Genomic DNA, 111,477 nt, shown 5'->3' on the forward strand with positions numbered 1-111,477 from the left:
ATCCATGTGTAAGGTAGTTAAATAATTCTAATCATAGGTTATACCCACATGGCTTTTTATACACTAATGCAAATCGGGTTCAGCTAGACTGTTTCCACAGTGGCTGAAGAGTGGCTCAGATTATAGCACTAGGAAAGTTTAGTTTCACACTGTCTACATGGGTTCAGCCTCTTACGTGCTGTAATTTGATATCCAATTAAAAAAACAGCCTCCTTCAGCTGTCATTGAGAGAAACATAATGGTTGGCATTTCTGTTTATGGCCCTGCGTTTCAGCTGTGGCGAGTGGCAGTGAGGCCTACTTTATGGCTTCTCAGACTGAACTCAGGGAGATGACTAGTCTTGATTTTCTTTCTGAGAAAGAGTCATGCAGGGGAGAAAAATATTCTACAGTGGAACTCCCATGCTTTTTCAGCTCCTTTTCCAAACAATCATCGACAATGGGGTGGAGAGAGAGAGGGCAAGGGAAGGGGGGGGGGAATGGGAAAGATAGAGATACAGGGAAAGAGAAAGAGAGGAAATGAGAGAGAGAGAGAGAGAGAGAGAGAGAGAGAGAGAGAGAGAGAGAGAGAGAGAGAGACAGATGGACCGTTTCACATTCTGCTCACACCTATTCCGAGCGGCCCACTCCAAATCGGACCATCGTGCTCTGCCGTCCCTGGTGGTGGTCGTCAGCTCCAGCAGCAAAGCATGGCTAATTCAAAAAAGGAAGCGAGCAAAAGGCTTAAATGAGGCAGAAAATGCAATGCATCTGCCCTGGACTCTCCAAAAGAAGTCCATTGGCTTTGATATTAATGTGGGGATTTGTGTGGTCATTTATGTAGGCAGCGTTACAGCTGAGCAGCCATGTCTCTGTGATGCTACATGGGTTAACATTCCCGTAGAGACTCACCTGGGACCACAGTCTCATACCGCTTCCACATCCCCTTCTCCTGTTTCTGCTCTCTTACACTTGTGGAGTATTCCAAGTATTTGGCTCCACTTGAGACTTGGTATGAATTCATTCTGTGTCAGTAGTAGGTTATCAAATATATGGTCAGGTATATACTACAGCTGCATGATACATGACTACATGATACAAGACTACAGCTGCATGATCAAACAGAATTGTTCATATAATTCATACTTCATCTCAAAGCTCAAAATAGGATCTATTTGGGTTCATTTAGGTGTTTATGTTAATTATTGGGTTATACAAAGATAATGGACCAGATTCATAAAACACTGCCAGATTTAACATGACTTTAACAGCAAATAGTGCTGTGGTTTCCTCCTTCATAAATGTGGATTACCTGTGTATTTTAACATTTACGTGATATATAGTGCTACTGTATTTTGTTCTTATTTGCATATGATATTATTGATTCATAATAAGACACCACCCAAACCTATACTATGGTAAATCCCGGTAAGAAGCTAATTTTGGATTTAATTATCTTTTGTATAATAATGGTCAGACATGCACATCATCAACTCTACTTTTAGCTAATATCCAAATGTATTTAAAAGACACATTTTTTGACTGAGAATGATTGCAAAATTTACAACTGCAATAGTAGGAGAACACAAAGGGGAAGGTGCCTTGCTTGAGCAGGATCTCAGAATGCCATGAATTTTTCAATAAGAAATGGAAATTTAGGTGTTACAGAGGAAGAAACTATAAACAGATACAGACTGAGGAGAGATCCAGTTCTGCTACTCTTCATGATTTAGAAGAACTGAACTGCCACCAGTTCTGCCAGTACTGAACCGCCACCATGCAGTTCACATATTGCTGAAAGGTATAAATGTATTACATTTTTATGCAACTGACAGTTTTCACCATACCACTGATCTCACAACTGGAGTTAGTCAGTCACCTAGCTCTTGCTGTGGTTCTTTAATTTGTATTGCCTCATTAAAATGTCGATTTTGATTGGCTTTCACCTTGGGCACAGGTGAATTTACTGCAACAGTAAAGTTAACACCGGTGCACTAATTATTGCCACGGTGACTGTGAATAGGAATTAAATACTGTGTTGCACATTTTGCAAGGTGTAATGCATTTACCGTAAAGTTTTATGAATCTGGACGATACTGCCTAGGTCAACAGCCTTTCAGATGCTTAGTACATAAATGATTTATGTACATCTAAACAACGTCCTTAATGCTCTGCTGTATCAGTTGTTAACAAGTAATACTTGTAACACTGGTGTCAAGTTCGTTTTGGTTTTAATATTTGCACAAGGCTCTAAAAGCATGAATGAAGTAATGCAACCATCTGGTCAAGAGAAAACTTTGCCCAGAGCACATGGACCTTTTTCCAAGAGGGCTCTTATCGGTTCAGTGCGAAGCCATTCTGTTTATTACTCAACAGGGAAATTATTCAGTTAAAATGATGAAGAAAATGGGGGAGCAAAGAGATGCTATAGTTTAAGAAATGTCTACCCAGCAATAGCAGGTTGAAGAAGTGCAGTCAGTTTAAAAAAGCTTTTCTCATATCAGCGGTAAAGCATCCAAGGGACCCACCTAGGGCTAAAGATGCGCTCGTGTAGGATCGCTGAGCAGGGAGTGCAACTCCTGCTGGAGTGCAACTCCTCTGTCCTTCTACCACTAATGGGGCACCAGGAGACAGAGGACGTCCTGCCAGGGTTACAACTCCAAGCTCACAAACAGCCTGGCAAGCCCCTGCTTTCCCAGGCTGAGGGAACAGGCTGCTGCAGTTACAGCAAGCCTCACATCCTGGAGTCCCTCCGGATGCTCAGCGAATCAGGCACGCCCTGGAATCACTCAGGAAGTGAATCAGGCATGTTCTAGAATCACTCAGGAAGTGACACGGGTACCAACCCTTTCCCACATCAATCCACCTCCTGTCCTGACCCCCCAGATAACTCGTTGTTGAGCCTTGCAACATCTCGATCTTCACATTCCATTTGATGGTGAGCCTATGCTTATACACCAATTCAAGTGATTGGCACACCTCCTAAATTCACAACAAAAATCAATTTGGAGGCAGAGCACATGAATCTGGGGGTGTGTCAGTCTGCTGGTGATGTGTTTCCTCTCTCATTTGCAGTTTGGTGGGAGAGACAGGGTTCCCTCCTGACCCCCAGGCATACGTGTGCATTATTGGCTCCGAGAGGAGCCTCTCACTGTTAATTAGCAACACAAACGAACGCAGGATGCGTTAGTCGGCGCCGGCACAAGGAGCTCACTGCGTTAATTGCAGGCCGCAGCCGGATGATCAGCTAATTGATCGTGAACCTTACTGAGGGCAGATAACTCACTGTAGCAATGCTAAGGGGGGAGGCTCGTCATGCTTCTATAGGACATGTAGCTTGGTCTCAGCAGGTTTCTGCTGTACAGTAGGCCACAGAGTGGGTGGGATTGAATCTTCAACACCCCATCCCAAGTCCTCCATTCCCTCCCTAAATCAGCATTAAGAAAAAGGAGGCCAAAGCTGATGGGTTGTTGGGGATGATGCAGTGACCATCCTCCTCCATCCTCCATCCTCTGAGAGATCCTCCAGATGTGCACTAAGAGAAGGCGTGAACTGAAGGGCAGGGAAAAACAGTCATGCATTAATGATGGCAGATGGCAGATAGAGGGGCTGCTGTCTCAGATGATATGTGTCTTTTGAGGCATGTGGTTGCAGTTGTGATGACCCTGGTCTGCCTGCTGTGGTGGACCATAGGCAACCTGGAACAGAGCACGGTGCCTGGTGCAGTACACCAAACCAAAGAGACCCATGCTGCCATTAGCACTGTAGAACAGGGTGAGAGACAGGTACAGGAAGCTCTCTCGCTACAGGGCCATCTCTGGCATTTGACATGGCAAGCTGAATTTACCCTGTCATTTACGTGGGTGATTAATAATTCTCCTTACTTCAGATCACTGCCCCTTGCAGCAAACAGCGGTGCCTTTAAGAGTGCACAATACAGCTGAATGGATCCACTGCAAGTCAAGAACAATGTTATTGTTTCATTTTTCTCAAATATGACAGTGGCATTGTTTCATGTGCCATCTCCTAATTTTCCTTGGCTTGCAGAGTGTGTGAGTGAGAGCTCCTATGATAAGATTATTTGACATGTCTGAACAGACAGAATAGAGTCATGTTTCTCACCAAGACGTTTCTTTCACAGGGGCATTAGTGTTGCTACTCTCTGACATGTACCGCTATGTAAATTCAAGAGGGCAGGATGTGTCCAAGCTGGTCATTGTGAATCATCCTCCCTTCTAAGTTGTGCTTTGGCTAAAGCCAAAGACTGCCTGCATTCACAATGCTGTGCAGGATGTTATGATGACTACCTCAAACTTTTCCCTTGTTCCATGCTTCCTTCTTCCTATCATTGGCAAGGGGACAAAAAGTATGGAGAGCAGTGTTCTGTTCATGATCTTGAAGAAAGTTTTTAGATGGAGAGTTGAAGTTTGGTCCACTGGAAAAAAAAAAACCCAAAAAAAACCAAAAAAAAAAACCCTGCTTTCAAAGTTTTAGTGTAGTCAATGTATTTAAAAATGTACAGTGAAGAACTGGCTCTCTACCAATCATTAAAGAATTCATATGTCAAAGTCATGAGTGGGGAAATATTAAATATATAATAATAAAATCATGATGTATGAATAAAACAGGAACCAATATCCACAAGGCCAATTTTAGATCAGTGAGAATTATGCACAAATTCAGTTATCCAGTTGGAGACCCTGGATAAGTACCTACCCCAGCTGCTGGAATTCATTTTATTTCAGTCTTTTCTTTACTTCTCATGTTGAATATCCTAGTACTGTGGATTACATGCACATGCACAGATGGCTCCAAGACTGTGTTCACACTACAGGGTGGGAGTGGCCTGAATCCATTTTTTACTCCTTTTTCTGGCCTACATGTAATGTAGATATAATTTTTAAGCAGTGTGAACACTAAATTCTGAGAACTCAGTGAGAGCTGTCAGATCTGAATTCATGTTGGGTTTTTTTCCATCCCACTTAACTGCACAGGGGCAGAGCAGTGACCACATCCCATTCTCAGTATTTTTGCATTGTCTCCTACACCCACACATCTCTCTCCACAGATGAACCAACAACAGCCACTGAACACCTAAATATGTACTGTTTTCACCCTCTCATGATAAAGGACTATCACTTGATGCCCGCCTCAATGAACTGTTGAGATGACATTTTTTTTACTGCCTGAGGGTCCAAATATGGGTCAGTTTTGTCAACATAAAATGTGAACAATTGAGGCAAAAAGATCAGATCTGAGCCAACAGCCTGAACTGAGCACTAGAGGTTTTCTGTAGCTCAAAGTAAAGTTTTCCTGCAGCTCCAACAGAGTAGCAAAAAGTTCCCCAATGGTGGGGGTTTTTTTTTGGGGGGGGGGGGGGTTTACGGGGACAAGGAATGGGCTGGTGTGGAAGCAAATGAAAAGACTTACTGCAAGTTTACCAGCTGGATCTGTGTGGTCTGGGCTTCATTCAGCAGGACTGAGATGAACAATGCTTTTTATAATGACAGCCACATGCCTCAGAGGTATCAATGCGAAACAGGGTTTCTTGGTCTCGCCAGGTAAACCGGCTGCTCCACTAACGTCAACGAATCAATCAGTTAAACAATCCCACAGACAGATAGCCCAACACTGCACTCAAAGCAACTTTCAGCTACAGTAGAAAGTAGAAAATAATTAAATGCTGGAGCTTAGAGTTTAGAAGGAAGCATAAGAAGCTTATAGGTCAACGCGGTCCTTCAACCAGTTCCATTATGTTCCTTCACCTTCATTTAGGACTTTTCCTCATTCCCCATTGAGCATAAATCTCTTAGCACAGTGGAACTCATAAGCCTCCATGGAGAAATGCCTGCTTTTGTTCAGCCAGTCCGTGAGGAGAGAGACGCCTCTCTGGCTGGCCCACACATCAGACAATCCGTTCAGGTCCAGAAGGGTGGCGGGAAGCCATTGGATGGCTTGGTCTCATTAGAACAGGCAAGCCATCCCAGGCAGATCTGCTTGGGTTTTGTAAATTATGCCACTATGAATGATTTGGCCCAGCGGGTCTCAGTGCTATTTGTCTTTGGAGATTATACTAGACATAACATTTTGTAAAAACAAATTAAATAGTGTTCATATAGAGTATTTAACCTTTTTCAATTATGCATTATAGTTTACAGCAGACACAGATAGTGCAGCAGCACATTTGGGCCATTTATAAAAATTACTGCTAATTATAGGCTCTTTAATGATGTGGAGGATGTTTTGAAGCTCTTTGTTTGTAGTTAAGACAAGTTTACCTGGCAGGACCATAGTTCTGTCACCCTAAACATCAGTTTGTAAAGAAAGACCTTACCAAAGTCTATATTTAGCACATTACAGCCATGACACTACATTTGACCTTCAGGTAATGCTGAAATGGTTTGCCAAAATTAATTATGTCTTGGGGCCATTTCTCTAGTCCAGATTTTCTTTCCAAGATTTCAAAGGAAACACTCGTCAAGTTGGCATTTCAGTGTACACCAAACAGCCAATATCACAGGCATGTACATTGCCAAGGGGAGTTTGAAAGCAGCAATGGAGAGATGATTTTTAAGGGCTTTGAGAAACCTGCTCGCCCCTCCCCTTTATCCACTGCAGATCCTCGACCGCTATGGCACAGCACATCATGCTCACCTGTCCCTGACGCGCCTGGGTGCCCAGAGGAGGCGCAACTTGAGGTGGGTCACAGGCGCCAGAAGAGTTATCAATCTCTTAGCCCTGCCACAAATAAACACCCCCTCCCCACCTCCCTCCACTGCCCGCCCTCTTCCCACCTGAAGGCTGAGGCTATGTGCTCTCCAGGCATTAGTGTCTTTCTCTGGAGCAGAGGACAGTCGAGGTGACTGCTGACCCAGTTGGAAAGCAGGCTTGTGTCCCAAGGTCACACGCCCACACGCCCAAAAGGTTTTGTTTGTTCGCAAACTGCCACGAGCCTTCTTTTCACAGGCCGAGCGCCAGGTGTGAGCTCGAAGCGGAGTCATAAAGGACTCCGGGAGCGAAGGCAACTGCTTCCCCTGGTCATGTTATATAACGTAGCATTTTAAAATTGCCTGCAATATGAAATATATTCACTAATATCACTGATGATGGAGTGAATCAACTAATTACAGACAGCCTCAAATGACATGTTTTTCAAAAGATTATTCTGGGTTGCCTTCTGTGGAGTCAGAATTTGATTTACCTTTGTGTGATAGACAGGCTGTTACGGTAACAAAACCTTGAAAAATAAGATACATTTAAAAACATTTTCTTTCTCTCTTTTTTTTGGGTTCTGCCATTTTACTAGCTGTTGGATCACAGATTGTGTCTTAAAGAGAAATAGTGACACCTTTGGCAGAATATGTGGGCTTTCTGGAACAAAGCTGCCTCTGATATGAATTCCCTCACATTCTGTTCCTTTCATAAAGACTTGTTTAGCAAAAGTCTTATGCGTATCTAGGCGACACAGACTGTCCTTGAAATTCACACTTGCCACAGGTACAGTAAAAATTGTGGAGAATGGAATGTCATCTTGTATTTAAACGTGGCTGAAAGTCATTTGCTACTATAAGAGACGTGAGAGACGTTATTTTCCATTCTGCTTACATGTGCTGCTTCTCAGACTACAGGTTTATGGTGCTGCCACATCACTGCCCTCTGCTGGACACTGAAGGATCAGACACTGTCCAGTTAATAGACTAATCACTTTAATTCAATTTCTTTAGGGCATCTTTAGGTTATGTTTCTGTGTGTTCTCTGTGTCAATGTTACAAATACTATGATGGTTTTGATAAGAGCACTGATATAACTCTTCTTATATTATCATATATTCTGCATCAAGAGCAGCATAACCTAAACAATGAGAATAAATTATTGCATGCAATTACTGCATGTAATGTTTGGACTGCTGAAGTTTCTATGAGGTATTTGTGAAATAAAGTAATAATTCATATACTGCTTGATGCATGACCTCAGAGCAGCTCTCTAATCGGAGATGCATCGTCATAGCTAAAGTGATATAAATAAATTATTACATATTTAAGCACACTGCATCAAAAGATGGAAGTTTATTTCTTAAATAGTGTGAGAACTGATATGTTTGGACGACTTGGCTGACTTCTCCTTGATGAAAGTAGGTGTAACCAAACATTAGGCCTCAGGATCAAATTCCAGACCTGCTGTGACTTTCAAATAAGCACTGAACTGCCAGGAGCCTTCAAGGGGCAGACAAGGAGCTCTCCGCCACTCACCTAACATCAAAGCCTGTTTAAACTGTCCCTCCCCTTCCCTGTCCCAGGGGACAGCCCCTGCTGCTCCACCAGTCACTCACAGAGCCCTCCTGTTTCCTCTCTAATAGCCCTGGTTGGTCTGGTCAGTCTTAATCGTTCACCTCTCCATGCCCGTCTTCTCTCTCAGTCCCCAGCTCTTGGCTGCTGCAATGACCAGGAGCATGATCGCACCATCATTGTCATCCATGGCATTTCACCTGAACATACTGATTTCATGCCAGAGTGTGTGAACACACACAAGTACTCAAAGTGAAGATGGACTGTTTTTTGGCACACCTCTGCCACCACATCCCGTGTGCTCAGTCTCTGCACTCCGCCTGTCACATATGTACCGCTGACGGTGGAGGCGAGAGCAGAGCGTGACGAATTGAGGCATGAGATACTGCAGGAGAGGAGGAAGAGGAGGTTTCATCCCACATGTCTAACCCCAAACAACTGCTCTGCCTCTAATCAAAGGCTACAGGAAGTGTCACCTGGGCTGAGTGGCAAAGAGGCAACACCTGGCCTGTGCCCCTGGCACAGCGGCAAATGCATCTCTCAGACTGGTCCAGTGCAAGGGGCCAACTGCATGGGCTGAGTGGTGATGGAGCGACAGCACCATGGTGGAGGGGTGTTTCACTGCGACTGGGCCCATCATTCACTCCAACCCCGCAGGGGATTTGTCGCCGACTGCTCTGACAGCAAGGCGTCGTGACACCGTGGAGATGCACACGAGGCGGGTTCCCGGAAGCGCCTCTGGTTATGCGCCTATGGGCTGATGTGAAAGAAGAATAGTTGCCAGTGAAAAGCAAATCGCTATAATTTAACAGTTTGCTGTGCTTGCTTAAAACCCTTCCACTTCCGTGACTTCACACAGCAGTGAACTTTAAGATTCCCATTTGTTACATCCTCAAAGCACTGGCCCATGTCCATAAGGAAAACCACAGAACTTAGCAACCCTTAACCTTTAATGGTTTTTATGCATGCATAAATTGCCATGGGTATGCACGGGGACACTGCAGTGGTCATTATTTACCCTGACAGGATGCAGCTGGGGAGGAATGCAAGGCCATGGGTGTACAGGCTAGCAATGCCACTGGCTAGCTTACTTCAGTGTCTGCTCTATTAGCCACTATTAAAAGCCTATCAGCAGTCTATAGGTCTTGCACACTGACCCCCTTTAAAAGGAGCCTAAAGGATGTCAAAAAAGGGGTTGCTGAGGATTACTAATGCCCCGGCCTTGTGTTTCATCACTGACTGTGACTGTGCAAACTCCTAGCGTTGACATCTACCAGGCATGCAAGGTATGGCAATTTGCCTGAAATGGCACCCAAGAAAGTACAGTGCATTCTAGCACACTGACTTTCCTTTGTGCCACCACAATGCATTAATTTCATGAGTCAACAAGCTATGACTGGCAGCTTGTGTAGAACTAAACAGTGTTTAATTGGATTCTGATCCGTAGCTACACAACTGTAAAGGTTGTTTGCTGCACCTCCTTCCAGCCTCCCCTCCACCTCCAGTCCACCCCTGATCTTTTTTCAGAGTACGTACAGCACAATGGAGGTGTTTGGTCTGTCCCTCAGGCCAGTGGCCTAGTGCTCTGGACCCATGGGAGGGTGCCATTTACAGTCATGCTCCAGTGGTGCCCTGGTGCCCTGGCACCAAGCCTGGCAGTTAATGCCGCTAATACCCTACCCTGAGCAGGCCAAGCCGTTCCAGTCCAGGATTAACCTTAAGTGATTTCTGCCGCAAAGATCATCTCCTGCAGTGACAACAAGCCCAGGACACAGTTAATTTCACAGGCTGGGAATGAAACCTCTGGATTTCACCAGGAAACTGAGCAATGGTGCAGAGATTTATTGATGCAGCCCTCTTTAACAGGCCCTAGTTATTATCAGAGAGTCAAATGCGGGGAATTATGAGCTGCCCTGAAGTCTTAAGCCTTGCCAAATACCAAGTTACAAAACCCTGTACTGAGTATATTACAAACACTAACCTTGGACAGTACACCTCATACAGTATATCTTGAACAAAAAAAAAATTAACTGGAAAGTCCCAGTCAAAGACTCCTAAATAGCTTGCCACAGCAATTGGTCCAGAGATATTAAAATGATTGCAATTCACCATTTTGATTTGTCATGGAAAGGCAGTTTTCAGGCTTCAAAAAGCATCATCATGTTCAGCACGTGTTCATTGATTCAGCCAAGCTGTTGAAATAAAATTTAGACTAAATAAGTGTTTGCCTAACAAAGTTTTGTATTCTGTAAAAATGTTCATGGTATCCATCCATCATCATCATAATCATAATTTTAGGAGAACCAGTTAAAACAAACAGGTTTTTGGTAAATCACATGTGCTAACAAGGCCCTTAGCCTTTACCAGAGAAGCCCCTAAAAGGCTTGCTGTTTGGGCTCATGAGTGCCAATAGGTGAGGTCAGTGCTGACAGCCCAGGAAGAGATGGCATCTTTTGAGCTGCAACCTGCCACCTCAACACACACACACACACACACACACACACACACACACACGCATGCATACAGCCTGACCTCCAGAAAACCAAAACTAACTAAACAGGCACAGTGATAACATTGATGAGAGGCCATCAGCACTAAACATGGACATATCTTCTAAATACAGCTGAGAACAAGCATGGTAACCATAGTCCTTCATTCTGCTCTTACAGAACCTGTGACCACAATGATGCAATACACTGCTTAGTCTAGACCCATCCTGTTGTGAAACTTGAAAAAAAAAAGCTTCTATGCAATTCAAAGGATAACTTTTGCTGACAGAAATTTTGAAAGTGGTAGCTGGCCCATTTTCAAATATATACAGTAATTGTAGTAAATGTGTAAACTGTATAAAGTGGGAGAACTTGCAGAAAGGGACCTGAGAATTTCTCTAGAGTCTGTTCATGATCATCACTTCTGAACCCTCCTCATCAGCTCACTATGACTAGAATAGTCACTGCTAAGATTTTAGTCTGTGAATCATTTTTTATGAGAATTTGGAGGTTTTCTGTGGCAATTTGGATCTCTGCCTTGAAAGTCTAGTCGCCACCCAGTCTTGCAAAGGCAGTCAGGTTCCCAGAGCATATAGAAAAAAAACAGGCCCACACCATCACAAACCATAACCACACTGCACCAAACTGTGAGGATAATTTTCTTTTCTGCATGACTGTTTTGACACCAAATCCACATCTAGTGTTTCTTGCCAAACCATTTGCAATCTCTGGTTTTGTTAGCTAATCCCAGATGCAATGCACTTATACATTTTAAGACAGTTGAGGCTTTATACTGTCAAGCCTATCAAATACTTTGTTGGCATAGAGGTGGCATCTTAGTGTGATTCTGAAAACTTGGTAACTCCAGGATAGAACATACTCTTACAAATTTTCAACTGTAGTTCTTTAAGAAAGTTTTTCTTTCAAACAATCTCTGACAGTGTGCATGGAGAAAAAAATGCAAAATGAAAATCATCTCATCACAAGGTTGATCGCAGCCCCACTTGTTTGAAGCTTCTTAGTTGTTGGTCTAATAGTGAAGATTGGCATTTTCTGGTGTGAATCTTAAACCATTGTCACTATTTACATGGCTCAATTATGTTTTATCCAATTGAATTAGCATATTCTCTGATTTACCAAACAGTAGAGAAATCAAACACAAAAAAAACTTTAATTTCTCTTCAATCTATAATGTGTTTATGCTATCATTTCATAAGTGTTCTTATATTTTATTCTGTACAGGGTCACCCAGATTGGTTATGAAACCGTGCCTCTGAACTGTGTCTCTGATGTGGTTTCATAACCAGCCTGGGTGACCCCTGTGGAGTGGCTGCTATAAGACACTTAACTCAGCACCAGCTGTCTAATCAGAAAAGATTTGGTTCTAATAATTTTGTGGCTTGTGGTTATCATGCTTAACAAAGTTTGAATTCCAGAAATGAATACTTAAAATACATGATCTCTAAAAGCTGATTTACAAGTCATTCTTTGTTATATTGTAACTTTGATGAGTGAAATTTGTGAAATAAATTGTATTTCCAATTTCCAGTTAGACTAATGGTGGAGGAAAAGAACAGGAAGTGATGATAAAGTAGGGCTGGTAGTTGAAGAGACCTGAAGTAATGTAAACCACGTATCTGGAGTAGATCACAGATCTTGAGTAAAGTAGACCTGGTAGCTATTCCAGTGTGGAAAGTAGATGTAAATAAGCCATGTGCAGATTCATGTTTCTTAGATGCCTGTATCAGCACTGGAATGCCAAAGTTTTATTTCTTTACTGGGTTTAAAGCAAGACCTTACAAATGTAAAGGTCCTCTCTTTGTGTAGAGAACACCACAGACAGTGGTAACAAAAACTAGTCTGGGTGTAGTTTTTAATCCATGAGTTTAGCAGAGAGGGGTGGCCAGAGCCTGCTTCATTGCATTTACATTTACATTTACGGCATATAGCAGACGCTCTTATCGAAAGCGACTTACAAAAGTGCTTTGTCATTTCCTTATAGAATATATCCTAGTACAGTACAGTAGGTTAGAGTCCAACATACCAATGAACTAGAATACTGTAGAATACAAGGATGAATGCTGAGACCTAGCAGTACAAAATACAAAAGGTCTATCTTAAACAATGATAAGTGCAATAAACAATAAGTGCTAGAGTTTGTTAAACAACATAATAAACAATACCCTACAATAAGTACTAAATTAGCCAGTCAATATGGGAGCAGGGTTGGTTGTCCTTTAAATATTCTGCAAATAGATGGGTCTTCAGTCTGCATTTGAAGACTGCAAGGGACTCTGCTGTCTGGACTGCAAGTGGGAGTTCATTCCACCATCTTGGAGCCAGGACAGAAAATAGTCTTGATGCTTGTCACCCATGAGACCTGAAGCAAGGTATTTCAAGCTGAGCTGTACTTGAGGTTTGAAGTACTCGAGGTATGGATCGGGCTTTGACCTTTGACCTCATGTATGAAGGAGCTGGTCCATTTTTGGCTTTGTAGGCAAGCATTAAGGTTTTTAATCTGATGCATGCAGCTACTGGAAGCCAATGAAGGGAGCACAGCAGTGAAGTAATGTGTGAACTTCTGAAGATTGAAGACAAGTTGTGCTGCTGCATTCTGGACAAGTTGTAGAGGTTTGTTCAAGTTCAAGTTTGGTTTATTCGTCACATACATAGTCATACACAGTATAACTCGCAGTGAAATGGTGGTTTGATGGCTCTTAGAGGAAGACCAGCAAGTAGCGAGTTGCAGTAGTCTAGCTTTGAGATCACAAGAGACTGCACAAGCACCTGGGTAGCTTCCTGCAAGAGAAAGGGCTGAATTCTTCGTATGTTACAAAGGAGAAATCTGCAAGACTGTTAGATTAGAAACATGAGTTGAGAATGACAACTGGTTGTCCAAAGTAATGACGAGGCTACGGGCAGCTTTGGCTGGTGATACCAGTGAGTTCTCGAAGGAAACTGTGAGGTCATGGTAAGGTTTGGGAGTACTTGGGATGAACAAAAGCTCAGTTTTACTCAGCAGACACACAGACTGTCGCCTGCTATTTAATTAGTTTGTTTTTTTAAAAATAAATTTTCAGCCATAAAAGTATAGTTTTGCATTAGCAAAACAATAATTATTATGTCAGGGTTATCTGAACAAAAAGATATATTATTTTGATGTTATGTTCTTGGTTACTATATTGCTTCTGACAGCAAGCATTAAAAAAACATGCAAAACAAACAAAAAAAATCATCCCATGGAGCGCAAAGCATATTTTATGGGCAAAGGCGCGAGATCTACCTACGTAAACACATAATTTAGCCAGGAAAAACTAATACTTTAGATACCTCGAAATAAACAACGTTGTATTTTTCTTATACCCGCAAAAAAATATATAAGGAAGAGGAGCTACAGGACGGTAGTGGGAGAAAAAAAAGCTCAGCATTTCAAGCAGTGTCTCCGCCACGGTGTCCTACGAGCGAAGCTTTCATCCGTTATGTCAGACGTGAATATGCTGGAAGAGAAGTCGTGCCGCGCTACACTCGCCCTGGAGCGAAGGCTTTCTGTCTCACACCCAGGCAAAGTCAGTGGGAGCAGGGAAGTGCTTTAGAGTCGGAGATTTCAGCCTCGCTTCGTTGTTCCACTCGTTTGAGCTGCTTCATTTGTCAGAAATAGACATGGAGAGTTGAATTGTCTTTCTTGCTTGCCGAAGTGTGCTGAATGGATCGTAATATCTTGCCAGAATTTCCGCACCAGGTGAAATAGTATAACACTTTAACGTGGTGCCATTTGCTGTGACGTTCGTGTTTCTGGTGTTGCTGCCTTCCATTTCTAATGTGTGAAATCTAAGCACGAGACCTGTAGTTACTTGACACCAGATCTAGCAGTTTCGAGCGTAAATATCAAAGCAGCATGCAAAACAAACTTGGTGCTAAATCTCCGCCTTTACTGCGCCCTTAAAGCATACTCCTTCACGGGTCATCTCTCTGCTCTTACATTTCAGTCTTTAACAGTTGGCTTATTTTATTCCTCTCTTTACAAATAGCGAAGAGATGAATAAAATGAAAGACTAAACAAACCCTAACCCCCATCAAAACTAGAGGTGACCTTCACAGATCTGATTGTGTTTTTGAAATTAATTATTGCATGAAAGAAAAATATATAAAATACATATTAAAATATATAACCTTGCAACCATAAATAGGCTTTCTGCAGCAATTGTGATAATAAATGATAATATAGATATTATTCATTAGAACATATTGCTATGATTATACAATTTTACAATTTTATATGTAAAATATAAAATTAAAATCATTATAAATGCTGCTCTGACAGATGTCCAAAGTAATAGGCTAGACCTATTTGTGACATTCATCTGTTGAACTGGTGAGAGGAGTAGGCCTACTGAAATAATAATGGGGAAACAGAAAGGAATAGAATAGTCATTACATTATATGCTGTTATCACACTGTTCCACATAAATCCTTTGGGAATCTTGGTATAATTTTTGTATGTTTAGTAAAAAACAGGAATTTAATGACAATTACGTTATACAGCAATCAAGAAAAACATCATCTAAGATACCACATATCAAGGCTTAAATGAATGTTTAATGTTAAAAAAGATTCTTATATTTAAAAATGTTATTTGTGGTACACAAGGTTTCCAGACAAATAGGATGTTTTAGACAGAATTCCTCCATCAGCTTTATATATGAATGAATATTTATAGGGTGACCATGCATGTGACAAAATAATCTGATATAAATCAATCTCCTTACACTCACACCTACCCAACTACACTCCTATTAAATGTCTTTTTAGGCTTATAAGTATAATACAACAGAATTTAAACAGAAATATGACAGAAATATAGATGTGAAATGGCCAGAGTTTGTGTGGAAATCTAGCAACTAGAAAACTGTTCCTTTTTATAACTGTATATCCGTTTTCACTGACATATTTTCAGACCACTCGTTAAAAACATCAGTGTGATAATAGGAACGTAATCAGTACAGTTAGTGTTTCTACACGGACGTTACTTGATGTAGTGCAGTTCATCTATTCAGAAAGTTTTAGCTTAGCTAGCAAACTATAATATAATGTGGATCAATTATTTTATAAGATATGAAATATTTGCTGGATTCAGTTAATGTTTAAGTGACATGTAATGTTCATTTTCTTTTTTTTAAAAAAAAGATTTGTTTTAAAAATTGGTGAGGTTCTGGATAAAGCTCACATGGACTATATAACTACCTAGCTAGCGTTAGCTATCTCTGCTATCTAGATAGAATAAATAAATAACTAACCTTGCTAGCTAGCTATCTCAGCTGACCGGTGAAGGTTGAACCATGGCATAGAGATCATATTGGTGAGATCTTTATGCGATGGCCGGCTTTTGTTTTCAGATTGCGCGTGTAGTTTCAGTTGCATATTTTAAGCCTGGTTTGTCCTTGAGGTCTGACATTTTAGATCGATAACTTTGAAAACATGAACATGGATTATGTTTGGGGAGACGTGCGTGCATTGCTGCCTGTTACCGAGACAGAGTTTCCTCTTCTGTTCAGCGAGATGGTTGAGCCAAGCACGCTGACCATCTTAGAACTGGCCAGAAAGGAGCTGTACAGTGAGCTCGAGTCCTCCGCGTGTGCTGATAGCGCTCAGGTCATCATCGACTATTCCTGGGAGAAGATCAACACGGGCACGTGGCGCGATGTTGAAAAGGAGTGGAGGCGTGTTTACTCCTATGGCTGCTTGTTTAAAGTCGTAGGGATGTGTCATGGAGACCCATCTCAGGCCAAGATCCAGGAAGCCATAAGGACATGCGACATGGGGTTGCTAATGGGCGCCTCCATCTTGGATAATATTCTGCAAAGGCTCGTTGGTGTTTTGAAAAATAAAGTGAAGCAGGGGGTTCTCAGCAAAGTGGACAGTGATCAGCCCTATCCAAAAGTGAAGGTGTGCTTTGATCTATGGAACCCAGATCTTTGGGTGCTCTTGTGTTAATAATTTATTATATTTTGTTTATTTTTGCTGTCAACTTTACTGAAAATGAAGCTCACAAGATCTATAACATCACTTATGTTTTGTGTGTGAACAGAAACTAAAGAAGAACTGCTTGCCTGAACCGATAATCAACACCAAACTGTCTGTGCCAAGAGTTCACCGCCCAGCTTTGGAAAGCTTCCGATTAGGATTTCTGTTACCCGAGAAGCCTGTAATACTAGAAGGGGTCATTGACCACTGGCCTGCCTTAAGAGAGCACCATTGGAGGTACATACTTTTTATGTGGATTCAGATTGGCTTACTGTCTTTCACAGTGTATGTGCTGTCCCCTGAAATGGCCAATCTTCCTTCACCTGTACACCCTCTATAAGCATAGACTATCTCAGAGCAGTGGCAGGCTGCCGGACTGTTCCTGTTGAGCTGGGGTCCAGGTACACTGATGAAGACTGGTCACAGAAGCTGCTTACAGTGAATGAATTCATAGACCACTATATTATGGGCAAAGTAAGATTGTTTTATATATAATGTGTTGCTTATAATATCACCCATGTTATACTTATATAACATCACTCGTGCTGAGACTATAGATGCTTGTATAGTATCTCCCAGGCTCATACTCTTTCATTACCTGTGTCTGTTTGTTTTGTTTACAGGGAGTGGATGGTATGGGATACCTAGCTCAGCATCAACTGTTTGATCAGGTGACTTTTAGTTCTAATCTCATGGCTTGTAATGATCATGTAATTAACAGAACTGCCAAAAAGTTACATTTATAAAAATGAATACATGAACTGAAAAAAAAATAAGTTTTTTGTTTGTTATTCATTACACTGGTGTGTGCTGCTGCAGTAATCATGCCACCTTTGATGAAAATGTCAATTTTGAGGCCATAATGAACAGAAATCATTATGAAATTGTCTGTTCTAAAGAATCTTTGATAGAAGCATCTCAGAACATTCTATACCGTACATGGATTATTTAAAAAACGCTGTCCATTATTGTAGGTGCCAGAGCTAAAAGAAGACATTCGTATCCCTGACTACTGTTGTCTTGGAGAGGGAGATGACGATGATATCATGATTAATGCTTGGTTTGGGCCAGAACAGACTGTATCTCCCTTGCATCAGGATCCCCAGCAAAACTTTCTGGCTCAGGTAATAATTTGCGACAGCACATTTCCATAAGGCTTTGGCCATGTTTTGTTTCAGTGTTAGATCCAGTAGTGTCTTCCAGTCATTTCCCACACTGACTCGTAGGTGATTGGAAGAAAGTACATCCGTCTTTATAACCCTGAAGAAACTGAAAATCTGTATCCACACCAGTCTCATCTACTGAGCAACACCAGTCAGGTACACCAGCTTGTGTCTCCATGTCATCATCCATTCTCTCTGAAAGTTTTATAGAGAAATAGTGCCACGCTGGTGATAAACTGACTAGAATTCAGTAGTACTGAGGAGGAGGAGGAGGAAGAGTATGATTACTTATCTGCCTTGCCCAGGTTGATGTCGAGAATCCGGATGTGGTGCAGTTCCCAGACTTTCTGAAAGCCTCTTACCAGGAGTGTGTTCTGCAGCCTGGTGACATCCTCTTTATCCCCAAACAGCACTGGCATTACATACGCTCCTTAGAGCTCAGCTTTTCTGTTAGTTTCTGGTGGTCCTAGTGATACTCTTCTAGAGAATGTTTCAATAACATGTTCAACTTTATTAAATCTTGTAAATGTGTTTCTGCTGCACTGAATTCTTCTGATTTATTTTCAAGTTTTCCCTGATTTGGGGGGGTGGAGGCACACTCAGGGACACTATAGAATTGTTTTTCTCATCAAAATAATTGATCAAAACAGACTAAAAGCATGCATGCTCATACAAAAAATGAAGAGAAAAATCCCGCTTGGCAAAAAAAAAAAAAAAAATCCTTTAGAAATGCTTGCTCACAACTCAAATACTCTTAAGTGCTGTAATAATACCCTATGGGAAAAACAGATACCCCCCCCCCCCCATTTACCTTAGTCCAGACTGGTGATATATACTCCTTGTAGTGTGTATGTTGTAGTCTATATGTTGCAAGCATATCCAAGTAGTCCAGTTCCCTAATCTAATGTTACAAATTACAGATGACACTTTACAAACTTTCCTTTTACTTCAAAATGCTCTGAATCACAAATCTAAAAGTATAAATGCTAAGAACACAACATTAAAATATTACAATAGTCCATCAAATAAAATGTACAATCCAAATGTACAATATAGTTTAAAAAATTTTAAACCATCAGAACACAACTATAACAATAATGGTTTAGAACACACATCCTCATGCGCATTTGAATACGGCAACATTAGGACCTCCTGGAGCGGCGCGTAGCCAAAGTGGAGGATGTAGAAGGGCCTGCTGTATTTTCTTTTGCACATGAAGATTGGCTTTGCAAAGTCTGTGAACTGTACTGCTGGACTTCTGAGAAATCAAAGAGTGAGATATAGAATTACACAACAGCTCACTGGGTACAGCAAGGTGCTAGCAACATCTAAGTCATATTAATAAATGTATGTAAGTTGCTATGGATAAGTGTCTACCAAATACAAACTGTGAAAGTAACATTTCTAAATGTTTTAAGTTGTCCTTGCTCTAAAAGGTAACACCCTTAAGACACAAACATCACTGAATCTGTGTGAATAAGGTGTACATTTGTACAGAAGGCATGATGATGAACCTTACCAGGAATCTCATGAGTCCAGAAGTCATTGCACGAAGGGCAGTGCGGGTCAGTGCGTCCTTTAAAATATCTGGCAACACAAGGAAGGTGTATCTTGATGCCACACACAGCATTTTCACAGATTTGGCCCTGAAGATGTGAGGGACAAAGTTGTCATTCACACAGGCAAAGGAAAAAAATCAGTGCATCAATATATTTCAGATCAGTATATTTTAGAATTTTTTAAATTTTAGATTTACATATTCTGCATCTGCAGTAAAGGTAAGCATTCTGTTTTACTGGCACTGTGGACAAATAATAATTTGCTATCATTAAAACAATGTTTCATGGGCTGCTCTAACTTGTTATCATATTTCATTTTTCCTTAGAAAATAAGACATGAAATCTAATCATAATAAAATAAAAGTAATATTTATATTAATAAAAATGACCCAGTTTCATAGTGACCAACTAATATATGGAACAGAGGAAGAAGGTTAGTATGTTCATACATTAAGAAAAGCAATGTAAACTTCTAGTGTAGGCTTCCATGTATATGAATTGGAGAAAAAGTTTTCCAGTATCTGTTCACATTCTGTGATCATCACCTGGATTGCAATGTTGTGGCATACAAAGCACCGTTTGATGAGGTCTGGGTAAATCGTGCGCATGTGCTGTTCCATTTCAATGATGCATCGAGTGCTTAGAGTGTATTCACCTTCAATCTGGGAAGAACCACATTCATATCATGCAGCTTTGCTATTTCGGCACATTCAGTCAACTCTATGCCTGTATGTCCAGTTTGGAAGCACAAAGCACATGTAGGAGAACAACGCCCAGAATTACCATGCACAAAGCTAATTGGTGCTCTTAAAAAACATGTAGATGCCCTAGCTCTAACTCTTAAGCACTAACAACAGTTAAAGTGTAACCAGGATAGTAAAATGTTTCTTTACAAGAAAATCTACCTCATTTAACCATTTGTCCTGGACAAACTTATTCAGCACATGTTCAGTCTCCTTCTTCTTCAGTTTTTTCGTCTGGAGACTGTCAGCACAGTTCAGGATATCAGTGGAAGAGGCTGTACCATTCTCAGAATCTACAATCAGATCCATCTGGAGAAATGATCAAAAGATTGTCATTTAAAAACATTCTGCTTTTGTAGTGTTTTCTTGATGATTTGAGGGATGCATGCATAGGTTTTTAAGGAACACATTGCCATTCTAGCAACACATCAAAATCAGCAAATATCAGTAAGCAAATGCTACACAACAAATTACTTACTGTTTTCCTAAACAACTCCAACTCATTATCTGCATAATCAGAGGACATCTTTGTTATGTCTGTTTTAGCCATGTTTACCTAGATGAAAAACAAGGAGTCTGAGTGTCCTGTTTTAGGTGAGGTTGATTTCACTACACATGTTAATATACATGCATTACTGACCAAAGCAAAGTAGTCTAGTCCATCTTCTTCTGACATTCCTTTTCTGATGTGCATGAACAGTGGCTGAAGTTGAGCATTGATGACACTGATGAAGTCTTCCACTTTTTCTTGTGAATAATGTGCTGCAGAGGAACACCACACACACACAAAAAATGGTGCACAGACATAATAAACAAACTACTAAAATGCACTTTCCTTTGAACATTTTCTCACCAGTCACTTTATTAGAAACCTGTGTTTATTTGAAACACCATGCACATGTACAACCATGTGCTAACTACATCCTCTTCATCAGTTTCATTTCCATGCATTTGGAGCTGGATATTTTGGGATGGTAGTCCTCTCTCAGCCTAGCACTGACAGTGACATGCAACAAGTCCAGGCATTGCTGCTGTGCCTAATTCACTCACACCAGTCAAACATGTCAGTGTCACTACTACGATGAGAATGGTAGTATAATATATCCAGGACAGTACAACAATATCCAGCCAGAAGTGGACTTGTGGTCAAAAACTAACAAGTGATGAAAAGTGTGGAAGGCAGATGAAAATTTGTGCATGGGCTACATTCTGTAATTGTAGAGCTATATAATGCACCACCAAGATGTGTGTACCTAACAATGTATCCAGTAAGTGTACATACAAATTAAGCATGTCTGATAAAGTAGATGAATGTAATTAGCAACAGTCAAAAGATTACACACCTCCATGAGTTTCACAGCAGTGTCGATGAAGGGCACTGGCCTGGGAACTACTAATGACACCATTACTCATCATTGTCTGTAAGAAGCGTCTATGACTATCTCCCATTTGTCGGGACATCCCTGTGAATTTCCTCCTAAAGTGGAAATGAACAGTGCATTTTGGTTTATGGTTATAAATAAAGAGAGACAGACTGACATAATGGATAAACAGATGGTATTACATTCTCCCAGTTAATCAGGAATTTGTCAGGAATGTTATTCTTATTATAAGACATTAACCACAAATTTTGATGCAGGCATCCCAGTGAAATGTTTTTTTTATTATTATTAATACCCAGTCTTAATTAATACGACTGCACTCAAGCCAACTTTTGCATGAATACACCATACTTATTAAGTAATGCCACTACCCAAGCAGCTTAGGCTACTACAAAGTGCAGTTTAGTTGGATTGGCTCTTAAATATCCTGTGCATATCTTGTTGCAGTGACCAATGGATTTCCATGCATTTAGAAACTTAATTATGAAACCAAAATTGGAAAATCATTAATTGTTCAGTATAGCCGTTCATCATTTATTTCAGTATGCACCGATGTGTCAGTCAAAATAACCATGAACTCGTCCACACACAAAAACTTTCTGCTGTTGACTTGGATGCCTTTCGCTTTCAGTAAAACACATTACAGAGAACATTGTAGCTAGCCAACTAGCAAGCTAACTTATTCTAAGTAATGTGAGGTAAATACAAGATGGCTAGCGATAGTTAGCTTTTTGTGGCTACAGGTCATGAAATCTAAAAACAAAACAAAAAACATTGTCGGGTAGACAGGCTACATATTTATCTTCTTTTCTGTACACTCTGTAAGAGGAATACCAGGTAATTCAAACCAAAACAAAGAACTAGTCAGTTTTATGGGTACTTACAAAAATGTCTTCCGTTTTCAGAGAATAGTCTACTCACTTATGGTCAATTGTGCTGGGGGTGGGGGGATGGGGGGGAGAGGGTGCGAAAACACTCTCCTCCGGAAATAAACACTTCCGGTCGTAAACGTCTAGGGGTTTGAACAGTTCCGGGTGTGAACATTTTCGGGTGCTTTGTGTGTTACGTGCATAGCGTATTTTCATGTCAGTTTGTGATGACTATTTTTGATGTTTATCAGTGTTTTCCTGTGCTAATCCTATATAGCTGAACTGCATGTTTTAGTGTTTTACATGTTGCAATAGAGCGTTTGAATGAGTACGTGTTAATTAGCTGAGGAGTAAGATACTAGAAGTAGGGAAACCACAATTTGCAGTGCAGTGACTACGCTGCTGTGCGATCAGGATCCAGTCACAGTGCAGTATAATAAAGAGCAAAATCTGTAAATCTGAAGTTTTTCTCCACTAGGTGTCAGCAGTTGGAGCAGCAAAATTCAGGATTATTTTAAAGGAATACTACAGCATCTTCCAGCATCGGCGTTGTCAGTAGTTTATGATCTCCATGCACATAATTTCAAAGCAAACGCCCAATCCGATCAAAATGATTGTTTTTCAAATGCGGTGGGGATTAGATTAAAATGATAAAAAGTGTGTTTTCCTCTATCCTGCTTAAAATTTAAACAATGAAAAATAGCCATGTAAAAAAAGATCTGTGTGTGCGCCTCACTTAAGATTGTCTTCATTGCTAACGTTTTTGCAAAAACCTAATTTACTGGACAGGACTTATAGATCTAAAAATCACTTCTGGTGGAAACGCGAGACTTTTCCTTAAATTGTTTTTTTTTTTTTGTTTTTTTTTTCTGTACGAAACACTTCCTTATATAGGCTTGGAAATAAAATATTAAAATCCTGAAAACAGTGATGTCAGATACCAGAGAAAGGTCTTCTGTCTGGACCTAGTTGGTTTTGTTTTCTTCCACATACTTTGGTAGACCAGCGGTAAGCAGCGCAATACTGCATCTTTGAGTTCCACAGAACTACAGCGTCATCGTTCCAGTAAAACCAGAAGTCCGCCCACACTACCAAATCCATGTATTCGAACAGGGAAGTGAGATAAGACTACAATATTCCTTAAAGGTAAAACATGTAAATGCTTTTAAAACTGACTATTAAAAACTAATACAAAGGCAAAAATATCAACAAACCGAAATATTAATATTGGAACAATTTTGACATCCTTGGATCGACTTAATACTACATAGGTAAGTTTCAGAATGCATTTGTGGAAATATAGGCCTACTGTTACCCAAACAAATTTTTTTTATCTATGATCTATTAGTAGTCCAATAGCAGTAGATCGTATATATAAATTACACGTTAGACAAATCGCACACTTTAGCTTTATCTAAAATTAATTTGAATAATTTAATACTTTTACAAATTTAGTTTTATACACAATTGTTGCGCTTTCGTTTGTCCGCAGACTTTTTGACGACAATGCGCACTATTGTGATTTTGCTACTACTCTTTCCCCTCGTCAGTGGTATGTTTTCTACTATTATTCATCTCTATTGTACTATGATTAATTGACCAAATTAAAATAATACAACAAGGTATATTATGCTTAACCATCGGGCAAGGAAATCAACCAGTACATTGTACTATAGTCTATGTATCAGTGACTTAATTATGATGATATGCTGCCAATTTTAAAGCATTTTTAGAGACTTCACTGGATCTGAATTGTGTTAATGATTATGAAAAGGAAATGACATGCCATATGACTCCAGACAATACCAACGACTGCTCTGAATACAAACTCAATGTTTCTCTTGACGTTCAACCAACGAAGTGAGTTCCTCAATATAATATGTGTTCCTGGGTAGTTGGCTATTTAAAAAAAGTTAATGTTCAGGATTAATTTGTTGATTCTGAGTGCACACATTGTATATTTATGTTTTCCAGAACATTTATATGCAGGTTTGAGCACATCTATTCCAGTGCATGTGAATGCAAGTTCCAAGTTAACGGCTTTGTTGTTGGAGAGACCTTCAAGGCTAATCTGTTGAGAAAAGGAAATGTTTTGTTTACCAAATATATCAAAACTAGAGAAAGCAGTAAGTGATATGTGAATTTCATTTTAGTCATCTCACTTTTTTATTTCATACATTATTTACTTTTTACACAGTTAAATAATTTTATATTTTATGGCGTGTTTGTTTTTTCAGTGGTCATGTCTCTACTATGGTAATAATCATAGTAACTTTAACTATGGAAATAACATTAATTGGAATGCATTTTGGAACACTATAAAATTTGGGATTTTTTTCCTATTGAAATTCTTCAATTCTGTGATAATTTTTGAGGTGTTTAGCAAATAAAAGTGTCTGTTATGTGTTTTTGTGAACTATGCAGCTACAATTTGGATATCAGCTATTTGTCCTCTTTCTTTGTTGCCTTTTGATCCTTTTATTTAGTTATTATTATTTATTTTCTGCTTTTTGTGTATCTGCTGTGCATTTATATAAACAGTTGTTAACATTATGTCCTGGAGAAGTCAGAGGATTTTATATTTTACTAAGAGTCAGGAGAGTTTGTTAAGGAAGTGTATGACTGACTATAATTATTCTTCCATGTAGTCAAGCCTAAAAGACCAATCATCATATCAATCAGTCTGACAGAAAATGGCAACTTTCGTATTACTTGGGACACCAAATATACCCATGGTACGGTATTTTATGAAAGTCTGTCTGTAGAGCTCACCTACAGTGTTAAAGGAAGCACACACAATGTAAGTGAGCTGCATAAGATAAACAGTTAACTATCTGTTCACATACCTCGTGTCATAGTAGTACAGGAAAACCAGCACAAAAAAATGATTACTTGTACTTTTGCTCTACAGGTGTCCACAGACCCAATGAAAGTAGATCAAACTAACTATGAGTTTGTGGGTAGAAACCTTCAGCCTAATTCCAACTATATTGTTTGGGCAAGAGTGGTTACAAATTATAACGATATATACAGTGACTACAGTGAACCATATGAGTTCAGCACATGTAAGTTTTTAAACATATGAAATCTTTACATAAAAAACATTTTAACCCTTCCAATGGATTACATGTATCTGTGTCTCTAGCACTCTCTTTACAGAAAATTCTGAAGATAATAATTCCCATTTCATGTGTCATTCTGATCTTCTTTATACTCACCATCTACTACTGTTACATCAAGTAAGGTCTCTTTTATTAAATATATAGTCATAGTCATAGTCAGGTCTTAGTGTCTATAGTTTTCTGTACGGAAAGTTGCTGTATATGTCCAGTGAGGCTCATTCAGACCAACACATCACAAGAGAATAACTGTTCTTTTCACCTCTTTATTACAGAATCGTGAGGGAGTGGTGGGATAAGATTCCTGTCCCAACAATAACTCACAGTTTTGAAAAAAAGGCAGGCAATGTTCTGTTCCTGTGATTTACATTATTTTCCCCACTGCTGTTTTTAATGTGTGTATTTCTGAAATGATTCAGGATTAAGTACCCCAAAAGACTCTTCAGTAACTGATAACTAACTAATAGAAAACCTTTAGTCTTCAACATTTTTGTGTAAAAATGTTAAGAGGAAGTGGAAACATTTTTTTTTTTTAAAGTAACATGAAAGGGAAAATGTCAAAAATATTTGATAGTTTTGTGCCTGTAGCTTTAATGCTGCATGACGTGTGGAAATGGTTTGCAAAGATAATTTTTGCTAATAAGAAAGAACTACAATATAAAGATTGTGAACAAACTTTAGGATGGATTGCCTAAGCCCATTCCAATAACATGAAATAATAATATTGGAATTGTTTAGCAATTTGTACATTTGTAGGTTGTACATTGAAACATGAAATAGAAGCATGGTTAGATCGATGAGTAAAATCAAACTAAAAAGTAGCCATGCACCTTCAGACAACAGATAAACTTTAATAACCAGCCTGATGGCTCTAGCTTCTAGGAGTATCTAAACCCATGTATTTTTCTCAAAATATTTTTATTTTGGAGGATGGAGAGATGAAAATAGAAAGTATAAATAGGAATGTAAAAAAATGAATGTGTGCATTATTGAGACTCTTAGTATGTATGCCAGTTCTGGTGGTTGTAGTATATAAACTGTAGGATCAAGCATTAAAATATGTTTTTGCAGTATGTGCAACAGAAAGGCACAGAGTGGAATTTGACAAGACATTATATTCCGTAGGACTATTAGTATCTGTCAAAAGTTTAGATATGCACACCTTTCAGAAAAACATGAAATAACATGTGATTATGCTATGCTAAATTAATTATGTTATATAAGTAGTCATCTTTTACTTTGATGTCAACTTTACACACTACTATGTTTTCTTAACCAGCTTCTCGAGGCAGTCACCAAAATTCTTACATATGTAGAGCACATATAGGCTGAAGGCTGATTTGCTGAGGGGGGCCTAAATTTAATTTATTTCTTTTATTCTTTGATGTTTATCAGGTCCCACATTTCCCTTCATTTCAAAATGAGTTCAATGCTGTCCATCTTGAAACTTCAAAACTGGACAAAAATGGCGAGACAAGGTAGACTAAATTTTCATACACTTGAAATGTGTTAAAATAACACTTGTGCTATTAGATCAGCCTACAGTGTGTTTAGTTCTGTTCTAAAGTCATACCCTTCTTCTGTCAACAGGAAATCATATTCAAACGTAGACAACAGGAGTGAACCCCGTCAGCATAGTCTTGGCCATTATGGCGATTTATCTCACGTGATTTATGCCCAAACTGGCTATGAGAGTGTGGAAGAAACAGATGCTAAGTGTGATTTGCATAAGAAGGACCAAGCAGGTCCAAACCATCAAATGCCAGAATCTAATGCAATTCAAAAATATCTGCAACCAAACAATATGGATTCAGATTTGAGGGTGGAGTGTGGGAGTAGCTCTGGTTCATCCTTCAGCAATAGGTGCTATATGGGATCAGACTCCTCAGGCTCCTGTTTTCGAGACCAACCCATTAGACACTCAGCCCACTGCCAAAATGACAGAAAGGATTTATTTTCTTCTTTGCCTCAGAACCTGGAGCCACTGATACCAACAGACTTTGAGTACAGCCCATGTAATGGCTGTTCAGGGTCTGCTGACACCAGCATGACACATCTCCCTCCCTCCAGCAATGACTTTACTGTGATTCTTGGATATCAGAGCACCAGTGAGGTCCTGGATCATGGCAACAAGCCAGAGACAGATGCATCTCTGGACCAGGCATTTATTAGCTCTCACGATGATGTTAATCAGATGCTGGAAATGGCATTTTGCAGTACGAATGCACAGGATGTTTCACTGCCTGGCTGTGAAAGCACCATTATGCCAGTTGATAATGGATATCAGCCTTTCCAAAGCTTAGATCGAAACACAGGAGAACAGTGGAGTGCCGACTGCAGCACTGAACTACAACAGAGCATCCTTCAGACTGCAGCTGGGACAGCCTGTCATAGTGTGAGCTGTAGCACTCAGCAGGCACATGCACCATCATTAAAAGGTCTTTGTCATCCTCTTTTGCATATTTCTCTAGGCATTCAAATTGACTGTTCTTATCAGAAGGTTTGACATCACACCTCATAATAGAATTTCTTGAATTACATTATATAGTACAGTATATTGTACAGAAAAACAATTATACTTGTTCTGGGGAAATATTGTGTTATATGCCCTTTTCTCTATTTATGCTGCACTCTGTAATTGACCTACTCTCCACATCTGATTATTATGTTCAATTCCGTAGAATTTAGTTCTTAGAAATCTGTAAAACCTGGGTGTGATGCAAGATATTCTAGGTAGTGTATAAAACAAGATAGCAGGTCTGTGTACTTCATAGTGTACTTTTATTGCATATGTTGTGTATGATACCATGAGGAGGGTGAGCTTGTCACCTCATCATTGACTCATGAAAAAACATTTGAGACAAAATCCAATGCTTTCATAATACCCGTAAACCAATTCTTTGACACCAAAAGCCTGTATATACTTGGGAGTTTATGAACATTTTCATAAGTCATTTACCAACAGCTTGTTAAGACAGTGTTGCAAAATTACCTAATATTTGCTGTTTTAGATAAAGCAAGAAGCATGTTTTGAACAGTTTTGTTTCTGTTTATTTTATTATTCTTAAAAACATTTCTGGGGTTTCTAATTTTCCCAGCAAATATATAATCAAATAATGGCTGTTTATGGTTTTATAGTGGTATGTAACAAATAACAAACTGGTATGTAACAAATAACAAATAAAATAATGTTGAGGGAAGAATATTACAATGATACTTTAAAATGTAATGACACAGAAAAGGCAAACCAAACACCTATTTTAGCTTTTTTATGAAGTTGTCTGACAAATTGTGGTATGGAATTACAGAACATACAAGGCAACAACCTGTCTTAACAAATATTTAGTGTCTCACTTACACCTTTAGTAATCCTACACTACAATAACCTGCCTTAACACATCTGTAGTGTCTCACTTAGACATATAGTGATCCTAAACTACAACAACTTGATTTAACACATTTTTAGTGCCTCACTCTTGGTACACATATAGTGTGTAGGATACACTACTTATGGTATAGCAATTTAGTCAAACATTGACATGAAATAAGAGGTCAGACGGAGCTACCTGGAATTGTTCATAATTTATACTGGATAAATGAGATATGAAGTTAGTGTTTGCATGACACTCTCTGAGCCTAACCAAAGACCACAGATGCTTGATATCCACAGACTGTACAGCCAAATATAGTAAAGCACTGGTGCACAGAATACTATTGGATCATATACTTTAATATCCCTGTGCTTCCTTAAAATATAAAAATAGAAACATGATTTTCTTGGAACCGTGAGTGGAAGGCATTTCAAGATTACACATTATGGTGTGTTTTTCAAGCAAACTATCTCAGACAAGAACTAACCAAACTAGGTTTAGCTATTTATCCCTCTGAGGAAAAAGAACATGCACTGTATTTAGCCACCCTTAACCTATAACTGAGGAAAGCTCAGAAGAAACATTTATAGATGAAGATGAAGTGATACAATAGAAACTGTTTCATTTGATTTATTGTTTATTTATACACCTAAATATTTATGTCTTCAAATATTTATGTCTTCAATGAAAGGACTCATACTCAGTAAATGGAAAACAACATATATCTATGCTATAGTTGCTCTATGTCATCATCTGTACAGGTTTACAGCACTACATGTCTGTTTGTGAAAACATTATTTAAAACAAATTGATTTTCTTAATATTCATAATATAATTGTATGAAACTGTTTACTTTAAAAAAACCTTCAGGTTTTAGGTTTACATTCAGCCAAATGTGGTATAGTTTTAGGTCCTGATTACAGAAAAATCAATATTCTATTATACGCATGTAACTGTGGAACATTTATCTTGCAAGTAGAACAACAATATGTCCAGTTCTTTGGTCAGTTAAACCAAAATACTTTGAACATCATCCTGCCTCATATTAGATTTGTGTGTGTGTGTGTGTGTGTGTGTGTGTGTGTGTGTGTGTGTGTGTTTACATTTCGATATTTACCTCTCATTGTAAATACCAAATGCATATTATTTTAATCCACATCTGTATACAGTTTTAGAATACAAACCTCTAGGATGGCTCTGTATTTCATTTATATTTTAAAACTTCAATTCATAATGACTTAGCTAAGCAAAACTTTATGCTAAAACATAGCTGTTGGTGTAGTGACAAAATAAGTGTGTGTCACATAGGGTGGCCCAAAAGTTTGTTGGCCTGTGTGATGACGAGGCAGTTTACTTCCATGGAACTGCAGACTGAGCTAAACAGTCACACATTGCACAATCCATGTTTTTAAACCAAGATGTAAGATGTGCAATAGTGGGTGTTTATTTCTACTCTTCCTTCTACTTTTACAGTTCCTATCAAAAATGAAATCATATTAAACATTGGAGATAGTATGAAGTATTCTATATGTGTGCAGGCTTTAACAGTAAATTTGGCCTCCTTTGGTTTTAAAATTTTATATAATTAATAGCTGCTGTAGTAAGATTCAAATGTTTGAAAAGTCCTACTGTTAACAGGAACGTGATAAAAATAATAATCTCTTTGTAACGGTGAGCGGCAAAGATGCAGACATGTGCGGAGAAGAGCGAGATTTATTAGGGGCAAACCCAGAGTCATAGTCGTTGTAGCAGTCCAGGGTCATAGAGTCAATACGGAGATTACGGGGATACATTATAAACAAACAAACACTTGGAGGTAAACAAGGGAAGCAGGCTATAACAGGCTAACATAAACGAAGGCTTGGAAATACAGATGGGCTTTCATACATCCTCCAAACACAATGAACAGCAAAAACACAGGCACTCAGACAGGGTTTAAATACATGAACTTAACAAGGTAGAAACGAGGGACAGGCGTGAGCAATGAAATGAGGGGCGGAGAAAACAAAATTACGGCTTGGAACTAAAATAATACGCAAGACAGGGAGAACATGGAACATGGAAGCTAGGAGGGACTAACTGTGACACTCTTTAAATCTCTGAGTGATTTTTAAATAAGAGACCATTTCTTTTTTAATGTTCGTTTTTTTCTAGACCTCTCCTGTCAGATGTTAAATACCAACTGTAGTGGGTGCAGCAAGCACATGCTTTGCACTACTGTCCATTTTGTGACAAAGAGCCACCCAACACATTCAGAGGATAGCACTAACTGCCCTTTATCAGAAAGCACAAACACACAGATGTCCACGATTGGCTGGTCCTGCAGTGAATGACAGGGGTCAGAGCAAGGCCAATCATCCCACCAAGGGTGTCCGGGCTGGCCACTGATGGTTGTGGTATCATCGGAGTTAATATCAGTGAACTCCTGATGATAGGGCAAACAATTTTCTATTGCATACTGGGGAGCCAAGAGAGCTGGTCAGACTGTGAATCTAAGGGAAACCATGAAAATGAAGACCAGGTTCAATTCCTTTTATTGGCTTCTTCCATCCTATCCTCCCATGGCACAGTGAGCTTTGATGTTTCCAAAATCAGCACAGTGTCTGGTCTCACAGTGGTCTCTGTGATAGTCTCTAGAAATCTGAGGTGCTTTCCCAGATCAATGTTCATCTATCAGTCATGCTGTTTCAAAGAGGCTTTGGCAAGGGCTGAGGTTTCTCCCAAGCTCTGACAAATGCCACTGCCTGCCTTGAATATTAGAGGCACTTGACTCAGTCTGTTCCTCTGCAGATGGTGCCAGCAGCCACCATCAGCACCTGGTCATGCCGCCAGTGGTAGCAACCTTCACCTGGTGCCTTGGAGCAGCAGCTAAAGATGTGCTCCAGTGATCTGAAAGAAAAGTGATTCCTAAAACAAAAGTGACATGCCTGTGAGTCAACCTTCCCCCAGCTGAAGAGGTTGGATGGATTTGGAAGGATGTAATAGGCAGACTGTATTAGGGACTTTATGAAGAAACCTCAGCTTGCCACATCTCGACCAGGAGATCTTCATATCCAGTGCCTGTTCCCGGCTTGTCCATTCTTCCTGTTGACACATACTTACCATCTGGCATACACACAGCCCTACTATTCCCTTTGCTACTGTCCCTACCGAAGCTCTCTGCCAAGGCATGACTCCACCTGGTCCACTTCATCCTTTGCTTTCCATTTTCTCCAAGTTCTTACCTCAATGCGAGCCTGGGAGACCTTTGGGTCACATGATTCCCTCTAGTGCAGCACCTCTCTTGCATGGGCAACTATGAACTCCTCAATTAGGTTGTTCTTGGGGAGCCTCAGCTTGAGGCTTGTCCCATATAGAGCAATGCTGCTCAGGCTGTGTGGTAGGCCCAGTTACCTGTGCAGGTGTTGACTGATCCACCAGTCAAAAACTTTCGACACCGAGGGAATTCATAGATCAACAGTGTCCAAATAAATCCTGGGAAAGATGCTATGCAGATATCCAGGCCTTGAATTTTCTTGGTAGTTCTGACATATGAATCCAAGTCCTGGTTTATGGCCTTGATGGAGGCTACATCCTTCAGTGTGCTGTCAATGACCTTCCGAGGACCATTCCTTTTCCTTGACCGGCTTCTCCATGACTGATGGTATCTTAGTGTCTCTCAGAAAAAAACAGAAACTAATAGTTTCCTTCCCCTTCTTCAGCACCAAAGACCTGAATTGAAGCATTTTCTTGCTCATGTGATGAGCATCTCTTATCCCTGCAGAAACCACCTGCATCCTGGCAATAGGTTTGCTGTGACTGTCAGATCATCCATAAAGGCTCTAATGAGGGGCTGTCAGACTCCAGACTTTGTAAGAGGGCCTCTGTATTCCGGCTCAGCAGACTTAACCAGCATGTTCATGGCCAAGGCAAAGAGCATCACTGAAATAGTATATCCAGTGATGATCGCTTTTTTCAGCCAGTGCCATCCTGAAGTGACTGCCCCCTTCCCCCACCTCCAAACTGATAGAGGTGACTCTCGGATTGAAGTTATGATAATAATCCAAAAATGAGATCCCAGACCTTTCATGGGACATGGTGCCATTGCACAACTGCTGATTTCACCAGTTTGTGTGGTAGGGATCCATATGCTCTGGTAAGGTCCAACCACAGCACTGTTAATTCAAGAAATTAGTTTAAAAAAAACCTCATTAGACCAAACACCATGCTAGCAATGAAGTATGTGGGTGACATCATAATGTTGTGAGGATGCTTCATCTCAGTGCCACTAGGCACCTTATTAAAACTAAAGTAAATATGAATGGTGCAAAACACAATGAGATGCTGTCTGCCAAAATTCTCAAACTTAGAAGAGGCTCCTCCTTTCAGCAGGGCAATGGCTCCGATAATTGGTTTTTAAATATATGTTTAAAAATAATGAATTTTGACTTTGAACATTTCCTTTAAGAACATATTGGTTTGCAGTAGAAATACTGTCTGGAACATTCTGTTTATCATTTCCAATATAAATTAATCTGAGTACTTTTAATGGAGTTGAACACCACAAGTAATCATTTTAGTGAGGATTTGAAAAAAAAAATTATTTATTCTTGGGCTAATTCTTTGTCCTATGGCATTTGCACATATTAGTTATAGTCACTTTGATTGATCAGCAAAGTTTCAGTGATTACGACAGAGAAACAATAGCTTATCTCAGCATTTCAACTGAGTACAAAGGCAAAGAAGTGAGTTTCAGAAAGTTTACATGCAGGTTTGAACATGTACATTCCAAAACAAGTGCCAAGCATCGCTGGTAGAGAGCACTTCAATTACAGTTAGCTCATAAACCACTAAACTTTGCAGTACAGAACTTCAGGATCGTGCTGAATCACCCATACACTCCTGGTACACCACACCAGCTGAAAGTGAAAATAAAACATAGGCAGGCCATCCTAAGCCACAAATATTTACATTTTCTGATTCATTAACAACATACAGCCTTTGCACACGTTTCGTAAGCAAAACATTATTGGTTGATTTAAAAATGACAACACTGACGTTAGTTACTTATTTGCAGCTACATGTTCATTTGGTTTCTTATTCAAAGCTTCTTTTTTGGTGGCTGAAGATGATTATTCGATTGTTCATGTCTCATATTTGCTGCGCACTTTGTTTTCACAGATATAGATTAACTAAAATTGAAAATGTAATTATAAATGAGTTTATAATTAATTTTGTTCATCATTCTGATATTTTGCATATAAAAATGATATTAGAAATCTAATCAATTTTTTTGTAAAATATATATTATTTCAATTTTTAAGTGTATAATATCATTTTGATACTAATTATATCAAAAATAAATTTAATATAATTTCTAGGCTACATTACTACTTTTTGGAAAACCTATTATTGGTCTAGCTCTTAGTCTGATGATTTTATACCTCAAAATTAACTGAGAAAATGACACATTCAGTGATAGGACACAAATCAGAAGAAAAAATACCAGAGCAGGTTAAGAGTTTTAATAACCACTGGCCAAACAATTGATCATTTTTCATTAGGGAACAAGTCTCTTTGTGTGAGGTGAATTTCATTTTAGTTTGGCTGGGATGATATCATATCTCACAACTGGTGACATGGCACACTGAGCAAATGTGCACATGAGTAAAAAAAAATACAAAGGGTTATTTTGGCAGTATACTGAAGTCTATTTCATGTTTGGCCATACAAGTAAGAAATCAGATTCCAAAGAGGCATCTGAAATAATTTATTCTGAGATGAGATTTCCAATAAACCTTTTAGATTCAGATTCAAAACATTATTGTCTATTATTACATGACAGAAACTTTTCTTTAACCTGCTGCATCACACACAACATCTCACTTACATACACAACATTCATTCTCTTTAAATTGCTCCACTACTTACTAATTACTTATACTTACTAATCTTTGACAATTCGCCATTGGAATAAAAGACTTTCTAAAAACATTTGTTTTATAGCAGCAACCTGATGGCAACAACTGAAAAGAAAGAACTTGCCTTAGATTGAGGTTAATGAATGTGGAAATCTATAGCACTTTATACAACAGAAAAGTAGTGCCCAGCAGTTCCAGAGCCCCTCACAGAATGTTGATTTTCCTTCAACCTCTACATGCCAAACCTCAAAATTAACTGATGAGTTGAATCAGGTGTGTGTAAGCAGCCCTCCAGGTCCAAAGATTGGCAGTCCTGTAATAGATGAGGAATAAAGTAAGAATGACAGTGTAAGAATGTCAACATGCTATCAATAGGAAATGGAGGGTTGTGCATGTGTGTATAGATTGATATTTAAAGAGGTGTCTCAAAATCAATGGAATTTAAAGTGAGCATTGACAAAATGGATGCAAGCCAGTTTTCATTCCTTAAAGGAGGAAAAAAAGTAATTGAAATACAGTGTATGCAATAAAAACTGGAAGATAAAAAGGGATAAATAAAGCACAAAGCTATGTAAAACAGTATTTTCAGTGTTCAGTTTGCTCGAGTATGTCATAATAGTACATAATAGCAATAAAAAATGGCTGCTATAAATGAGAAAAAGAAAGTAGAGAGCATAAAACCAGCAACACATGTTTACTAAAGAACTAATATCTTTATCCTAGTGTGTTTCAGCACACTGGCTTCATTAGTGAGAAAAAAAATGGAAAGAGAGATGACTAGGGTGCAAGTGAGGAATCTTTATAATAAAAACAAACAAAGCATTTGGGACAAAGAACATTGGAAAGTTTGGAAACTTTAAAACCTTGCAAAAATTGGGAAGACAGTTTGTGAATATGAAGAAAAATAAAAAGAAGAAAGTAGAAGTTGACTTGTCAAAGCTCAATGGCAAAGCATGCAATCTAAAAATATGAGAATTTTCTAAATTTTGAAAATGTAGCATGTTTCTTTTTTATGCATCAACAGAGAGATGGGGGAAAGGCAGCAGTGTTAGACTATCACAATGTTAACAGAAGCATTACACATGCATTGGATCAAAAAGGAGATCCTGTGTACTGGGACTTTTGACTGTATCTTAAATTCTCAAGGAGTATTGAAATTAGTGGGTTTCCATGGTCAAGATATGAAAAAGAAAGGTTGGCCAGATAAGGTCTCTCATTATAACAGCCTTGTATATTCTGAGTCATCATCTGAATCTTTGGTGGTTTTGGTGGTTGTTCAGAGAGTAGCTAAATTACTGACTATAGAGGTTCAAAAAAATGGAATCAGGAAAAGATAGTTGAGATAAATGAATATAAAGTGCAAGTAGTGCTTTCAGTCAACAGTTTCACTTTTATATGCAATGTGATGGCTTATGTTTGTGTGGGCTCCTGGAGAGTCAATAGATGATACTCTGGCAGGATTAGATAAGATGTTCTCAAACTGTGCTTAGCTTTGTGCTAAGGAGGAAAGATATATTTTAAGACATCAATGTGTTAGTTTGAGACATCATATTATGTGTTCTTCTAGAACAAACGTTGCATTATCACAGGGAGTGTGTGCAGATTTTTAACACAACCATGGGTTCTAATTATGCTATCTATAATTAAAGTTTACACATGGTGAGGTCACAGAAGTGACACAAGCTGTCTTCAGACTCTCCCAGGACATTCTTTTCACTAAATAGCTTTAAATATATTGCTTTTGAAAACATGCAGGAATATTCTTCAGGTTATTGTCCATTTGTGGGAATTGCTTTAAATCTTATCTTAATTCCTTGCAAACACCTTTAATGTTGCTGTTTCATAAAAAAAAAACAAAAAACCCAGCAAATATAGACTACAAGGCACATTTACATTAGTGGCATGGCACCCATATAATCATGAATCAAAGAATCAGAAGACAGTAGTTTAGATATTTGGAAAGGTTAAGAGCTTGCCAGAGTTATAACCATAATGTGTCATAATGTGACTGTTTAATGATTTGATGCATTGTTTACAGGACATGTGTAGTAAGTTCTACCACACTTAATACATAATTAAACCAGCATGACACCAAATGTTAAATCAGAGATAACAAAAAAAAAAAGGTGTTGTTAATTAACAAATACTGAGTGCACATGCTTAGCACTGATTTGGCTTGCTAGACCTGCTCTAATGCCTATTCGTGGTTAACCCCTGAAAGTTATTAATAAATATCAAGTTTGAGCCTATGAACCAGCACTGACTAAGGACAGTTTGGCTCACTTATACCTGTATTTACCTGACAACATTAAAACATTCATTCATACAATGTGTCAAATCACAGTACACCATGAAAGTGTTAGTAACCTAAGTGACATGTAAACATGTGTGGCCTGTGATTGTTAGTACTAATGCTACATTCTAGCTATTGTGTAATCTATAGCAGTATGTAACATTATGGCAAATGGCAGCTTATTCATGACAGGAACATGCCATTTAAGCACTATGGGAAGGTGTGTGTAAATTAGGACTAAGCCTGCACTGAGCTATATTTAATGTGGGAATAAATCTAGCTCCTGGCTAAATTCTTAATTTTGAGAAAGCACATGCACTTTGAGCCAACAATTACACTGTATAGATAAAGCAAATGGCTACTGCTTGTAACTTCTATGACCATTAAAATGAGTTTGTATAGGATGATGAAAGATGAAAAAGAAAAGTTTAAAAGTAAATGCAGTGGAGAAAAAGTAAATTGATGTATACTTAAGCCAAGAGAGACCTAGCATGTACAGCAACTCTGATGGTACTACAGGAATAGGAATGCATTTCAATGGCTTTGTGGTCTTTGGGTTTGAAGGCAACAGGTGAAATTTAAAGAGTAAGAGAGATGAAGGTGTGAGGAACAATTGAACACTTTCCATCAGGACATAAAATATCTACAGCAACTTTAATGATCATAGCTTGAGAGATGTGAAATTGAAGTTGCCTTTAGAACTGCATGAAAATATATTTTAAAATGCAATAAAGAGAAGAAAACAATAGAGAAAATGTAAAAGGAATTTGGCTTTGGCAAGGTAAATTGCCATAATTATTTAAACAAGCATGAAAACAATATTAATGGCACTTACTTCCTGTCTGATTTTGCTAAAGCTCAATGTTTCCCAATTGATATTATAAAGCTTTGTAGAAATAATTGCCTGAGAACTAAATTGTTGTGACATTATTTGAATTTCCTATCTTATTAACTTACCAGGTCTTAAATATTTTAATCATAGTTTCTGTTATTAACAATATCAACTTTGTTGCTTTAGCCATTAATATATACTAAATGTAAATCTGTCCTGTTTTGAATATCCAACAGAAATGATTATTATAAACTGAAAATTCTCACTCTGATCATCTAAACTCTGACTGCCTAATTTTCCTTTGATGTTTAGCAGGTCCCAAACTTGCTGTCAGTTCAAAATAAGCTCTGCCCCATCTATCTTGAACCTGTAAAACTGGACCACACTGATGACAAGACACAATAAGACTTGTTTCACATTTTTTTTAAATATTACAAGAAAAAAAGATAGGCATATAAAGTTATGCTAATGCCCTATTATGTTAACAGTATGTCATCTACCTAGGTAAATGCCACTGTTGAAATGAGTCAACATTGTTGTGGTTAAACCAGTCTTGGCAAAGTTATACAAAGCTTGGCTTTCACAGTGTGGAAAATATGATGCTGAATATGAGCTGCACAAGGAACTGTCAACCAGCAAACCTTCAAATTCCAGTGTCTAACAAAGTTCATAAAGATAGTAATCAAATAGTGGAAATGGTCATATCCAAAAGGAGTGTGGGTAAGGCTCTGGAATGTCTTTGAAGAACAGGTGCTATTCTGGATCAACCTCCACAGGTGCCTGTTTTTGGGACCAACCCATTAGACACTCAACCCACTGCCAAAATTACAGAAAGGATTTATTTTCTTCTTTGCCTCAGAACCTGGAACCATTCATACAAACAGACTTTGAGTATAGCCCATGTAATGGCTGTTCAGGGCCTGCTGACACCAGCCTGACAAAGCTCCCTCCCTCCAGCAGTGACTTTACTGTGATTCTTGGATTTCAGAGCACCGCTTTGGTCCTGGATCATGGCAACAAACCAGAGATGTGCATCTCTAGACCAGGCATTCATTAGCTCTCACAATGACATTAATCAGATCCTGGAAATGGCACTTTGCAGTAGGAGTGCACAGGATGTTTCACTGCTTGCTTGTGAAAGCACCATTATGCCAATCGATAATGGATATCAGGCTTTTCAAAGCTTAAATCGAAATACAGAAGAACAGGGAAGCTGATGCAGCAGCACTGAACCAGAACACAACATCTTTCAGAGCGTAACTGAGCCTGCCTTAACATGCACTGTACCAGACAGCAAGCAAATGCACCATTATTATAAAAATCCTTTGTCGTACCCGTTTTGCATATTTCTCCAAACATTTAAATTAACTTCCATTGGGTTAACACAGAATAAGATATTCTGGCATATAATATAAATAATAATCACACTAGACAAGTCTATTTCTCAGACCATCATCAGACCAACTGCATTTAATTTTTTATTAAGGTCTCAATGATCTAGGATCTGAGATGCTCTTGAGCAAATTACATAGCAGAACATATTTTAGATAAATCAATTAAAAAATCAAATATGATTCAACATCACTATCAACATGATCATGACAGATATCCCCAAATATAGCCCATGGTTCAACAAAGTCCTGAATCACTGAAAGTTTGCATCTAAAAGTACAATGTTTTTAAAGTAGGAAAGTAATATGTGTAATCACTTGTTAAATAACAAGAAGGGAAGTTCTTTGTAATGTAGGCAAATTTGTCAGATACATTAAAACACCAGTTTTACAGGTAAAATCTATGTAGCCTGCAAATGTATCATCATTAAGAAGCACTTGCATAACTAAAAAATGTCCTTCATTCAACAGAGCATAAAAACAATTACTAGGCTTACTCAACTACAGGTTCAGTTATAGGTCACTACTATAACCTGTAAAGGTTGACTGCACTTAAAATAATTGTTCCTGAATCTGTAACCTTAGGACATAGATAGAATCGTACAAAACATTAAACAACAACAACAACAAAAAAACAGATATACCTTGGATGGATTAAGGTAACACAGCTTTTAGATGCTGATTATAGAGAAATCAATACTCTTATTATCTGTATGTAACTGTGGGACACCTATCTAGCAAACAACATAAACCTTTGCGGTTCTTTCTTCACTAAAAAGCTAAAAGCACATTGTTTAATTATGCTCAATTTCTGTATTTTTTGTCACGTTGTCTTATTGACCCTTAATAATTTCAACATGATTTTAACTCCATCTGCTGGACATAAGTGGTAGTGGAAATCACACAGAAATGTAGCCATCCAAAATGTACTATATGGAAATATTGATTTTTATAAAATAAGTTTGTATAACAGCGTGTATAATGGTTGTGATCTGTCTTTGTTTCCATGGACAGGATAGGACACAAGTTTCTTTTTCTGAGTTCTACTCATTCCTAGTAAAAAAAAATAACACATCTGCTTCATGACACATATTTATTGTATGTTTTACTGCACAAACCGAAAAGCAATACTTCATATAAATATAGCAAAACAAAGATACCCATCACAAATATATACCATATGCATTTTGTTTTGTTTTTTTGAAATAAGATAGTTGTACAAAATATTAATTTCAGCCTGAATGATTGTCAGTTAACAAGATCAAAAAGAAACATTGATAAACACACACACACACACACACACACACACACACACACACACACGTGTGCATGCGTGCGCACAACTGCGTGTGCGTGTATACATTAACATTACCATGGTAGATTACTAAACATAAACAGCTACATTTACAATATAGCGGTGCAAATGATTAATTATCATTTGCATAGACGTTGTGTACTTGATTTAGGCATTACAATATTATCAGTAATCGGTTTGCCACATTAACTAAATTATTAATGTGTTTCACAGTTTATGATGCTTATCTACTAATCAGAAATAATCTTGTTCTACTAAGCAGAAACAGTCCCCTAGACTGATCACTTGAACTGAGGCAAATATGTTGTGGAATTCTACACATCTTTTTAAACACAATTATGAATATCATTCATAAAGACTTTAACAGGCTCAAATACTGAATTATTTTGTTTGACACTATGCATTACACTGGGAAATGGTGAGGCACCCATTACGCCAGCCAACTGTTCACACCTGTGAAAAGGCATTCATATACATTTGTCTTTGGGAGCTGACTGTTCCATCTGATTAAAAATGTTATGTACATACATGCTGTTATCATTTTTAACAAACCAATAACTTGTATAAGACAAAGCATTGGCAAACTAAAACTATACAAATTAATATTTACTTATTAAAAAGTCATTATAAAAATTATTTAAAACTGCAACATCAGGTCACTGATTTCATATATATAAAATATTTCTCCAGGTGTAAATTTCATAAACTTTGCATTAATAACAATCATAACAAAATCTTCTAGTAATTACATTATAAACAACATGAACATAGGGGAACGAGGGACAGAGAAGAGCAACCGTCAGAAATGTCAAAGTCCAACTCCTCTCTGAGATTGTGCACCTAATTCCCAAAAGATCAACAGGTAAAAAGCAGAAGTACAATGCCTCAGAAAGATAGGATAAGTGTTTTATGATAGTAAATCCAGTGCAATTGTATGGAAGTGCTGTATAAATTACTCCACACACACACACACACACACACACACACACACACACACACACACACACACACACACACACACACAGAGACTACCACTGCTAATGGAGAAGTTATTGATTCTAAAATAAGAGGCATTAAGTTAATGCATCAAATGAAGTTAATGAAGTTAATGCATCAAAACATTCAAAAATCATGCATGCTAGCTCTGGCTAGCTGTGCTACTTTCAGAGCTGTTTCTGAAAGTAGCACAGCACAAACAGCATCACAGGATTACTCACAGGACCCGCTGTAGTGCTCGCTGTGACTTTCGGCTAAGGTGTTCTGTGCCTTCTCCACGACGAAGAAGCACAGGGTGCCTGTGAAGCCTAGGACAACCATGACCAGGAGCTGCCAACTGAGCAGGACGTAACCACTGTAGAAGAATGCCATTGCTGCAAAGATAGACTGGAAAGAGCCACATTTCACTGATTACATAATTCCCAAGTTATAATACAACTACATTTACATAAAATACTGTGTTTTCATTAATGATAGAGTATTATTGCAAAACTATTACATATGTCAGTAATGTGTGAAGTTACTGCAATATAGTGTATAAATAATAAGTGGTATCTGTTCATGTTTAGTGTGCTTTTCATATGGTTATATCCAAGATGTATGTTTGTGTGCTGATTAGCTTTTGTTTTTTGATTCTACTGTGTTCTCTCTGTAATTTTTCCTCAGTACATCACATTCACACCTCATTTGATTGTGTTGATTAGTCTTCCCTTATATTGCGGCTTAACCTTACATCCCTGGACTGGTGAAAGTAACAATATGCCCATGAATAGTTTAAAATGTACATCACAAATGTACAAATGCACGCTATTGTTTTCAGAGAATAAATTAGACCTCAGGCAAATATTCAAAAATCACCAGATTACTAATCATGAGCACCTGTGCCTTGTTTTGCTTTCTCCTTATTTAAAGCCCACAGGTACTCTGCTCCAGTTCTGCGCATTGCTTGCCTGTACAACGCCAACATGATGTCGCATGCCTGAGCCTGCTTCTACATTGGCACACTACGAGCCATTACTGCCAGCTATTAATTTCACTTTCTTTCTTTCTTGCTTGTCACTGGTGCTCATTATTATCATTATGGAGAGTAAAGACTCTCCACAGCTGCACTTGGGTCCTGCCACCTCCTGCTCCTGTCACACTCCCAGTAGTTTCCAAAATGCTTAGGTTCATGAAATGTTCATGAATGATATTTTACCTGAACACGAATGACATTTCACTTGATCTTATATGTGTAGGGCCCTATCTTGGATGTGGCCAGTTTTTAATTATTTTTATATTTGATTTAATTATCATTAGCTCCGAGTGGCTCAAACGCTTTCACAGCTGACTGAAATACTCATAAAACATCATGATCAAGTTTCCTTATTTTCATACTGGGCCATAAAAGAGCCAAAAACAGTGATATTGAGCTAGAGGTATGCTCAGTTGCACATTACTTATTTTGTTGTTTCTAATGATATTTTGATAGTTAATGTTACTTTTGTTATTGTTTTAGCTGTTTTCCTGAGGGTTGCAATATTAATTTTAATTGGATAGCTTGCTAGCTAGCTAAATATACAGTACAAATAGTCTTACTTATGACATATTTTAACTTAAATGTATTGTTTGTTGTGTGGGTTAACTCAATAAGTGATGTTACATTTTGTTTAATTTTTATTAATTTTGTTTATTTATTGTTTTTAACTTGATGATATAGTTTTTATTATGTGGACTAAATCAGTAAATGATGTTATATTTTTGTTGAATTAGTAAATAATACATTGATTACAATCGTTTATTTGTTTTGTTATGAAATAAAACAAAAGTATAAGCAACCAAAACCATATGCAGAATTTATATTTTACTATATTTTACGCACACACACACATACATACACACACACACAAAGTCTCCTAGGGTGCTGAAAGCCTCGCCTCCTGCCTGAACTGAGATATCCGCCCCACCTGGTTTATCATCACCTCCGGACTACAGCACGCACAGAAGCTCTGAGAAGGGGAAGGTCAGAGGAAGCACAAATTCTTCCACCTCTCTCTCACCCCGATTACACAGGCGAGAAGTAAAATGCTGCTTGCTGGCTATGATAAGCCCCTCACCACGTATTCAGCATAGAGTCACACTCAAGGACCAACCTTTTTTTATTTTATTTTTTATTTTCCCTTCACTTCCTATTACTCACCCTCATGAGTCTCTTAATAGATATATTATACACATGGAAACACAAGCAGCCTTATGTGCAGTATAAATGCAGTATGATTCATGTTTTACCTGAACAAACTTGAATATGGCAAAGGCTGGAGCACTTTGGTCCATGTAAATGCAGCCTAGAATACTGTAGAGCTGCGTGTTGAAGCAGCTGTCCCCAAGTCCAAGCAGGAAGCTACACAGCATGGCGATGAACACGCTGAAAAAAACAGGATGCTTAAAGCCACCTGGAAATAACCTATGACAGCACAACTCCAGCTGTGGGAGCTGCTTCTGTCCACACTTTACCTGGGAGACATATACGGTGTATGCAGTGGGCTGGTGTGGAAAACCACTGGGGCATCATCTGGGATGCTGAGGAAGATCAGGTAGAAGGCCACAAAATGCACCACCATTCCGAGGAAGACGACAGAAGTGCGTCTGAAACGGCTGTTCTTCAATACAAGGCCAAACAGTCCTCCACCTGAAAGAGTTGGAACCATAGTGAATCCTGAATCAAGCTATGACACAGCCATAATAAAGTAATAATGGTAGTGTATTGTAACAAAAACAAGAAGCTGCTACATTCACGTTCAAGCGATGAAATTGTGAAAGGATCAGAATTTTCTTTCCTTGATTAGGCTATTATTCCTTGTATTGTTTTTATTACTATTTTAAGAATTTATCATAATAAGGATGATGATGATGATTATTTTTGTTGTTTCTTGCTACAGCTGCACTAAAAAGTTTACATAACCCTAGTAGAATTTGAATAATACATCCGGCAGAAGTGATCCAGCAAAACGCCATTAATTAATTTAGGAATACTGATAAGGTAAAGGTATTTATCATCACAGAATTGTGTGTATCCTTAATACTCATAATAATAACTGAAAACATGCAGATTGCCTTGATGAAAAGTTTAAATATCCTTGAATGTTTAGGCTCATATGTTCAAGTGGAGACATACAGGATGAGATGGCAATGAAGGGGAACTGACCTCACCTAGGCAGATCTACAAGATGAGAAAATAAAGAGCTTCCTTCACAACTGTCATAAAGACTGTAAGCCGTCAGTGATTTTGCAAAAATCACTGCAAAAGGGGGACAATATACTGTATTAAGGACTAAGGGTGTGCAAACTTTTGAACAGGACCATTTTATTAGTTCCTTTATTGCTATGAATATCTTGCAAATTCTGCGAGAGGCATGTAAATCTATGAGCGCAACTGTATTTAAAATGTTTTAAGTCTAATTGCTACTTTGTACTTGTTTTGTTTATTAATCTGTGACTTACATTAAATGTATTTTGCTCATTTTGTGGTATAATTATTTGTTTATTTTAAAGCTCTTTATTCTGTTTTCCTTTTTTTACTTTCACACACGGTGATTTGAACTTAAGTACATTTTAAACAAATGTTATTGAGTGTTCTGCCTAATAAACATCAGCACATGCATCCTATCTCCTGTTTGTTACACACAAGTTTCTACATACATAAGATTATTTATTTTAGACCAAATATTTAAATGCATCCCCATATGAGTTAGGGCGGTCCCTCATTGGCTTGTAATGAATGAATATTTACTTACCAACAATCTCTCCAAATCCCACCACAATGCCTGAAATCCCAATCAAGGCCTTGGCTTCGTCTCCAAAATGTGTTGTAGCTCCAATGCAAGTTCCATACACACCACTGCAAAAAGAGAGCTCCAGACCTAAGAGAAAAGGACACTGGTATCAATAATTTCAGTTGTGCATTATTAGTGAAATAAACAACCATTTTCTTCAATGAGATAATTATTATCAAACTTACCAGTGTATGCCATGCAGATGCTTAAAAGTAATATAGTTTTTGTGCGAAAAAGGCACAAAATCGTCTCTTAAGAGAACAGCACAGAAATAAATTGATCAAAAAGGTGTAAAAACATAAAGCATCCCAAAATGGTCATAATACTTTCCATTGATAAAATTTTGGAGCTGCTTTGTAAACATCTTGGAGATTGAATGCTTTGAAAACTGAAATAAAAAACTTTAAAATTAATTTATCTTTTACAATAATTAGGCCAAATCAGTGTACAAAGGGCCTGCAAGAGCCAGCTTTCAAGATACAGAATAAACCTAGTCTGACTGTTAAAATGGATTTTCAGCAAATAATCCCAAAACACCATGCCCACAGTAAGTCCAGTCAGTATCCAAACATTTTAGTCCAAACATAGCAACAAATGCATTATGTGACAGCAATAATCTAAGCATGAATTATAACCAAAAATCATATAATAATGTGAAAAATGTTTGTATCATTGTGTAATTTATGTACTTACTGAAATCTTTTTTAGCCTCCATTATTGCAGAGGTGGCTCGCTGCTTATATCTGGGAATAGATCATCTTGAAGTTACTGACCAAATATTACTGAAATCACTGAGGATTATACTTTAATAATCTATGATTATTATGCAATGCCATTTTACAAATGGTACAGTGTAATCTTTAGACAGTGACCACATTGGAACTTATCATATCTATGAATGATCATCACAATCAAACAAGCGTGGGCTTTACATTAAATGAACTGACAGCAAGGGCCGTCCCTCCTCTTCAGGCAGAACTTCCTCCTCTAGCAGAGGCGATTTTCTCAGTATAAGGAAACTTAGTGTTCCAAGCACAGAGGTGACCAACAGAGCGATAAACATGACCTTCCTGTCTTGGTCTGTAAAGGAACAAAATGAAATCAAACAAAAACATAAAGGTCAGGGTGTCCATAGGAAATAAGAGTTTGATGACATCACATCCATAGTTGAATGTGCTCATTTTTAATTCTTTTCAAATTAGTCTGTTAAAACCTGTTAAATTAATATGTTAATTTGTTAATCTGTTTAAAGTGTGTTATTGATTCATTTTAGGCTCTTGAGGTTGTGTCTAATACCACAAAAAAAATCATGTTCAAAAGACTTTCACAAGGTAAGCCATTGATATCATAAACAAATATTTAAAAATAGAAATGACAAGTGCATATTTTGCAGAAAACTCGTGTGGTCATTTTCTGTCTACGATAAACATAAAATAAATCAGTGTATCTTTTCTATTTTAAAGAATATGTGGTTATCCATATCCAACACTATGAGAGTAGCTGAAAATATTATTATTTTGCCCTGGAGCTAAAGAATAAAACATCTGATGAACAGCCTTGGTAAGAGATTCTCTCACATTAACAAATTGTTTCAGCTGTTTAAATATCTTATTTATTCATCCATTCTTTCTTTCTTTCATTTTTATAATTACATGTTTTTACTCAAAATAAACATGGTTAGTCTTTAATATGTTACAACAAAGAAACATCAAAGGCTCATTTACTAAAAACATTTTGAAAAGCTAATTTTCCCCAAGCATCTAATAAGTAATGCAAGGTTGAAACATCAAGAACTATAAAAATATGGTTCCAGTCACAGTAGACACATTTACTGGCTATTGCTAATGCTGTGAGCAATGTTCCATTAATATTTTACCCTAACACTGCTAAAATACAGCTCCATATACTTCCTTTACCTATTAAAAAAAAAAAGTAAAAAAATAAAAGATGAACAAAAATTGCTTAAGAAAGCCATGATTATCAAACTGACTTACCTGAAATTTCAGTTTTTCCTTTCCAACCTAAATAGACATAAAGATTGCCAAACAACATACTGACAGAAAAAAGTAAAGATTGTTGTTAAAGAAAATCAGAAAAATTCACTGCAACAATCTTTTTAATCAAAGTTTTATCAAAAATATTAAGAATTCTGCAGAGTATAACAAGGTGACAGCAATATTTCAGGATTTGTTTGGAACAACTTAAGTTTAACAATACAAAAATATAATGCATAGCAGGAATTAATCCTGATGTGACTGATTACCAGGTGATGCTGTTGCACTAACTGTATGTTATTTGTATGAAAGACAGGGTTTATGGTTTACTAGCTTGGGTTTTTGTGTTTTCTTCTCTCTGCTGCAGGCCTACCTGCACTGCAACAAAGCCCAGAATATTCCAGTGTTCCTGTTAATGGTGGTGACATCAGAGTTCTCCAACAGAAAGTATCCTTGTGCGGTCCACAACACTGCAGGAGGAAATCCAAGGGCTTATATTGTCTGTATACATCAAGAATGCTGACTGAACATTAGTAATATCACTGCCTAAATATTATCAAAAGTAATGAAGATTATACTGGATTGAAAAACATTGGATGTGATTACTTTTTAATCTATGATCTATTATTATTAAATGCCAACAATTTCAGTCTGGCAGTGTGTGATCTGCAGTATTTATCCACAGAGGATCTATAACAGGAGACACATGCTATTTTTAGAAAAGGAACTGCAGCACTGTATGAACATTAGCTTCAAATAACTAAAAAAAAAAAAGTATACATACGGGCTGCTCCGATACCAATTAGCACCGAAGTGAAATAAAAGGACCAGGTGGATGGGGTAATGAATACAGCTATGTAACCACTAGAAGACATGGAACAGAGTTGGAGAAAAACTAGTGCAGTTGAATGTATGGAATGTCATTGTCAGTTAGATAGAAGTCATGTATTTTATGACACTTGCCTGTAAAGAATTCCACTGAAGAACATAGTGAATCGTGGACCCAATACTGGTACAACAGTGAGAGCTAATAAGTTAGCCAAAGAGAAAACTCCATATATTATGCCAAGGCTAAAAAATTAAATAAGTAAAGGGAAATTTTGTTAATGTTTACTTTTCAAACTAAAGAAATATTTTCCATATTGACCTTTCCTTGACTGTATGCACAACTTATGTACTTCAAGCTAAATCTTGTTTTTCATATTGTTCTGCTGCCTTTCCATATGGTCAATTGTTTCAAGGACTGTACTCAGGCCATTTAAGTTATGTGAATACTTCGGTCAAAGATGTTAACTTCATAACAATGAAACTAATGAAAGCTTCATGAATCACTTAACATCCAGTCAGCTGCATAACAATATTAACTCATTTCATTTGTTATACAGCAGCAGTAAAATGCTTAAGTAGAGTATTCTTAAATTCCAAGGAGGTTTATCAAAATTAACATTTTAGTGAACATTAACATTTTTAAGATTCTTCACATCATGTGCTTATAAAACTTGACTATTTTCATGCAGCCTAACAATACTTACCTGTGGTACCCACTTCCAGTGAAAGTAGCATTATCCAGACTTTTCACCACTGTTTGCTGAACAGAAATATGACAAATGAATTAAGCAGTACTAATTGGGGAGAATCCTACAATAGAGAATTAAGTTATTGACCTGATCTGATGTGAAACTCATTCCTTCCTAGACAGCATTAAAGAGAATGACTTCTGCTTACTCCTCCTATATAACCTGCACCCGATGAACTCAACATTAACCAGCAGACATGGAGAATCCTTCAGACTCCTGGGAGCCACAGTCTGTACCACTTTTAGCTGAGATTTAAATATCATTTGTGTTCAGAAAAGCACAGTATAAAATCTACTTCCAGGACTACCTAAAAAAAGGTTAACGATCCAAAAGCATGTCACAAAGTCCCCTGAGAAAGGAACTGGCTGAAATCCCCTGTAGCCTGAAAACCTTGTGCAAAGTATATGGTAAGATGTCACTTGTTTGGAATACTTGACTGAAGAAAACTAGAACCAGTTCACACCTTTACAACATCTTTCACATACCTGTGTTTCTGGCAAACAAATACCCACATCAACAATCTCCTTGTTGGTCACAACTAAGAATTCTGAATATACTGCACTACACTTTCTTATGAAAAGGAATGCACATTTATACATTGTATAAATAAGTATGTTGTGGGTTTTTGTTTGTTTATTTGTTTTATGATTTTATGATAAATAGTAACTATCACAATTACTATCTGTCATTTGTAATACAGTATCTTCAATAAATACAGTATCTTCAAAAGAAAGGTAGCAATATAATATCAAGGTAATTGCAGACACTGAGTGTCAGGAGACTCAATGATCACCAGTATATGATAGACGTACATTACATTTGAAAATTTTCCAAGCTGGCCTTCACGCATGATAATGTACTGACTGATGAAGCATATTGCAAAACGAGATGTGCCTGACCCGGATTTTCTAAACAATGGCGCTATACAGCCTCAAGAGGCATGGATGGACGCAGGCAAACAGTAACTGCTTTGCCCTGTTAGTTATGTAGATATCATATTCAGAGAAACTTTAATTATTTGCAATATAATTTTAGCAATATGAATAAATTTTGTTCATAACTGATTAAACCTCAAACAAACGCACATACTCAACATTACACATTATATTCATTTATTGTCATACCTCCTGTTTAAAATGACTTGGGATAGAATTTTAATTACATTGCTCACTATGAACGTAAAACGTAAGAAAATGCACTAGGTTACTTTAAAAAAAACAGTAATCTGACTCAGTTACTTACTTCTATATTGCCACAGGTTGTGAAAGCAGTGAAAATGAATAAAAATCCGATTCCCAGAATTACTACATTGTATGTCCTCATGTCAGCCATCTCTTGCGTACTTGCAGTCATCGAAAAGTATTCAATATCCAGTGTCAGCACATCCTTCAAGCAAACAACGGCATTCATTTCAGGACAAGAAGAAATGATGTGGATGATGCACGTAATTTTTTTTCCGCTCAACTTGATGCTACGGAGCGCCGTATTTGGTCAGACGTGAAAGTTAGTTAGCAGGCAAGCTAAACTATCTATCTTAAAAGTAAGTCAGAGATAGTACCTTCACATAAGTAGAAAATGCATTGCACGTGGAATATATTAGCATTATTATTATTCTGACACTTACCGTTTAGCTATTTATTTGTTAAATCTGTTAGCTAACGCAATGTATGGAATGCATCTTAGCTAACCTAGCGAGTTATCCTATCTCGCTAGCTAACTAGCTCCAATTTATAACTTCTGCTTACAACCTTTATCAACAACACACATAAACAATAGCTAGCTAGAACAGAATGTAACCTGTTTTAGTTTTTAAAGTAATTTATGAGTTCAGTAAGATGAATGAGACCATTTTGGGTTATTTACTGCGTTGCGACAGTATCGTACCTAGGTAGATGGTCAAACAACGAAAATTAACTTAACTTGCCAAAATACAGAATACAACATTGATTTTCCAGATTTTAAAACCGCCAGGTCACTACGGAAACAAGGTGGGTCCAACCACTGACAGCACGCTTTTTCCCAGAAGGCATTCTTCATATTGTACACAATCATCATGGCGGCGCAGGATGGTGGGTTTATGTAGAAAATCTATATAAATCTCTTTTCGGTTATGTTTGCAAAACGTTTTTGCACATTTCAAATACCTGTTTAAAAATGTATGCAGTGTAATGTAGCGTGGGTATTCATTGAACCTGTCAGTATTACTTTGGTAGATATTTTGTGTTTTGTTAACTAGCTTCATCGAAAACTTAACGTTAACCACCTAGCTAGCTAGCTAACTAGCTAACTAGCTTTTGGCAAACTTACAAGCTCCGTTCGTTAGCTGTCTGTTTGCTGCTTCGCCAACACAATCGGTCTTGTTGCTCGTGTTTCGATTAATCTCAAGGAATACTGTAGGTTACATAAAATGCTAAAACTGAATAAGTAACCACCGTAGTTGTGGACCATGTTAACAGCTCTTTAGCTGCACAGCTAGCTAGCTAGCTGAGTTACTAACCTATGTCTGGCGAGTTTACTAGCTGGTTCAGCGTTAGCTTGTGATTCCGCTAACGTCAGCTGGATAGCTTCCAAGCTAATATTTTAAAAATCTCAGATTTTGTCAAAATATAAATGTAAATCGCAGGAAAATTTAAATCTTTGATACGAATCTATATTTGCCTAACAATGTTGGGGCAGCACACAATAATCTTTACTATTTTAACTGCGACGTTAGTCAACAGTGTTTCGTTCCTGTAGAGAAAAGTGTTTAGGTTCACTAATCAGTCTAATGATAATTTAAGTCATTGTTAGTATATTCTACCCTAGGTAGCTATGATGTGCTCTCTGAGTGAAGAAAAGTTAGTAACCAGAGATAATTCCAGAATAAACGAAACATTATTCCCCCCATTTTTGTTTTCCAGTGTTTAATCCTTTCACAATTCAGGAAATGATAGTAATTCTAGTTTTTGTTACTTTCTGTTTCTATAGTCATTTAACATGTTTGATAAAATCAGATGACTATTGTTGTAAAGCACTGATGTTTCTGTTTACTCCCACAGGAAATGAAGTGGGAATGGAAACTGAAGTCAACCTAAAAGAATCAGACGCATTGTGTGATGATGCTAGTGCAGTAGATGCAGCAGAGATTGACCAAGCATCCGTCACTGATGGTGAAAACTCCTCACCTCAGGCCTCTGCTCTCAGCAATGGAGAAGATAGTGAAGAAGGGCAGGAGATGGTTGAACTGAAAATTATTTGGAACAAGAACAAATATGATCTTAAAATACCTTTAGATGGAACTGGAGCTAAACTGAAAGAGAAAATTCACACACTCACTGGTAAGGAAAGTATTCTGTCAAGTTACAAACTTTGAGAAACAAATAGAAAATTTCTCATTATGTTTTTCTGTGTGCATAGGTCTTCCACCTGCTATGCAGAAAGTGATGTACAAAGGACTGCTACCAGAGGACAAGACGCTTCGTGAAATTAAAGTTACAAATGGTGCAAAAATAATGGTGGTTGGATCTACAATAAATGATGTACTGGCTGTAAATACACCGAAAGAAGTTATTCAACAAGAAGTTAAAGCTGAGGAAAACAAAAAAGAGCCTTTGTGTAGACAAAAGGTAGAAATCCTTACCTACAAGATAGCAAATGTATTAGTTTAGTCCTTCTGTGTTAAACATTTATATGCCTTTGCTAAAACTGTGAACAATGTTTATTTGTTTTTGGTGTAATCACAGAATTGACATTTTATCTTATAAATAATTCCTGTTTTAGCAACACAGAAAAGTGTTAGACAAAGGCAAACCTGAAGACATAATGCCATCAATAAAAGGAGCAAAGGTAAACAATCCTAAAAAATGTTTACATCAGTTACAGAAATGTTTGCACATTATTTAAAACTTGAATAAGTACATTTAGAGCTTTTCTTCATGTACATGAAGTATATAATATATCTGTGGTGATCGTCAAGAACTGGAATTAGAAAGGATTTGAGTTGTGAGAACTAACAACCTGAACAAAAATGGAAGCATACCAGAAATGTTCTGATTGTAGCTTTGAAATGTAAGGATGAAGAGAACACAATACAAAATATTCTTTATTAATGTTGTAGTAAATTTTAAGGACAACTGTATAAAATATTATGCCTATTTGGAGTTTAGCACATCAACAGAGTGATTTTTGTTAAGTCTGTGTGGAGGACCAGTAAAAGGAATTCTTGGAAGTAGTAAATTGTTCACTCTAATGACATCCCAGTGATCTTGCTTTTTTTCTTTTTTTTTTTGATAGGAGCGCTTACCAACAGTGCCTTTATCAGGAATGTATAACAAATCTGGTGGAAAAGTGCGGCTCACTTTCAAACTGGAACAAGATCAACTATGGATTGGAACAAAGGGTGATGACTTCTACTTGTTTCTTCCACTCATTACTATTTAATATGATGCTTATCATTTTGATAATTTCATTGTTCTTTGACCTGCAGAAAGAACAGAAAAAATCCCAATGGGTTCCATCAAAAATGTTGTGACTGAGCCAATAGAAGGTCATGAGGACTACCACATGATGGTATATGTTTCATTATTCCCATTAACTAATTTTGGATGAAACCCTAATATTTGGATTTGAGTCCGCTTGCTATTTCTGTTTGCGCAAAAAAACCATTGATATTATAATTGATTTTTCTATGGGCTGCAAGAGCACTACCAATGCAGATACCAGGTTTCTCTCTTCCAGGTACTGGCCAGTAATGAAGTGCATATGCCTGTTAGACTTTATGCTGTTGATGTCTGTCTATAATAAATGTACTCAGGATGAACAAGGCTACCAGCTGAACCCTGTCATAAGTGGCCTATCACTAATTTAAGATATTAGTGGTAGTTGGCTAATTTGTCTGATATTATTTTTTAACCAACAGTCCTTTAGTGGTATTAGTGATGTCAGTGCCAAAGTGGTGTAACTGTCTGGCAGTTATCATTACATGGGAGTTGTGCTTTCTTGTCAGCAGCAGATAGTAGGATCTGCAGTGCATTCAGTGCTGAGAAAGAATTGTAATGGCATGTTATGACATATGGTATGTGGTACCTTAGAAGTCTGTATAAGATTAATCCACAGCTTCTCAATATTGCTGCTTTTAATACAACTAATGTTTGTTTTTGGTGGTGTTTTGGGTTTGTCTTTACTAGGCATTTCAACTGGGTCCAACAGAAGCCTCTCAATATTGGGTTTACTGGGTGCCTGCACAGTATGTTGATGCAATCAAAGACACAGTCCTAGGAAAGTGGCAGTATTTTTAATGTGCCTCCCCTATTGACACTGAAGAACTGGGATTCTGAGCAAAACAACAAAACCATTAACTGGAGCCTGCATAATGACCTGAAGAACTTTTTAAGCATAAGAAAAACCAACTGAAGGAATTCTGGTGGACAACATTTTTTCTTTCTTTTTGTTTCTTTTGGATTTAAATGCACTAAATTGCAGAATCCCATTTTTTCAACCTGTTTCACCTCTCATTTTTTAGCAACCCCAAGGATAAACAAAGAATTGTACAGAACTTGCAAAAACATGTCTCCTAGATATTCTGAAAGAAATAAAAAAATTATTTAAGGAAAGCAGTTGATGCACCAGGGAGATTTTATTTGGTGTACTATAATATTGAATCAACCCAAAGTCCAGCTGAAACAGCTCATCATATCAGGGGTAATTTTACATTTTTTACTTTCATTGTTTACCGATAGGAAAAGTTTTCCTTTGTGAACAGTAAATGTTAAATACAGGTTAAGGGTCATTTCAGTCCAGTACTATAAAATAGCTTGATATAAGCCGTTTTAAATGCAATAGATATTCTAAGACCACTGCTCAAGTGCTTATTTCAGTAGTGAAGTGAAGGGCTTGTTAATGATTGGTGTACTTGTACAGGAGGCAAATAAAAAATGGCAAAAACATACCTTTTACAAGTAATTCAGAATTGTAATTTCAATCTTCTAAAGTGATACCTGCATGTATTAGTGATAAAGAATAAACAGCATCCAGAAGAGAGCCATACAGTGCATCTGGGGCAGTGAGCAAGAAGCAATTGGGTTGTCTGGGTTCACAGACACCTGAGAGAAATAAGAATATTGAAAGGGGGGTGGGGTGAAATGACCACAGAGCTCTGTTGAAACTCGCTTAATCCGTCCAGAAAGCTGATGATTCAATATGTTTTTTGTTTTGCGTAGTTTTAAATGAAGCTTTTCTGAAAGCAGCTCCATATCTATGTGTTTGAAATATGTCTGGCCCTTCCATTATTTTGCTTACCCTCTGTGCAAAAATGGATGCTGTTATGCATCACTCAAAGACTTTGTTGCCAATAGTACCTTTTCTGTCCCTCTGCACTTTTAAAAGCAACCTGTAACATTAAGATGTGTCGCTCTGACATTATGATGTAAAGAGCAAAGACCTCCCCTTGGCTAACAACCTCCTGAAATTGAGTCTTAAAGGAATGGTTGTTAATCTATTTCAGGACTACATCCACTTCCACAGTGGATTGTCTTGGAACACTGACACTGTTCTCATTCTCTGATTGTGTTATACAGCCAGGTCACCGGCATGCATGTTATGTTTATTATGTCAATCATGGTGCTAACTAGTAATAATGAATTTATTTCAAGGACATTTAAGTGTGTGCAAATCAGCAAAGAACTCCTGTTGGATTGTAGTTAAACTGGTAATATGGGAGAGATGATTAATGTTAATCACTTCGGAAACTTCATTATTCTGTTTTGACACCAAGATGTGCTACTGTATTTGACAGATTAGATAAATAAATGCTGTCTGACTGGTAATTGATTATATTATGTAAATAAAAGAAATAAGCTAAACTTGATATCTGCCATCCAAAAGGTCTGCACTCTTTTGAAATTATAGGCTACAACCCTTCTCTTTATGCATTATAATAATCATTATATTGTGTACCAGAGATCCATTGGCTGAAGCAGATTCTCTTTTTTTTTTTTTTTTTTTTATTAATTCATAGTAGAGTGACTGAATGTTTGCTGAATATGGGCTGGCTGTACATCACAAATCAGTAAAAGGACAGCGTAAGTCAATTAGGTAGCCTATTGCCAACTGCAGAGTTCACCAATGTTACAAGGAAAAGTACATTTTTTTACAGTGGTCATTTACCGTAAATATTAAGGTACTTTTTTTAAAAGGTCATTTTTACTGTTACTGAGAGACGTGTAGGAAAGGTGGCTTTGCATATTATATCTCTTGTTAATTATTATTGTAGTATTGGCTTTTGCAGTATTCAAAAGGGTTGCTATATGCAAACGCCCTATTTTTAAACCCTTAAAAAAAAGGTCAGAATCTTGTTTTTTTATTGTTCTAGATATACGATATATACAAATGAGCTTCATTTTGGTAGGTTTTAGGTTTTTGTGGGTTGTTTTTTAATCATGGCGCATCAAAGATTTAATATATTGTAATTTAAGCCTATGTTACTTTAAGTGAAATTTACGCTATATGAAGTTAATCTCATTCTTTTATTTTGAAAGGAAAACAAGCGTCATCATATTAGGAATCATTATATCGGAAGTAAAGCACTTGAAATATTTCCCGCGATTTTTGTGCACCATTATTGGAAATAGCTAGCTAGTTAGTAGTAGAATGAGCAGCACAAAGGAATATGGTAACTGTTTGGAAAAAACAAGAAAGCCTCCTGTGAAAGTACTGTCCAGCCAGCTGCGAGAGGCTGCACTGAGCGCTAAAATGGAATACTGCATAAAGAGACTGGGCCGTGGCAAATCGACCCCACTAGTAGTTTCGATTGTTTGGATGCAAGGGACGGTGGTGGAGGTACAATTTGATCAGAACACTGTATTGCTATTGGATGAGACCGGGAATTTTCTTGTTAGCGGTATTAACAACATCCCAAAAGGAAAACCCTGCTTAAGCCTTGGTTAGTAGACCTACGGAATATTACCTCGTATTTCAGTTTGGCTTTACAATTACAATAGGCTCTGGATAGCTCCCTCTTGGCACTTCGGTTATTTGTTAAAAATTGTTTTTTGTGAAACCTGGTAAAATTCCATTTGAATTTAGGAAACCCTGAGATCACCCTATATATATTAAAGGTGCTAATTGGGGAGAACCTTAGCAGCTTTAAAGTCTTAAGACTTAAAGTGGCAGATCAGGGTAGAAAGAAGTCATGACGGCTGTTCTTGCTCATTGCTCACACTAGTTAAGGCCGTGCCGATTTAAATAGCTGTTGTCAAATTCCCTTCTGTCACAATTTTATAAGCATTAAGACTGTTCCTGTAATTGTAGCATCTTCTTTGGGTGAAGTGTGGTTATCTGGGAAAATTGGCATGGCATCAAATTACTGGTGTGTGGGCTTGATCTGTGACTGTGGATTACATGCATTTGTGAACAGATGAGAGTATAAATATACCTATGTCTACGAAAGGTATTTCCCAAGGGATTCTCAACCTTAAATGATTAGTGTATCTATATAACCACCTTTGGTGCTCTTGCACAGTTGTACAAAATAAACTGCATGGCATAATCCTGAGATAGCTATGTAATATCCCATGTCCCTTCATGGTCACTGAAATTGCCTTGATTCATGTTGACACATTCATTATCAATGATAAGGGTGACTGTCCAATTGCAGCATCTGGGAATGTGCTGTCATCCTGTAGTATTCTTTAACAATGTACTTTAATTCTTTTCTTATTCTATTGTCATTCCTCTTTTGTATTGCACCCCACATCTAGCAGATGGTAAAGTATCTTCAGTAACGGCTACTATCTTGCTGCATTTCTGTCCTTCACTAGAGGTGTCTGAGGTTATTAAGTTTCACCTGCAGGTAAATACGTGATGGTAATGGGGGTGATCCAGTCACACAGTCCAGAGCCAGTGCTCCGTGCCGTGAAGATAGCAGACCTTTCAGACAACGCAGTGATTCACAGGCGAATGTGGAAATACGAGGTGGAAGACCTCCAACAAACTTTACCATAATAAAACTAATATTTGACAGAATTGGACACAACTTATGTATTTGCACTACAATTACCTGTTTCGTTTTCTGTGTTTAGAAAGCAGGAACAGCAGTACTACACAAATTGATTTGTAATACTTTATTAATCTTGCATCGTTTGGTTGAAAAAGATTTTAGAGATTTAAACTACAAAAATTGTGAACATAGTTTTGTTATTGAGTAAACATACATGACTAAACAAACATACTTCTAATAGATACATATGAGACAAAAAAAAAAGTTTTTACAAAATGCTGCAAGACTAATAATTAGTCACTTTTACAGTGGAAGAGAAACTGAAGGTGATAAGGCACTTTAAAGGTTTGATGGCATGCATCCCTCAAAGGTGTTGGTGTCTAGATGTTGCACAAGCACACTGTATTGCTGTCTCTACTCAGAGAAGCTCAGAAAAGATTTGGTTTAGGATTAGGCTTGACACAAGTTTCAGACAATTTTCAGTTTAATTGTGGGGTTTGCTATTAACAGAATCTAGATGGGTGCTAAGGTACTGCGATAGGGAAACCTGCTGAGAAGCCCTTAGGTCTATGAAAGTCAGCTTTTATTTTATTGTTTGAAACTAGTTTTGTCATTTGGTCTCATGACAAAAGAAAGCAGAAAATATACAAATATGGTGCATCTAATAAATATGTTTTCTGACTTGTTTTTATATTTTGTTTGGCATAATACAAGGAATGTTGAGAATACAGTGGCTTTTTGCTTCTGTTGTGACCCACATGGCAACATCACAGTCGCTTGTAGACTCCAATAAGGCTGCTGCAATTGGGACAGTGGTGTCTCACGTCCTTCAGGCTGTCAACACAGAAGGGTATCAGGCAACACCCATAGATACAGCTGTCAGGAAAGACACAAAAGACCACAAAAGGTGTTACCTCCATGATTAGTTTTCTAACAACAGTGAGCAACAGCCTTTATTAGCTTGTTTTTTAATCAATCAGTTATATACAAATGCATCTTACCCAAAAATGCACAGTCCTGCACATATAAGCCAGGCCATTGTGCCTGAACTGTAATCCAAGCGAGTTAGCACAGACTGCACACAAATGGGGCAAAATGCCTGCACTGGAACATCCCCAAACACCACGCCAGGCTGCACGTATACAGTCTGCACTGATACTAAAAGATATAGAATTTTAAATGGTGCAGTCATAAGTTATAGGTTAATCAGAAACATAATTATGACACTAGTATTACTACTACAAATTATTATTGTTGACATTATGTATATATCACATGCTGTACTTTAGTGTAACTTGTGAGAAACATACTATACAATAGTAGTTTTTAAATATGGCAGTGCTAGTAGTTTCATTAAAACAGATTTCATGAACATCTGTTCTACACGCCGAAAATCGGGCTTCTCCTTACCCACTGGGTTGGTCACGGGTGTACACGACGCCGGGGCTGGATACATCTGCGTGTAATCTTGAGTTAGATATGGAGCCTGTGGTGCTTTAGTATAGACAGGAGGCGGCGGCACAGGACCACACTGTGGGTATTGAGGTCCTGTCATTGATTCTTCATATGAAGGTGGTGCAGCGTATCCCGCCGCACCTGATATCTCCAGTGGAGGTGCGCTTGCCATTGGTGAAACTCTGAAACTACATCGTTACGGACTGTGAATTACAACGCTGTTCAGATACGCTTATTAAATGCTGACCATGTGCGAACATAAATGGAGGTCTAATTTAAGTATATTCGTCCAAATCTCATTACTTTTTTGTAGCATATCAGCTAATACCTCGCACATCACGTCGCCATATTTTCACTCTCGATAAAACTAAAACCAAAACAACGCAATTCGATAAACCCGCTGATTTAAAAACATTTTACTAGTAAACTTAAAGATCACATTTATGTATACTTACAGTTTTTGCAGTCGCCTTGTTGAAACGCTGTAAGTACTAAAACAATTGGTTAAATAAACATTTCGTGCGTCTTTTTACAGCATTTACTCAAGTTCCGCGTTCAGTCACATGATTTACCACAAGTAGTCCTGTAGTGTTCCGTCCTACTGCATAGATTACTGCAAGCAGATTAGAGCATGTCAGATGTTGGAAGAATGTCAAGAAGTTCCCGTATGTTTTATAAGCCTGATCGTGTGTGTGTGTGTGTGTACACACACACCCATAGATAGATAGATAGATAGATAGATAGATAGATAGACATATTACAGGTGCTCACACCTGGAATCTATAACGATATACATATCGTTAAGAATTAATTTAAAATGAGAAATATTGTTGCAATTGTTAATTTTATGCAACTATATATATATATATAGAGAGAGAGAGAGAGAGAGAGAGAGAGAGAGAGAGAGAGACGCACGCACGCATACTGCCCGTTTCTATGCGACCAACGTTCTTTTGTATTTGATTGGCTAGGCTTATTTTTGCAGTCGTGATCTCATTTCCTTTTGGGTAAAATAAGGCTCAGTTTTCCCTTTACATTACATTGGAAAATGCATTTGTTGTTGACGTTTTCAATATTGTTATTTAGTTTACACTGCAATTTGTTACACTGCAAAAGTAAATAAAGCGTTACGAGTTAAAATTGCGAGTTGCTTGTGAGTTCAGGAACATGATTCGCCACAGAACGTCAACGAAATGCCTCAGAACAAGAACGCCCATTACCCGTTTTTTTAATGAAATGGTAAGTATCCGTTTCTTTTAGTTGGTATACCTAGCTCGCTAGCTAATCATTAAGTGACACATTTCCTCCGCTTTGAAAGTCATAATGTGACCAACATTTTATGTTGGTAACCAGTCTTTTTCAGGTGTGCCTGTTTCCTGACAGCATGGTATAGCTACTTACGATTTTGCAGCTTCAATGGCTTAAAAGATAGTTAACCTAGCTATGTAGCCTACGTTAGACTGCATTTTCTCAAAATGGTCGCCTTTTCATGGGTTTTGCATTTGCAGAGCCAGTAAGCTATCGCTAGCCAGCTAGGTGACGAAGATGCTGCAGCTGTGAATGCTATTTGAAATAAAAACTTCCCTGAGAATAACTGCACCATTCACTGATTTAGTGGGGCCATAGCAGTGATTTTGTAGTCAAGTGACTTTTCATTATTTTAAATTAATTAAAGTTAATAAATAAATTAATATTTAATAAATGAGTTGGTGTTGCGAAATTACATAACAAGCCGCATTTTTATTTTTCGATTAATTTGGGTAGGTGCAAAGATATTGCCTTTGTCATGCTTTCTTGTGTCCCTTTAAACTTACACTTATGCACGACACGTCTTGCTTTTGCTTTCCAGGAGTGCTCGAAGGTGCATTCATTTCAGTGACGTTTTCTTCTTCTTCTTTTTTTTTTTTTTTTTTTTTTTTTACAAATTGGATCTCAGAAGACTAGGTTTGACCAAAAAGACCAAGCCGGCCAAAATCTCTCACTGTGTTTTTATTAATACTAAACTTTGCTTTACAAAAAGCATGTCAATAATGGACCACAGTCCCACCACTGGGGTGGTGACTATCATCGTGATTCTTATTGCCATTGCTGCCCTGGGGGCTTTGATTTTCGGATGCTGGTGCTACCTACGCCTGCAGCGCATCGGCCAATCAGAGGATGAGGAGAGCATCGTTGGTGAGGGGGAAACTAAAGAGCCCTTTCTGCTGGTCCAGTACTCTGCACGAGGGCCTCATGTTGAGCACAAGACCAAGCTCACCCCTAATGGTACTGAAAGCCACAGCTAAAGGCTCTCTCTAGAGGCCCGCACTGTGTTAAGATCCACAATGATCTGGCTTGTAGGCTTCTGTTGTACACCAGGCATTATGGAACATTCCGCCTTAAGCTAATGTTCCTTTGAGAAGATGAGTTCTACTGGAGAACAAAATGTATGCATGAATTTATCTAGCTGCTCTGTTGTTTGATATTTTTTTTTTCTTTGTGGTCTAGTGGAAGCCTATTATAATGTGAAAGTAATTAATTTCTGCATTTTCACAGTAGTTGGTTTTATTTATATGCTAAATTATGCCCTCAGTCTTTAGAGGACAGGGGTTGGCCAAAATTGTTTTTCATGATATGGTATTTTAGGAGCACATTGGTTTAAATCAGAGCTGGCTCTGGTATAAATACCTGTCACAAGTCCCTATGAAATGTTTTTCTTTGATGAGAACTGATTATGGTGCATTTGTGTAGTTTACTTTAATTTGACTCACTTCAGTTTTTCATTGAAAAAAAAAAAACAGTTGGTGCACACTGGAAGTGCTTTTTGACCTAGGAACCACCTCCTCCAGAACCACTCGTTATAGTTCATACATTTCATTTACTGTTCATTTACTGCTTTCTTTCATGCACTTTATTTCTAGCACAGAGGTGAGTTTTGTGGTGGTAGTGGTGGTTTAAAAAAATAGAATCTCATAAAATTTCACATACAGCCTTAGTTGCTGTTCTGTCCTGCTAAGAAGCCATTGTAGTAGAGCTAATGACTGGGCATCAGTGTATAGGATTATGCTGGTGACATCCCAGAGGTATCTGTTATTGTGGCTGAGCACATATCTATATAGAAGCAGAGGAGGTAATTAGAACAATATAAATTTTATTTTTATAGACCTTTTACATTTGTCATGGTGAAAAAGCTGTAAGATATCTTGTAGCCTATATGTTTTTCTTTTTATGAGTGTGTCTTTTGGTCATCTGTACATGTGAGAAATGATGTTAAAGAAAGTGATTTATTTTTATAAAACATTCAGGTAGACTATGTTCATAGAATTCATTGATCAGATTTTTGCATTTCGAGATTTGGGTTTTTTGGCCTGCTGAGGGAGCAAGCAGAACGTTTGAAAATGGCAAAACAATCATATTTTCTGACATTGTTGTAATGGAGAATTATTGTGTCCTTTAATACCATCAGACCTAGCATACCTTCTATGTATGCCTTTCTAAAAATGTGATTGTATTTCTGTGAATTGGGGATTTGTGCAGTTAAATTTCCATGACTATACCAGTCCATGAGAGTACATCATGTTCATTCTACCTGTCTTTGGGGCAGTCTGTGCCATTTCAGTCATGCTGTCAATGTTGCTTTATGTCACTAACAGAATTCCCGGTGATCTCCTACACTGAAGAATAAACATTTTCACCATTACAGTTGCTGCTTATTCTGCTTCAGTGCAAGAGAAAGACACACAGGGTGTGTCTCAATTAAAGACAGGTTAAATTAAATCCCTAGCAGCAGCGATATGCGGAGGAGCGTTACTCTCTAGGTCAAACCTACTGTGACGTACGTAATTCCCGCGTCTGATAGGCTGAGGGCTGAAGTTTGTAGCGTGAAGAGAACAAGCGACAGTTTGGGCAGTTGCCCAAGAGCTGGCCAGTTTAACCTTTATGTGGTCCTACAAAATAACAAAACGGATCTGTCGCCGCTGTGTAACAAGTTAAATCTAATTATTAACAAGCAAAACATTACACAGTTAGCTATCTAATGAAATGTACAGCTAGTAGTAGCTTGCGACTAAAGTGATGTGCTTGCCTAACGCTATAGCTGTGCTATACCAACAACACAGCTAGGCAGGTATTCATGAGCTTACATTTAATAACAGTTCATTTGTTCATAATATGCCGTTAAAACAAACGCTGGAAACACATTTAAAAACGAGCTCTACTCCATTGTTGCGGAAACGGGGGTGGGATCGGAGGTGGGTCTGTTACTTACACTTCAAATTCTGATCTTGGTTATACTTGGAATTTGGTTAGAGTTTTCTTGAAAGACAGTTGTTTTGACACATCAAGTTACTACAGCAGTAGTAGATCCATGGAGTCCATGGATTTTTTTTTTTTATATATATATACACGCAATTAAGTTTTGATAAGGTAAATCACAACCCAAAATCTTTCTGGAGACTGACTTTTATTTTATTAGTCACCATATCTCGAAATGTCAGGCAAAAAAGGTGAAAGAAATGCCCACACGAAGGCCAAAACGAGCAGAAAGAGGCAGCATGTGAAGGTTTTGTAGTGTCAAGAACTGGCAATACCAGAAGTATTTCTGAAAACTACTGCAGGAGACCTTTACACCTCCATGTTCATGTTATGTAGTCTCCAGTAAAGCAAAATGCTATTCTAGTATTTTAAATGTCAATTTCAGCTCAGTTTGCTATACATTTAATGGAAAGAACAATAAATGCATAATTACTATAACTTCTATTCTAAAAGTGGGTATTTTAGTTTGATAAATGTATCCCTACAAATTCTATATAGTATATATGTACTAGTTATTACAATAATTACCTACAGACTATAATTATTTAATATTAATTTTTTTATGTAATCCTACAGAATGAAATGTTTTGGGGGGGGGGTTTCTGTATAGCAACTGTTACATGATTACCAACTTTCTACAAAATAGTTTAGATTAATATTAGGTTAGCAATACGTTAGGTCCAGGGCACAAATGAAGGTTTCCAGATCAGTTGTTGGTTTAGTTATTTAACTGATTAACAATTTAACTTCATAGGGTAAAAAAACAAACAAACAAATAAATAAATAAAAAAGTTGGTATTTTATTTGTCATTCAATTTTTAAGTAAGTACTAGGTTTGTCACACTTTTTCCATTAGTACTTATTTGAGGTCTAGCAATAACTTTACTGCATGCTAACAAGTTTCCTTGCACAGAAATTTAGTTTATCTGGTATTTACTTGTTTTATTTGTTAAATATTTGTTATAATAAATCACTTAGGAGACTACTCTGTGTGCACAATTATTAGGCAAGTTGTATTTTTGAGGATTCATGTTATTATTGAACAGTGTTCTCAGTCAATCCAAAATGTTAATAAACCTCAAACCTGAATATTTAAGAAAGTAAAAGTGAAGTTTTGGCTTTTTTTTTTTTAGGAGAATATCAATGTGTGCATAATTATTGGACAACTATTAGAGTGCCGAAGCAACTAAATGAAATGTGGAAATTTTCCCATCTCACTCGTTTATTTTAATCCGTTAAAGTGAGAATAGTAAACAACTAAATTTACAACTACACATTTGACATTTCCAAAAAACAAACAAACAAACAACAAAAAATAAACAACCCACAGTGACAATATAACCTTCTTTTCAATAACAGTTATAATCCTTCCATTAATGGAGTCTGTAATTTTCTTAATTTGTTGATGATCAATTTTTTGTGCAGCAGAAACCATAGCCTCACAAACACTGTTCAGAGAGCTGTATTGTTTTCCTTCACCATAGATCTGTTTAAGAAGGACCCACAAGTTCTCAATAAGGTTTAGGTCAGGTGAGGAAGGGGGCCATGTCATACTTTAATCTTTAAGGTCTTTACTGGCTTTGCCATGCAGTGGAGTACAAAAAGCATGTGATGGAGCATTATCCTGCATAAAAATCATGGTCGTCTTGAAATATGCAGACTTTTTCCTGTACCACTGTTTGAAGAGAGTGTCTTCTAAAAACTGGCAGTAGGTTTGGGACTTGATTTTGAGTCCATCTTCAACTTGAAAAGGTTCAACTAGCTCATCTTTACTAATACCAGCCCATAGTAGTACCCCTCCTCCACTTTGCTGGCTGAGTCGAAGTGAAGCGCTGTGCCCATTACTGATCCAGCCATGGGTCTATCCATCTGGTCTGTCAAGTGTCACTCTCATCTCATCAGTCCATAAAACGTGAAAAATCTGATATTTCTTGGCCCAGTTTTGACGTTTCACCCTATGTGTCTTCTTCAATAGTGGTCAAGTTTCTGAGTACTGAACACCTTATAAATCTGGGCACTCCAGATAGGTTGCAGGTCTGAAATATGACAGAGGATAATGGGTTCCTGGTCACTTCACATTTCATTCTTCTCAAATCTTTGGCAGTGAATTTGCATCTTTTTTCTCTACATGTTTGATGGTTCTGTGATCACACCCCAGTATGTTAGCAATTTTAAGAGTGCTGCATCTGACTGAAAGACTTTGCCTGAGGAAAAGAAGCTGCCTAATAATTATGCACACCGTGATATAGGGTGTTAATCTTCTTAGGCCACACCCTCCCTCATTACAGAAATACACATTGCCTGATGCTTAATTCCAATAAGCATTCAAGTTTATACAGCTTGGAGCTGGAAAATATGCATAACGATGATATTGTCAAAATACTCTCTTGCTTAATAATTGTGCACACATTGTATACAGGTCCACTAAGAGGTCTCAACAATAGACTGATTCTAGGAACTAGCCTCGTGTACTTATATGACATATTGCAAAATGTTCACATATATAGCTCTGGAAATAAATAAGAGACCACTACAAAATTATCAGTTCTCTGGTTTTACAATTGATGGGTGTGTTTGAGCAGGCTGAGCAGTTTTGTTTTATTCTATAAACTCCTGGCAAAATTTCTTCCAAATTCCAGATAAAAATATTGTATTTTAGAGCATGTTTTTTTTTTTTTTTTAATGAAAACGACTAATGGTCAAAATAATAAAAGTTACAGAAATTTCAGACCACAAATAATGCAAAGAAAACAAGCTCATAGAAATTTCTAAACAACACAGTACTAATATTTCAACTTAGGATAAGTCATGAAATGAATATTTGGTGGAATAACCCTGAATTTTATTCACAGCTTTCATGCGTCTTTCACATTGCGGTTTGATAACTTTACACCACCCCTGGCACAGAAATTCCAGGAGCTTGGCTTTGTTTGATGGCTTGTGACCATCCATCTTCCTCTTGATCACATCACAGAGGTTTTCAACGGAGTTCAGGTCTGGAGACTGGGCTGGCCATGTTAGTCTTGATCTGGTGGACCTTTATGCACACTTTGATTGACCTAGCTGTGTGACATGGAGCACTGTCCTGTTGAAAAAACTAGTCATCAGAGTTGGCGAACATTGTCAGAGCAGTAGGAAGCAAGTTTTCTTCCAGCACAGGTTTGTAAGTGGCTTGATTCATGTGTCCTTCACAAAGACAAATCTACCAGATTCCAGCCTTGCTGAAACACCCCCGGATCATCACCAATCCTGCACCACATTTCACAGTGGGTGTGAGATACTCTGGCTTGTAGGCCTCTCCAGGTCTCTGTCTAACCATTATATGACCAGGTGTTGGACAAAGCTGAAAATTGCACTCATCAGAGAGGATGACCATACTCCAGTCCTATATGGTCCAATCCTTATGGTCTTTCACAAACTTCAGTCTGGCTCTTCTTTGCTTCTCATTGATGAAGGGCTTTTTTCTAGCTCTGCCTCCAGAAGCCTATTTCAAACCATACTCACTGTGCAATTCACCCCAGCTGATGCATGGCATTCTTTTTGTAGGTCACTGGACTTTTCTGTAGGTCACTCAGGAACATCCCTCTTAAATGTCCAGCAATAGTCTTCTAACAGAGAGGCTCGAAACTTACATGTATATGTGAACATATTGGAACAACAGAACATTGGATGATAGAGAAATTCTGAAAACATATTTGGATTCAGTGTGCAAAAATGCATAAGTAGCTTTTTTTTTTTTTAGCATGGAACAAAATCTTTTTACCAGTGTTATAGACCATATGGTTTTGACTTAAACCTTTGAGGCCAAGTAGTGTTTTATAATTTAAAAGCAAATGTTTTTTTTGGTTTTCCCAAGAAAAGGTCAAACAAACAATGCAACAAAATACACTTTATTTTGGTACATAATTCAGTTACATTTCTCCCTACATAAGCACTCCTCCATGTACATATTTTCATACCCATGATCAGAATTAAGAATGCAGTAGAATTATTTATCAGACAACTCTGCCCTCTTAAGAGTATTTGTCATGGACGCTCAAGTAACCTAAGTAACTTAAAATGGCACCGAGGTCTTGTGTGTTTATTCTAATATCCAGGCAAGTTGCGTCTCTGAGAGGACTTACATTGGAATTACACTAGAGGGCGAGTTACAAGATCAAACAGCTGATAATAGTCTTTGTCGGGACTGAGTCAGTTGCCAATGCCCTTCTAATATATAAAGACTTTTAAGGATGTCTCAAAAATTAAAAAAAACCTTCTTGACCCCAATTATCCTTTATTTATTTATTCACTCATTCATTCAATGCCTGCCTCCCACTGAGTTAATTTATTTCACCCTGTCACTTTTTGCGATTAATGTATATTTACCACTGAATAGTTTATACCTAATTGGAATGTGCATTTTATTTTGAGAGTTTTGTTGATCTGTATAATACCAACAGGTCTTACTTTCAGAATAGATTACAGCACAAAGTTAACAGTCAAGAAGTAAAGCAAAGTTACAGAGGTCCAAATTCCAACAAGAGAAAACTGTATTTTACTGAAACGTATATGCAGGGAAAACAACCATCTCATACCATCATGTGATCTGCTGTGCCTACCATGTTTATACTGTACTACGTCTTTGGTGTCCTTGGCCTGAACAATAATCAAAGAATGCTGAATATCAGTCTGCTGTGCTTGAACCTAATGAACTGTAACAAATGGCAATGGTGTGTCTTTTTTCTCTGATAAAAGCAACAAAGCCATGATTACACAGAACACAAGGCCAGCTCTGTGGTTCCTGTTTAAAATGAAACACTGACAGGGGGCATTTCCCCTGCGACAGCAGGAAGCTTTACCCAAGCCTTCTGCTTCAATACTATCTTGCGAACACTTTAGAGTTTCTGACACCACCTTGGGTAGATTGTTTAATAACAATAAAAATTATTTTATGTCTTTAAGGAGAAAACTATATTTGCCAAAATCATTATCGTTTGGAGCTATCAAGTGATCATTTCGGGCTTTGGCAAGTTTCATCAAAAGAAATTCTCTACGGTCCTGCCACTCCTTTAGCTCCTCCTCTCCATGGGCCAGTTTACACAGCTCTCCCTCCTTACACGTGCCCTTCCGGAACCTGTGCCCAGTAGAACATACCCATAAGCAACAACAACAACCTGCCCACCACCACCACATCTCATCACCGTTCACTATGGTTCAAGGGTAACTCACCGCTCACAGACTTTAAAGGTTCCCGTGGGGAAGCGATACTGCCAGCAATTCTGGTCATCCTCAGAGTTAAACACACGCTCTTTATGCTTCTCTGAAGTGATGTGCTGCTGCCACTGTTTCTCACTGTTGCAGTTCTTCCCACACAGCCAGCAGTGATTGCCAGCCTGGCAAGAAACAAACAAAAACAAAGCGCACAACATACATATCACCATAAAGACGTGAAGGCTCAGGAAAAAAAAAAAATGTCTTGGATGCTTTGTATGCAAATAAGAGCAATTTTTAAAAACTGGTCAAAGACAGTACAGTTAAAGAATAACATATAATTATTTAAAAAGATTAGTGTGAAAAAGAAAATTCCTTCAATCCACAAGGCTAAGTGGTGGATTATATCAGGGAATTGGGAAAATGCATAGCTAGAAGCAGGATGTATAAAGATGGTGTGTGTCAGGTGTGGCGATCTGTACCACTTCCTCTGCATAGTCTGTGGGCATGTGAATCTGCTTCCCATTTTCCTTCCCAGCAGTGCTGGAGTTCTCCTCACTCCAGCCTGGCTTCTGAGACTGCAGCCATAGTTCATAGAGCTGCTCCATATCCGCAACTGCACACACAAACAAACAAACACACAAATTTAAACCCTTGGTTTTAGACATCATTTAATGTAGTTGATTAAGACATTTTCAGATTCAGCAAGCTTGCTGGCTTACTATTGTTCTCTTTCATATACGTCCACAGGTCTTTCTCCTCTGTGCTGTGAGCGAAAGTGCAGTTCCCAATATACTGGCACTTCTTACCAGCAGCCACATGCATGCAAATCTGATCACAAAGCAGATCAAGAGCTGAATATTAACAGCATATAATATAAATCTTATGATTAAGGACAGTAGTGTATAAAATAAATAAACAAACAACACAGGATCCAGTACTAAACGATATTAAGCTCATTTACCTCAAACTGCGAAGGGGCGGGTTTTCGTGTTGGAAGAGGGCGAACCGTTGTCCACTTCTTCCGTTCAACTGAACTTACAAGGACCACCTGTCTGTCTTTAGACCAGCTGCAGGAAGAAAGCAATACTCATAGCTTCATGGAAAGAATTAACACTCCGATTTCTCGTGGCCCACTGAACAATGCCAGATCAGCAGAGAGAAGAAAGCATAACTCACGGATGCCTGGCCTTAGCACTGCAGTACTTTTTGTTCTTATCAGGCTCACTGACTTGGCCATTCCTCCAGCAATGTCCACACACAAACTGCATCTTCAGGTTGGGAGGACCAAACCTCCTTAAGGTGGATGGCAGGTCCTGAAGTGTAACACACAAGAAATTTCAGTGGTGTCCCAGAAACCAGTTCCCTCCTTATAGCCTGTTCCTATGTGCTGGAACAAATGCATGTGAAGAGAAAGAGTGCAATTTCTCCCACCATCATTTGTAGAATTACTGGGACTTATTTTCACACCAACATAAATCCAATAAAACAAAATACCTTTTGCGAGGTGGCCTCAGTATTCCAATACTTCTTTGCTTCCTGGACAATACTTTCATGGGTTATGCCTAGAAAGCGACACAAACGAATTTATTAAAGCATGAAAAAAGTGAGGAGCTCTACTGTGTTGAAAGCAAACTGATTAAATCTTGTGATTTGGGGTAGATCTTCACTGTTACCAAGGAGCCACAGGCCCACCTTGCTCTCGCTGCATCATCCACACTTTGAGCTCGATGAGAGTGTGCGCATAGAAGCAGAAGTCCTCACGCTGGCAACCATAGCGAACCGCATGTCTGCATAGGTCCAGCTGGAACTGCTGGTGGTATGGCCGGATCTTCGAGTACCTCACTGTGTTGTCCTTCACAACGTGCACCAGGCACCTGACACACACACACACACACAGACAAACACCTTAATATTAGAGCTGGGCATGATAGAGTTCAAACTAAACTGCTGGGTGGCAGATCTCCAGGATTGGATTTGTACAACCCTGCTTTACAGGTGTCAACAAACAAACAAAAACAAATAGGTGATGGTTCCTGCAATTTCATCATTTTTGATTCACCAAAGTTGGTATTCGTATCTAGATCTATGAGAAGAGATGCTCACTTGTTTCCTTCAAACTGATGCTTTGTCACTGGATGAGAGCAAAGACTGGGGTCGTCCTTATTGGTTTTGCTGATTATTCGGGGTTTGTGATCAAAGCACACCTAGAGACCAGGTCACACACTCATCAGCTTTCTTTTCAATTTCAGCGTAGCCTTACTTTTACAATACAGCAAACAGGCTCATATTCTTAAACTGCAGACCCTTAATGCCAATAATACCACATGAATGATCTCACCTGACACAGGAACATAAAGATCCCATGGTGCTCTTGTAGAATCTTGGCAACAGTGAGACTGATCTTCATTCGAGCTCCATATGGATCACACAGCAGGTCCCTCGAGATGAAGCCTTTACGCTCCAGGGTCCAGACATCAATCTCCTCTTGGCAATAAGCAAACGTGCAGTGGCCGAGGTACTTACAATCTTCTCCACTGGCTACATCTACACGACATATCATTTTAATGTTTAGACAAACAAAAGGCTTGAAACATATTTAACAACAGAACAATCTGTTTGAGGACTTGAGATGATCATGGAATGGAATAGGATATAGGTCAGACATAATCCCCATGGTAGCATTATCACAAATGGCCTTTTCATATTTGCTGGTGTATGGATGTCAGTCAAAGATTTAATTCACCTCCACAATTACAGTGAAGTAGTGTCCTTTGATAAAGTTGTGAAGGCAAAAGCTGAAAGCAATTATAGCTTCCTATAGGGCATTCCCATATATGCTAATACATCCACACCCATCAGCCTCCTACTCGGCATCTTGTATGCAAAACTGTGTACGGCAATCAACTGAGTGGAATCGATAGGCCATTCAGTCTCTGCTTACATCAAAACATACACCCTCTAAAGGAATACAGCCTAATGACATCCTGCTGGACTGGAGCAGATCATAAACTCTGAAGAATGCAGAATTAAAATTACCAGCCTGCTGACTCATTCCCTTGACTGGTGTCTTTATGTAACAGTTTCTTGTGCAGTACCATTACAACCTTTGACTTAAGAGAGCTAGTTCTGCAGCCAACTATAGATTATGTTTACCTTGAGGCTTGTGCAGCTGCTAGCTCCAAAATGCCTATTTAAAACTGCATGTATACACTGTAATTCACTGGAACTAAGGGGCCGAGTCCAACTCCTGAAAAACAACCCCACACCATAATACCCCCTCCACCAAATTTCACACTTGGCACAATGCAGTCAGACAAGTACCGTTCTCCTGGCAACCGCCAAACCCAGACTCATTCATCGGATTGCCAGGTGGAGAAGTGTGATTTTTCACTCCAGAGAACACGTCTCCACTACTCCAGTGGCAGAGTGCTTTATAACCACTGCATCTGACGCTTTTCATTGCGTTTGGTGATGTAAGGCTTCGATGTAGCTGCTTGGCCATGGAAACCCATTCCATGAAGCTCTCTATGCACTGTTCTTGACCTAATCTGAAGGCCACATGAAGTTTGGAGGTCTGCAGCGATTGACTATGCAGAAAGTTGGCGACCTCTGTGCACTATGCCCCTCAGCATCCGCTGACCCTGCTCTGTCATTTTATGTGGCCTACCACTTCGTGGCTGAGTTGCTGTTGTTGCTAGTCGTGTCCACTTTTTTATAATGCCACTTATAGTTGACTGGAATATTTAGTAGCGAGGAAATTTCATGACTGGACTTGTTGCACAGGTGGCATCCCATCATGGTGCCACACTGGAATTCACTGAGCTCCTGAGAGTGACTCATTCTTTCACAAATGTTTGTAGAAGCAGTCTGCATGCCTAGGTGCTTGGTTTTATACACCCATGGCCATGGAAGTGATTGGAACACCTGAATTCAATTATTTGGATGGGTGAATACGTTTGGCAATATAGTGTCTGTATATATTACACACACACACACACACACACACACACACACACACACACACACACACACACACACACACACACACACACAGCACTCTTCTAGGGGATCTCAGATATTCTTCCTGGTATGCTGGAGCCATTCTCCCAATTTGGGGGTTGCAACCCCTAGTGTTCCGAGTTCCATAGGAACCACAGTTGCCTTCACCCCCCACATCCTTACTAGCTCTTCCTTCAGTCCTTGGTATTTCTCAAGCTTCTTGTGTTCCTTTTCCCTGTGTTCTGTAGCCTCTTGGTGGTGATCTCTCTGGGTGTTCAGGCCTATGCAGAACAGCAGCAGGGACAGTGCATCTCCTTGGTAAATCCCACATTTGATGGCGACTTTTACTATTGGCTTGATGTTGGCCTCTAGGGTTGTCTTCCAGAGCTGCACTGAGTTCTTGATGAAGGCTCCTGTTGATGTCATACAGCCTCAAGCACTCCAGGATCCATGTGTGGGGCACTGAATCATAGGCTTTCTTGTAATAAATCCAGGCCATGCACAGGTTGGTCTGTCTGGTCTTACAGTCACTCCTGACTGTTTTATCCACCATCAGCTGATGCTCAGCTCCTCTGGTGTTCTTGCCAATGCCTTTCTGGATGCTGCTCTTGTGTTGAGACATGTGCCTACTTATCTTAACTGCAATGATGCCTGACAGTAGCTTCCATGTTGTACAGAGGCAGGTTATTGGCTGGTAGTTGGATTGGAATTTCTGCCCTTTCTGGGGGTCCATTAGAATCAGGATCAGGACTGTCCGGCCTTCAGTTAACCATTCAGGGTGGATTCCAGCCATTAGCAGCTGGTTCATTTGTGCTGCAGGCGATCATTGAGAGCAGTCAGCTTCTCCAGCCAGTAGGCATGAACCATGGCCGGTCCAGGAGCGGTCTAGTTCTTCATGCTTGAGTCCCTTTCTTGGATGTCTAACAGAGTGATAGTTATTCAGTTACTCTAATCAGGGAGATTGCAGCTCTCAGGTTATCCACTGCATTCACAACATACAGTTTATAGTTTATTTTATAAAAGTTAACAATTCCATTTGAGCATTCAATGCTTGAAACTTTTGAAAGGAAGAAGTTAACGTATGCAGATTTGCTGAAGTGAGAGAACATGGGTGGCAGCCGCATATAACACAGATAGAGACAGGTGTTAGGGGATTTGTAGCAAAGTCTGCCAAATTCTTTGGTTCTGAAGAAGGTAATCAGAAGTAGCTGAAATGGCTACTCAGTGGCTATGGATGAGGAGAGCATGGACTAGCTGGAGAAATGCTCTTTAAAGATGGAATGGCTTAGGCATTCTGCAGTGTTGGGGTATGCCTGGTGATGTAGATGGTAAAATCCACGCAGAACTGGTGGCACAGAGTAAGCAGTAATGATGCCAGTCCAGCTGGGTACACTCTTAGTTGCTGGGGAGGCCAATGTGGATTTTACTGGTTAGGAAGTAACTGGCTGCGAATAAATATAGTGCAACGCACTGGATAAATATAGTAGTGTGCTGCATAAAGCCCATATGGAACTGGTGGCTCTCAGCAAGCACTGATGGTGTCACTGGGGCTGGGTATGGCCTTAGTCAACAAGTAGACCAGTTTGGGTTATGCTTAAAGAGGTGTATGTGGCTGGTTTAAAAGTGAGCTTGGAGAGGGGTAGGGCTGGGACACCAGACCTCACTGTTGAGTCTTCTGGAGGTGTCATGTGCTTAACTCAGTGAAACATCGATGAAGGGAGATACCTAGGTGATGCTGGCATGAAGTGAGTAGGCTGGGCCCAATGTGGAGCTGTAATGGTTTGGCACAGGATACTTGACATCCTGTGTATCACTACAATACACAAACACACACTTTCTGTAATCTCCAAGTTAGTCATTATATTAGCCACCAGAGTATATACATATTCCTTCACGCAAGGTTTAAGAATATATCCTCTTGGCTCTTAACATCTTTATGATCTTGCTCACTCAAAGTGCTTTGCCTAAGGTTTAAGTGGCCATGTTTGTTATAGCAGGGCCAGTCTTCACTCTTTGGCTGCTGCAAAACATTTTTCTGCACATAATCATTTTTATACTGTAGCCTATATGTTTGTTGGTAATAGCAGATCTATATTATACCAGTATCTTTATTAGTTTTGTACATATCCAAACCTTCATGTTTATGCAGATGATGGTGTATAGCCACTTAGAACATACATCTGTAAATACAAGCTATCAATTCCATTTTACAAAACTGTTTACTTCATAATCATATGGTGTAGCTTAACGTAATTTTTAGCAAATATAATATTTGGACATGTATTCATGAAAGATTTCAGAAGAAATGTCTTCAAACATTTGCCAGCTCAGGTGCCACAACTGGAAAACAGTCAGTTACTAAACATGTCTGGATTGATCAAACTACATTTTGAGTAGGATGAAAATTGTGGGAATTTGATAATTTGTTCAATTTCTTGCAGCAAAGGTGTACCTAAAATAAAAGTGAAAATGTTTATCATTATGAACAAAAACAAACTAGTTTTCTGTCACTGCTTTGCATCACCATGACTCTCATAAAGCTCTGTTCAAAAAACCATGTCAATTGTAGACAAAGTGGACCACAACGATCTGAATCTCGTCAGCTATAGTCTTTTTCCAATGAGCATGCACAGCTCTACTTGTCAAAGTAGGTAGTTCTTTGCTTCGCTGAGTGTTGAAACCTACCAGAATCTGTATGGCTTGAAAGACTATACAACCAGCTAATTTTTGTACTTAATTACCTGTTGGCTTATGCCCTGATGATTTTACACAACTACCCATCTTGTCAAACTGCCGCCTACACAGTGACTCATGTCAACACGCAAGGAGGAAAAGCACGATCAGATCTGATCATGTGACTAGACTCCTGCGATTAGTTAGCTCCATCACTATCAGCAGGGAACACAAGAACTAAGTCTTCCTTCTTATCCAGTCAGAGCAAGGCCAAAGTGATTAGCATTTGGTATTGGATGGAATACAGTCCCAGTCACAGAACCCTATAGCCAAGCTCTGCAATGCCAAGCTCTGTCATTTTGTTGTCATCTTATGACACTAGTTAATGCTGCAATCTTTTGAGTTTTAAAAGATACAATTTATTATAATGCACTAAACAGCAAAAAAAGCCAATTGTCTTACCTTTGCAAATATAATAAGGCCCCTCATACTGGTTTTTGGTGGGCCTAGGGCGAATTAGTTTCCATGTAGGGTGCTCTGCATGTTTGATTCTTCCAAGCAACAAGTCCTTTTTACATTTATGCTCCTCTGGATGATGGGCATAGTTCAGAACTCCAGGTCCTACAGACACACCACATTCACGTGAGCAGGGGAGTTCCACATGCAAAGCAGCACATGTCATGTGTTCCACACAAAGCTCAGGCTCAGGCACCTGGCTTGGCTTGCATGGCGAGGCTGACATACCAGTTTTGATGTAGCATGTAGAACAGGCTTGTTTAAACTCATGGGTGTCAGCGAGTGGGTTTTTAGCTAGGTCCACTTGTTGCAGACGGTCCTGTGTGTAATTGCTGCCATCAGGCACGCCAAACACCATCCCCATGGCTGATATGGAAGGCGCGTTCCTTTCACTTGTGCCCATCTAAATTCAAGAAGGTTCAAATTACATTCCGGTGTCACAAAGATAAAACAATGGGGAATCTTTTGAAGGGTGATTAAAAAAAGACAAAATAAATAGTTACCATGAAAGATTGCTGGCCAAAAGCTGTGCATTTTGATACCAGGATGATTTTGGAAAAAAAGTAGATGTCATTTACAAAAATAATTAAAACCAACCAAGTAAATATGTAAATCATTCCCTTTATAAATAACATATCAGCAAAGGAGCAACCTGACAAAAGTCTACTTCAATATTTTTTCTTCACAACATAATTCATTTTCAACTATTTTAACAGAGCTAGCTCAAGATAGAAACCAACACACCTGGCTGAGGTTCTGAAATGGACAAGCTGTCCAGGGAGTCCAGTGCTGAAGAAAAGGAATCCAGGCTGAGGGAGTAGGCCGAGGAGGGGGGCTTGTGGTAAGGTGCAGGAAGGTTCACAGTGCACTGCTGTGGCATGAGCACTGAATGGCCCAGGTGAGGGGTTAAGTGGAGAGGTGCAGTCATGGAACTTGAAGTGGCAATACTGGTCGGTAAAGGAAGAGGACCCTTCACTGTAGGAATCACCTGTGAGGTGGATAGGGGGAACAACAATATTATAACACACTCATCATTTAATCTTGTGTGATAAACATCAACAAATAAGGCAGCAGTGTCACTTTGAATAATAAGTAAATAGGAAATTTCTCTCAACTTTTCACACATCAGGCTTTTAATTCTAAAATTCCCCATTTTCAGTAAAAAAAAGAAAAAGAAAAAAAGTGTGATCTCTGTGAATGGGAGCTCATATGGCAGGTTGTACTGCAGGTATACTGAGCTTCATGTCTGTCTGAAACTGTACCATAGAGGGCTCAGCTGGAGTGACGCTGTCTAGTAGCTCATCCAGGTCATCCCCAATGATCTCTGCTCCAAAGTCCAGTGGCTGTGGCGCTGGGTAAGGCTCATTGGACCTGGAGCCATTCACCTGAGGCACATGCACGGCCACGGGAACAGCCTCAGGGTTGCCAGGTTCAGCAGGGGGCACAGTAGGCATCATGTTGACAGGGGCAGGCAGAGACTCCACGTCTACCACCTCGGTCACAGGAGGACATGCTGGAATGCTTACTGGCAATGAAGCACCAACACCCTGGCCAGACCGCAACTCATCTGAAGCATGAGAACATGAAGGAGTCAGGTGACGATATGATAATGGTGAACAGTGTTTCTAACCACCAAAAAGATCTCATCCAAGTGCGTTCCTACCTGTTTCGATGTCCTCCACAGAAACTGGACTCTGAGAATGCTGTTAAAATACCAAAACGTTTAAACCAAAGCTCACTTTATATGCAAAAACAAACACCAGTGAAGCACAAAAAAATATCTGACCTTTTCATTTGCTGCTCCTGATATACTTGATCCAGACAACACGTTTAAGGCAGGCTGTTAGAAAAAGTGCAGCAAAATAAAGAGCCATCAGGTGCTGGATGCAATCTATTGATTTAGAATGAGCACAGCCAGAAACATGGAATAGATAAACTCCACTAAAGAGAGAAAAAGAAGCATGTGTATGTTAACTTAGATGCTGAAGAATGTAAAAACTGATGGAACACTACTCTACGATACTGATCTAAACTTGTGGGTAACATTTAGTAACTTACCTTGCCTCTGACATAAGCTTTTCGAATTTTTAGCCCCAACATTTTGGCAAGCTCCTGGGTCAGTTGAATTACACTAGCATCCTACAAATTGCAGCACGCACGCACGCATGCACACAAACACACAGACACAAGACTCTTTAATTGCACAGCCTTGGAGGAGTGGTTTCAGTGAAATGGGAGGTACAGGGTGATGCAGACCGACCTGGGGCACCGTCATGGAGCACTTGGCCACAGCTTCATAGGCCTCTTGGTGCCTCCCCAGCTCCTTCAGTGACCTGGCCTTCCGGTACAAGGCCCTGTAGTTGCTGTCGTTCAGCTGAAGAGCCTTTTCACAGTCCTCCAAGGCTTGATCATGCAGGCCCTGGATCACAACACAGAGAACACATCCACATGATGCAAGGTCTCCACATCTGGGTGATTTTTGTAATTAATTAATTATTTTATACAGGACCATGGAGCTGGTGTGAACTCACAATGTTTAAGTAGGATGCCGCACGGTTAGCATGGAGCTTTTCCCTCATTTCACAAGCTATGCTGATTTCTTCAGAATCTGCGTATTCTGCGATGTTCAGCGCCTCAGAATACAGCTCAACTGATCGGGCCCATTCACCTTCACGGAACACATCGTTTCCCTCGCCATACAGGTTCCTCACCAGTTCCTGAATAAATACCTAGAGCATGCAGATGACATGTAGTTCATATGAATGCATTCCAGCTAACTCATTATAACAATTAGCATTCCTGATCGAGTGTGCATCAACAAACCTCATATTGTTCTTGAGTACCAGGAAAGGGCAGGGTAGACCTAAAAACAAAAGGATTCGCATCCAAAAGCATTAGTAAGAAATACGAGAATTTCATGCATAAAGTGATCTGAAAGAGTATTTGAACTGCAGCACTTGTAGTGTAGAGGTTCACTACTGGATTTAAAAATGCAACACTGATAATGGTATTAATAAGTCCTGTGTATTTTTTTAATACCACATAGCCTTTGGTCACAACAATCACACTGAAATACAGTAAGTTGCATTTGACCACCTTTGACAACAAACATTAGTACTGCTTTCTGCTTGGCTGTATGTCCCTTACATGTGATGTCACTAGGTATACAAGAAGCATGGACATCACAGACTCTGTGCTTCAACTTATTTACATTTCTGCTTGTTTCAGGGGCTTTTAATATCTAGTCTTTTCTTTCTCCTTTGGTTTTAGTCATTATTCCTTTCTAAAGTAAAATTGTGTTTGTGTTTCAGACTAATGGTTACCTGTTTTCAATGGTCTAACAGAAACGGGGAGAGGCCTAGAAGGGTGGCAGGTCTGACGAGTTACCAATTAGCCATGTAATAAATAATCAGTCACAAATAACCAGATTTTGAGAATAATTACTTCCTCTGATGGCATGAGTCCAACTGGTTCTAAGACATTTGAATTTTAAATACTCTTAGGAACTCCACAGCTGTCGTTTATGCTCAAGAGTCTAAAATCCAGAAGCAGACCAACAGAACACACTCACTGGATAAACTGCAGTCCTTTTTGGATGTTTTGCAACCGAGTGTTTCGGTCCTGACACGCGCTTGACATGATCCCGTGCGTACTAAGCACTTGAACGTTGTAAAACCTGCGACACAAGAAACGTAAGTTTTTGTGGGTATCTTTTCTTCAATGCACAGTGAACATATAGTGATACTAAGAAAAGTAATGCGGGGGGCAAAAAAAAAAGTAATGCACGCACGCACTTCCTGTTTGCGTTTACATGGTGTGGTTAAACTAAATAGCTTGAATGGATTGATGGCCCCTTTTTTCACAGAACTAGCTACACAACCGACAATATTTTTGCGATGGACATTTATATTTTTTTGTCTGAAATCTAGATGACTTAACACTGTTTTGCAGCTGCCCAGTTTACCTGTGTCAAGCCTTCACGTAACACAGCTAGAGAGGCGGCGCCTTATCAGATGATGTGATGGCAGAATTCACCACGCGGAGCGACCGGGGAGCGCCGCCTGCAGGCTAGGTTAGCTAGGCAGCTATGCTAGCCTTGGAAAGGCTACAGTTTGAAATGGTTCAAAGAAAAAAACTTTGTGGCTAGCCATCTTTTATTTGTTATCTTACATAGCTGTAAGATAGCTATCTAGCTACAAAAGTAATAATGCTGAAATTATTTTGACACAGCTATGCTATATTTACAATGATGTGAGGTACTGTAAATGCTGGCTAGTAATATCCACACCAAAGGCATTGGCACGTAACATAACATAAGCTAGCTGGCCGGCTAGCTATCTGTTAGCAAGCTTTTACCGCGCAGAACAAAAACGTACAGCTTACTCAATGAATCTTGCTTGGTTTGATGGTTAATTTCCAACAACGTAAGATGAATACCACTTATGTACTTTTATCATCTTACTTACCTTTGTGAAGCCACTCAATAGAAACAAAAATATGAAGGAACCACGTTATATATTCAGCTAAATATTGTAGATATCTATCTTAAGACTCCACACACCCGCTTAGACAACGTGACCTAGCTACCTATGACGTTTTGTTCTTTTGGTGTCGAGTGATATTCTTTAGGGCCAAAGCGCGCCCCCTTCTGAACACAACTAAGCCCAACCACTTGTTTTCCCTGTCCCAAATCAACAACTGAGATACTAATCTTGGGAACTGATTTGTTCAAAACTTACACATATTGTTTAATGTGTTTTATTTATTTATTTTAATACATTCATAAATGTTTGAACAATTAAAGATCTGACAATGGGAAATACTGCCTGCAGTCCTTTCTTTTTTTTCTTTGTTTTTATGTGTGTTATTGGAGTGATATACAATGAATATATGTGTAATTTTCACATCAAATTAGATCCATTGCAAAAAAAATTCTAGACACATATCTTAGGACATCACTTGCCTTGTGGGCCGTCCTTAAAATCATAACCTAGCCCATTTAGACTGAAAGACATGATGCACACTCCCTGAAATGTGATCATTCTTGGGTATTGTCTTAAGGAACTCTGAGGTCTATAAGTGTAAAAGGAAAGCACAACGATTACAGGAGGCTTCTGAAAGATATGATGCTCAGGAGATCCAAGACAGCAGCTAAAAAAGCTTTAAACCAAACATGCCTGTTCATTCTTAGAGCTGTGTAAATACACTGGCTCTTGTTGCACTTCTAAGAACAGACTGCACAATGACAGCACTGTATTGGATATTCCTGCTTGCCACAGGTTAGTCTTTTCAGTTTTGGTTGTTCTTCCCATACTTTAAAGCCAACTAGTGTTTTCCTGTTTTGTTTTGTTTATTTATTTATTTTTTAAATATGTAATTATATTGGGGGGGATTCCATTAGACATAATGAGAAGTTTTTTGTACATAATTTGTGTCCTCTGTGTAGACTGTTCCACCTGTTAGATTCTGGTACAGGGACCCATAAATGGATTGTGTACCCATTATCATGAATGAGCGATAGCGTTATAGCTTCAGCTAAGACTGTGAATGCTGATGTTCTAAAACAGTTTAATTGATACAGAAGGCAGGTTTAGGCTTAGCTACTGTTTGATGATTGCTATGGTATTGTTTAGGACAATGAAAGGCATGATAAATATGCTCATTCAATGTAGTTTCATATTACATGGTATTCTTTAGAACAATAAAAGGCAGTGATATATATATATATATGCTCATTCTATGTAGTTTCATATGACACCAAATTTTTAAAATCTGTATTACAGAGTACTGGCTGAAAGCCCATTTATGGTGGTCTTAGGTCTTTTGACGTGAGATCACCATTGTCATGTTTGGAAAATTCACCTGGTTATTTGGTTAAAGTCAGAAAATAGTGAACATGAAAGGCTTCCACTTAGAATAGACATGTGTAGTGTGCCTTCCAAGCCTAAACACATACATGTGGCAATGTATATTAAAATGGTAATAACCATGTAACAGTGTGTTACATATAACAAGGAACATTTACTGTTCACTGCCTTAATTTTTTTTTCTCCAAAGCTAAAGTGTAATGATTATTTCACACTGTAATTGAAATCTCAGACTTGTTTGAACACTGCTCTCAAGTACCCCGTAATGGTCAAAGTATCACTCTGCTCTAGACATTTGCACTTATGTTTTAGTAGGTATGGCCTCTGTGGTAGCCCAGAGAGCACCCCGGAGTAAGAGAGGGCTGCTGGAGCTGGCAGGAACCATCGAATGCAGCACAGGGAGGCCTGCCCTGGTCTACATAATGTATGGATGTTACTGTGGCCTTGGGGGGCAAGGCTGGCCCCGTGACAGGGCAGACTGGTATGACAACATCACTAACACCTGAGTCAGGCTAATACCAATAATGCATTTACACTACAGAACCTTCATGTTATTACAGAGTTGCAATACCAGATGTTTGTTTTGATTTGAACACTGTCCAATCTGTGATGCTAGTTCTCAAACCTAGCAAGTTCTCTTAGCAATTGAGTATAGAAGCCCATTGTTAAGTGCAGTATGCAGTCTGTAGCTATACAGTCTATAGCTAGGTTTCGGGCATCTGGAAACAGCACCACCCAGAGGTCACCACACACACCATGGCAGCTCCTTCATCCTCCAGTATCATAATAACAGCCAATGGAGTCCACTAAATCCATCTCATTCCACCACACAGAGTTACGGTGCCAAAGAAATATCTTCAAAAAATAGATGACAAATAGCTTATGTGAGCTGAATGATAAGATTTTTGTGTTGTATCTTTGTTTGCAAGGATGGGACATGGCCTTCAATAGAAATCAAACTCATGCTTGAGTCATGTAATATTTTGGAGAAGACAATCCCTTGCCCTTGCTCATTCAGCAGGAACTCTGTAGCATGTGCTTTCTGTACCATCAGCCAGACCTTCTGGGATGACAGTATGTCATGAAAGCATAGTCACACAAAGAGGATTGATTTTAGGGTGGGAGATGTTTTATACCTAAATGTTTGTTTAATGTTTTTGTTATATAGCCACAATTCCCAAGTGAACTGTTCAGACCTGGTGCATTACTAGAATCACAAGTCCTTTTGCTTCAATTAAAATCATATACCTGTCATACATTTTCCATTCAAGAGCAAAGGCTGCAACCAATCGGATAAAACATCCCTTAGTTCCAGTGTGATCCTGCTCTGGATACAAATGGAGCCTATGAGAACCAGTAACCTGTAATGTTTAAACTGCAGCCTCTCCTATTGTACTCATAGGTGCTGTCACAAACATGACTGTTGCTACGATGATGCAGAAATTGCAGGCTGTGAAACAAAGATTGACCAGTATCAGTGGACCTGCATAGACATGGTGCCTGACTGTGGTACGTCTTGCTCAAGAGGTCTACTATGAAACCTAGAATTCAGAGAAGAGTCAAAAAATAACGGCCACATTCATGTGAACCAGCTGAGGGAAGCAATATCAACACAGCAATGCAAGATCTGCCACTGCCCTGAATCTCGTTGTTAGTAATTCCCTTTGGTTTCAGGATGTAATTGGAACACAGCATATCCATTATAAGAGATGGGAGGGTGTTGTGGGTCTGTGGCTAACTGGGGAGGCTTATACCCATTTTTAGGCCCATACAAACCAAAGTCATTGCATAACCCCTAAAAACATAGTGAAAGCACCACCCTTGAACTTGTTTACAGTCTGTTCTATAGAAAGCAGGCATGGTGTTACATTTTAACATGTGCTTAATGTGGCTAAAATGTTTGTGACACTCAAATAAATTAAGTAGTTCTAATTTGTAATAAACTTTAAAAATTCAGACCAGAGGGTTCATAACCTGAACAACTTTGAGTTAATCTAACTCAATGTCAGTATTTCACTGTCATTATAAATACGAATGTTTTTTTTTTAATGAAACAGCCACTAATATTTTGATGTGGTTTCTATTCAGGTTCCCTAAAAGACAGATGTGAGCGAATCCTGTGCCAATGTGACCAAGAAGTTGCTAAGTGTCTAGGAAAGGCCCCTTTCACTGGCAAATATGCGCTGTGGCCAGACTTTCTGTGTGGATATGAACATCCAACCTGCAATATTTACTGATGCCTGTGTGTTTATTCACCCATTTTCCATTTGCATTTTAATACAAATATACTGTTTTATACTATACCAGTTTTAGCTTCACCACAGGAAAAAAATGTTTACCATTGTGAATGTTATGCTCTTTGGCAGATGTCTTGACCTATCCAGTCAAGGATTTTATAACTTTAACAGAATTGACACTTTATAATGCTACATGACTCCTAGATAAAAGAAAAACAGAAAAGTTATAGTGCTTGGACATGTAGAAGTAAATAATAACAAGCTTTAGTCATTTCTTTATAGCTCCAGCATGTAATACCCAGACTAGGTGTGTCAAGAACTAAGGGGAATTTAATTAAAGACAATAAACTGATCCTTAGAAACAATACAGTCACAAAGGGTTATGATGTCTTTTTAATTACTTAAATAACGACACAGTCTAGAAAGATGTTCTGAATGAATATCAAATGATCAAATAATTCAGATCTCAGAATATAATTATATATTGCCATATTTTAAAAGCTCCTTGTGAATCAAAGCCAAAGATCCCACTGAGTCTCAGGCTCTAGTGTACAAGTGAGTCTATAGTGTGATCAAGCCAACCATCCAGAAGAAAACTCAATACTAGTATTTACACAAATGATTTTCGGATCTTGGATATTTCCTACATTGTTGTCCATTTTAAATCTCACTTGGGAATTTGTCAAATTCTCTGTCAAAGTTTAATTTATTATCTCAATTATCTGTTTGGCATTTTTAGGTTTCTCAAGTAATAAATCTACTTTTAAAAACGTGTCTATGCCTTTTCCTTTATGGAAAATGTTCTTGGAACTGCATGAATAGTATGTAATATTGCTAGATTTTTATTCATTCTTTGAGTTACAGCTCATTACCTAACACGAAAACTGAAGAAAACAAAACCTTGGCACACTGATCGTTACCATAACTGGTGTGATCAGTTGCTAGCTCTAAACATAATGGATGTGTTAATATACAGGGAATGCTGAGAATGTTTAGACTTGCTAAACTGATGCTCTTGTAAGAAAACACGGGAAGTCTAGCTCCCCCTTGTGGCCCAAGAAATGCTTCACGTAGATTGCTTGCAGTGATTATCCCCGTTTCCATTCAGGGTATTAACAGGTGATGACATACAACTGCATTAGATAATAACGCGCTTCTTATGTCCTGTTCAGGTGAAAGGAGGTTTTAAAAGTGGAACGATGTAGCACAGTGCAGAAGTGTTTGTAGGCTGCGCACTCGATGACACTAATAGATACACAAAGCTACCAGTAGATGGTACCATGCACCAACTCTTCCTTAAGCAAAGACAAGGCAATACATAATAAAGACACAATTGCATATTTTTTAAATTTTAATAATTTTGTTAGGCATTGCAACACTAAACAAAATGTACAGCATAACAATATAACAATACTGATACATATAATTGTATGCAGTTATATGACACTATATCACTTGGCTTACTCACTGTTCAATAAATTCACTGCATTAAAATGAGCATTGTAAGGTTTGTGTGCCACAGGTCTCACATTCAAATCCTGTCTATTTAACAGGTATGAGTAGCAGACTACTGCAATAGACTCCTGTAGTTCATATAGCCTTTCTAAGCCAAAGTTCAAACTCATCTGATGTGTTGCAGTATCTGGTGGCTAACAGGGAATGATGATTCTTAGTCATGTATCTCCCCCCCTGACCCCCCCCCCCCCCCCCAGACACACACAGTTCACGAGTGTGTTCCCACGTTGCCGACCCACTTAGGTGCAGGAATAGTTTTTCCACTTCTGCCTTGTAACATCTGCCTACTTACATAGCTATTAAAATAACTTCATTGCATGCCCCAGTGTAGAGGATTTAATTTAAGAATAGTGTGGTTACATACACTAACTAACTGACTAATGGACTGGTGCTTGCTATGAAAAGTCTTATTTAAGTATAGAGGTGCCCTTTGTATGTTGTCACCCCCCCATGCATGAGACTTTCATATGAGGTGCCTCTCTGGCTGATGTCTAACGGGGTGAAAGTGGGTGAGCTGTGGTCTGAACCTGGGGCAGCTGGACCAAGCTCCACAAACACACTCCCAATTGTTCCCTACTATCATGGGCTAATGAGTGGGGAAGTAATGGAAGTCATATGCCTGTGTGATCACATGGCAGGGTGACAGAAAAGGCTCTTGATTTCACCACTGTGTGTTTGCTTGTTTACTTCACTTGAGTGCATCTTGAAATTCTACACAACCAGTGGGACACAATGGTTTTGTTTTTTTTCTACACCTAACTCAACTCCTTGCAACAAAACGACCTAAGCCCATCTCTAAGTACTTACTCCTCTTACAACCTAAGATACGATACTTCCACAATGTAGTAAAAACATGCTTACATGTATTTTCTTAACCTGTTGGGACAGATGCTGTTAAGTAAGTATATTGTACAAGGACTTTTTTTTTAACTCCCAGCCGGTGGGAGTTACAGCATATTACTCCAGTAATTTCCTGCAATTGCATGTTTAACCCTCATATGCTTATTCCAGGCTACTAGTAACCTGTAACGCCCCTCCTCCCCCCATTTCTCTTTAATTTTTTTTTCCCACCCATCACCTGTTTTGTTTGGAATTATTTGCTTGACATGTAAAATATCCCAATATAACAACATTTTATTATTTGGTTTTGATCAATAAAATGTGATGATAATTGGCAGTTTTATGGCAGTTTGTAGATCAGGTGTTTGATATAAATTCCAAGTCACTAATAACCTGATGTATGTACAAACAACAGCTGTGCATGTCTTTAAAGAGGATTAAAGAAACCTTAGCAAAATTAAAAATAGAGAGATGGAAAATAACAGCAGATTGCTGTAGCATAAATAATTCATTACAAAGGTTCCATGAATAATTAACCATAAATTACGTATGTGTGTTACAGCTTATAACAGTTTCCTAACAAATAAAATATTTTGAAAACTCATATTAAATAATGCGCCAGTGCTTAGAGCACCTACAATTACCTCAGAAAGGGTTCTAATGGTTTCATTAAAATTAATCTTAATTTGTGCTCGATCATTGCTTGCCTAACGATGTTGTGCGATAAATAAAAGGGTTACAGCACAGCCTAACCACGCGCTTGTATTCTCTTTAGTCATGTATGGTAATATTTTGAGCCCTATTTTCACAACTTGCCTTTACTCACACAGGATACATTAGCGGCGTATTGCTAGGCGCGTGGTTGTTTCTCACGTGACTGAACAGGAAGTAACTCCAACATTTCCACGGTCACTGTAGAAAAGAAAACAGAAGTGTGGTGAGGCGGACTCACTTAAATACTGGATAACCTTTTTTACTCGCTGTTTTATTTTCTACAATTATTTACAAGTGTTCTTACTGAGTACTTAAAAAAGCATCTTAAAAGGTAAAAATTACCCATGTGAAGTCGACCGTTTCCAAATAGTGGCGTTTTCCGGTAGCGTTAGGTAAAACTGATGTCGCTTACTTGAACTTGCCACAACTTTTATTTTTACTTTCTTTTCCAAATGTAATACAACATAGTATAACATAGTTTCATGCATTTTCCAGCACACCATGAACTTCTCACTTCTCGTTACCGTGGTGCGGTACATGCCTCCTATCAAATCATTTACAAATTATTTCGTCATGCTTTTAAAAGCAATTCATCTTAGCGGGGCTTTAAATTTGAGGGGTGTGTAACCTACTGTGTATTTTTAACGACTGTATAAACCTAAACATTTAGTTTCATAATACCAGAACACCTAATTACTTTCTCTGTTTATCGTTTAGTTCTTGAACCCCAGAAGATCTAGCTACACGTTGTTAGGGAAATGTATCAACATATCTTATATATTTTATGTGCTTTTATGAGAGGATTTCTGCGCAAATCAAACTATATTTTTCCTGGTGTCTTTTTGGCGAACCATTCTAATCTACAGAGAGGAGGCGAAAGTAGCACTCTTTAATTTGATATCAGTTCGCTGCGTCTCCCACGTCCTCAGATTCGATTGGGGTTTGCACACCTCTTGCTAACAGTTTCCCACCTAGCACCGAGCCTGGCCTCACGGGGTGGTGCATCATCGCATCTGTGGACTCGTTACTCGAGTTGTCTGGGAACAAAACTCATGTTTTGCACATTTCAAACACTCCATCTCCCAAGAGGTTCAAGCCGCGTAGAGTGTCAAGTTGCATGCTTAATGTTTTAGTGAAATCCTCATTCTACCTTATTTAAACACAAGTAAAGGCTCCTGGCGCTCGACCATGTACGAAATATGCCTACACTAAAATAACTGAAGCCTACAAACAAAATCCTATATGCTTACAACCTTTTTTAACCCCAGTTTATTACCCCAAAACTTGATATGTATGTAACTGGATACATATAAAACGGGGGGGGGGGGGGGGGGTGTAATGATATAGCGACCTCTTAAATGCGTTTATGGCTCGCTACCACATCTTGTGAACTTCCTGCGAACTTGAATTTAAAAAAAGAACGTAACAAAAGCCGCAGAGGAGATCATCTTAAAGAACGTCGATGTCTGTGCAATTCGCAAATGAACTTGGATATAAAAAGTGCGATTTCAATAATCTGGGCAATGTCTGAACTTGTAAGGGCTGTGAATCCTTTTAGAAGTGGTTCCCCTTTTCCCCAGTCCACAATGACTCATATCTTAACCTGTCTCACCAGTTTTGAACCAAAACTAAGAAAAAATTAAACTCTTTCTATTTCTTTTAGACACTGGGAAAATGAGAAACATGATCTTTAAATGGCCACTCTGCCAATCAGTGTTCTACATGCTCTCTCAAATTAGGTATGCATGTCTTGTCTTGTCTCTGGCTTACACACTGAATCCATAAATCTGTTTAACAGAATTAAACACTTTGATGCCCCCTGACCATGCATTCACCACACAGAAAGAGCACTACAGTGACAAAGAATGCAGACTACTGGCTGTGGAGTGATCTCCTCACAGGAAAAGGATGCATGGATCATAAAATTCAAGTCTTGCAAAACATTCTTAGCATTTTAAGTGATCATTTTCTTAAGAATTTCTCAACCCCTTTGATCTTTCATCTAGCCAAGGGAGCAGACACTGAAAATGTGTACTAAGGCCACAAATATCTAAGACCATTACCTCAAACAAACTAAAAAGTTACAAGTTGTTATGACTAGGGTACTGCTGGTATGCCTTACTTTTGAAATGATCATGTTTATGCCAGTTCTGTGAGAAATCAATATCTTCAATATCAAATCATACAAAGGTTTGATTGATTCAGCAACTAGTTTTTGTAGTATTTGAAGTATAGAACGAAAAGCCAGTATGGTTTCTTCAGTTCATCACTAAATCTCTCTTTGAGAACTGCCTTCACATAGCCTCCTTGCTTTTTGGATGTACGGTCTACTGAAATCTGCTGTGCCACTGGCATGTAGCTAATGCACGGTGGACTCATGATAGCCTCAGAATAATTCTGATCAGCCTAAATGCCAGATCCCTACATATGACAAACTAATGAACTAATTGGTAACATATCTATCAGTAACTAGAGACCCTGGTGTGGAACCTTCTTTATATATAGGGAGCTCATTAGAACAAGGCTTGTGAAGCCAGAGAAAATATGCTATTACAAACCCAGCAAATAAACATTTATTTCCTTTATCTAATTCCTGTGCTGTTACACTAACTTTGGATTTACTCTTTATTATCTAACCTATGTCCTTTTAATTGTGGGAAAGTCCATTAATGTGACCTGTGGGCTCTTGAGGTTTATGGCAAATCTTTCATGTGGGACTTAATTGGAGCTATTAGTCCCAGACCAGCACGTAGGAGCAAGCTGAGGAGCTCCATGGGGCTTTTGTGCTGAGTCACCAGACGGTATGTCTCCAGGCTCTGGCAATCATCTGGAGGACTAGTGCTGTTGCACACAACCGCCTTCCAATCCCCCAGCAACTCTGGCAACCACATGCCACACCACACTGAACTAAGTAAAAATGTGACTGTGAAAAGGAAACATGGATTTTCAGATAAGTTCTTTATGGCCTGATAAAAGTGCCACAGCAGTGCAGATGGTTTCTTCATTCAGGAAGCGAACTCCCATAGACAGGAGGTGCAGGAGGTGTGGTAGGGTTAAAAGAGTTTACTGCCTACAAGTATTTTTTATTTCATCTCATATATATATATATATATATATATATATATATATATATATATATATATATATATATATATATATATATATATGCCATGTATAATTGCAAATGTATGCATTTTTTATTTTAAGAAAATACATTATTTAAAACAGAGGCCAACATATTTTAATCTGGCTGAGAATGAAAATGAAATGTATTCATATCCTGCTTGTGTATCCCTTCATTTTTGATGTGACAGCATATATACTTAATGTGACTGCATATATAATTGTATTGCATGTATGATCCTGACAATGTTAACTACACCTGATCTGTACAAGTGATAATTACTCAATTAGTGTGCATTACTGTTGCTCCATGTAGTACTTGGGAGCTGAATATTTGAATACAGAGGACTATAGTCAATCCATCTGAGGTCAATTTGCTTTCCTGAGTGCTGAAAAGCTATCTGAGCATGGAACTCTTCAGTTGTTGGTGATTAACTCAGACCTTTGGACCCTGTGCTATAGAGACATCCATCATTGTCATTGCTATGACAGAATAGAGACCTTGACATAAGACCACAGCATGTGTCAGATTACAGCTCTGTCGAGGTCTCGAGCTAAATTTCAAGGAAGGATTTGTTGCACCCCATTAAATATATGGTATTTGGAACAATTCAAGACTCTACTTTTTGCGTCACCATAACTGTGCAGAAATTTTTTCAATTGATGAAGAAAAACAGTATTTGACAGTGAGCATGCATTGATAGCACAACAAGCCTTTACAGGAAGCACAGTATTGGTCACAGAAGAGTGCTCCACCTGTGACTTGTGTCAGATACCAGTGGAAGTGCATTTACACTCTGCCTCCTGTTGAACTCTAAATATAACCATGGAGGCAGGGTGAAGGGTAAACATATCCCTCTTGCATTGCATGAGGGCAACTTGTCATGTCAGATTTTTCAATATGCTTTAGCTTGCTGGCTCACTTGCTGCATCATGAGCTGAAAAAAAGGAAGAAGCATTGGCTCAGGTTTCTCAATACAACTGAGTATTCCAGTGCATGCCTGCAAGTAGGAATATGGTATCCTTTCTGTGTTTGTTTCCCAAGACTGTCATGGTCTCTATTCTCTGCTCAGCCTGGTTGTGGAATCTACTCTGGCACAGGTGACTGTCTATATCCGCTAAACCTTAAACCACCACTGAAATGGTGCTGCAGTGTACATCTTTCACACTGCCCTGTGTGCATCATATCAACTTACAGTATATAGTACTTTTAGAACATTATTGAGTATTCTCCAATTCTTGATTATTTAGCATTAGAGGTAATAAGGAAGAATAAAAAAAACAAAAATAATAGATATTGCCACATACTTGTTCAAACCCATGCTGAGCTTGTTGTATATGGTTCTCAGTCAGTATACAGGGATGGTCCAGTTAAGTACAGAGTAGAAGGTGGACTCAGGATGTCCTGCATGCAAGGCCTTTCCCTGCCTTACAAGCCCACCACCTCTCTGAAGCTTCACGTGGCTTACAGTGACACAGTGATATGAGGGTTCAGGCAGTATGGGTGGATGGACATCATTCCAGATTAACTTAAGTGTTTTCTAAAATAAACAAGTACAGCTTGATGCTTCTTCAATCAGTGGAAGAACTGAGATTTTCCAGCTTCCATGAAGAACAGTTGTCTAACTTTTTGTAAAGTCACTGGATAGGTTTGCTTTGATGAGACTCTCTGCATCATGGCAGGTATCTGTAAACAATTTTGATTAAAGTTGTGTAAAGCTTCCATCTTACTCTAACAACTTAGCCCAAAAAAAATACTACAAACTGCATTTAAATGAGAAATCAGGAAAGTGATGCATTTTGGGTTAAAAATATTAAAATCAGGGAACAATCTAGGGCACCTTTACTTGCTCCTTATGTAAGTGCTAACAAGTCTTATTTGGTAAAGTTAACACTGCTGCATCTGCACTACTTAGGTTTATATGGAACACTATGTATGTCAGAAATATGAATTCATTATTCATGTTCAGAAATAGCAATAATACAAGAGTTTGAGTCCACAGTGTCATTTGGAGTCCATTCAGTTTGGCAGGATCTACTTGGCTGTGTGAGGTTTCAGTAATGACTTAACCAGCTGAACCGCTCATTAAATACAGCCTGAACTAAGGCTCATCACAGCAAGAGGAATAAACTCTTAATTTTGTTCATATTTATGTAATTTGCTCCAGTAGATTCTAAACAAAATGAACATTACAACAATAAAACTGACATCAATAATTCATTATCAGTACATTTTAAATCAAATGCTAAATGCTGATTATACAGTATTCAATATTCAGGAACTCAGTATTTTATATGTGCAGATGTCATTTGCTGTGGATTTCCTCTTAAATCTACGTTAGTCAATTTAAGCTCACACAGCTCCGACTTCTCAGTTCAGCTCTGCATGCCTTTTTATGATATTGTAGTTCTATTGAATCTATTTATCTCCAATTGTTACTGTAATCTTTTATATCAGTTTAACAGGAGATAAACCATAGGAGGGACTAAGATGTTAAATTAAAAATAAAAGTAATAACTAACCACACAGTGAGTTGTATGGAATTATTGTCTCTGATTTACTATCACCTCAAAATATTTCAGGAAATGAAGAGGCCTCTATTCTTTGTGATAAAGTGCAAATATACGTTTACCAGTCCTTGTCAGAAAGTTTTATATATTATTCACCAGGGGTAAACTTCCCAAAGGTGATTAATAAAAAAGCTAATTGCAAAGTAAACTCCATTTTCAGATTTTAATATTATATATATCTAAAAAATGTCAAAATTCAAAATTCTGGCTATATAGAATTTGTATTTTCCTCCCTATTTTTAGAGTTTACAAATTTTCTCCAGATTACATTTTCTTAAAAGATATAATTATCCATAATTCCTCCTTAATTTAGACTTCTTATATATTTTTTCTTTAATATGAATATGAATTTACTATAAATGGTAATTGTAATTGAGAAAAAAATGATACAGAATGTTTTTGTGCAATACATCCCTTGTTGTCACAATGAGATCAATGTTGTAAACACAAGGTATTACAATCTGTACTATTATGAAAATTTACAAATTTGCACATATTCAATAAATAAATATTTAGGACCAGAAGAATCAGTAAAGGATAAAGGCCTGGCCTCCTTCAAGTTTGTGTGCTGAATCGCTGTTGCTATAAATAGGTCTGTGGAGACCCAATCACTAAAATGAGCTCTTCTGATCCACAACTGTATAAGGTGCTAAAGACACTGAACTGGTTTAGAAATCCCATTACTATCGTCTAAATCTATGAGAGGTTAATTGGATATAGAGTAAGATAACATTTCATGGTCTTGCAGTGTGGCAAGTTACAACAGAACTCTCCAAACCAATGGCTGCAAGCCTCCTAAGATTCTTGGAATCACATCTTGTTGACAATTAAGTTTCAAGTTTCAAGTTTGGTTTATTCGTCACATACATAGTCATACACAGTATAACTCGCAGTGAAATGGTGGAGAGTGCTCTGTCCAAACTGAGGAAAAGAAAACAGGGGTGCATAGAGAAATATAGATATTCTCTATATGTGAAATATATATATGCAAGATAAATATATATATATATTCTATGTATGTACAAAATATATTAACAATGTATGTACAATATATGTATATTATGATTATGTACACAATGTACAATGTATATGGTTGTGTATATATGTACACAATCTACAGAATGTATGAATCCATTTCGTATAATAACATATCTACAATTGTTGTGTAACAAGGTAATTGAATATAAATATATATATACAGATATACAGTTATGTTACATGGTGGTGGTGGTCCCCACAGTTTATTAGTTTCCCTGATTCAGGGCCCGAATGGCCTGTGGGAAGAATTAGAATTAAAGTCTGAACTCAACCTAACATGGTTTAAAAGTCATGGTAAAAGTGTCAGTAAATTTATACTGGAAACAGCATTAGATCTCCCTCCAGTTACCATGAACATCATAAGTAAAGCAAACCTTGTCTGGTTAATACATTCCAATGCCATTTCTGATTTTTTATTTATTTTTTGACTGGTTACATCAAAAGCACCCACTGCTTATGTGAGATAATAACCTATAGAAATGGTCTTTAAGGTGTTAATACATTTAGTATGGGTGACTATAAACTTAGAGTCACACCACCGTTGGGAAACTGAGCCCTCACCATTCATCTACAAGATGACCGTGTAATACTGTCTGAAGAAAATGACAATACACTTAGTTTCTCTTGTGAGTGTAAGCCATGTTCCTCTGCCCCTGTGTCAGCGAGTGCCATGGGCAGTGTCTGCATTATGGCTGTAAATGACCATTGCATTCGATCGAGCCTGTGTGTGAATGCACCCCAATATTCTGCACAATGACGGACCATTTATGGAGCTCTGATCTCCCTCAGCCTGCAATTCTCTGAGTGCTCATCTATTCTCTCCATGCCTATTTCCCCTTAGGCAAAAAGGCCACTGCATATCCTTTGACGCAACCAGAGACACAAATTAAGGGTGGTGTACTAAGCTTCTGTTGCCAGCAGATGGAAGAAAGCAATATGTCAAATACACCTAAGCAAGAGTCAAATAATCTAACCACCTGTGTAGGTGCAGCAAGCCATAGGCATTTGGTAAGCTACAGTTAAAACCACACTGTGATACACCCTCGCTGTAAGCAAGTGGCCCAGAGGCATACAATACAACTGAACACTGAATGCAATGTGTGATGAGCAAAAATGATGAGCATTTGTGAACACCAAATGCTCCCACTGTCTGCTTCCATTACCAATGCTACAAGTTAGCAGATTGTGGACAAAAAAAAACAGGTAGAAACCTGATTTTTTAAAAACACATGAATAAATTAATCAATTAAAATAAATTATTAAATTATTCATAAATGTGAAGAAACATATTCTATATTTTTCCCCTAAAAGAAGCCAGAATACTTTTGAGATTACTCGGGACAAATAAAAAATAAATACAGAAAGAAATATAAACAACTTGTTCATAAGATTTCAGTGATATTTTAAAATCACTGAGAGTTCATTTTGGGGAATCTATTTGGATAAACATCTAAAAATAATGTCTCACTGTAATCTATGGTATTTGTGTCCAAACAGTTAAAGAGCTGGCTTTTATTGGCTTGTTGCATGCCATAGAGCATAACTCAAGCTTATCACATGTACAGTGTAAACAATTACAAATTAATAATCCTACTGGCCTGTAGTACTCTGAGGGCAATAAAAGATTGCTCCATCTGTATTGGATTTAAAAGTTCATAATCAATGATTTTGTCTGCAACAAATTAGATCTATCACAATTTATGTTTTTAAAAATAAAAGTCTACTAATAAAACACTGTTTCTGTTTGGAGATCAGTGCAAGAGCAATAAGGATTTTTAGGGGCATTATGATGGTGAACCTGAAACACATGTGCCCCCAAAAGTCCCTCATTCTCCCTGCAGTGTTACATTTACACTAATGTGATTCCTCTCATAACAATCACATCAGGCCACTCAACCACTTGGCGGCCTTTACCCTAATTTGTGAAATTTGATATAGGTTCACTTTGGTGAAGTCCTGGATATGTCTGGAGGCAATGTGATGCTGTTTTGTAACAACCAACTGCAATGCAGAATCAGTGTTAAAGCTTGGAATGAATGTTCCACTGACAAAAATACAGTTGTGAGTCAGCTAAAAATATATCTTTTGTTTTTGAGAAGTGTTAAAACTTGATTTGCCAGGTAGGTTACAATAATTCTGTAAATTCTCTCATCTTTTATACTTACATGTTCAAAGCAACACAATTATTAAGCATTTCATGATCTCACTGTAATTCAGCACAGTGATCTACTCTTATAACTATGAATGTTGTTTGTTGCATGTTACAGTATGGTGGCCCATGGCCAGTCTGTAGAAACGCTGCAGTCTTTCTCCTTCTGCAAAGGTGCCTGCCAGAAGCGGGACTTTGCGGGCCAGTTGGATTGAGACCAAACTCATCTCGCCCCCAAAATCCCGCCACTGACATCACAAACTCTTACAAAATCTTATTTAATTGATCACAAATATGAAAACACCTACAACTGCCTACTACCGATAACTAACATGTGGCATAACTGCCCTATCATCCATGATTTCTCATTCTGGGGATTTTTATGAGCTTTTTCATGTGATGCAATTTTATTTATTTATTTAAATAATTACTGTAGAATGAGAATCTTTATTTTAAAAGAGAATCTGGCCATTTAAAAGAAAAATCTTTAAATGTCTTAAGTTAGCCTACAAGAGAGCCCCTTGTCATGTCCTTCATTGTTAGTCTACTGGAAACATTACATATTAACTGTGGCTAGGCTATAGTGGGAGCTTTAACAAGTTTGAACAGACCGATCTGCAGACACATCGTTTTCTCACAGAATTAATTTAAAACCAGCCTAAGCCTCATGTTTGTAAACAGACAGACACATAAATGCAGGGACCAAGCGTCAATTGTATCCCAGACAATGTTTTCGGTTCCCTGGAGAGTTCAGGTAGCCTACTCTTTCAGACACAATCTGTCTGCCTCTGTCGGGAGGTAGCAACCCAGAAAATCCCACTTAATTCTGACATTTCTATTATTCGAAATGATACAACAATATAATAGAGCCAAAGATGAATTCCACAATAAGATATTATGCGTTCACAAAACCCTACCAGTAACCTAATAGAATTGTATTGAAATATCCTCTGCTAGCTACGCAAATTCTGTTAACACCTGCTGTTTAATTCCACCCAGAGAGACCCATCGATTAAGAATAAGATGTACTACGCATACGTATGGAAATATTGACAGTATTACCGTTTAAAAACTTACCATTAATGAATAATCTCAGGTGAATGCGAGATAACGTCTGACTGATTTAATCAGATGTTGTTTCTTTAAGTGCACGTTACGTGATCCTAGTGGAGATCAGCAGTGTCTGGTAGACCTGACTCTTTGCATTTTAAATCTCACTGCCAGCGCCTTAAACATTGCTTCATGGTCACGCCACGAGGCAAAAATGAGGCCGTGGAGGGGGAGATCCAGTTTCAAATACACAGCAATTGTATTCCAAATTTGTTTTTGGTCAAGGTTTTAGTGCGATTAATGAATGCTACCGAGAGGTGGCAAGATGTAAAATAGCGTTCAAGATTAGGATATCTTCTTACGACTTTGCCTGCGAGAAAAGTGAGAAAACTTTAGAATGTGTAGAACATAATATGAAGACCATTTATATTTTCCTACAAATCATATCCAAATATAGAAACCATGACATTCTTAAAAATCAGACGTTATTCTATAGTTCAGTCGTTTTCCTCTGTTGTACACAGTGAATATGGCGAGATGTAAACATATTCCATATAGTGTTTCTCTATATGACGCTTTGGCAAACAAGTTGGAAAAGTCTATTAAATCTGCCGTCAATATCTTGTGGTGCCAAATGGTTTATTAATCTACATCTGTAGTTTTTTGCTGCCCCCTATCGTCTTGTCTTCGGCATTACTTGTTGAGGGCATTTTACAATTACAACATGCTACTACTATCAGTGTTATCAATTCGCTTTGAAGTGTACTAGTAATAGGAAAAGAGATCATATGAGGTTTCCTATATAAACGGAACCTCTTAACTAGTAAATGTCAACGAAGTAGCTTAGTTGTTAGTTTAAAAAGTTATCTAAATACGTTTCCCTTCTGGTTTAATCATGGTTAGATTTTTTTATACTTATACCTATAGCGTGTCCTTTATAAAAAATAAAGTTTTATTTTATTATTTAAAAAAACCCGAATACTTCCTCGCCGGTTATTATATACCTGAAAGGCACGGACGGGGTTCGAACCCGCGATCTTCGGTTTACGAGACCGACGCCTTACCACTTGGCCACCGCGCCTGCGCCGTAAATTTGGCCGTGAATTAGTGTTAGCTTTGTAATAAGAAAACAATAAAGGCCTTAGCTATCTTACTAATGTTTAGTAATCCAATCTACAAGCTAACATCGGAACTGGCAATCGTTTGTAAACGGCTGTTATATTAGCTACAATTAATTGCCCCGTTTACTTTCTCATTTAGAACTTGTCGAGTGTAGATTACGACCTCTAACTATCTGACAAAAACCCTCTGGCTGTGGTCACGTCATAGACTGCGGTGTATGGGTCACATTGAGTGCGTCATCTCTTTTGATGACGTCAACAAGGGGAGGCTGTGTAATCTTAACGTTTTAGTTGTTTTGCGCTCAACTTTCGCCTTTTTACATTTCGGGTAAAGGAGGCACTGTTTGCAGGCTTCAGATACCAAGTAGCAAGGTAGATGATGAAAAATACAATGTAAGACAATAATCAATCCGATACCCCGATTGTTTAAATTCTTTTGTGACGGAGGATGAAAATCAACTTTGATGACCAAATCATAGCTGTGAAGTTATTCGCGATAAACACACGCTGTCGAGCTTGATTGCTTATATCAACGAAAACTAGAATTGAATGTAGTCAGTTATAGAAATAATAGCATAATAATAATCTGCAACGTCTTCGTGGTATATGGTGATGCATAATAAAATAGGGAAGGAGGAACATGAATGTCTGAAACAAACGATACGTTTTTCGTGTAGAGACATTACATAAAAATCTTTAACTTACTTTAGATATGTCTAATCTACACTGTAGTCTAATTCAGGTGTCAAATTTCTTTGAAGTTTGTTTTGTTTCAACAGATAGTTAACATGATCGCTGCATAAATCAACAAATTCATACTAACAAAAATAATTGTAAACTACATTATAAAGAACCTGTCTTCTGATACTCTTTAAAGATGTTTTAATTCAAATTCAATTATACTAGTTTATTTATTTTGAATTCTAATCAAGGCCAACTACTTCCCCTTTGTTATCTCTTACTGTATTTATCATTTCTTTCCAACAGGCTACAAAGATACATATTCTTGCTTCTTTATCTATATGAATCATAAATGTGTATACTGCCCTGTGAGGTGCATGTTTAAACTATATGTATTTTTTTTTTCCCCTTTTGCATGAACTTAATAAATAAATGTTCTGAGTAGCACAGATGGTATGGTCAGATGCACTGCTTATATCTCTGTGTCCTTTAATCTCTCCTTGTTCTGAGTGTGTTCTTTCATAGCAGGCCCAGGCTTCAGTCTTACAGCCTGAAGGGAAGAATAAACGAGCACCTCTGGGAGAGTGGGAGACAGCTAAGGGTGGTGTGATGGGGGGGTTGTTGGGGGTGGGGGCCCTACAGCATAAAGATGGGAAGAGGAGCACAAGAGAAACTGAGCTTTGGTGCTGAAACCTGAGAGCTGTGAAAACACAGAAGCAGAGTGTAAAAGAGTGGGGTTTTCCCTCCAACTGTTCCATAATCAGTGTAGGTAAATGGTGAATGCGTAATTTTGTCAGATTTGGAGGTGCTGTGATAAACCACACCCATGGCACTCATCTGTATGTGCATACAGGCTTCTAATGAATGTATCTGAGGGAGGAGGAGAGGAAAGGACAGGAACATGACTCTTGGGCTGCAAACTAGGTTGAAATAGTGAATTTGATATTCAGAGTTGTTTTGCCTGGATTACTAGCTGAGTTAGTTCATGATACAATATGCATGAGTTCAGACACTCTCTACCTTTACCAGAACTGCAGAGAGGATTGTCTGCCTTGTGGCTGTTCATTTGATAGCACATCCTAGGGTCATTACCATTGAGAATGAGATGAAAGAAAGACACAAATTCTGTACTATTACACTTACTTTTCTGATTATATAGTGTTAGGTTTCCTGCACCTACACTATTGAGGTGGTACATGGCAATGGTACCTAATATAGATGTACAAATTAGTTTAAATCAGTTTTGGAAAAATTAAAAACAGGAGTAATTACATCCCATGAAGAAAACAAAAAATGTACAACATGGGCAGACAGTACAGCTTCTTGATATATTTTTGAGTTTGCAAATAAATTCTAGATCCAATGAAAAATTCTATTTAAGAGAAACACCTTGTTTATTTATGTATTTATCCAGTGCATTGATCTGAATGTACACAGGTGGCATATTTAAATGGCCTATATGTTCTAAGTTCACACTTATCTAAGCCAGTGGAACAAATCATGCTTACCTACTTTACCCAGTCACCACAGGGGACAGACTGGCCTTTGACATGGTGGATTTATAATTTTATGCAAGATTGATTTGGTGCACTGTACTTTGTTCCTCATTGATTTCAAACCAATGGTGTATCAAAACCATAAAACCATTTCCTAGTCCCTGACTACCTGTTAATAAGCTTGTTTTATTCATATGATACCCAGGCCTCTGTACTCCACTCTTCTACTGTTAATGTACAAGATCTGAAAATATGTCTTGTGCATTGCATTTTGGAAAAGTGTACTGTTAGAACAATGTGTGGGGTGAAACAAGCTATTCTCTGAATTTCATAGATGGGAAATCTGACTGATAAAACATGAGAGACAGTGAGATAGTGACCTTCAAAGGAACATAGATAACATGATAGAGTAGAGCCTACACCTTAACAGCAAGATCATAGTGATCAGGAACTGAGAGATAGAGCTGTTGTAATATTTTGAAATGCCTCTTGTATTTTTGGAAGCAGTTTGTTTAGTTTGCAGTTTTCATTTGTGATTAGGTAACAGTGAGATGTGTGTATGGCTATGATGTTCACTATGTGCTGTGGTATTTTCTTGATATTACCTGGAAACTAAATATTTATTTCTGGCACACCCACATCCCCTGAGGATATTTCATACTTTTTTTTTCTACTTATAAGACATACCTTTGGCATCGTTTCACATTAGAGTTCTCCAGCTTGATATCTTGGTAGCTAGCTATGATCCTGCCAAGTTATTACTTTTCTCTATTCATTTATGCTTCCTAGCATCCAAGATCTAGAATTCCCCTTTATAACAGTAATGGGGGAATTATACACCAATCAGAACTTTGTCAAAACTCATAGTGCCACACATTGGCTGATTTACCATCTTAATTATTTGGTATTATAAAACTCTACTTTAGATTACTAGATTGTAAAAAAGATTATTTTTTAATTTACTTAAGATATATATGGAAGAGTAATGCATCTATGTATATGTGTATTTTGAATGTACCTACTGTAATTTAGACACACAACAAATAACCATTTGAGCTATATGATGTGACTTCCCATACATACAGGATATGCAAGAAACATAATATACAAAATATTATATAAGAGCTAATATTATGCAACTTCCCATAGTTCTAGGCCAAACTGGTGAGTCTTGTCAGTGATGTAGCTTTGTAATTGATTGTAGGAGTAAAATTGCATGAAAAAAGACTACTGAACATCATTGCTGCATTTTTGTTAACTTTTTAAGTTAATAAATATTGTTTTCTGTAGTACATAGTGACAGCCAATAAGTTCACCTGGATTTGCCTTCCTGCCACCTGTGTGGTATATAGTATATAAGTATCACTATGTCATCTTGGTGAATATGTGACCCTGCAAGAAGAGTACAATTTACCTCTTATGCTCATAGTAGTAGAATGTGGATGGGAAATTTGAAAGTAAGATAAACTGACATAAGTAAAAATAAAACAGTATAAATAATCTAAAACATATAAACACAATTTAAGAAAAGTTTTTTTTTATGAAGACCCACTTGTTCACCTAAACCTAACCTTGAAAATGTATTGAAATTCATTGAAAATGCTTGTATTCAAAATTAAACTTTATGTATAAGGTACATGATAAGACTTAATGTCACATATAGATTCAAATAGATTGATTGTAAGACAAATGTAAATTAAGAAATGTGCTATGTGATGCAACAAACACACATAATGAATCATGATGATTTTTTAACTTGTCATTTGAGTAAATGAAACCACTGGATTTCATTTATTTGCAATGAAATAAATTTTACAATTGATTGATTTACATTTTTGACACCTAGCACATGCTCTTATCCAGAGAAATTACTAAAAGTGCTTTGTCATCTACTCATAGCGTGTATCTTAGCCAGTACAGTACAAATTGTCAAAACATTTGTGCACATTCCAAATAAACAACAATTGTTGCTTACCAAATTGCTCAAAACAAGTTATTTTCAAATTTAAAATGAAAAAGTGCATTACATATAGATTACCTGCTCATCAAATCAACTGAATTATTATAATATATAGTATTTTCAAATACACGCACCTTAATTAATCTGTCAACACTGGCTGTTGTATTTTACCATGTACATTTTCTCTCCCCTGGAAAGAAATGACCCCCTCCCCACCTCACCAAACCTCCAGATCCTAACAGATGAGCCCTTACTCTGATGTGCTATGGGGCCACTAAGACTTTAGGCCAGCCTCTGTTTTATCCCGTCACTGTCTTCTTTCAGTAGTCGCTCTGCTGTTTTTGTACACGCGGTGTGCAGGACCCCAACTGCAACTACGGCAGCACTCCATTGCCAACCAACGTGTTCCTAAACACGGCAGAATGAGGGGTCCTGCGAACAAGACAAAGTGTGTACGGCGAATCTGCTTTAACTGCAGCGATGTCTACGCAAATGAGAGTAGCAGGCAACACTGGGGATGTTTTGAATGGAAAATCGGGTATTGTGGGAAGAGTTTGCTGCCTCTGACCCTGGCTACTACCAGACAAGCAAGTGTGAAATCTGTATGAAAGGTAAGCAGCTAATAACATTGCCCAACAAAGGCAATATCATCTTCTCCCCCTTCTGCACATTTTTTATTCTACCATTCTTCTCTGTCTCCGCCGATCTTCCTGCATCTCTTTTCCTCTATATTCACTGAACACTTTTGTTTTTCTTTTTCTAGTTCTTTTCTTTTTATTAAAATACAACCAAATATCTAATAATAATAAGTGCGATAATGAGATTTGATATTGGCTAAAAGAGTCATGAAAAGAATGCATGTTTGTTGCCTGTGTGCTTCCTTTGCATCTTCCGTTCAGGATGGACTGCACAGAGCAAGCACTCTGCTCTTCTTTCATTTTCAAAGCTTGTTTTATTTTTGTAATCATCATCACCCCCCCACTACCACTGAGCCTCCTCACACACTGTGATCATATCTATCTCTATGTCTAATGTTTACCTAGCAATTAGGAGCAAATCACTTGTGCCTGTGGGGTCTGTTGCCATAGTTACAATAGGGTTTCAAGGTCTATCATCTGGTCTTCGCTTCCACCAATCAGCTTGCAGTGCTGAAGCTGCAACATAAAGTAAAGATGCACATCTTTCAGCAACACAGTAGTAAGGAACAGAAACAGATCCATGAGTATTAGAAAGTACTCTATGGTGGCAAGTAGGTGACTGCGCCCAGTCATGGCAGACCACGGTAATCACAGAGGAGGAGACACCCAGCAGGAGAGGCAGGTGAGCGCATCATCCATTTTGAGACTTGGCAGGGACTACTCCATGAAGCAAGACAGAGACTGGGCTAACAAGATTAGCATTAATCGCCAACAATAAAAATGGGCAAAAGGTTGATAAATTTGGTATGGTTGCATGGATGGCGACCATAGGGGAGAATGGACGCGAGAAAAAAGAAATAAGAGTTGCTATACTCCTCAAAATTATTGTCAAAGGCTTCTCAAATCAATTTGCTTTTTGCAAACCGCGATCAAAGAACTCCAGCCGGGCTCTTGTTCAGTTTTGATACATTTTTCTGTAATTTGTGTACATAAAGACTCGTCCAGGAAACTTAATTCAATTGGTCAGAGTTTGTCTACGTCCGTGTCTTTTGTGTTCATCTATGTGCAGGGCTGTATGTGTACAAAATTGGCCTAGATTAATCATAGCACTCTAAATCTCATTACTTGGAACATCTAAGAGAATGCCATCTTCAAACGCCGCTTTGGAAAGGGGCTTTAAATTCAGGCCTTCATCAGATCAAAGGCCTCAAATCTAGGATGAATTTTTGTTTTCGGTGGATATGTTTGGAGAGAGTCGAGCGTGCTCGGAGAATAAGCGGCGTGGCGAAGCGTAGCAGCAAGAGCTCCATGTTCATGCCGCCCCCCTATCGAGCGGCCCAGGACCCTGTCGATACAGCGATATGATGTCCACAAGAAAAGAAGACCCCCCCCCCAAAAAAAAAAAAAAAAAAAAAACAATTTAAGAGGCGGGCTGGAGTTGAAAGCACTGGAAGCAAAGAGAAGATGGAGGGGAGAGGACCACCACCAGCTGAACCCAGTTGAGATTAAAGATGGCGACTGGGCATGCTGCAGACTGCGTAACACAGTGCGTTGAAAGACAATTGGAATAGTCTTCACTTCAGAATAACAAAAAAGTGGCAGATGCTGAGCTGACCCCACATGAAGATGGTAGGTGCAAGGTTTGTGTCATATTTTACCACCAGGTGTAATGGTGGCAGTTTCTTCGCCTCCAGACTACAATGTTTGTCACTCTTTTTCCTCTATTTTTTATTTGCAGATTTACGTTTTTGTCTAATCGCGCTGATTTTCCATCCTGTTATGGCCTTCTTTCTTTTAAAGCCAGTGATTCGATTGTTTTGACTGCTTAAAGCACATTACAGGCTCTACATTGAATGGTGACATTCATGCTTTCATGCTTTTATCTCTATAAATTTGTTCAATTTAACATAATATGAATCTTTTAGATATTGATCTGTGTCCCCCCATAGCTCTGTCACAAGTGTTAAACTCTGTGTCTTCAAATAAACAAAATGTAGAACAAAAATGCAATTCTTCTACAATTTCTTCCTGCTCATGGTAACATTAATCACTGGTTTCAGTATTAAGTAAACTCCAGGCACAAAATCATTTAATCCTCTGTGCCTAATCCACTCCTTGGATTGTTAGTCACAATATATTCAGCTATGACAAAAGATATCAGCAGGACTCCGGAATACATTTGACAGGCTTTTGGTACCTCCTCCTCTCTCAAGACTGAGATACTTAAAATAACTACTTATCAATACACCAAAGCCATCCTCCCTTTATGATGTCTCAGTCATTCAAAATAGCTCAACTAGTCTTGGCCAGTCTTGGCTTTTCCCTGTTTCAACTAGCTTCTAAAACGTCCATTACAAGTTCTGGTCTGTTGTCTGCTTTGGTGTTTCAGTGTTAAATCTGCAGATTATTGATTTTCTAGCACCGTAGGACTTTAGATTTGTTATTTGCTGTAAGACTGTTGATGCAACCTTTAATTGACTTTCACTTGTTTGGAGCAATATAATTAACATTTCTGTGTGGATCAAAAGAACTGCCTTCAGTTTTAACATCTAAATGGGCTTTTGTCAACTGATCAGGCCCCTCAAAAGATAAGACCATTTCAAGCATAGCCTACAAGAAGGCCTAAATCTGCACTGGCAGCTGTAACAAAAACCAACACTGAAGAATTCTCAGAGAACACAATGATTTGCTCCTGTCATGGGGACTTTTATCATGACATCAGAATAAGTTTTTCACATTATTTCTTAGTTTTTATGCCAGTGATGTAGATCATTACAACTGAAAAAGAACTGACAAAACAAACACAGGAGAGTGACAAAGTAGCATATACCACAGACATACCCACTTGTTTTAGAATTTCCATTTATTACAGATTTGTTTTATACACTGTTTTTGTATATTATTTATTATAATTTTTTTAATGTAAAAGTTTAAAATTACTTTTCAATTGCACTGTGGTGCATACAAAAAAAGGATAAATATATTTGTTACATCTTTTGCTTAGTTTTCCATTTTATTTAAGATATCGAGTAATGCTTGTGAAGTAATCAGTTGTCTAATTGAAAATCATACCAAGAGGCCTCAGCAGTTTTTTAAATGTTCTGTTTAATCAGATTTATAAAATGGAGGTGATTGTTTTGCTATTCTTATCAGGCAGCACCTGTTGCTGAGGCTCCTAGAGAATGAATGCTTGTACAGTGCAACCAAAGCAGGAGCCCTCCCTGAGCCACTGTGGTTAGGGCCAAAAGAACACCTGCAGACCTCAGTCCTTTTCTTCACAGTCTCATTCAGCTACCATGGCTGTCATCACCTTTTTTATTGAAAGCTTGAGCTGCATATGACTCTGTCACAGCTCCTGAAATGGTTTAGACCAAGCTTATACACACAAGAATCAGTGACATGAGGCTGAGAGATTGGAATGTCTTTTGTCTCGTTCCTTTTCTTTACAGTTGACAGACCTGTGTATGCCACTTTAGGTAGACTTACAGTCCCAGTGGCCATGAAAGTGTTACATGCTGATGGATTTGATAAAACATTCAAGTTTATTACTATAATTTACTATTTATTTACTATTAATTACTATTATTTATTACTATTAGAACATACTAGTTGGAAAGCAGTTTACAAATTAGTAGCATTTAAAAATTACTGTTTCCTTACAGAAAACAAAGTGGAACAAAATTCAGAGTTAAGAAATACAGATGATTATTACAATTTGGAAAAATGGGGACCAGTAAAATTTAGAAAAGGGATCATTTAAAATAGAATTTAATTTAGTACTTGTGTCATAGATCCATAACATTGCAAAACCTTTTTTTATTCTTTCATATTTAATGATCAGTCACATGGAAAAGAATTATATGAGTAACAATTATCAGATCCTTTTAAAGAAGATATTTGACTGGTACCTCAGACCATTTGGTCAGAATGTTGGTGAAGGCTTTTCTTCAAAAAGCAATGATAATGCGTTTGGTAAATGTAACGCACAGTATTTGTCAGTCACAGTTCATGCAGGAGATCATCTCATTGTGGCTGAAGAGGCACATTAATTCAGCCCATCTGATGTAATTCCTCTGGGGGTTCTCTACAGGGACCTCTGTGGGAGCAGTCTTGTCTGCCCCACTCTCAGTACTGGTAAAACCGAGCTGACAGCTGGCCCCAGACAATAGGCTACATGAAAGACCGTTGTGGGTGCATGTGAGAGTAGACTTATCAAACTTAACACATGTGCAGCAAAGAAGAGACTGAATGAAAGACTATATTACAATATCAGTTGATTCAGTAATACATGTAGACAAGACTCCAGCCCAAATTAGTGAAGTTCTGTTTCATATAGGATCATGTAGAAATTTGTAATGCAAGGGTCCGTTCTTAAACGTTCTATATTTGTTGTGAGATAAACATGTTTAAATCTTAATTGCTAAAAAACCATAATTTTGGAATCTCCAATCTTTCTACTGAAGTCCTCTGTTTCATGCAGCTATCCATGCCCTGCCCACGAATAGCAGTATTTACAGAATTTTTATTGGGACAAAAGTCAATCAACTATTTGTTTGTGTGTTTGATAGCCAGACCTGCCATATACAAAATTAACAAATTAAAATGGCTCAGAAATGACATGCATATGAAAATCAAATATTATTATTATCATTTACATATTGGACTCTATTTTTACACTTTAAAACCACAGTGGAGTTGTTTCAGATGAGCAGATATTCACCCACAAAACATATGTTGGCAGGTTTAATATCACTTAGTTTCTTGACCATGCAGAGTTGTCAGGTATGTTTAAAGATTTATCAGTGGCCATCTTAAGATATTTATACCAGCTTGTTTGAATTTGTGTCTAAACCAGCTGCTGCTGTTGCTGAAAATACTTTAGAGAGTATTTTTTAGGACAGTTAATGTTCTTTGGACACTTTCATCAACAAAAATAAACTCCAATTTTAGCTTGTTTGCTTTTTGTTAAATTATGAGCCCTTGATTCTTATATGACTCTTTAAAAAGTTAATGCATATGCAAATTAAAAGTCATAAATTATTGTCATATACATATCAGCAACTAATAGAACTACAAAGAGGTCACTTCAAATGAGTAAACATTCCTCCCCATATTTAGATGACATTAAGTCATAGCACATTACAAAACTTTGGAGATGTGAATGAGAAAAAGTAAGGAATGATATTTACATTATCATTTACTAGATATTATTACTGACAGGATGAAGAGAGGCTGAACTATAATTCCAAAGAACTGTAGTCTATAATTATAGTTTAAATAAAAAGTCCTCTTTTGCTTGCTTTTGTACATATGGTAATGATATATCAAGAATCCTCACTTATGTCAAAAATAAGACACAAGGTTAATAATACAGTCTGTAGAAAATGATGATTAGCAATTGATTAATCACTTCTTAACTTTTCATTAACATTTAGTATTTTGATAATTTACTGTGTACGAGAACCTACTTTTTTGCACTTGACTCAATTACTAGTCACTGATGTTTCAAAAACCCTGCCTGAACTGTGATTTGCGCAAACACAATCAGATTACATGATTAGGCAATAAAAGTTCTTGTAATGCTGCTAATTACATTGTAAATTATGGGATGACATCATAGACAATTATATTTATGGGACTGCTATCATGCGTCATGTACTGCAACTCTCCAATGATGCATTTATGGAGTTGCCTGTCCTTGAATCCAAAAATCATTCCTGCTGAAAAAGACATGCTATAATATTACAGATTTCTCAGTCAGACAACAAAACCTCTGGAATTTCTAATTATGTATATATTGACTGTTTGATGTAAATTTCCTGTTTCTTCCAAGTGTTCAGTCATATTTTAAAATGTAACATCTTGGTATAGCATTTTGTATGGAACTTTATGGATTGGGCATGTCTATTTCTTTTGAATAATAAATAGACATCAATCGATTTACATTGGGCAATGTTCAATTAAAATGGTTAAAATTAATAGGCCAAAATGAATATTAAACATGCACCATGCAATTTCTTAATTTAGCTTTCTATTTTATTGATACTTTTTTGCCTATTGTCATATGTACAATGTATAACATTATCTGATTTTGACATTTCCATAGTGGTCTTGAGAGTTGTAAGAAAGAAAATCAGTAGTTTGCTCTTATGTGAAAAATGCACAGAGCAACATAGCTTCACAAATGTCTATCAAGTCTATCATCTGCCCTGTAAAGAGACAGGTAGTTTAGCTACAATTGCACCTGTCATGTCATTTGTCTAGAAGTCATAAGGTCACTCAACAGGTAGCTGACTGGCAGCTACAGCTGCCAGTCACAACCTCTGTCAGTCCAAACGTGCCTAGCTTGCCCAGCTGTCAAATGATTCCAATATGTTCTTCTGAGACTATGACTTTTGAACACACTATGTGGAGTGGAAGATCTAAAAGAGAACACCCTGAAATTCTCCCACGTAGCCAGTCCATGGGATATTACAAAACAAATAACTTTCAAAGGACATTATTCTTGCTCAGCTACTGTCCAGAACAGCTCTTTGTAATGGTTCCAGTGTTAAAGATTAATTTGGTATTGAACAATTACCAAATACTTTCCCAATCTGTACAATCTCGCCAAATCATTGACTTTGTTCAAAATGTCTCTATTTTTTACTCTTTTCCCCTTGATTGTTTCCAAGTGGCTGTCTGTGTGTGGAGGTAGTGTGCATTCATGGCCATGTGTTGACTCGCAGTGGGGGGCCCAGTGATCAAAGCCAGCCCTCAGGAAGGGCAAGGATAGGGTTGACTTTGCAGCTGCTGATGCCATCTGATTTGAATGCTGGCCGAGTAGACCTTATGGTATTCAGAGGGCCATATATGGAATGCCCTTTACTCTGAGGAGGGTGTTTAGACTCTACAAACACTTCAAAATCACATGCAAACATGCTTTTACTTGCTCATACATACCATTTATTAGAATATGTCTCTGGAAATGCTTACCATGGAACAATAATATTTGAGATATACATATTGGGAAATAATACTTCATAAGTATATTATAAGAATATCATAAGTTCTCAGTAGAATTAGTTTGGCGTTAAACCACACATGGCGTGTACAAAGAGGCACTCCGCGCAGTGTGTGATGAGCAGTGTCGGTATACGGAGTGCATAATTTCCCATCTGTTTCATAAAATGAATGGCCAGAGATATAGCGATGAAAAATTATGAACTGGATATACTTGATCTGGACTGCTTATCAGTGAATAAAACTACACAGCTGAACTGTAACTGGACTCAAGATACATATTCTAACTTTTTCAAGCAAACTGTCTTGTTTAGGAGGGACTGGTAGTAATCTTGCTGAGGTAATTCGTGCAGTCTGTAACTAATTTGTGCAGTCTGTGACTGATGAAGCTCTCTGAACTTAAAAAACACTATGGATTTTCTCTACGGTCTTAGACTATGGACTGTCTGGTATGAAACATTTTCAATGCCAAACCAAGCAATGGTGGAAGATGTGATGACACACAAAATTTTATTTTCTTGTTCTACTACAGAACTTTAATTTTTCATGATGTCCTTATTATATCCAATCTACTGCTAAGCAAACTGTCTGCAACTGATATGCAAGTTTTTGAAAAACAGGAAACAGTCCAGATGGTCTTATTATCAGTTCAGCTGCACTATAAGTTTTTCATCCCCAATACACCAATAATTGCAAATGTGGTGATGCTTTGGCTATAATTTTGTATATTCTAGGTTACATTGCTCTTGACATCCTAACCAGTTACAGAAATAACACAGTGCCCAGAAAAAAAGACATGACCTGATGTTCCAAACAGGAACTTCACTAGAGGTGCCGATATAACTGACCTCTACAAACATTCTGGTCATCAATATGCTTCCAATAGTCTTGTTACATCTCTTCAACATAGAGATTTATCCACAAACTAAATTCTGGCATTCTGGCATTACACCTTATTCAACCCAGGAAAGGCTCATAATTGACTGATAAATTAGGTGCATTAAAACAAGGTAAACATAAAACAGTGTGCAGCTGCCTTCACTGTATAGTCAACAGATTTTCACAATCACGGCATTGTCCACAGACCTACTGAGCTTATAGGAGAACTGTACATGCAGTGCAAATATATAATCAGCTTTTCCACTGAAGTGATGTTAAGCTAAAATTGTTTTTTACTAAATAACTTTTGCACTCCATAGTGTGAGTAAATATACTTTTGGTATGACGTACCAATATTGTCTGTAAAATATTAGCATGGATATATGGCATAGGGTATACCG

The 111,477-nt window shown here is 38.1% G+C and overlaps 9 protein-coding genes and 1 non-coding gene across 24 annotated transcripts; 5 read left to right on the top strand and 5 right to left on the bottom strand.

Annotated features, from left to right (window-relative positions):
- The first annotated feature begins 14,845 nt into the window (after positions 1 to 14,845).
- On the top strand, positions 14,846 to 18,721 carry kdm8 (lysine (K)-specific demethylase 8). 2 transcript variants are annotated; one of them, XM_026999733.3, is made up of 7 exons: positions 14,863 to 16,695; positions 16,838 to 17,010; positions 17,115 to 17,247; positions 17,397 to 17,444; positions 17,748 to 17,897; positions 18,000 to 18,092; positions 18,242 to 18,721. In XM_026999733.3, the coding sequence occupies exons 1-7, from the start codon at positions 16,228 to 16,230 to the stop codon at positions 18,404 to 18,406; spliced, it is 1,230 nt and encodes a 409-aa protein (XP_026855534.2). In that variant the 5' UTR covers positions 14,863 to 16,227; the 3' UTR covers positions 18,407 to 18,721. The 2 variants fall into 2 exon arrangements, with proteins under 2 accessions (XP_081555108.1, XP_026855534.2); XM_081698982.1 differs by lacking the exon at positions 18,000 to 18,092 and having other exon boundaries at positions 14,846 to 16,695; positions 18,242 to 18,467.
- A 142-nt stretch (positions 18,722 to 18,863) lies between these two features.
- nsmce1 (NSE1 component of SMC5/6 complex) lies at positions 18,864 to 22,594 on the bottom strand. The gene is made up of 8 exons (XM_026999968.3): positions 22,505 to 22,594; positions 21,582 to 21,715; positions 20,879 to 21,000; positions 20,717 to 20,794; positions 20,401 to 20,547; positions 20,041 to 20,157; positions 19,456 to 19,582; positions 18,864 to 19,194 (listed from the first exon to the last, which is right to left on the bottom strand). The coding sequence occupies exons 2-8, from the start codon at positions 21,697 to 21,699 to the stop codon at positions 19,079 to 19,081; spliced, it is 825 nt and encodes a 274-aa protein (XP_026855769.1). The 5' UTR covers positions 21,700 to 21,715; positions 22,505 to 22,594; the 3' UTR covers positions 18,864 to 19,078.
- An 885-nt stretch (positions 22,595 to 23,479) lies between these two features.
- Positions 23,480 to 28,645, top strand: il4r.2 (interleukin 4 receptor, tandem duplicate 2). 2 transcript variants are annotated; one of them, XM_027007852.3, is made up of 10 exons: positions 23,480 to 23,635; positions 23,982 to 24,041; positions 24,214 to 24,349; positions 24,464 to 24,615; positions 25,138 to 25,289; positions 25,401 to 25,554; positions 25,635 to 25,728; positions 25,884 to 25,947; positions 27,004 to 27,086; positions 27,199 to 28,645. In XM_027007852.3, exons 2-10 carry the CDS (start codon positions 23,996 to 23,998, stop codon positions 28,112 to 28,114), a joined length of 1,797 nt encoding a protein of 598 aa, XP_026863653.2. In that variant the 5' UTR covers positions 23,480 to 23,635; positions 23,982 to 23,995; the 3' UTR covers positions 28,115 to 28,645. The 2 variants fall into 2 exon arrangements, with proteins under 2 accessions (XP_026863653.2, XP_026863572.2); XM_027007771.3 differs by having other exon boundaries at positions 23,568 to 23,760.
- Positions 28,646 to 34,713: 6,068 nt separating this feature from the next.
- LOC113589927 (UNC93-like protein MFSD11) lies at positions 34,714 to 51,577 on the bottom strand. 7 transcript variants are annotated; one of them, XM_035528967.2, is made up of 15 exons: positions 50,974 to 51,107; positions 50,332 to 50,475; positions 49,045 to 49,100; positions 48,476 to 48,583; positions 48,297 to 48,376; positions 47,886 to 47,982; positions 47,513 to 47,571; positions 46,451 to 46,598; positions 46,212 to 46,261; positions 45,704 to 45,769; positions 45,480 to 45,605; positions 44,200 to 44,374; positions 43,975 to 44,110; positions 41,928 to 42,093; positions 34,714 to 35,192 (listed from the first exon to the last, which is right to left on the bottom strand). In XM_035528967.2, coding segments are annotated over exons 2-15 (1,380 nt in total). In that variant the 5' UTR covers positions 50,443 to 50,475; positions 50,974 to 51,107; the 3' UTR covers positions 34,714 to 35,190. The 7 variants fall into 7 exon arrangements, with proteins under 7 accessions (XP_035384860.1, XP_035384858.1, XP_035384859.1 ...); XM_035528965.2 differs by lacking the exons at positions 34,714 to 35,192; positions 50,974 to 51,107 and adding exons at positions 40,470 to 41,550; positions 51,397 to 51,577; XM_035528966.2 differs by lacking the exon at positions 34,714 to 35,192 and adding an exon at positions 40,470 to 41,550 and having other exon boundaries at positions 46,466 to 46,598.
- On the top strand, positions 51,046 to 55,015 carry ubfd1 (ubiquitin family domain containing 1). The gene is made up of 7 exons (XM_027025914.3): positions 51,046 to 51,158; positions 52,128 to 52,406; positions 52,486 to 52,694; positions 52,849 to 52,914; positions 53,362 to 53,467; positions 53,555 to 53,637; positions 54,255 to 55,015. Exons 1-7 carry the CDS (start codon positions 51,143 to 51,145, stop codon positions 54,363 to 54,365), a joined length of 870 nt encoding a protein of 289 aa, XP_026881715.1. The 5' UTR covers positions 51,046 to 51,142; the 3' UTR covers positions 54,366 to 55,015.
- Positions 55,016 to 58,172: 3,157 nt separating this feature from the next.
- litaf (lipopolysaccharide-induced TNF factor) lies at positions 58,173 to 60,224 on the bottom strand. The gene is made up of 5 exons (XM_027027869.3): positions 60,091 to 60,224; positions 59,974 to 60,009; positions 59,474 to 59,706; positions 59,065 to 59,221; positions 58,173 to 58,939 (listed from the first exon to the last, which is right to left on the bottom strand). Exons 3-5 carry the CDS (start codon positions 59,688 to 59,690, stop codon positions 58,831 to 58,833), a joined length of 483 nt encoding a protein of 160 aa, XP_026883670.2. The 5' UTR covers positions 59,691 to 59,706; positions 59,974 to 60,009; positions 60,091 to 60,224; the 3' UTR covers positions 58,173 to 58,830.
- A 222-nt stretch (positions 60,225 to 60,446) lies between these two features.
- Positions 60,447 to 63,199, top strand: snn (stannin). Of its 2 annotated transcripts, none has more exons than XM_027003368.3 (2): positions 60,447 to 60,757; positions 61,368 to 63,199. In XM_027003368.3, the coding sequence occupies exons 1-2, from the start codon at positions 60,750 to 60,752 to the stop codon at positions 61,801 to 61,803; spliced, it is 444 nt and encodes a 147-aa protein (XP_026859169.2). In that variant the 5' UTR covers positions 60,447 to 60,749; the 3' UTR covers positions 61,804 to 63,199. The 2 variants fall into 2 exon arrangements, with proteins under 2 accessions (XP_026859169.2, XP_026860000.1); XM_027004199.3 differs by having other exon boundaries at positions 61,455 to 63,199.
- Positions 63,200 to 67,680: 4,481 nt separating this feature from the next.
- On the bottom strand, positions 67,681 to 97,515 carry zc3h7a (zinc finger CCCH-type containing 7A). Of its 5 annotated transcripts, none has more exons than XM_081699035.1 (24): positions 97,327 to 97,515; positions 87,471 to 87,566; positions 79,767 to 79,871; positions 79,019 to 79,058; positions 78,727 to 78,924; positions 78,456 to 78,614; positions 78,254 to 78,334; positions 77,982 to 78,035; positions 77,859 to 77,898; positions 77,458 to 77,762; positions 76,940 to 77,183; positions 76,699 to 76,721; positions 76,424 to 76,598; positions 76,142 to 76,300; positions 71,346 to 71,551; positions 71,111 to 71,211; positions 70,700 to 70,881; positions 70,502 to 70,569; positions 70,184 to 70,320; positions 69,969 to 70,074; positions 69,727 to 69,835; positions 69,487 to 69,620; positions 69,023 to 69,186; positions 67,681 to 68,927 (listed from the first exon to the last, which is right to left on the bottom strand). In XM_081699035.1, the coding sequence occupies exons 3-24, from the start codon at positions 79,832 to 79,834 to the stop codon at positions 68,738 to 68,740; spliced, it is 2,943 nt and encodes a 980-aa protein (XP_081555161.1). In that variant the 5' UTR covers positions 79,835 to 79,871; positions 87,471 to 87,566; positions 97,327 to 97,515; the 3' UTR covers positions 67,681 to 68,737. The 5 variants fall into 5 exon arrangements, with proteins under 5 accessions (XP_081555161.1, XP_081555170.1, XP_026875720.2 ...); XM_081699044.1 differs by lacking the exons at positions 87,471 to 87,566; positions 97,327 to 97,515 and adding exons at positions 80,160 to 80,300; positions 80,662 to 80,866; XM_027019919.3 differs by lacking the exon at positions 87,471 to 87,566.
- On the top strand, positions 81,230 to 84,949 carry pla2g10 (phospholipase A2 group X). 2 transcript variants are annotated; one of them, XM_027021113.3, is made up of 4 exons: positions 81,230 to 81,474; positions 82,375 to 82,543; positions 83,465 to 83,571; positions 84,151 to 84,949. In XM_027021113.3, the coding sequence occupies exons 1-4, from the start codon at positions 81,438 to 81,440 to the stop codon at positions 84,297 to 84,299; spliced, it is 462 nt and encodes a 153-aa protein (XP_026876914.2). In that variant the 5' UTR covers positions 81,230 to 81,437; the 3' UTR covers positions 84,300 to 84,949. The 2 variants fall into 2 exon arrangements, with proteins under 2 accessions (XP_026876914.2, XP_081581232.1); XM_081725106.1 differs by having other exon boundaries at positions 82,378 to 82,543.
- Positions 97,516 to 98,308: 793 nt separating the features above from the next.
- trnat-cgu (transfer RNA threonine (anticodon CGU)) lies at positions 98,309 to 98,380 on the bottom strand. Its single transcript has one exon. It is a non-coding gene; the product is annotated as a tRNA-Thr (tRNA).
- Between the last annotated feature and the right edge of the window lie 13,097 nt (positions 98,381 to 111,477).

This window comes from Electrophorus electricus, chromosome 2 (genome assembly GCF_041902795.1).
Source record: "Electrophorus electricus isolate QZ-2024a chromosome 2, ASM4190279v1, whole genome shotgun sequence".
In the NCBI taxonomy this organism is placed as follows: Eukaryota; Metazoa; Chordata; class Actinopteri; order Gymnotiformes; family Gymnotidae; genus Electrophorus; species Electrophorus electricus.

Bases quoted from the DNA above. Each gene is read 5' to 3' on its own strand.
- kdm8 (XM_026999733.3), top strand. From the start codon at position 16,228: ATGAACATGGATTATGTTTGGGGAGACGTGCGTGCATTGCTGCCTGTT. The intron at 17,011-17,114 runs GTACATACTTTT...ACCCTCTATAAG, and splicing joins TTAAGAGAGCACCATTGGAG to CATAGACTATCTCAGAGCAG. The intron at 17,248-17,396 runs GTAAGATTGTTT...TTTTGTTTACAG, and splicing joins ACCACTATATTATGGGCAAA to GGAGTGGATGGTATGGGATA.
- nsmce1 (XM_026999968.3), bottom strand. From the start codon at position 21,699: ATGTCCCGACAAATGGGAGATAGTCATAGACGCTTCTTACAGACAATG. The intron at 20,548-20,716 runs GTAAGTAATTTG...TCATTTCTCCAG, and splicing joins TGGAGTTGTTTAGGAAAACA to ATGGATCTGATTGTAGATTC. The intron at 20,158-20,400 runs GTAGATTTTCTT...GGTTCTTCCCAG, and splicing joins AGGACAAATGGTTAAATGAG to ATTGAAGGTGAATACACTCT.
- il4r.2 (XM_027007852.3), top strand. From the start codon at position 23,996: ATGCGCACTATTGTGATTTTGCTACTACTCTTTCCCCTCGTCAGTG. The intron at 24,616-25,137 runs GTAAGTGATATG...TCTTCCATGTAG, and splicing joins TATCAAAACTAGAGAAAGCA to TCAAGCCTAAAAGACCAATC. The intron at 25,729-25,883 runs GTAAGGTCTCTT...TCTTTATTACAG, and splicing joins ATCTACTACTGTTACATCAA to AATCGTGAGGGAGTGGTGGG.
- LOC113589927 (XM_035528965.2), bottom strand. From the start codon at position 50,442: ATGACTGCAAGTACGCAAGAGATGGCTGACATGAGGACATACAATGTA. The intron at 48,584-49,044 runs GTAAGTATTGTT...TTAATTTTTTAG, and splicing joins ACTGGAAGTGGGTACCACAG to CCTTGGCATAATATATGGAG. The intron at 44,111-44,199 runs GTAAAGTGTGGA...TGTTTTTTTCAG, and splicing joins ACACCGTATATGTCTCCCAG to CGTGTTCATCGCCATGCTGT.
- ubfd1 (XM_027025914.3), top strand. The intron at 52,407-52,485 runs GTAAGGAAAGTA...CTGTGTGCATAG, and splicing joins GAAAATTCACACACTCACTG to GTCTTCCACCTGCTATGCAG. The intron at 53,468-53,554 runs GTGATGACTTCT...TTTGACCTGCAG, and splicing joins ACTATGGATTGGAACAAAGG to AAAGAACAGAAAAAATCCCA.
- litaf (XM_027027869.3), bottom strand. From the start codon at position 59,690: ATGGCAAGCGCACCTCCACTGGAGATATCAGGTGCGGCGGGATACGCT. The intron at 59,222-59,473 runs GTAAGGAGAAGC...TATATCTTTTAG, and splicing joins ACCCGTGACCAACCCAGTGG to TATCAGTGCAGACTGTATAC. The intron at 58,940-59,064 runs GTAAGATGCATT...CTTTCCTGACAG, and splicing joins GCAGGACTGTGCATTTTTGG to CTGTATCTATGGGTGTTGCC.
- zc3h7a (XM_027019919.3), bottom strand. From the start codon at position 79,834: ATGTCAAGCGCGTGTCAGGACCGAAACACTCGGTTGCAAAACATCCAA. The intron at 77,184-77,457 runs GTACAGTTTCAG...TCCACCTCACAG, and splicing joins CTCCAGCTGAGCCCTCTATG to GTGATTCCTACAGTGAAGGG. The intron at 70,882-71,110 runs GTGAGCATCTCT...TGTGTGTGTCAG, and splicing joins CATCAGTTTGAAGGAAACAA to GTGCCTGGTGCACGTTGTGA.
- pla2g10 (XM_027021113.3), top strand. From the start codon at position 81,438: ATGACAGCACTGTATTGGATATTCCTGCTTGCCACAG. The intron at 81,475-82,374 runs GTTAGTCTTTTC...CTTATGTTTTAG, and splicing joins GATATTCCTGCTTGCCACAG to TAGGTATGGCCTCTGTGGTA. The intron at 83,572-84,150 runs GTACGTCTTGCT...GTTTCTATTCAG, and splicing joins AGACATGGTGCCTGACTGTG to GTTCCCTAAAAGACAGATGT.